Genomic DNA, 141,759 nt, shown 5'->3' with positions numbered 1-141,759 from the left:
TATAAAATTTACAAACAGTCTCAAGCCTTGCGAAGGTAAAGCTCACAGTAGAGGGCGATAGTGCGCTCGTAAACGTCAACAAGCTTGTCGATAGCTCATAGATGTAGCGAAAGTTAGCAGGACTGGAAAGTCCCCCAAAAAGCCCAGATGAATGTAGATTAATGTAGACATCTGGATTGTAGATTAGCAGATTATATGCAGTAAAGTTAAACATTATTTTATATAATCTTATACCTTATATAATTATCTATATAAGGGAAAACAGTTCTGTTAGCCAGTGATAGTGTTTCACGAGTTTACTTTACAAGTTTGTTTTGCTTGTTAGTATTTGTTCTCCAGGTGTTAAAGTGAGCTCAGAGGTGGGTTTTAGACCCTTAATTGTGGTAGATTTCACTGCAATCCAGCAGCAAATGTTTAAAAAGCATTTTCTCAAGCATATTTTCTCACTGAGATCACATTGTGCCTGGCAAGACTACCACAAACACTACCTTGTAAGTGTTAATGCTGTGCCGAGAATGAACCAACACCCAAATACGTCTGGACAACTTCATTTCTGTGGTCAGAATTTGGCCAACACTGAATGGAGTAGAGGGGGGGGCGATAAAATGTGCAGCAACAGATTAGCTACAGTATTTGTATGTTTATATAGTGGAGCTAGAAGGTAGGCGTTTCTAATAAAGTGGCCAGTTAGAGGAAGTACAAGGTAGGTGTTTCCAATAAAGTGGCCAGTTGGAGGAAGTACAAGGTGGGTGTTTCTAATAAAGTGGCCAGTTAGTGGAAGTACAAGGTAGGTGTTTCCAATAAAGTGGCCAGTTAGTGGAAGTACAAGGTGGGTGTTTCTAATAAAGTGGCCAGTTGGAGGAAGTACAAGGTGGGTGTTTCTGATAAAGTGGCCAGTTAATAGAAGTACAAGGTGGGTGTTTCTGATAAAGTGGCCATTTAGTGGAGGTTCAAGGCATTAGACAGCTAAATGCATAATGCACTGTTTGGGTGTAGAAACCATACTTTGATGAGCTACGTAGTGCTCTACATAGGATTAAGGAGCCATTTGAGACGAAGCCACAGATTCCACACATTTGCAGTATGAAGGCAGTCCAGTCTCTGTCTTCTTCTTCCTCCTCCTCCACCCTCTTCCTCTGTTCTCTCGGGACCAGGGGACACACCCCCTACCTGCCTCAGCACTTACACTTTCACAAACGGCCAGGGACCACCCCTTACACCTGTCACATGACTGTTCCGTGCACTCTGATTGGCCGTCCCAGAGACTCTCTCACAGAATGTCACTTTTTTACTTGCTAGTTGTTGCTGTATGTATGGTGGTAACTGTGGCCTGTGACATTACAGCCTTTCTTTTGACCTCTTTCTTCTCCTTCTCTGTTCCCCTCTGTTCTTTTTGTTGGTTTCAGTGCTGTTTTTGTCTCTCTCTCTCTCTCTCTCTCTCTCTCTCTCTCTCTCTCTCTCTCTCTCTCTCTCTCAGGCCTGACTGGTGTTGTGGTTGTTATTAGCCGTTCACCCCATTCCGGTCATCTGTCTGGGGGGGAGGGGGCTGTGAGGATGTGGTAAAATGTGTGTGTTTTAGTGACCAGGATGAGCAATGCTTTCAATTCAGGGGTAGCAATGTTTGATAGTTGCAGCCAAAGGGAACCAACAACTACAAGATGTTCTCCACTCCATCCATAATTTGCCTATTTCTTTCTTCTGTCTCGCCTTTTTTCGTTTTTTATTTGATCTCGTCAATCCTAAAAGTTATTTATACTTCATTACTCATCATCCCTCAGCTTCCGATGCAATAAAACGCAAGACGCTCCACTAGTTGGAGTCAACAGGGAACGATTTTTGTGATTTTCCTTCTCCTTTTACAAATAAAAGTAGGGTTACGCTTATTATTGCAACAATAAACAATAACAGGACACCAGAAGACTCGAAAACGAGACGGAGGAAGGCAATGAAGCATCATTCAAACGGCTGTGCCTCAAGTCCCTTCTTCGCCGATCTTATTACCTGCAACACGGTCGTCTAACTGTGTTCTTTCATTACAAATAAGGCGTGTTAGACTTTGACTCAAAGTCAAAGTGGTCTCAGTCCCCGGTGTAGCTTTTGCTACCCATTGCAAGAGTTCTGAGGGTGTGGCGCTGTATGTACAAGCCTATATTAGGCAAAATACAAGAGGTTCCCTTTCATTTGGCTTGTGTATATAGATATGTGTACAGACAAAACAAAAAACAAACAAACGTCCAATTGTACATAGTCCCTCACACACCTGGTGATTTCACACTGAAGACCAAAATGTGCACAGTTTCCCAAAAGCTTCTCACGTTACTGCATAGTTAAAGCAGTAACTTCTACATTTTCTCACCTTTCTTTGTCTGATGTTTACTAGAAGTTCCTCTTAATAATCTCACTGTATCCAAAACGTTCGCACAACGTTCACTCAGTAACAGAGCTGTGTGTGAAATGCTGCACTGTTCCATGATGTGCATAACGGTACTACTTTCTGTTCTTTTGGTTAGTGGTAATTGTTGCTGGTGTCTCAGGCAGGGTGGTTCGTATGAACGGATGGTGCCAGTTATGGTGGAAATAGAAGTCCTCTGAGCACTGGCCTCTCCTCTGCTTAAGAGATCGTAACTAGACAAAGATATTATCTCACTTGCACTAATCACATAGTGGTTGTTATGTACTGCAACATCCAGAGGGGCTTAAGGACCACTCATCCAATGTGGACAAACAGTAGAGGCTGGCTGGAGTAGAAAACTGAGCATCTGTGAGACGCTAAAGCTCTGACTTTGGCCCCAGAATGACTCTTGACTGCACTGAGCCCTGAAATAAGGAGGTTCCTTTAGGGTTTCTGTTCTGAAGAATCAAAAAAGCGATGTAGTATCGCGTAAGGCTGGGCGCTATGAACAAAACACTCGCACATTGCAGTTGGACATGCTTTGCGATGTACTAAAAAGACATGGGTGAACTGATATGACAGTTACATTATTTTGACCAAAATTATTAACTGTTACTTATAGAAACACTCATCTCGATCTGAAATTGGTCAGAAATATAGCAACCACCTGGGATATCACTGTTACAAATGCTAATGTTGCAATAATGAGTAACAAACGATATATTGTGCAGCCTTATTATGGACCCTGTGTTCAACCAAGTTAATTTGGCCCGAGGCAAATTGGAGCACCTATTCAGCACAACCTAACTCAACAAAATTGGAATATCCGGAGTCAAACCGCATTCAGAATCTCTTGGCTCAAACCAAAATGTTACATCAGTTATATCTACTCCCAGCCTCTCTATACACACTATGACGTTTATGCTAATATATGACAGTAATACAAATCTGCAAATATTTTATTTCTGTACTCAGCAGTTTGATCTGATTGCAGCAGAATCTGAACTGTGTTAATACCTTGTATCTTTTCTTTTGTACCTGTATATGCACACATTTGACTCAGTAGTAGAATTAGTGATGTGCTGTCTGTATTTTCACACCCTTTTATGATGGAAAGAAAGGAGCAAACGAACACAAAGGAATATAGCTGAGTCCGGAATAGGCATTTTCAGCTAGTTACCCGGATCGAAAGAGGGCAAAAACTGATCGTGACACTGCACTCTTTCTCTGAGTGGACTGGTCTAGATCCACTCGAAAAAGGACACTTGGTACGAACACAAACCTTGTGAAAAATAACTTCACAGTTTTACTGATACTGTAATTTGTTTAATTTGCTTTGTTTCTTTGTTTTCTTATGTAAATGAAAACGCTGCCGAAAGCGTACTGCACTTAACCCGTACGTGTGGATGGAAACACACACCCATAACTGTATAGGTTTGTTCTAATGGTTTGATCTGTTCAATAAAAGTTTAACATTCTTCTTGAACCTGTCATCCTGCATCTTTTGTTTTTGAAAGATTTGGAAGATGTTATTTTACTCACACCGGCAGAAAGCAAGCTACTGCACAGAGGGGTTTGGACAGGCTAGTCAACTTTACCGCTTGGCAAGGACACTTTAAGCTTGGTGTCGACTAGTCGCTGATCACGTGATTGACAGTTTCAACATGGAAGCCTCAGAGAAGATGACAAGTGAAGAGTCTGGTGACTTCTTGGTTAGTGTCTCCGGTTTCCTGAAGGCTAGCAATGGCATCGAGAGCTTGTTGGAAAGGGCACATTACGATCTGGCTAGTTTTGCTTTGTTCTGACATTCATCCGCCGAGCTGCAGTGCTTCAAAGAACCAGATATTAAACGTTGTTATCCCGAAGAATAGTTTCCCAAATGTCAGTTTCACAATGACGCAATAGAAAGTCGTCATTGGGGAGGAGACAGAACACTCTGTCAAGTTTTAAGTCAGTTACTCTTTATTTTTGCCAAGTTATGGTGCTCTAATTTGCTCTGGATCTTCAGACCTCCACTGCAGGCGAGCATCTTGACAAGGCCACCTAGGGTGCGCCCAAGTCAGATAGAAATTTGCGAGATTCTGGGATTCGTATCTCCAATTCCTTGAAGGCTAGCAATGCGATCCAGGACTCATTGGAAAGGGCACATTATGCTGTGCTACCTTGTGGAGATTGGCTTCATCACGGAAAAGTTTAATTTTTAAGGTCGCTTGTGGGCAAAGCATTCCCTTCTCCTGTGGTCGTGTTCTTGATTTAATCAGTGATTCATCACTGTGGACTTTTCATTTCTGTCAAAAATCTGAAGTTGTGCAACCCCTACTGTACAGGCGCATTTTTGTTCATCAGAGTACTCAAAGGAAGAACAATTATCCTAATGCCTTTAAACAAGTTTTCCCAGGAGAAAAGTGCATTATATTAAAAGTGCACCTATTATTTTCAAACAGAACCATAAAATCCCACACAAGGTGTGTGGAGTTCATGTAACTTGATGATTTCAATAAAGTATGTTACAATTTATGTTCCCTAACCAAAGGTACTGAAGATCTACCCTTGAGGGTATCACAACAGTGATCTGAAGGGTTTTATCCTAGCGAGGGTTTTAGTACCTTTTTTCCTGAGAGTGTATGGTTTAGTGACAGGGCGTTTACACATGGCAAATTTGTTTGAAGCAGATTTCGAAGAATGCATAAAAATGATAAATTTATCAGTTTTCACTAGGCCAAAGTTTCACAAACTTTTGTGTCAAAGACATTTCACTCTGCTTGAAATGCTGGACAAACAGTTTATTTGTGCCTAGATCCCAGATGCTGCAGAAAATGGCAGCTCGAATCAAACCCTCATGAATCAAGGATCATAACCAAGTGCTTTGACAGCTGTCTACATATGATTGAAAACTCTACAACTCAAAACTTTTGAGAAGGACACACTTCCTGTACTCGTTGTTTAATAGAAATGTTGATAGATGCTTATAGGAGCTTAACCAAAAAAAGCATCTCTCATTATTTAGTCAGCAATTGCGTAACATGGCAATCAAGCTGCAACACTTTTGTGTGCAGTCAGAGAACACGAGAGGAAATTGAGGGATGGTAAGAACCTCAGAAGGGTTGAAGTCAGAAGATGTTGTCACTAATGTTGATCATGTGGAGAATAACAGAGCTGACCGATGGTGAAAATGGTGGCAAAAAAATTATTTGTAACTTGAAAAATCTGGAGAAGCTGGCAAGAAGGGACCAGAGGAGTGCTGGAGTGGTGGGCAACATAGCTGGGATGGTGGTGGAGCTTGAATCAGCAAGGATTCTCCTGTTCTTCAGAGCTTTATGAAGCTTTTCTTTGGTCTAGTCAAAGATGCAGTGAGGAAGTGTGGTAAAGGCTCTGGAGCTGTGACACCTTGAGACCACGGTCACTATGCGTAGGGTTCAGGTAAGTGTACCTGGGAGGGATAAGGAAGGCTGCTACTTGGACTGAAACATTACATGGGTCTTACCAGGGAGAAAAAAATATATAGAAGTGCTATCCACAGCAGCAATAACCACAAACCCCAGTCTGGCTGTAGGCTGGAATGGTGAGGAAAATGAAGATGGAATTCACATGGGAAGCTATTACACTGAGTTCCATTGAAAAGGAGTTTCTTTTTCTCCCAAAACTTCAGTAATCCTTGAGTAATCTTTGTCTTATTTAGGATTGTTTCAGTCATCCAAATGGTTGAATTGTCTAGCAGTGTTAACTTGACCGGACTGCGGTATAATCTTGATAATATTTTGCTGCTCAACTGATGAGGTGCTTCATCAGTTCAAATGGGTGGCTACAGATCTGAAACATTACTTCTACATCAACCTCACCTTTCAGTTGAGGCAACTAGGAGCTCAACAGGTACGTCTACATCAAAATCTTTTGGTTTTTACCTCTGATTTATGTCAAAAGTCTGCTTTGTTGTTTCGCAAGCTCAGTATACCCATGTTTATAGCTTATCTATATCGATGTGATTCCTGTTACTGTCCCTGCTTCCCCATTTGGACCTTCCCCAGGTGGGTGAAATGTGGGGGCTCGTCCAGGATTTTAACCCCAGCTACTCTCACAGAGTTCAACATAAAAGTTTACACTTTCTTTTATATTGCACTTTGCAGTTTATCAGTTTGTTGTACCATCCATCCATCCATCCATCCATCATCTTCCGCTTCTCCGGGGTTCGGGTCGCGGGGGCAGCATCCTGAGCAATGAGGCCCAGACTTCCCTTTCCCCAGCCACTTCCACTAGCTCCCTGGGAGGTATTCCGAGGCGCTCCCAGGCCAGCTGGGCGATATAGTCACGCCAGCGTGTCCTGGGTCTTCCCCGGGGTCTCCTCCCCGGTGGACTTGCCTGTGACACCTCCCAAGGGAGGCGTCCAGGAGGCATCCTAACCAGATGCCCGAACCACCTCAACTGGCTCCTCTCGACGTGGAGAAGCAGCGGCTCTACTTTGAGTCCCTCCCGGATGACCAAACTTCTCACCCTATCTCTAAGGGAGAGTCCAGCCACCCTGCGGAGGAAACTCATTTCGGCCGCTTGTATTCGCAAATTACCCAAAGCTCATGACCATAGGTGAGGGTGGGAACATAGATCGACCAGTAAATCGAGAGCCTTGCCTTATGGCTCAGCTCTTTCTTTACCACAACAGACCGGTAAAGAGCCCGCATCACTGCTGACCCAGCACCAATCCGCCTGTCAATCTCCCACTCCCTTGTACCATCACTCGTGAACAAGACCCCGAGATACTTAAACTCCTCCACTTGAGGCAAGAGCTCATCCCCGACCCAGAGAGGGCTCTCCACCCTTTCCCGCGTGAGAACCATGGCCTCGGATTTGGAGGTACTGATCCTCATCCCGGCCGCTTCACACTCGGCTGCAAACTGATCCAGTGAAAGCTGAAGTTCATGGCCTGATGTCCCCAATAGGACCAGCAGCGATGTGACCCTGAGGTCACCAAACTGGACACCCTCCATCCCCTGACTGCGCCTAGAAATTCTATCCATAAAAATTATGAATAGAATCGGTGACAAAGGGCAGTCCAACTCTCACTGGGAACAGGTCTGTCTTACTGCCGGCCATGCGAACCAAACTCCTGCTTTGTTTGTACAGGGCCTGAATGGCTCGTAGCAAATAGCCATGTATCCCGTACTCCCGAAGCACCTCCCACAGAATACCCCGGGGAACACAGACGAATGCCTTCCCCAAATCCACAAAGCACATGTGGACTGGTTGGGCAAACTCCCATGAACCCTCCAGAATCCTGGAGAGGGTAAAGAGTTGGTCCAGTGTTCCAGGACCAGGGCGGAACCCGCACTGCTCCTCCTGAATCTGAGGTTCGACTATGAGCCGGACTCTCTTCTCCAGTACCCCTGCATAGACCTTGCCAGGGAGGCTGAGGAGTGTGATTCCCCTGTAGTTGGAACACACCCTCCGGTCCCCCTTTTTAAAAAGAGGCAGTTTGTTGTACCACCCTTGTTAAATCATCTAAGGTGCCATTCATGTTCCTGAACCAATGGCTAGGTCTTATTCCTAAAGAGATCAGAGGTCTCCATTGAGAAGGAGTTTCAATCTTTTTCTCCTAATCTTCAGTTACCTTTGTGTAACTCTCGCTTTATCATGGCTAGTTTCGGTCCTCCAAGTTATTGAATTATTTAGCCGTATTAAGGTGATTGGACTGTAGTGTAATCATGAAGAAGACCTTCAACAGTTCAAGTGGGTGGCTACTGATCTGGAACAACATTATTCCTACATCAATCTCACCTTACAGTTGAGGTAATTAGGAGCTCAACAGTATGTCTACACTAATATCTTCTAGTCTTTACTTGTACATACAGCAAATTCAGAGGTGATAGTTGGTCCCTTCTAATGCACTAAACAGATGTTTTGTTGTTTCCCAAGCTCAGTGTACTCATATTTATAGTTTAGCTCTGTCTGTGTGCATCATGTTACTGTCCCTGCTTCCCCACTTGGACCTTCCCCAGGTGTGTGAAACGTGGGGGCTCGTCTGGGATTTGGACCCAAGCCCTCGCATAGACTACACCATAAAACTTTACACTTTCTTTAACATTGCACATTGCAGTTTGTCCGTTTTTTTGGCCACCCTTGACAAATCATCCCATGGTGCCATCCAGGTTCCTGAACCAATAGCTAGGTCTTGTTCCTAAGAAGGACATCAGAGCTCTCCTTCCCACATCCCCACTGTACAGGTTGGCCACTCTGAATGACACTGTTGAACCCACTGCACAGCTGAGTTTTCTGACTGCATTTGAAACTCGGGTACATGTCCAGTCCAAGCTTACCTCCACTATGTGACATCCTGTTATCTTCAGTTTCAAAGGGTATGTATTGTTATGCATATTAATAGTGATATGATTGTAAAATAAAGTTTGGTTGTACATTTATAATAGTATTTTCTTTATTTAGACATTTTCCATTTCATAACAAAATCTCAAAGTGCTTTAAACAAAAAGATAATTAGGGTAAACGCCCCTATTAAGCTCACTTACCCATTAAGCACACTTGCAACTTTGAACACAAATTATGCTAATACAAAAAAGTTATTATCCTGCTTGATAACTAAATCAAGACATGTAGTTGTTTTTGAAAATATTCCATGCAATTTAAAAGCCAATCATACTGCTGCATATTCTGACAACATCCTGTCAATGTTCCCTCTTCCTGGCGGTCATGTTGAAAGCCACATGAAATCTGTGGATAGACCCCTCAGATTTTGAAAATTTTAATATACAGCAACTTTTAATTTGGGTAAGTATGACAAATTTTTACAAATTTAAGAGATTAATGGTTTTAACACAACCTAGCACAAGTTGGAACTTGGATGTAAGAGAAAGTAACAGTAAATTCAAAAGACAGTTTTATAGGGTTTTAGCAAATGCCGCAATTCCTTGTTAGCATGCTAGTCAAATGAGATTGCTGCAGACACCAATATATTAAATCACACATGATCATTTCTTGTGTTTAACTATTAAGCACATCATTTATTTCCAAATGGATGAGAAATAATATTTGTAGATTGCAGGATTTTTTAAAGATTTTGTATCATTTTTACATGAGCTTAAAGGCTACAGCAGCATAAAAACGGAGTGAGCACATTGGAAAAAAGCTTAAGTATAAATGTATATAAAAGTATAATCAGTATTTCTAGCTTCACTACAAACAGTATATGATTATATACATGGTAAAGAACATTTTTGTGACAAAATACTGATGTTAAAATAAAGTCCATTATATTTTAAATGCGAAAGTATTGCTGTCCCCATAAAGCTCAGGGTGCTCCCTTTAAGCTCACTTACATAGACTGCCTATCTGAATAGTTCATTAATGGTCTAAAAACAATCATTGTCAGTTTTCTGTGTAAATGAAGGTAAAATAATTAGCAATATCTTATTTTTACAAAGTTAAGATGACAAAACCAAGACGGAATTACAGCTCCTGCCCAAAGATGAAGGAGGCATGTCGCCTATATAAAGAGGGTACGATCCGGAACATAACTCCAAACAAAAAGCAGACCATCAAAAAACAGAGAATAAGCACATTAAAGTATGGAGAATCCTTAACCTCTCCAGAAGTCATGGCCAGGCTAGAGGAGAATGAAAAGCGGAAGGAAACGGAACAATCCAAAGATGGAAAGAAGGAAAACAAGAAAAGGAAAGCTGAAACAGATGGAAAGAATAGAAAGAGCCCATGAATGTCTCTGCACCTCCTGATGGAGAACAGTATGTTGTGAAATTTCAGAGCAGGGGCCCAAACAATACATACATGCTGCCAGTTAGAGACAGAATTGAAAATGTTGAGAAGAGATTCTTCCTGTGCAGGGCACAATTAGATGGCGCTGGGCCCTTCAACTTAAGGAATTCAATTTAAAATAAAAAATAATTGAAATTATTTACATTAACAATAATTTTAAATGTACAATATTCTTGTGAGCTTAATTGGAACAGGGGTGTTCTTAAGGGGTACAATATATACCCATTAAGCACACCTCAGACTTTTGACTTTTAAACTTTAATAACTTTATTATAAATGATAAAACTAAACATTAAAATTAACATTGCTACATGAGAGATTAATATTTCATTTTAAATTAACATCTCCTGCTAAACAGAATGACTTTTGCTTTAAATACGTCAAATTTTAGATTTGGGTGAGCTTAATAGGGGTGTTTACCCTAAATCATTGGAAAGATGCAATACAGTGGTCACAATGATTTAATAGTAAAATTAATGCTGTAATGGAAATAAATGCTGGAATGTCATTTCAGGTATTAGGAGCTATATAAAAGGATCTTCCACTTGTTGAGCTGTAAACTCTTCTGTTTTCAGTTTGTCCCCAAAATCATCTGAGTGGATATCATTGTTATGTAATATGTATCTTGATCAAATAAATTTCATTTTTCAAAGATTACACATAATTTGCAGCTCTGAGAGTTTTCCTGCAGCCCTAGGAGGATAACATTTAAGCAAGAGGGAAGCGATGTGTGATCTTCTGTAGTAGCAATGGGTGATTGTGAGTGGGCTACAAGGTTCTATGTTAATTGTATTTGCACCCAATTTTATTTTCCTAGATGTGTAATTTAACCTACTTTTCCTTTAATGCATTTACTGCATCCTAAATATCTCAACTAAACTGTTAAAAACAAGGTATGACAGGTGAGATGATCATTGGTTTTGAGAAATCTCCTTTGTTGCAAGGGAAGAAGAATGGATGGAGTTTCTCAGTGAAAGACTGACCAGTGAAAGAGTAGATATGAGACCTGGCCTCGACATCATAGAAGGAGACCAGACCCTCCTCATAATCCACAAACACTCCCAACTTTTGAGGAGTCTCTTTCAGCGAGAAGATGAGCGGTGGAGAGCCCAGAGCCAGAACCTCTGTCTTGTTCCTCAGGTGCACAGTCCAGTATCCGTTCTCAGGTTTGATGGAAATCATCCCCTTCCTGTTAATGGACTCTCTGACCACTCCTAAAACCCAAATGGTTTTCCCTGTGACCTGAACCTCATAGTAAAATCTCCCTGAAGAGAACCCCTCCTTTCCTAGAACACAGGCAGACGTGTCAAATCTCTCTGGGTTATTTGGAACATTCTGCCATGCGCACCCGTGCCACACTCGCTTCCCGTCAACAGACAGGATGAGTTTAGGGTAGGCTGTTTCAGGATCCAGAGTCACGTTCACTGCAATAGAGGGAAATGGAGACGGAAAGGTCATGTTAAGGAAGGAACGCATGAAAGACTTTCCATTTATTAATCACATGTATCTTATGATGTTTCCTATTGTGAATATTATCCACACTTTTCATAGGCAACACTGATCAGGCATAACATTATGACCACCTCCTTGTTTCTATGCTTAATGTCCATTTTAAGACTGTAGTCCATCTGTTGCTCTGATACCCAATTAGCCCCCTTTTACCCTGTTCTTCAGTGGTCAGGACCCCCAGGGACCCTCACAGACCAGCAGCACTGCTGTGTCTGATCCACTTAGACCAGCGCAACACACACTAACACATCACAACCATGTCGGTGTTACTTGTCCTGAGAATGACCCACCACCCAAATAGTACCCGCTCTGTGAGGGTCCATGGGGGTCCTGACCACTGAAGAACAGGGTAACAGAGTATCAGAGAAACAGATGGACTACAGTCTGTAACTGTAGAACTACAGAGTGCAGCTATACAGTAAGTGAAGCTGATAAGATGGACAATGAGCACAGAAACGAGGAGGCGGTCAGAATGTTACGCCTGATTGGTGTAGTTTCATTGATATAACTGATGGATGTTTTAAGCTCTTTGGAGAAACTTAAGCTAAATCTCTTCAGAAACTTTAGCCAGTGCTTTGATACTAAGCCATAACATTACCTGCATGCATTTTCTGCAGTTTTCCCAGACCTGTTGAAATGGTGGAGCAGAAGTAGTGCCTCTGTTAATCATTTGAAACATCAGACATCCACAAATGAAACTGATATTGTCTGTAGATTCACTTCAATGAGCAATCTATTATTATAACTAATGAACAAAATGTTTCTGATTTATCTTACATTATTTTCTGATGCAGGAATGAAATTGATGCTCAGTCACAAACCCCACTATATGTCTGCTCAGCACTACTTTTGCAAGCCTGACCGCTGACTTTCGCTGGGATCTGGAGGGTTTCATCCCTCAGTGGGGCCAAGAACTGCCTGCTATAGCTAGAAGGGGCTTTTTGACCCACATGCAATATGATAAACTACAGACCACTGCTTTTGCAGGACATGTAGGGTCAGATTTTTGTCAAAACTGCTACGAAAACAGACCTTTGTGAAATAATGTGGTATGCCTGTTGTGAAACACACAATTACTTGCTACTACCAGCTTCTAAGAAAACTTTTAAATAACTTTTAAACATGAAAAGCAGCTCATTTAGTGCTTCATTTGTTTTTTCTCATAAGTCATATTGTTGTCACAGTACTCTTTTCCATCCTCCAGTTTTTTTTTTTGCAAATTTTGAAAAAAACATGAGTGGGGAAAGCACAAAATTCACCCAAATATAATAGAGTTTCACACTAAGACGAGAATATTGCTAAAGCTGGAATGTAATGAGTCTCCTTACTGCAGAGATGATACTGATCTCTCTATGTAAATATGCAAACAGATATACTTTATTTCTACTCTTTAATTTGTGGCTATTTTTATTTCTATTTTTTGTTTTCTGCATAGCATATCGCTGCTGTCAGGACAAAACCTCCATTTTTGTCGTTTTTCAGTTTTTGGCATAATCTGAAAATTCCTTTGCCCTTTGCATTGCATGTAAATTTCATGATGAATGGATCAAAATGACTTGGATAAAATTCTGGTTCCACTGACTTACATTAAAAGTAAAGTAGGTTTTTTCCTTCTTCTGTAAAGTTACCATTTTGGAGATACGAGGTTCTGTTTTGCTATTGAAACACTGCAATTTCCCCGTTAGGATCAGTAAAGCTCTGTCTGTCTGTCTCGCTGTCTATCTCTCTATCTTTTTATCTATCTATCTATCTGTCTATCTATCTATCTGTCTATCTATCTATCTATCTATCTATCTATCTATCTATCTATCTATGGGTGATTGAAAAGGGTTTTTCGAATAAACTATGACATATGAAGCCATAAGAAATGATTGGCCCTACAGATGGTCCAGTTGTGGCGGGCAGCTTTTTGAAGGTTGCTTTCAGTTTTCTGAAATGCCCACTCCAAAGCTGATTTAAAAAATGACGTCCAAAACTTGCTGGAGTGTCATGTTTCCGAATGCAAGGTGGACTTCGTCAGGGTGGCATGGAAATTTCGACCCCTCATTTGGTGGGCCATTGCTCCGTTGCCAAGAACGTGGCCATAAAAGATGGCAAATGGCTGTAAAGACTACCATGTTCTCTCCATCTTGCTCATTTTGGTGCACCCCGAATCATGGTAGCTTACACCATCTAAGGTTTCTTCCCATAACTGTAGTGGATGGAAACACAACTTAATTCACATACTTAATGGCAGAATTTGGTAAATGTGCATATCATCTGCGAAATGTTTGAATGGAAAGCCGTCAAGTGTGTAGAACAGGCAACCACTTGCTACTGATCAACTGGCTAGGATTCACCTTAGTGAATGAGTTGGATTCCTTAAGAGTGCTTGGACGCGTGGATAGCCGATCAGAGTGTAACAGATGATCAACACACCTAGTCAGCATCTGAGACTGGTTCAGCAATAAAATAAGAGTTACCCACCATCAGACAAGTTACTGTAGGAAACTGGTGAGAAGGGAGAAGGAGCTGTTGCACTGACAGTGGATCTGAAAAGAGGGTCAGCAGGTTCAGTAGCTGATGTGATGGTGGATGAAGAGGGGGCATTTCTATGCAATGCTGGTTTTGACACTGAAAAATGAAAACAATCTCTCATATAAATATAATAGCAAAGCCAACAGGTTTCATCATGGAATTCTTCACAATTTTCAAACACAGCAGTATCCTAGAAGATAGCCAAGGTTTCTTCCAATGATTATGAGGAAAAGAGCTGGAAAGTTGGTTACTACATCTTGAACTTCCACCCATACTAAAAGAAATTGACCCATATTATCCGTATTGCCTCAATTACTGTTAAGTCATCAAACAACTTTACAATACTTACTTATCTTAGACAGTCGTTTTAGTTCCCTGTTGAGCGCTTCCTGAAGCTGAGACAGGGCTCTCCTCAGAGTCTCCGCCCTCAGATGAGTGTTAATCCTGACGTCCATCCAGTTCTTGGTGGGTGGAGGGCTGCAGAAGGACCGGTAAACCTACAGTCCAGCAGGAGAGAGGAGAAACCCCTCAGCATGGGCAGTGCTGTCCTGTGACGGACTGCATTACTATGGAGAAACAGAGGGACTCTGACCTGTAGGAGGTGGAGGTGGTCCTCAGTGTGGGAGAGCTGCTCCAGCTCAGTGTCTCTCCTCTTTAGCTCAGTGATTTCCTGCTCCAGCTCTTTAATGAACTCTTCAGCCTGCCTCTCTGCTGCTTTCTGCTTCTCCTCCATCACCTCAAGCAGCTCCGCCTGGCTTCTCTCAATGCAGTGCATCAGATTTCTGAAGACCTTTAGGGTGTGGGCCTTGCTTTTCTTACTGCTTTCCTGTGTGGAGAACAGAAAGAGTCATTGGCTATGTTCATATAAACTGTGGCTGTAAGTCTTCTTCAAACCATCTGGACTCATCCGTGAGACCTTGTTGCATTGTACAGAGCTCCGGATATCCTGGATCTTCTTTTGCCTGTGTTTTATCATCTGCTGAATGGCTTCTTGCTTCTTTTTAAGTTGTGTCTGTAAAGAGATTAAGATTAAGAGACCCTTATTAGTCCCACAACGGGGAAATTTCACCTCCGCATTTAACCCATCCTTGAAGTGAACCACCACATACACACTAGTGAGCACACTTGCCCAGAGTGGTGGGCAGCCCAATCCGCAGCGCTCGGGGAGCAGTTGGGGGTTAGGTGTCTTGCTCAAGGACACCTCAGTCATGTGCTGTCGGCTCTGGGGATTAAACCGGCGACCTTCCGGTCACGAGGTTGGTTCCCTAACCTCCAGCCCATGACTGCCCATAAGAGACACTTCTATCAGCAATACCTTTGAAAAAAGTAGTACAAAATTATAATACTGAGCTTTTCTCACCTTCTTCTCTCCACTCTCCTCCTCTATAGGAACTGTGCTGTGAGTCTCGTGGTCTGTCTCAGTGCAGAACTGACATACATACATCTGGTCATCTCTACAGAACAGCTCCAGGGGTCTCTCATGTTTCTGGCAGATGTAGGCCTCCATGTTCTCCACAGGGTCCATCAGTTTGTGTTTAATGATTCTTGGTGCAGTGTTGTGGTTTTCCAGGTGGGTTTCACAAAACGTTATTCTGCAATCTAGGCAAGACTTCACACCCTTCATTTTCTGCCCAGAGCAAACATCACAGGGGATGGTAGGTTTGCTGCCACCCTTTTTCATCTGGAAATGATGCACCACTGCTTTCAACGTTGTATTGACCTTCAGTTCTGGTTTTGTGCTGAATTTCTCCTTACAGAGAGGGCAGCAATTGTCCTCAGCGCTTGTCCAACATTGTTCAATGCAGGCCATGCAGAAGTTGTGTCCGCATGGAGTGGAGACTGGATCGGTGAGCACATCCAGACAGATACAGCACTTGAACTCCTCTTCCCAACTGACACTGTTGGAAGAATCCATTACTGGGAGAGAGAAACAGTAAAATGACAAAAGCTGTGTTGATGGATGATCAAACTGGTCCTAACTGCTTCGGTGAAATATATAACCCTGACCCTACTGCTGCTCTGCTGCCCATACACCAGTCAGGCATAACATTATGACCACCTCCTTGTTTCTACGCTTACTTTCCATTTTAAGACTGTAGTCCATCTGTTACGCTGATACTTCATTAGCCCCCTTTTACCCTGTTCTTCAGTGGTCAGGACCCCCATGGACCCTCACAGAGCAGGTACTGTTTGGGTGGTGGCTCATTCTCAGCAGTGCAATGTCTCAACACTGACATGGTGGTCATGTGTTAGTGTGTGTTGCACTGGTATAAGTGGATCAGACACAGCAGTGCTGCTGGAGTTTTTAAACACTGTGTCCACTCACTGTCCACTCTATTAGACACTCCTACCTCGTCGGTCCACCTTGTAGATGTAAAGTCAGAGACGACAGCTCATCTGCTGCTGCACAGTTTGTGCTGGTCTTCCTCTAGTCCTTCATCAGTGGTCACAGGACGCTGTTGGCTGGATATTTTTGGTTGGTGGGCTATTCTCAGTCCAGCAGTGACACTGAGATGTTTACAAACTCCAGCAGCACTGCTGTGTCTGATCCACTCAGACCAGCACAACACACACTAACACATCACAACCATGTCAGTGTTACTTCAGTCCTGAGAATGACCCACCACCCAAATAGTACCTGCTCTGTGAGGGTCTATGGGGGTCCTGACCACTGAAGAACAGGGTAACAGAATATCAGAGAAACAGATGGACTACAGTCTGTAACTGTAGAACTACAGAGTGCAGCTATACAGTAAGTGGAGCTGATAAGATGGACAGTGAGTGTAGAAACAAGGAGGTAGTCAGAATGTTACACCTGACTGGCGTATATCATATTTTAGTACTACATCAGTGTGATTAGACTTGATGTGGAACTTCCTGGCAAGGTGTGAATTGGTATGAATTGCCAAAGGTAATTGATGAGCAAAAGGCGACAGCGCTACCCACCACGCCACCGTGCCACCAACATTGTCTGATGCCCTGTCTTTAAAATAAAAGGATCACTAAAACACTGTGATGGCATGGCAACCTGTCCAGGTTGTATCCTGCCTTCTGCCCACTGAGTGCTGGGATAGGCTCCAGCACTCTCTGCAACCCAGAAGGACATGCGGTTTAGAAAGTGTGTGTGTGTGTGTGTGTGTATGTGTGTGTGTGGTTCACTAAAACAAAAGCATAATTTGGCTTTTAAATGTAAAAATCTGTACACAACAAAATAGAAAACGTACTAATAATCCAAGAAATGTGGAATGGCTAGTGTATGTTGTGATTTTTTTTATATAGGGGGCTCAACTTGTTAAGGTTCTTCTAGAATGGAGCATTTCACATAAATCTGAATGACTTTGCTTACATCCGAGCCATTTAATCATGCAGAAATTCAGAAAAATCAGTGTAATTCCCCTTCAGTGCAGTTCTATTTTTCTATGTGGCGGTTCATGCAAGCTTGAGTACGAGTTGAATAGAAATAGAAAACACATTGAATGCCAACATCCCTTTTTTGCACACCCATGAGACATGATTAACAGTGAGAGCAACCAGTGGACTTTTCTTCTCATATCATATATACAGAAAATACACTGTAGGTAGTTTTACACGTTGTGACGTCAACCCAGCACTGCATGCAACAGTCCCTGTGTTTCCTCTATATAAGTAGCACATACATTTCTGAACTTCTTAAAGTCGGAAATATTTAGTTAAAGTTACTCGTTGTTTGAAATTAATCATACAGCCTACAGTACAGAGTGGCAGTCAGGATTTCGGCTCACCTGAGTGTAAAGACAATCTTCTTTTATGTTTGCTCTCTGTCTCTCTGTCTCTCTCTGTCTCTCTCTCTGCTTTTTTGTGGCTCTTCCTTGTTCAATCTGAGTCTCCGGTTACTTTTTAAGGCGGAGCCAACAAGTTCAGTTTCATTTCCCATGAAAGCAGAGGCATAGTCCACATTACGTAATGCAGTCTAAACCTTATCCTAGAGGTGGCAGGAGTACACAAGTCCCTTACTTACACAAAAGTGCAAGTACACTCTTAAAAAAGACGCTTCTTCCAAAAGAAAGTTGTCCTATATTGCATGACTAAATGGTTCTCTGCATGGTGAAAGTGTTGAGTGTGCTGTATATGGTTCTATAAGGAGTCTTTGTTCTGGTATTATTATAAACTTGACACCATAACAATAAATGAAACCTTTTGTTGCTATACAGAACCCGTTTCAAAAAGGTTCTATAAAGAACCATAGAAACATTCTCCAACAATCCAAAGAACTATTTAATCCTGCTGAGGGTTCTTTTAAGAATGTGTGGTAAAAAAAGAAAAAAGACCTGGTAAAAGTTAAGGTTCATGTATGGTTGAAGCATAAAAGTATAGATGTACTTAAAGTAAGAAAAAAAGTACCTATTTAAAAATGTTTTTTATTCATTTTTGTAAACAGTGTTTTTAATGAAGGTGAATTCAATGTGAGCAGCTATGATGACAAACAATGGCTTATGCTAGCTATGCAAAATAATACAAATCACTGATTTTAATATGAGTTTGAACATCAATCATGAACCAATAATTGTTTTGTGAACATATTAAAACTGAAATCTATACTTTCATACATCAATATAGTAATCATGCCAAACACCAAGCATTGAAAATACGATAAAAAATACCATAGGCATCCATTGGTTGAAACAAATACACATTTAATTCAAATCCTTAAAACAAATGGAGTGTCCCGATTTATGGCCTGGTTAAACTCCAATACCACATTGAAAAGTATCCCGATTTATGGCCTGGTTAAACTCCAATACCACAGTGAAAAGTATCCCGATTTATGGCCTGGTTAAACTCCAATACCACAGTGAAAAGTGTCCCGGTTTGCAGCTTAGTTAACCTCCAATACCACATTGAAATGTGTCCTGATTTATGGCCTGGTTAAACTCCAATACCACAGTGAAAAGTGTCCTGGTTTGCAGCTTAATTAAAGTCCAATACCACAGTGAAAAGTGTCCAGGTTTGCAGCTTAGTTAAACTCCAATACCACAGTGAAAAGTGTCCAGGTTTGCAGCTTAGTTAAACTCCAATACCACAGTGAAAAGTGTCCTGGTTTAAAGCTTAGTTAAACTCCAATACCACAGTGAAAAGTGTCCTGGTTTGCAACTTAGTTAAACTATAAAAAAAAAAAAAGAAAAGTGTCCCGGTTTGCAGCTTAGTTAAACTCCAATACCACAGTGAAAAGTGTCCCAGTTCGCAGCTTAGTTAAACTCCAATACCACAGTGAAAAGTGTCCCAGTTTACAGCATAGTTAAACTCCAATACCACAGTTAAAAGTGTCCCGGTTTGCAGCTTAGTTAAACTCCAATACCACAGTGAAAAGTATCCCGGTTTGCAGCTTAGTTAAACTCCAATACCACAGTTAAAAGTGTCCCGGTTTGCAGCTTAGTTAAACTCCAATACCACAGTGAAAAGTGTCCCGGTTTGCAGCTTAGTTAAACTCCAATACCACAGTGAAAAGTGTCCCGGTTTACAGCTTAGTTAAACTCCAATACCACAGTGAAAAATGTCCCGGTTTCCAGCTTGGTTAAACTCCAATACCACAGTGAAAAGTGTCCCGGTTTGCAGCTTAGTTAAACTCCAATACCACAGTGAAAAGTGTCCCGGTTTGCAGCTTAGTTAAACTCCAATACCACAGTGAAAAGTATCCCGGTTTGCAGCTTAGTTAACCTCCAATACCACAGTGAAAAGTGTCCCGGTTTGCAGCTTAGTTAAACTCCAATACCACAGTGAAAAGTATCCTGGTTTGCAGCTTAGTTAAACTCCAATACCACAGTGAAAAGTGTCCCGGTTTGCAGCTTAGTTAAACTCCAATACCACAGTGAAAAGTGTCCCAGTTCGCAGCTTAGTTAAACTCCAATACCACAGTGAAAAGTGTCCCAGTTTGCAGCTTAGTTAAACTCCAATACCACAGTGAAAAGTGTCCCAGTTTACAGCATAGTTAAACTCCAATACCACAGTTAAAAGTGTCCCGGTTTGCAGCTTAGTTAAACTCCAATACCACAGTGAAAAGTGTCCCGGTTTGCAGCTTAGTTAAACTCCAATACCACAGTGAAAAGTATCCTGGTTTGCAGCTTAGTTAAACTCCAATACCACAGTTAAAAGTGTCCCGGTTTGCAGCTTAGTTAAACTCCAATACCACAGTGAAAAGTGTCCCGGTTTGCAGCTTAGTTAAACTCCAATACCACAGTGAAAAGTGTCCCGGTTTACAGCTTAGTTAAACTCCAATACCACAGTGAAAAATGTCCCGGTTTCCAGCTTGGTTAAACTCCAATACCACAGTGAAAAGTGTCCCGGTTTGCAGCTTAGTTAAACTCCAATACCACAGTGAAAAGTGTCCCGGTTTGCAGCTTAGTTAAACTCCAATACCACAGTGAAAAGTGTCCCGGTTTGCAGCTTAGTTAAACTCCAATACCACAGTGAAAAGTATCCCGGTTTGCAGCTTAGTTAACCTCCAATACCACAGTGAAAAGTGTCCCGGTTTGCAGCTTAGTTAAACTCCAATACCACAGTGAAAAGTATCCTGGTTTGCAGCTTAGTTAAACTCCAATACCACAGTGAAAAGTATCCCGGTTTGCAGCTTAGTTAAACTCCAATACCACAGTGAAAAGTGTCCCGGTTTGCAGCTTAGTTAAACTCCAATACCACAGTGAAAAGTATCCTGGTTTGCAGCTTAGTTAAACTCCAATACCACAGTGAAAAGTGTCCCGGTTTGCAGCTTAGTTAAACTCCAATACCACAGTGAAAAGTGTCCCAGTTCGCAGCTTAGTTAAACTCCAATACCACAGTGAAAAGTATCCTGGTTTGCAGCTTAGTTAAACTCCAATACCACAGTGAAAAGTATCCTGGTTTGCAGCTTAGTTAAACTCCAATACCACAGTGAAAAGTGTCCCAGTTTGCAGCTTAGTTAAACTCCAATACCACAGTGAAAAGTATCCTGGTTTGCAGCTTAGTTAAACTCCAATACCACAGTGAAAAGTATCCTGGTTTGCAGCTTAGTTAAACTCCAATACCACAGTGAAAAGTGTCCCAGTTTGCAGCTTAGTTAAACTCCAATACCACAGTGAAAAGTGTCCCAGTTTGCAGCTTAGTTAAACTCCAATACCACAGTGAAAAGTATCCTGGTTTGCAGCTTAGTTAAACTCCAATACCACAGTGAAAAGTGTCCCGGTTTGCAGCTTAGTTAAACTCCAATACCACAGTGAAAAGTGTCCCGGTTTGCAGCTTAGTTAAACTCCAATACCACACTGAAAAGTGTCCCGGTTTGCAGCTTAGTTAAACTCCAATACCACAGTGAAAAGTGCCCGGCTGAAAGTCTGATTAAACTCCATCAATGTCATAAAAAGCATCCTGGTTCATGCCAAGTTAAAATCCTCTATCGAAATTTGCAGCCTGGTTAAACTAAAAAAAAAAAAAAATAAAACAACAAAAAATTATATATATATATATATATATATATATATATATATATATAAACATTATATACATACAGTGTCCTTCTAAGAGGCCACCCTGCTGCTCTCAGGTGGTGAATCCTTACTATCTGAGCAATAATGGATCTGTCACTGTAATAACCATGCTTTCATTTACAAATTAAAAACTCTTAATTAGTTTATCTGAATTCAAAACCCAACATATGTTACATAAGCTTTAAAGAATAATGTATTGCAGAACAGTTGAAGTAAGGCAGTACATTACACATAGCGCTTCACCTTAGATCTGTCTTTACATGTTTGAATGAGTCATATTTTCTTCCCAGATTCATATCTTCTACCCAGAGGCCAAAACTTCATCTGTCTTCATAAAGTGGGCGTGCTTTCGTGATGTCACTGTGGAGAAATGAAAGTAAAGTCCAAACCTGTTTTTAACACAGTTATTGCCACCTGAACTCAACATCAAGCTACAAGATTCTTCAGTTTTTCTGAACTCAGTCTGTAGTTTGAAGCTTCTCCAGACGTTCTTAGAGGACCTAAAGTGAAGCAAACTCTAAAGGAAGCAGGGAAAAGTTGCCAGAAAGGTGAGTCTCAAACTTTCATTATTTCATGTTACTAGTCAGATTACGTCTTTGTTGTGCAGCACATTTTTGCCCCATTGTAAGATTTATTTTTATTATTCAGGTGTTCAAAATGCTCATTCATTTAAAAGTTGATTTCAAATGAATAATGAGCAGATTTTAGAGAATGCAAAGGCAAATGTGATTGATTCAAGCTTTTTTTCATTGATTGGTTTTATTGATGTATCAATATTGAAGTATCACAAAAACATGGAACCTTCTGTGGTCTCAAATCACTTTCATGATCTCCATCAGTCATGGCTTCCTCCAGCAGTGTCCTGTCTGAAGATCAGCTCCAGTGCTCCATCTGTCTGGACGTGTTCACTGATCCAGTCACGACTCCATGTGGACACAACTTCTGCAGGGTCTGTCTCAAAGAGTGCTGGGACAGCAGTTCACGCTGCAAGTGTCCACTTTGCATGGAGGAATTCTTCAGAAGACCAGAGCTACGTGTGAATACGTTCATCTCTGGACTGGCTACTCAGTTCAAGAAGTCAGTTCAGGTGAAATCCAGCAGAGCTCCAGAGAAGCGTCCATCCAAAGTTAAGAAAGTTCTGTGTGACTACTGTAGTGAGGGAGCAGTAAAGTCCTGTCTGGACTGTGGAGTCTCTTACTGTGAGACTCATCTGATGCCTCATAAAACCGCAGTTAAACTCAAGAAGCACAAAATGATGGACCCTGTGGAGAACCTGGAGGACTACAGCTGCCAGAAACATGAGAGACCCCTGGAGCTGTTCTGTAGAGACGACCAGATGTATGTATGTCAGTTCTGCACTGAAACAGACCACAAGGCTCACAGCACTGTTCCTATAGAGGAGGAGGGTCGAGAGAAGAAGGTGAGAGACATTTAGACATAGTTATTAACAGCATCTCATTATTTCCTGTGATAAGTATTTTGTTATAATGTGTGTAACTGCCACAGACTAAGCTGATGAAGACACAAGTAGAAGTTCAGCAGATGATCCAAGACCGACTGAAGAAGACTGAGGAAATCAAACAATCTGTAAAACTCAATAAAGTGAGTCTACATGATGACCTTAACTGTAGTCTTTACGTCAGGTAATCCAATGGTTCCCAACCGGATCCTTGAGACCCCCCAGCTGGTCCACATTTTTCCTTGATTCCCATATGTTACTAGTTAGGTTGGAACAAAAATATGGGTCATTTGTGGGGCCCTAAGGACCAGGTTAGGAAACATGGCTCATTTTCCACTCACAGGAAAGGACCGGGTTGGAAACTTATCATTTTCCATTCCCTAAGGACCGGGTTGGGAACCACTGAAGTTATCAATCAAATTCATGGAAAATATTTTAATTTGTCTAATTTGTGTTAGAAAAGCTCAGAGAAGGAGAAAGCAGACAGTGTGGAGGTCTTCAGAGCTCTGCTGCACTGCATTGAGAGAAGCCAGGCGGAGCTGCTTGAGGTGATGGAGGAGAAGCAGAAAGCAGCAGAGAGGCAGGCTGAAGAGTTCATTAAAGAGCTGGAGCAGGAAATCACTGAGCTAAAGAGGAGAGACACTGAGCTGGAGCAGCTCTCCCACACTGAGGACCACCTCCACCTCCTACAGGTCAGACTCCCTCTGTTTCTCCATAGTAATGCAGTCCATCACAGGACAGCGCTCCCCATGCTGAGGGGTTTCTCCTCTCTCCTGCTGGACTGTAGGTTTACCCGTCCCTCTGCAGCCCTCCACCCACCAAGAACTGGACTGACGTCAGGATTAACACTCATCTGAAGTTGGAGACTCTGAGGAGAGCTCTGATTCAGCTTCAGGAAGAGATCAATAAGGAGATGGAGAACCTTCCTGAGATCAGTAAGTGGTGGAATAGTTTTTTTTGCTGGATGGGATTTCCTTTCATGTAATGTTTGATATTAATCAGATTTTATTTTTGAGCTAATCTAAAATTATAACAGCCACATCTATTTTCCATTGTTCTTTTTCAAACAGAACTGAAGAGAATTCAACAATATGTAGGTATGTGGACATTCAGTGATTACATAACAAAATATATTAAAAGAAAAACCTGAATAAAATGTCTTACTGAAGTGTTGGGCCTCCAGGACAGGTTTAGTGAGCATTAGTGTTCCCCCAGTTAGTGTTTTATGGTAGTAGTGGGGGGCACTGTATAACACGTCACTCCAAAACCTTCAGGTGTTCAATTAGGTTGAGATCTAGTGACTGAGAAGAACATGTGATCTACATCTACATGATGTTACATGTGATCTTCATACTCATCAAACAATTCAGTGGCCCCCTGTGTCCAGTGCATCAGGCATTGGCATCCTGGAAGAGACCACTCCGGGATAGAAATGTGTCATCATAGGATGAAATCAATTATGCCAGCAAGGATGCCCCCCACAGCATAACAGAGCCACTGGAGCCCTTCATTGTAGGGGTCAAACATTCAGGCCTGTACCATTCTTGTGGTGTTTGCTGCACATGCACTGAAATATCTGTGGAGAAAATGATGAAGAATGACTGATCTGACCATCACTGTTCCACATCTTTGTTGACCAGTGCCTTAAGTTTTACACAACTGAGCCTTTAAGTGTGTTGTGTGGGCCAAGAATTAGACTTGTCAGACTACCGGTTCCTTATTATAAGTGGCCAGTGACTGAGCTGATAATTATCTGTAGGTGGTCTCTGGCTCTCTTTCTCACACTTTCACACTTGACCAAATGTACCGAACTAGCAAAGCAAGAGGTCCTGGGTCTGGAAAAAAGCTCTAGTGTGAAAACACCCTCAGTCACTATTCCCTTTGAAACACCCCAGACAGCAAACTGTGATTGAACATTGTTATATAAGAAAATACCATTCAATAAATGTAGATCTGATGTTGAACCTGCAGTGATGTGGCTCGTTATATTGGCTGTTGATTCAAAATGGGAACAAACATTGATTCGGCAGCACTTACAGTACTGATGTTGATTTAATGTTGAAACAATGCTTACTCTATGATTGTGCAGTTGATTCAGCGAGTGCGGGTACATGCACTCAATAATCCGTTTTACATGAACATCTGAATAACGGATAACTGACGAAGTCCGGTTATTCAAATGGTCATGTAATCACCACACACCGATCTAGACATCCAATTAAGAAATCCAATAACGCTCAGTAATCAGATTTCTCAGTGCTGTGAACTCTTACTCTGATTTCTTTTGGTTTTCTCAGCCTGAGCATGTGCGGAACAGACCGCGGTACTGCGAAATGCCAGCAAAAGTTTTACGCTACGTTTAGGTCACGTCTTCTTCTGTGAGTTTATTGGCTGGTTCAAAAGCAGAAATCTGATCACTGTCTGACTCGTATAGTCCCAGAGTTTCCCCACTACCTGGTTACTCAAGAGCATGTAAACGTGTTGATAAACGTGTTGATAGCAAGAGAATAGTGGACCACTGTCTACCCACTGATGGCAAAGTTGGTGGTCCACTGGCGTTTTGCTCAGCGTTTTCCAGACGGCCCACCGGTGTTTAAGCAGAGTAATAGGCAAAATCCCTTCACAGTCCAATTTACTGAGTTTTACTTCCTTCCTTTCTTTAGTTATACTTTGTAAATTAGTTAAGTGACTCATTTTAATCCAGCACAACGTCAGCAACATTTTCTATGAAATCATTTAATATCAGGCCTAGTCACAATTTTTTCTCAGTTGTTTGTAATATTTGTCATTTATTTTGTTCTTTTTGCAATATAAAATACTGTGCAATAAAATCTTAAAACCTAGGTAGAGCTTGTATGCAGGACAGTAATCTGGGTGGTCTGAGGGTGGACCAGCAGTGGCAAACAGTCAGTGGGGTACCAACCTTGTGAAGCCAGCGGACTGATATATGCTCGCTATCTAGGTCTGTTCACTCTGAGTCTTTATCCTCTAAACGGCTGTTTTTAAGCATCAGTCAGCTAAAGCCAAGTGTGTACTGTGGTGTGAGGCACTGTACACTCCCATTAGTTTAGCCTAGCAGATGACAGCTAAACACACTACGGAACAGGTTACCCTCTGTGCTCAGAACCGTTCGGCCCTGCGGTGGAAAAGAGGCCACTGACTCAACAATGTTGGCCAATATCGAATCAATTACTTCACAGTTTGCCAGTTGACCATTTTTTAACCAAAGCTCCTGCCATCCATGGTCAAACAACGAACTCCCTTTCCTTTTGCCATCCTGATCCAGAATATCAGGGTAAGATTCAATAGCTTAATCGTTTTGGGCAGCAAAAGTGTCCTAAAGCAGGTGTTATGTTCTCCACTCACTTATTCAGGTTTTTCCTTTCATTTGTCACCTGCTTGTATGTTTCACTATTACACTCAGTATTGTGTTAAAACAAGTTTAATCGGGGTGGTTCTTTCAGTGGATGTGACTCTGGATCCTGACACTGCTCATCCCTCCCTCGTCATGTCTGATGATGGGAAACAAGTGCGAGATGGAGACACAGAAGAGAAAGTTCCTGACACCCCAGAGAGGTTTGATGAATGTGTCTCTGTGCTGGGAAAGGAGGGGTTCTCCTCAGGGAGATTTTACTATGAGGTTCAGGTCAGCGGGAAGAGTGAGTGGGAATTAGGAGTGACCACAAAGTCCAGTAACAGGAAGGGAGAGATTACACTGAGTCCTGAGAACGGGTACTGGACTGTGTGGCTGAGAAACAAAACTCGATATAAAGCTCTGGACACTCGCCCTGTCCTTCTCTCCTTGAAACAGGCTCCCCAGAAGGTGGGGGTGTTTGTGGATTATGAGGAGGGTCTGGTCTCCTTCTATGACGTTGAGGCCAGGTCTCATATCTACTCTTTCACTGGTCAGTCTTTCACTGAGAAACTCTATCCATACTTCAGCCCTGGTCTCAATAATGAAGGGAAAAACTCAGCAACGCTGATCATCATGCCTCTTGAACTTTATAACTGAGTTTTGTTCCACAACACTTTGTGAGGAAGAACAAAAGTTGTGTGTATAAAATGTCTAGTTTTTTTTTTTACATTTGCAAGATGTGAATGAATCAGTAATGAAAATATCAAATAAACAAACAAATGTATCATAAACTTTAAATCTGATTGGCTGCCCTGTATTGTGCCTTCTTCAAAAAGCAGTCCAGGCTGTAACACCCCCTATAACTTCAGTGTGAATAACTTCAAACTGCTGGAGGCTGAAAATGTAGACATATGAAATCTCAAAAACAATAAGTTTAGTTCAGCTTGGTTTCTATATATGGGCTTATAGACTACAGAGTAAACAGTAAATATTGAAACTTTAGCAATGTTTACATTCTACATCAAACATTCAAAACAGTGAAGAAAATGAATTTTTCCATGATCCAATCTTTAGAGCAGGGATGTCCAACTTTTTCCAAAGAGGGCCAAATTGTACCATGTACATATTATTCACAAGTGGTTCAAAATATTGAGTTTTTAAAATACTAGTGCATAAAGTTGGAGGTTTCTATGTGCTGCAGTGTTTCCTATGACTGTATAAAAGATGCAAGGGGCTCCTTTTATTGTCCGATTGCTCAGTGCGCACTTATAGCAGTACAGAGTGTAACAGTAAAACATGTCTAATATATCAAGTTTATTCCTATTAAACTGTTTACTTGTTCAAAACAAATTGATTTGGGAGACAAACTAACATCTATACATTTTTCGATAAACCTCTTTAGATACTAAATACTTGCAGCAGCCACACTCAGAAATCACTGTATTAAACTAGAAGAGCAGATCAAACAGCAATTGCTTTGGTTTAGCGCCCTCTGTTGAATATGTACTGTAATGGTCATGCTGTGTTTCATGTCTATTGATATAGAATTCATTTGCTATGGCTCTTGATGGAAACATCATTTAAATTTCCATCTTGCCAAAATCCCCTTTTCTCAGTGTTAGGTTTGTGCTTTATGGCTGTGGTCTTGACTAAATGCCATTCAGTAAATGAAGCTCCAGGCCTAGTCAGAGAAGGAAGGCTCTTAAGCTGACTTTGTTACCACAGTGCTGCGGATTACACTGTCATTTTATGGTGCTGCTGCTGCCACCAGGTGAAAGAAAAACTCTCTCTTTTCTCTCTCTCTCTTTCTCTCGGTTTTCTTTCTCTCTCTCTCTTTCTGTTTTCTTTCTCTCCATTTTCTCTCTCTCTCTCCGTTTTCTTTCTCTCTCTCTTTCTCTCTCTCTCCATTTTCTTTCTCTCTCTCTCTCTCTCTCTCCCTCTTTCTGTTTTCTTTCGCTCCATTTTCTTTCTCCTTCTCTCTCTCTCTCTCTTTCTCTCCGTTTTCTTCCTCTCTATTTTCTTTCTTTCTCTCTCTCTTTCTCTCTGGTTTCTTTCTCTCTTTCTGTTTTCTTTCTCTCCATTTTCTCTCTCTCTCTGTATCTCTCTCCCTCTTTCTGTTTTCTTCCTCTCTATTTTCTTTCTCTCCGTTTTCTTTCTCTCTTTCTCTCCATTTTCTTTCTCTCCGTTTTCTTTCTCTCTCTGTTTTCTTTCTCTCCATTTTCTCTCTCTCTCTCCGTTTTCTTTCTCTCTCTTTCTCTCTGTTTGCTTTCTCTCTCTCTCCGTTCTCTCTCTCCATTTTCTTTCTCTCTCTCTTGCTCTCTCTCTCTCTCTGTATTTCTCTCTCACACACACACACATTACCTAAACAGATTTTTCTCCTGGTTTCCTCTGGAAATATCTGTAATACATATAAATACATTGATAATGAACCTAATGTTGGATGCATTTTGCAGACACATGTGCTTACTTCATTCTTTAAAACATTTGTTTTCAGATCCCCAAAGCCACAAGTTTTTTTCAAGGTGTTAATGTGTTATTTAAATGGTTCTAATGTGATAGTATGTTAGATAAAGCACTTTAAAAGATGGCTTTGGCCTCATGAAGTCACTGTGGAGAAAGGAAAGTAAAGTGAAAGCTGTTTCATAAACACAGTCCAGTGAACCCGACACCCAGCTTGAAGCTTCTGTGGGTAAGATCAACTCTACTGGAACAGGAAGAAGCAGCCAGAAAGGTAAAACGCGTGTTGCTGTTGAGACTTTCTGCTGTATTTAGCACGTTTCTATCTTAACTTTTTAAGCTTCGTTGAATTATTCATTTTTAAACTGTTCACAAATTGTAGTTCAGTCGTATTTTTCATTTCTGAGCTCTGCTGATTGTTTTAGGCTAAGAGTGAGAGCAGTTAGAGAGTGAATTAAGCACGAAGAGCAGGCTTTAGAGTAACAGCTGGGATATGAAGAAGATCTAATGGGATTGTGATTATTAGAACATTTGAGTCAGAACCTCCAGGTTCAGGAGCAACTTCTGCTCTCAGGCTGTTAAACTGGTCACATCCAGAGCAGCAAAGAGATCCTGAGGACGAGCTCCAGTCCAACGTCCTCTAAATATTGCTGCACGTTTTGCATATTATACAGACACATGATTTATTCAACAGTCCACTTCTTATCTCTTATATCTCTGATGATGAATGTCTAGTGTCTATTTATTGTTTCTTTGTAAATATTTTGCGTATGTTTACTGTGTGTGTGCTCCGGTCGCCGTGTTAATGATTACGCTCCACTTGGCAAGTTATCCATTAACTATAATGAAACTATAGCAAAAATTTCTGAGACTTTATTTCTAACCTAAATTTGGTAGATATATAGCGTCTTCATAATACACATAGGAGGAACTATACCTTTTCCCACAAGAAGCCACAAGATGGTGCTTCAGTGTCTCTTCAATGCAGAACGATACACGATATTTCCAAAGGTTTTCACTCACCCATCCAAATCATTGAATTCAGGTGTTACGGTCGCTTCCATGGCCACAGGTGTATAAAGCCAAGCCCCTCGGCCTGCAGACTGCTTCTACAGACATTAGTGAAAGAATGGGTCGCTCTCAGGAGCTCAGTGAATTCCAGCGTGGTACCGTGATCGGACGCCACCTGTGCAGCAAGTCCAGTCGTGAAATTTCCTCACTACTAAATAGTCCACAGTCAACTGTCAGTGGGATTATAACAAAATGGAAGCGATTGGGAACGACAGCAACTCAGCCACGAAGTGGTCGGCCACGTAAAATGACAGAGCGGGGTCAGCGGATGCTGAGGGGCATAGTGCGCAGAGGTCACCAACTTTCTGCAGAGTCAATCACTACAGACCTCCAAACTTCATGTGGCCTTCAGATCAGCTCAAGAACAGCGTAGAGAGCTTCATGGAATGCGTTTCCATGGCCGAGCAGCTGCATCCAAGCCTTACATCACCAAGTGAGATGTAAAGCCAAAAACAAATTTCTTCTGATAGTCCCACTTCACTTGCTACTTTAAGAACCAAATACAATAAACTGTCTCCGTCCAAAGCTGAGTTCATCTTACCTCATACTAGGCAGTTGTATTATGCAGAAGGTGAGCGGTCTAGTCGCTTTCTTGCCTTAAGGTCAAAATAAATTGAATCTAAAGAGAATATATGCTATACAGAATGTAAGGGACAGGTTTTTCTTTAAACCTTTGGCTACTAATAAATCTTTCAAGGATTGTTACTCAAATCTTTACATGGCAGAAATCAAGTGGGATCCCACTCAGTGTAGTGTCTTTCTTGAGCAACTGAATTTACCCATACTCTCTCCTAATGAATCTGATCGGTTGGAATCACCCTTGACATTGGAAGAACTAAGGGATGCAATCAAGTTTTTCCAGGATTAAATGGCATCCCACCAGAACTATTTTAGCACTTTGGTATAAAGTTGGAGACCTTCTCTTAAATTCCTTTAATTATGTGTTAGATTGTGGCAGATTTCACAGAGATCAAAACATATCCCTCATTACTCTTCTTTTAACTGGAGGGAAAGCTCCCCTCAAATATGACAATTATAGACCTATTTTGCTTATTAATTGTGATGTAAAACTCTTCACCAAGCTTTGATGCATTATGATCAGACAGGTTTTATCAAAGGGTTCACTGCTTCTGATAATATACACAGATAGCTAGATATCTTGGATCTGACTGATTCATCTGTTGAGTCTGTGGCCGTTTTTTCTCTTGATGTGATGAAAGCCTTCAACAGGCTTGAGTGGGAATTCATATGGATAATTCTGCGGATCTATGGCTTTGGTAATAGGTTTATATCTATGATTAGGACACTTTATAATTACCCAACGGCATGTGTAATGACCGGAATATAAAATATCTCCTCTTTTTCGGCTTGAAAGAGGTACACATCAAATGATCTTGTATATCATCACTTTTTGGTGATGATATACTTCTCAAATTTTAAAATTTTCAATCCCTCAGGTTTTACAGTTATTTAAGGACTTCAGAAGCCTGTCCAGATACAAAATGAACTGGGACAAATCTATACTGATGGCACATTAAATTCCGGTTCGGCTGTCATGCCATCTTGTATTTCCCCAAAGGATTCCTTTGCTTACTTGGGTATTAAAATATACCCGGATATAGCAAGAATTGCTAAAGAGAATTTTGTTAAAACTCAGCATGACATTCAGTCTGATGTTCAGAGATGGAATAATCTACCATTATTACTGCAAGGCAAGGTTAATATAGTAAAGATGAACTTACTCCCACAATTTAATTTTCTGTTCTTTATGTTACCTTTGCCTCCTCCACCAAAATTATTATGATATTGACTCAATGATTTTTAAATTTATATGGAGCAATAGATGCCCTAAAATAAGCTTAACTACTTTGTAGTGATCTAAACTAAATGGTGGTCTTTCCCTTCCAAACTTTACATATTATCGCTGGGAATTTCAATTGAGAGCTCTCTATGAATGGCTGGACCAACACTCTAGACTTCCATGGAGATGTAGTGAAGAATCTTTAGCAAATCCTCATAGATTACAATACCTATTGTTTACTGGAAATGGCAGGACAAGTCGTAATTCAAGATTGGCTTATTATAATATCTAAATCCCTGATTATCTGGAGAAAAGTGGAGAGCTTTATGGGTGTTCCACTCCAAATGTGTTTACAGAATCCTTTATGGAATGATTTCAAGATTTTGGTTGGGGGTAAACCATTTTGTAATTCTTTTTGGTCCCCTTAAGGTATAAATAGAGTAGAGGACATGTGTGGCAATAGTGGTTTACTGTCAATCCAGGAGCTCCAGATGCTTTTTAATCTTCCAGCTTCTTCATACTTTGTTTATTTCTAACTTTGTTCTGCGCTTCAAGCCTGTGGAATTCCATGGGGCAGCACTCTCAGCTCTCACCCCGTGCTAGACTGGATAAGACCTCTGGACAATCGATGTGGCAGAGTATCTTTTATTTACAAAATGTTGGTAGACCATGATATAAAGCAGTTGAGAGTCAAATACTTGTGGGAACATGAGCTTGCCAGTATTAGTCCCTCCTTGGATTAGAACACTATATGGACTAAATTAAGTCACTCTTCTAAAAACATTGGTTTATTCATTACAAAATAATTCACAGAGCATATACGACACCTTACAAGAATTATCAAATGAAACGTATTTCTGGTTATACCTGTAATATTTGTAACTGCACCTGGTACATTTATGCAGATGTTCTGGGTATGTTCTAAAGTAAGTGAGATATGGACCTCTACAGTAGATATATTATCTAAAGTACTTGACCTCAGTGTTACACTATTACCACATTTATGTCTTTTAAATTATGACTCTGCTCTTCAGTTTTCTTCGATTCAATGAAGGTTCTTGATGGCAGGTTTTACAGAAGCCAAGAAACAACTTTGGACCGCCACACAACTTTAAGCTATGAAACTCTGGATATCTAGTTTTCAAAATATATTCTCTTATATATAATCTTACAGCTAAGCTTAACAAGGCAAAATATAAAACAACAAGAAACTGGGAGAATTTATATGACTCTCTCCAAGAACTTTAGTTTTCAATTATATTACGTGATGTTTAGTTGTGTAGTTGTTTATATATTGTCTTTGCTTTAATTTTGATTTGTGTGTACCGCTAAAATGTATGACACTGTCCTTCCTTCTCCTCCCCCTTACCTCTCCTCATCCTTGTTGTAAAACATGATTAAAAATGCAATAAAAAGTTTATGATTATGCTTTAGAGAAGTAGCCTGAATGTGCTCGGTTAAGGTGAGCCCCCACCTGCCAAAATGTACCATTCTGATATCTGTCTATCTCTTCCATCAGTCATGGCTTCTTCCAGCAGTCTCCTGTCTGAAGATCAGCTCCTGGGCTCCATCTCTCTGGACACAAATTCTGCAGGGTCTGTCTCAAAAAGTGCTGGGACAGCAGTTCACGCTGCCAGTGTCCAGTTTGTAAAGAGGAATTCTCTAGAAGACTTGAGGTCCGTGTGAATACGTTCATCTCCGCACTGTTTGAGAGTGTTTGATAGTGAGTGTGAGAGTTTGATAGTGTGAGTTTGATAATGTGTGTGAGTTTGATAGTGTGTTTTTGAGAGGAGTGTGAGGTGGTTTGATGGCGAGTGTGAGAGGTTTGATGGCGAGTGTGAGAGATTTGATGGCGAGTGTGAGGGATTTGATGGTGAGTGTGAGAGGGTTTGATGGTGAGTGTGAGAGGTTTGATGGCGAGTGTGAGAGAGTTTGATGGTGAGTGTCTCCATATACCTCTCACACTCACCATCGAACCCTGACACTCACCATCGACCCCTGTCACACTCACCATCAAACTCTCTCACACTTATTGTCAAACTCTCTCATACTCACTTTCAACCTCTCACACTCACTATCAAACTCTGGCGAGTGTGAGAGGGTTTGATGGTGAGTGTGAGAGGGTTTGATGATGAGTGTGAGAGGGTTTGATGATGAGTGTGAGGTGGTTTGATGGTGAGTGTGAAAGGGTTTGATAGTGAGTTTGAGATTGTTTGATGGCAAGTGTGAGAGGGTTTGATGGTGAGTGTGAGAGGGTTTGATGGTGAGTGTGAGAGGGTTTGATGATGAGTGTGAGAGGGTTTGATGATGAGTGTGAGGTGGTTTGATGGTGAGTGTGAAAGGGTTTGATAGTGAGTTTGAGATTGTTTGATGGCAAGTGTGAGAGGGTATTATGTTGAGTGTGAGAGGTTAGTTTGAATTTTGACCTAAACTGCCTCTCATACATTTACCACTGTTTTTGTCTATTATCACACATCATCAGAATTGCTAGGAAATATATATGTGTGAAAAATTACATGAGTGAATTTGGTTTGTCTCCCATTAGAAAAGCTCAGAGAAGGAGAAAGCAGACAGTGTGGAGGTCTTCAGAGCTCTGCTGTGCTGCATTTAGAGAATCCAGGTGGAGCTGCTTGAGGTGATGGAGGAGAAGCAGAAAGCAGCAGAGAGGCAGGCTGAACAGTTCATTAAAGAGCTGGAGCAGGAAATCACTGAGCTAAAGAGGAGAGACACTGAGCTGGAGCAGCTCTCCCACACTGAGGACCACCTCCACCTCCTACAGGTCAGAGTCCCTCTGTTTCTCCATAGTAATGCAGTCCATCACAGGACAGCGCTGCCCATGCTGAGGGGTTTCTCCTCTCTCCTGCTGGACTGTAGGTTTACCCGTCCCTCTGCAGCCCTCCACCCACCAAGAACTGGACGGACGTCAGGATTAACACTCATCTGAGGGTGGAGACTCTGAGGAGAGCCCTGTCTCGGCTTCAGGAAGAGCTCAGTAAGGAGATGGAGAAGGTTGTGGAGATTGGTGAGTATCTACTGATCAGTAAGCGATTGCCGTCAGAAATCTTATAACATTAATGCATGTTTTATAAATGGTTAATTTAAGTGGTTTGTTCTGGATAATTCTATGAAAACTCTACTCCATGCAAATCACTGTATCCAGTGTCTTTTACTGTGAATGCTACAGTGCGGTTTTATAGTTTATATGTAAGCAGCATTTAAATGAGGCACAATTTAAACTCCAATAGTAAATGATGATCATTTTACTTTTTCAAACAGAAATGAAGAGAATTCAGCAGTATGCAGGTTTGTGAGCTCTGAAATAAATAAATAAATATGCTTTATCTTTGTGTCTGTGTTCTGGGAAAGGAGGGGTTCTCCTCAGGGAGATTTTACTATGAGGTTCAGGTCAGTGGGAAGACTAACTGGGATTTAGGAGTGACCACAGAGTCCAGTAAGAGGAAGGGAGAGATTACACTGAGACCTGAGGATGGATACTGGACTGTGAGTCTGAGCAATGAGACTAAATATGTAGCTCTGGATTCTCCTTCTGTCCCCCTCTCCCTGAAATAGGCTCCCCTGAAGGAGGGGGTGTTTGTGGATTATGAGGAGGGTCTGGTCTCCTTCTATGATGTTGAGACCAGGTCTCATATCTACTCTTTCACTGGTCAGTCTTTCACTGAGAAACTCTATCCATACTTCTGTCCCAGTGGCAAAGATGGAGGTAGAAACTCAGCACTGTTGATCATCATACATGAGGCTATTTTACCTCAGAAAATCACTCCATTCCAGAATAACAACTTCTTCTGAAAAGCACCTCCAACTTTCTAATCATTTGTATAGAATGTAAAAAGCTGATTTATGCTACAAGGGTGTAGGTTTCACAGTATTTATCACTAGAAAATGGGCAGTGTTTATCTGTACAAACCTGCATCTTTATACAGCTGAGATGCTTGTAGGTCAAACTGAGCTGAGAAGAGATGAAGCTACTGAGTGAGAACATCTGCTTCTTCTTACAGACAGAATAAAGTCCCAAATAAATAAACCTACTATCTCTTTCAGTACTAAGAAGACTGAACCTGAGACACGACATTAAAGAAGAGTAATGTTATTAAGCATCTACAGTCAGTTTAGATAGTTAATCTGCACAGAGCAGAACAGCCTGTACACTGTATAAGAACAGCTACACTAATGCTGTTTCTATGATGGACTTCTACTGAATTTGGTAGAGATAATGAGAGATTTTAGAGTATCATAATAAAGCAGGTGGAGGTTCCAGCATGGGCTTCACTTTCCTTCTGTCCTTCAAACGCTGTGGAGCTTCTGGGAGATGCTGGAACTGGTTTGAAGGAATGTAGAGGGAGGAAAACGGGAAAAGAAAGAATGTGGAAATATCTGTTCATCATGAAGAGGATCAAGGGTTTCTAGCGTCAGTGTACATGACTTCAGTGAGTTTTACCTGATTTAGCTCTTTTATTTGGCTTATTTCAGCAGTGAGGCTTGTAAAGTATCGGTAATGTCTTCACTGTGTATGTAGAGCATAAATACAGTGAAGAGTGGTTTCCCACACAAATCCATGGCTATCGGTGATGTTTCTATCAGAGATTTAATGCTGATTCATCATACGCTTTGGCCTGTTTTACATGAATAAATGACAGATCATGATTCCAAGTCTTATTTTTCACATTTCCTGTCTCTAATCTTGTGTTATTCCTTTTCCCACTTGTGTACAGTTTCTAACCCCTCCTTCTCAGGTGGTTCTGGTCCTGGATACTTGTATAAGTAGCCCTCATGTTGCTCCGCCAAGTCGTATTAATTGTGTGTGAATTTATACGTCTCCATGTTCATTTCCTTGGTTTTTCTGATTGTCCTTTTGTTTAAACAGCTAGAATGTCCTTCCTGCCTCAGCTCCTCCTCAATCTTGACAGCTGGTAAAGTTCAGGATTGAAGCCAGAAACTCCTCCATTTCCTCAAGTCTCCAGGTCAGGGTCAGAGCATCAGGCCTTGTAGGAGTTTTCTCAGGCCTGTGAGAAAGAAGCTGCTCTGTGGGAGTTTCAGTCTCCCTCAGACATCAGTTTCCTAGGTCTACATCGTATTGACTGTCATGACAGTGCAGTGATCAGAGACGCTCACTGTGCTGCACTGTCACGATGAGTAAGTGGTGAAGTGTCAGTAATAAGGTTTGATGGTCTTTCCTGAACAATGTTTGTGATGCGTCTAATAGACCAGCTTCAAAAAATGCTCACTTTAGTGTAGAAACTGCCGGTATTGAGGTAAACCTGCCAGCGGCTGAGTGAAATATCCATCTGCACACTGTCCACAGGCTTTAAGTGACTTACTACAAACATTACTCTAAAGAACAGGCACTGAACCCCACAAGCCAGGAAAAAAGTCTGTGAACAAATAAGAAGGTAGCATATAACACTGTATCCATATAACACTGATTGGCCTCTGGAGGTGGTTAAGATAGACACCCTTCTTCTTTGATTCACTGGTAAGAAAAATCCCAACAGAACATCATCAGTTTATCCTCTTGCAGCGAGTTTGGATTTTTGCATATAAATAATGAGAACTCTCAATATAGCAGAACAATCCCATAATGCAGTGCAATGTGTAGACGATTTCCAAGCCCTGATGCAGTAAATAACACGTCTCCCTGTCAGGATCAGACTCTGAATTGAATCTTCAGGGTTAGAGCTTCAATGCAATTTTAGGAGACCACTCTGCTGCCCTCTGGTGGTCTGTTTGCTTATTGTCTGAGCAGTGAAGATCAAAATATTTGGGACTCGATATGAAAAACCCAAAATATTGATCAAGAACAGCAAAGGGAGTCTAGAAGCTGCACCAGGATGCTGTGATGTATCAGATGAATAATGTGGTGAACATTGCGCTTTAGAATAAAGCTCTTTGAATACAGCAATAGTGGAGAACCACCCAGCGTCGACTGACACAGTCGGGAAGCAGGTAACGAACTTTTCTCCACACATTTTCCATTCCTGGTAGATACACAGACCCACCTAACTTTCCACAGCCCAACACAATGAGGTACAAATACAGAAACACACCTTTAATCTAACAACCTGACTTACTTATAACATAAAAGTCTCTCGATTATCAGGAAGAGCACCTTCCAAGAACCCAAGCGCATGGCCAGTCTGCACGGCCACACCGAGTCCTAGGCAGAAGGAGCCAGTAACGGGAGCTACAGCACTAAAACTAAATTACTAGATTAAAATCCTGTTACTTTATAAAACGTGCTGAAGTGATGCTGTTCTGGAAGAATCTACAAAAACATTTATAATAAACTTCATGAAAAATCCTGCAGCGCTTTGCAGAAACATCTGCTTACTTTACTTCATCCTTTAAAACATTTGTTTTCAGAACTTTTTACAGTTCAAGGATAAAATTCTCAATATCAGAAACTCAGAAAACCAATGAAAAGGTTCTGATATGGTAGAAAAGTGGTTCTAATGAGGTTCTACATTAAACACAGCACTTCATCTGGTGAAAGTCTTCCACCTGGTGGACAAAGCTTGCAAGTGCAACAAACTGTCATCAGGAAATGGTGGGCGTGGCCTCATGAAGTCACTGCAGGGAAACGAAAGCAGTGAGAACTGTGTTATAAACACAGTCCAGTTACTGCAGCTGGACTCAACATCCAGCTTGAAGCTTCTCCAGGTGTTCTTAGAGGAACTGCCACCACTGCAGGTGAGAGAAACTCCACAGGGAGCAGGAGGAGGTAGCCAGAAAGGAGAAACTGGAGTTAATGCTGAGACTTTCTGCTGTATTTAGCACATTTCTGTCATTGACTTGTGCAGTTGTGTGTATTATTGCGTTGAATTGAGCACAAAGAACCGGTTCTAGAGTCAGTAAAGCAGCACAGCTGGAATATGAAGCAGGTCTAATGTGGTTGTGATTATTAGAACATTTCAGTCAGAACCTCCAGGTTCAGGAGCAGCTTTTGCTCTCAGGCTGTTAAACTGGTCACACACAGAGCTGCAAACAGATCCTGAGGATGAGCTCCACTCCATCTACCTGCACTGCACTTTTATGTATTTCCAGACTGATTCATAAATATGACCGTCCATCTTATCAGCTCCACTGACCGTATAGCTGCACTCTGTAGTTCTACAGTTACAGACTGTAGTCCATCTGTTTCTCTGATACTCTGTTACCCTGTTCTTCAGTGGTCAGGACCCCCACGGACCCTCACAGAGCAGGTACTATTTAGGTGGTGGGTCATTCTCAGAACTGCAGTAACACTGACGTAGTGGTGGTGTTTTAGTGTGTGTTGTGCTGGTCTGAGTGGATCAGACACAGCAGTGCTGCTGGAGTTTTTAAACACCTCAGAGTCACTGCTGGACTGAGAATAGTCCACCAACCAGAAATATCCAGCTAACAGCGTCCTGTGACCAAAAAAAAAAAAACAAAACCTCCAGCAGCACTGCTCTGTCTGATCCACTCAGACCAGCACAACACACACTAACACACCACCACCACCACCACATCAGTGTTACTGCAGTGCTGAGAATGATCCACCACCCAACCAATACCTGCTCTAACTTCTGTTCGTTTTTTTGTTCATTTTGTTTTTATTTGTAACTACTTTTGCACTAAATGTTGCCAGCACATTCATTTACGACAGAAAAACACTTTTGGAAATCAGATCGACAGTCACTCACCGAAAACCGGACTTTAAGATCCTGAACACAGATCCAATGTTTGGGAACCTCAAAGAGGCCCGATTCATCTGGGCCGACCGGCCGAGGAAACGCCGCAGACGCTGCAAAAGAGGCAGGAGAGCTGGCGTTCTGGTCAGGCTGAGACAGCGTGCTAATCGCCCCTCACTCCCCAGCATACACACCACAGGCTGATAAAGAGCAGGTGCTCAGGAAACTGTTTGAGGCTGTTAACAGGCAGGAGACTGCACGCCCAGAGGCCGCCTCCATTGTTGTTGGGGACTTCAATAAAGCAAACTTTAGGGAAGTCGCTCCAAAGTACTTACAAAACATCTCATGCAGCACACGAAAATCACACACGCTGGAACACTGCTCCTCCCACTCTGTAAGGCGTACAAAACCCAACCTCCGTTTGGCAAATTGGATCATCTCTCCATTCTGCTCCTGTCCACCTATAGGCAGAACCTGAAAAGGACACCGCCCACCATCAGAAAGGTCCACCGCTGAACTGACCAAACAGATTCAGCGCTTCAGGACTGTTTTGATGACGCAGACTGGGAGATGTTCCGCGAGGCGTCAAACAATAACATGGACGAACATGCAGACTCAGTTACTGGGTTCATTAGGAAGTGTATAGAAGATGTTGTGCCCACAAAAACAGTTCGTGTTTACCCCAATCAGAAGCCATGGCTCAACTGTGAGGTCTGAGCTGCTCTGAACGCACATACCGCTGCTTTTAAATCAGGAAATATGGATGAGTATAAAAAAGCCTGCTATGCTCTCCGTAAGACCATAAGAGCAGCCAAACGCAAGTACAGGGCTAAAGTGGAGTCACAGTTCAACACCACCAACACGAGAAGCCTGTGAGAGGGGCTGAACAAAATAACGGACTATAAGAGCAAAACTCGTTCCACGAATAAAATCAGCGCTGCGCTTCCAGACGAGCTGAATAATTTCTACGCTCGTTTAGAGGCAAACCACAACACACTCGTGGAAAGAGTCCCCACCCCCGCTACCATTGAATCAACACCCCCCTCTGTCTCCATGGCTGTCATGTGCAGAGCCTTCAAGCTCAACATCCGCAAGGCAGCCAGGCCTGGCATTATCCCTGCACGCCCTCTCAAAGCCTGTGCACGTCAGCTGGCTGGAGTGTTCGCAGACATCTTTAACCTCTCTCTCTCTCTCACTCTCAGTTGTTCCTGTGTGCTTCAAACTGGCCGCCATTGTGCCATTTCCAAAATCACCAGGGGTTAATACTCTAAATGACTAGTGCCCGGTAACTCTGAACTCCATCATAAGCAAGTGCTTTGAGAAGCTGGTGAGAGACTTCATCTGCTCCTCACTACCTGCCAGTATGGACCCACTGCAGTTTGCTTACAGACAGAACAGATCCACTGATGACACAATAGCCCTGACTCTACCCTCTGCCCTCTCCCATCTGGACAAGAACACATATGTGAGAATGCTGTTTGTGCTGTTTGTGGACTACAGCTCAGCATTTAACACCATCGTGCCCTCAAGGCTAAATATTAAGCTTTGGGATCTGGGTCTGAACAGTTCTCTGTGCAGCTGGATCCTGAACTTCCTGACAGGCCGATGCGAGGTAGTAAAGATGGGCAGCTTTACCTCCTCCTCACTGACCCTTAACACCAGAGCTCCTCAGGGCTATGTGCTCAGCCCTCTCTCATACTCTGTGTACAATCACGACTGCCAAGCCAGACACAGCTCCAATATCATCATCACATTTCCAGATGACACCACAATTGTTGGCCTGATCTCCAATGACAACAAGGAGGTCTACATAGAGGAGGTCAGCTTTCTGAAACTCTGGTGCCAGGAGAACAACCTCTCTCTGAATGTCAACAAGTCCAAGAAGCACACAGTCGACTTCAGGAAGCTAGAGAGAGCACACACCCCCATTAGCATCAACGGAGCCATGGTAGAGAGTCAGCAGCTTCACGTTTCTTGGTTTTCACATCTCAGAGAAACTGACATGGTTCGAACACACCACACGGGTAGTAAAGAAGGCACAACAGCTCCTCTTCCACCTCAGACGGCTGAAGAGGTTTGGCATGAACCCCCGCATCCTCAGAACATTCTACACATGTACTGTGGAGAGTGTTCTAACAGGCCAGATCACCAACAGGTATGAAAACTGCACTGCCATTGAGTGGAAAGCTCTGCAGAGGATGGTGCGCACAGCCCAGCATATCACCGGGGTCCAGCTCCCAAACCTTTTGGACTTGTACACCAGCCGCTGCCTGAGGAAGACCAAGAGGATTCTAAAAGACTCTACCCACCCAAGCCACTGTCTGTTCTCACAGCTGCCAAGCGGGAGGAGGTACAGAAGCAGAACCAGCCGGTGCCGAAACAGCTTCATCCCCTGGGCCATCAGGCTGCTGAACAGCCAGTAACGCTGGTATATCGGTCTATAGGCCTGTCACTGCACCTCTAAGTCTCCATCTCCATGGACGATCACCACCTCATCCACATCTCATCAGACTCACTCTGATCCTCTGCACCTTCAGTCTAGCAAATCTGTACTCACACATATAGACTGACATCTTGCACATCTTCTAGCCATATCCTGTACAATCTGGAAGGTTTCTATATCAGTATCCTATCCCTGAGAACCTGCGTCTTATTTATTATCCCCCTCAGACTAACTGCACATATGGAATGTGCACAGCAGCACATTTCATAGTTTTATTTCATAAATTTTTACTGTATGATTGTACATCGGAATAGTGCAATATTAGAGTATATTGTGTATATTCAGAGTCAATGTGTATACATACCTGGGTAAATGTGACAATAAATGTGATTTGATTTGATTTATAGCAGTAAGCATGTGTGTATGTGTGAACTGTGTAGCAGTGTCTGTGTGAAAGATGTACATTGGGACATCACTTGTGGCAGTTCCATTTCCTATTTCTAAAAAATATCGACTTTGACGATAAAGCTGTAAGTTGAATCGCTTTGAAAAGCACAAGCAAGTAATCAGGCGTAGATCCTACAATCTTGTAGTTCTGTAATTCTAGCTCAAGAACAGCAGGAAGAGAAACATTTTACTTTTTGAGTAATAATAACGAAAAGAAGATTACGAAGAACAGTAAGGTGCCTTTTTCAAGCCAACTTAATTTATAGATGTTAACTACATTTTATAAGGAAGTTTTCTGTGCTCCCAAATAAACATCATGGTGTCTGTCTATCTCCTCCATCAGTCATGGCTTCCTCCAGCAGTCTCCTGTCTGAAGATCAGCTCTTGTGCTCCATCTGTCTGGACGTGTTCACTGATCCAGTCTCTACTCCATGTGGACACAACTTCTGCACGGTCTGTCTCAAAGAGTGCTGGGACAGCAGTTCATGCTGCCAGTGTCCAGTCTGTAAAGAGGAATTCTCCAGAAGGCCTGAGCTGCGTGTGAACACGTTCATCTCTGGACTGGCTGCTCAGTTCAAGAAGTCAGTTCAAGTCAAATCCAGCAGAGCTCCAGAGACACCTGCCAAATCTCAGGTGCTCTGTGACATCTGCTGTGAAAAGAAGAGTCCCGCTCTGAAGTCCTGTCTGATCTGTATGGCTTCTTACTGCAATACTCACCTGGAGCCTCATCAGAGAGTTTCCGCCTTTAAGAGCCACAAATTGATGGACCCTGTGGAGAACCTGGAGGACTACATCTGCCAGAAACATGACAGACCCCTGGAGCTGTTCTGTAGAGACGACCAGACGAGTGTGTGTCAGTTCTGCACTGAAGGAGACCACAAGAATCACAGCACGGTTCCTGTAGAGGAGGCGAGGGGAGAGAAGAAGGTGAGAGACATTTAGAGACGCATCCATCTCATTTTTCCAAATGATTGCCTTTATTATAATGTATCTAACGGTCACAGACTCAGCTGGTAAAGACACAGGCAGAAGTTCAGCAGATGATCCAGGACCGACTGAAGAAGATTGAAGAAATCAAACACTCTGTAAAACTCAATAAGGTAAGCTTTAGTTAAGTGTTGAGGATGTTGCCAGTGTTATTTTTTTTAGCTTACATTGATGAATTTAAACTGTGAACTGTTAGAAAATCTCAGAGAAGGAGAAAGCAGATGGTGTGGAGGTCTTCAGAGCTCTACTGTGCTGCATTGAGAGAAGCCAGGTGGAGCTGCTTGAGGTGATGGAGGAGAAGCAGAAAGCAGCAGAGAAGCAGGCTGAAGAGTTCATTAAAGAGCTGGAGCAGGAAATCACTGAGCTAAAGAGGAGAGACACTGAGCTTGAGCAGCTCTCCCACACTGAGGACCACCTCCACCTCCTACAGGTCAGAGTCCCTCTGTTTCTCCATAGTAATGCAGTCCATCACAGGACAGCACTGCCCATGCTGAGGGGTTTCTCCTCTCTCCTGCTGGACTGTAGGTTTACCCGTCCCTCTGCAGCCCTCCACCCACCAAGAACTGGACAGAGGTCAGGATTAACTCTCATCTGAGGGCGGAGACTCTGAGGAGAGCTCTGAGTCGGCTTCAGGAAGAGATCAGTAAGGAGATGGAGAAGTTTGTGGTGATTGGTGAGTATCTAGACCGGTGAGAGCTTGTGAGGAAAATTATTATTTTAAGAAGTAAAATCCTGATGACATCATCCACATTTGGTAAATTGGTGTATTTAAAGCTGAAATTTTGCATTATTCTCCATTACAAACTACCTTTTAATATTAGTGTATTGAAGTGTTTAATGTTGTAAACGTCTTTTTAATAGTAATTTATTTTATTTCAAGCATTGAAACAAAGAAAATGTAAATTTATGGTAATTATATTGTCTGTTGTTCTTTTCTAAACAGAACTAAAAGCAATTCAACAATATGCAGGTCTGTGGGCATGAAGTACATAAATAAATATGTGTCTTTGTTATTTTATGCTATACACTGTTCAAATTAGTTATTGTTTTCTCTCTCAGTGGATGTGACTCTGGATCCTGATACAGCAAATCCCTTCCTCATCCTGTCTGATGATGGGAAAAGAGTGACACATGGAAACAAACAACAGAAGCTTCCTAAAAACCCAAAGAGGTTTGATCTTTGTGACTGTGTTCTGGGAAAGGAGGGGTTCTCCTCAGGGAGATTTTACTATGAGGTCCAGGTCAGCGGGAAGATGGAGTGGGATTTTGGATTGGCCAAAGGGTCTATTAGGAGAAAGGGTGATATAACACTGAGTCCTGAGGATGGATACTGGACTGTGAGTCTGAGCAATGAGACTAAATATGAGGCTGTGGAATCTACCTGTGTCCCCCTCTCCTTGAAACAGGCTCCCCAGAAGGTGGGGGTGTTTGTGGATTATGAGGAGGGTCTGGTCTCCTTCTATGATGTTGAGGCCAGGTCTCATATCTACTCTTTCACTGGTCAGTCTTTTACTGAGAAACTCTATCCATACTTCAGCCCCTGTGATAATGATGGAGGTAGAAACTCAGCACCGCTGATCATCACACCCGTTGATCATCATAAATGAGGCTTTTACCTCCGAAAATCACTTTATTCCAGAATAACAACTTCTTCTGAAAAGTACCTCCGACTTTCTGTGATGGGAAAAGATGGCGCCGGTGTGTGTCGGCCCCCGTCTCCCAGCTCTATTAAGACTAATGCTTGTGGTGTTATTGCTCATTTTTCTGTGCCAAGATGTGTCCGGCTTATTTGTATATGATCGCCAAGCATTTTTCAATGTCAGAATTTCTTATGACTTGTGGCTAAAACAGAACTTTGAGGAACAGACAGTTCTCCCTCCTCACCTGGTCACTGTCCCGGCCTACCTGTGGCGTGCTCCTGCACCACAGGGGAAGAAGAGCACCAGAAAGCGCGGTAAGCGAGGCGGCGTTCTGCTCAAACTGAAAGCCCCTTGGAGACATACTCTTCCCGAGTACATTCCTGGATGTCCCGCGCCCCAGCGACCACCTGGAATCCGATGGATTCTGCCTGTTTTCCCAGCTCCACCTGTAGCGGGCCGGCGCCACCTGCCACTGGAAACGCCGCCGAGCAAACCCTGTGCTGGCCACTGCCACGGCAGCGTGGATCTGGGCTGCCTCAGGGAGCTGGGACGCTGTTCTTCACCTTCGTCTGAGTTGATGATGCAGGACTACTGTCCCAATTCAAGTCCTGATGAACTGCTCTCTCTTTTTGATTCGACTTGTATGCATATACTGGACTCTATGGCCCCTCTTGCATTGAGCTGCGCCAAACCTGCATTAGAGCCATGGTTAAATAATCATACTCGAGAACTCAGATGTGTATGTAGACGCGCTGAGCACAAATGGGAAAAAAGATCGTCTTCAGGCATCATTACAAGTGTTAAACTGCGTTAGAGAATACCAAAAGGCTGTTACATCTGTAAAAAGTTACTATTACTAAATCTTGTCCTAAATAAGTCACAAACCTCAGTTTCTTTTTAATCCTCTTAATTCTCTTTTAAACCTCTGTGAGTCAAACAGTGCTGTACCTTCTTTTAAACTCTGTGAATGTTTTTTGAATTTTATTATTGATAAGATATCTAGTGTCAGACTGCCCCCTTCGCCTGGTGCCATAGACCCATCTTTCGCTCCATTGTGTTCTGCTACTTTTGAAAATTTAGAGCAGGTGTCTGTTTCTTGCTTGACAAAAATAATTAAACAATTAAGACCATCTTTTTGTCCTTTAGACACCATCCCACCTCGCTTTCTCAAAGAGGTAATTCAAACTCTTGGACCCTTCATTGTCAAAATGATAAATTCATCCTTGATGACTGGCTCTGTCCCAGATGCTTTTAAACATGCTGTGATCCAACCACTCATCTAAAAGCCCAATCTAGATCCAAATGTGCTGTCTAACTTCAGGCCCATTTCCAAACTCACATTTTTATCAAAGGTTTTAGAGAGGGTTGTCTATAATCAAATGCAGTCTTACCTTGATACCAATGGAATTGGGGAAAAATTTCAGTCTGGTTTTAAATTGCAGCACAGTACCGAAACTGCTCTTTTAAAAGTTTTTAATGATCTGTTTTTATCTGTGGACTCAGGAAAATCAGCAGTCCTTGTGCTTTTAGATTTGCCAGCAGCGTTCGACACAATCGACCACAGCATTCTTTTATCGCGCCTTGAAGCCTGTGTAGGCATCAAAGGAACAGCCCTTCAGTTGGTTCCGCTCATATCTGTCAGGCAGAACCTTCTCAGTACACATGGGCCAGTACTCCTCCTGTGTCCCCTTTGTACTGTGGGGTCCCACAAGGTTCAGTTTTGGCCCCAGTTTTGTTCGCCTTATATATGCTTCCCTTGGGTTCAATTTTAAATAAGCACAAATGTCTTTTCACTGTTTTGCAGATGATATTTAAATATACCAATAACCAATATACCAATAACCGTTGCTGACAGGAAATCTTCCCTGAAAACTCTGACCGATTGCCTGATTGATGTGCAGTCATGGATGAATGTCAACTTTTTGACATTAAATAAGAACAAAAACAGAACCACAAAAGCCAGGAAAAAAGTATGTGAACAAATAAGAAGGTAGCATATCCAAGTCATCATGGCAGTCTTTGTTCAGGAGCATGTGTGGATCCACACTGTCAATAAGGCCAATGTTATCCATATAACACTGATTGGCCTCTGGATGGTGGTTAAGATAGACACCCTTCTTCTTTGATTCACTGGTAAGAAAAATCCCAACAGAACATCATCAGTTTATCCTCTTGCAGCGAGTTTGGATTTTTGCATATAAATAATGAGCACTCTCAATATAGCAGAACAATCCCATAATGCAGTGCGATGTGAAGTCGATTTCCAAGCCCTGATGCAGTAAATAACACGTCTCCCTGTCAGGCTCAGACTCTGAATTGGATCTTCAGGGTAAGAGCTTCAACGCAATATTAGGAGACCACTCTGCTGCCCTCTGGTGGTCTGTTTGCTTATTGTCTGAGCAGTGAAGATCAAAATATTTGGGACTCGATATGAAAAACCCAACATATTGATCAAGAACAGCAAAGGGAGTCTAGAAGCTGCACCAGGATGCTGTGATATATCAGACGAATAATGTGGTGAACATTGCGCTTTAGAAAAGCACTTCATTGAATACAGCAATAGTGGAGAACCACCCAGTCTGCATGGCCACCCCGAGTCCAAGGCCGAAGGAGCCAGTAACGGGAGCTACAGCACTAAAACTAAATTACTAGAGTAAAATTCTGTTACTTTATATAATGTGCTGAAGTGATGCTGTTCTGGATAAATCTACAAAAACATTTATAATAAACTTCATGAAAAATCCTGCTGCGCTTTGCAGAAACATCTGCTTACTTTACTTCATCCTTTAAAACATTTGTTTTCAGATCTTTTTACAGTTCAAGGATAAAATTCTCAATAACAGAAACTCAAGAAAACCAATGAAAAGGTTCTGAGATGGTAGAACAGTGGTTCTAATGAGGTTCTACATTAAGCACAGCACTTCAACTGGTGAAAACACAACCCTTCTAACCTATCTTTCTTCCCTCCCACTCCGTTCTCTCTCTCTATCTCTCTCACATGTGTCGAGATGCCCCGTTGGCCTGTCTGGAGGTGCCCCATTCGTGGTTCCAGCGTTCCAGCCATCTTCTTGCACTCTCTTTGTACTGTTGTTCTTGTTTCTGTTCTGTTTCTTCTGTGCGGGTCGACCCACGGGGGTTGGGTTCCTCGGACTGATCCTTGGTCCCTTCTAAGGTTTCTTCCTCTTAAAGGGAGTTTTTCCTTACCACTGTAGTCACCACAAAATTGGCTTCACTGTGGTGATGCTCATAAGAGGCATGGACCTGTTTTTCTGTAAAGCTGCTTTGTGACAACCTTGTTGTAAAAAGCGCTATATAAATAAACTTGAATTGAATTGAATTGAATTGAAAGTCTTCCACCTGGTGGACAAAGCTTGCAAGTGCAACAGACTGTCATAAGGAAATGGTGGGTGTGGCCTCATGAAGTCACAGTGGAGAAACGAAAGCAGTGAGAACTGTGTTATAAACACGGTCCAGTTACTGCAGCTGGACTCAACATCCAGCTTGAAGCTTCTCCAGGTGTTCTTAGAGGAACTGCCACCACTGCAGGTGAGAGAAACTCCACAGGGAGCAGGAGGAGGTAGCCAGAAAGGAGAAACTGGAGTTACTGCTGAGACTTTCTGCTGCATTTAGCACATTTCTGTCATTGACTTGTGCAGTTGTGTGTATTATTGCATTGAATTGAGCACAAAGAACCGGTTCTAGAGTAAGTAAAGTAGCACAGCTGGAATATGAAGCAGATCTAATGAGACTGTGATTATTAGAACATTTGAGTCAGAACCTCCAGGTTCAGGAGCAGCTTCTGCTCTCAGGCTGTTGAACTGGTCACACCAGGGGCAGCAAACAGATCCTGAGGACGAGCTCCAGTCCAGCTCCCTGCACTGCACGTTAGTCTTACTCCAAACTGCCGACTCATTCATGCTGCTGCTTACTGAACGGAGTCTGTGTATAATCAGAGAGTTGAACTGAGCTATAAACTATAAACGAACTTCAAGTTGGGTTGAAAAACCCAGCTAATTACTTTAAAGTTGATGTTCATTGCTGCTGAAGTGTTGCTTAGATGTTGCCATGCGGTTGCTAAGGTATCCAAGGTTGTTGCTAAGGTGTAGTGAGGTCGTGGCTAAGCTAATAAATACACTGGTACATTGAATGCCCTGCCACTTTAAATCTCCTGCACCTTTACATTTAGTGATACATTAAATCTGCTGCCACCTTAAATTCAATGACGCCTCAAATTTACTGGCACCTTAAATCCAGGGCTGCCTTAAATTGACTGCCACCTTAATTTCACTGCGACATTACATTACATTCAATGATGCACTAAATCCATCTTGAGTTCATTGCTCCCTTATATTTGCTGCCTTAGATTATCACTGCGTTTTGCAAACTGTTTTTTTTTTTCCATTTTAAATTTTCTGAAAATTGATATTCACTTTTTATCAATTTCTAAAAATCTGATAATCAGACAGTGAGCACAAGAAGTGTTTTATAAACATATGAAACATGTAATATAGGTTAAAATGTGTTCATAATGGTAATGATGTTTTCTAATGTATGAATATGTTCAGATAAATGTGGAATTAGGCTCCTGTTATTCAGGTGATGATTCATCTCCCACCTGGTGGCCAAACCCTCCAAGTGCATTAAGCTCTCATGCTGAAATGGCAGGAAATGGTCTTATTATGTCACCCATAAGAAATGAAAGTGAAACAAACCTCAGAAGTTCCTCTCTGCAGGACACCTTGTATCTCCTCAAGTCTTTCTTGCAAGAAACTCAGAAACTCGTGGATATCAGCTTTCATTGAGCTGGAAACCAAACCAAGAGAAGGAAAGTGAATCTGGTAATGTCTAATGTTACAAGTTCTCTTGTAAATTCTTATGAATTTCTTACAGTGCTGATAGTACTTCCTTTGGTTCAACCCATGTCTACCATGAACGGCTGTTAGCTTCTTTCCGCTGGTTTAGCTAAACTATGAAATGTACTTGAGTCTGTTTACGTTGTGCTTCTCAAACTGTTATCTTCAGTGTTTTTGGGACTAGAGCAGATAGAGCTTTCACCACACAGTGTGGGTTTCAGACCATATATAACGGAAACGTGAAACTGATCTGTCAGCCGAAAGTAGTTGGATGTGCAATTTATGAAGCTTTTTCCCAAAAAAATATTTAGTGATTAAAACCACAGAAAATAAAAGTAGTATTTTTATTCACTGATTGAAATAATGTGTGAAGTTTCCTGTAGGTGACAACCAAACTCATGACCTTGCTGTGTCTCCTCCATCAGTCATGGCTTCCTCCAGCAGTGTCCTGTCTGAAGATCTGCTCCAGTGCTCCATCTGTCTGGATGTGTTCACCGATCCAGTCTCTACTCCATGTGGACACAACTTCTGCATGGTCTGTCTCAAAGAGTGCTGGGTCAGCAGTTCATACTGCCAGTGTCCAGTCTGTAAGACAAAATTCCGTAAAAGACCTGAACTCTCTGTGAACACGTTCATCTCTGGACTGGCTGCTCAGTTCAAGAAGTCAGTTCAGGTGAAATCCAGCAGAGTTCCAGAGAAACGTTCCTTGAAACACACAATGATTCTGTGTGATTACTGCAGTGAGGAACAGCTGGAGGCTGTAAAGTCCTGTCTGGACTGTGGAATCTCTTACTGTGAGACTCATCTGATGCCTCATGAAACTGCAGCTAAACTCAAGAGACACAAACTGATGGACCCTGTGGAGAACCTGGCGGACTACATCTGCCAGAAACATGAGAGACCCCTGGAGCTGTTCTGTAGAGATGACCAGACGAGTGTGTGTCAGTTCTGCACTGAGACAGACCACAAGACTCACAGCACTGTTCCTATAGAGGAGGAGAGTGGAGAGAAGAAGGTGAGAGACATTTAGAGACGAATCCATTTTATTTCTCCAAATTAATGCTTGGCTTTTTTTATAATGTGTCTAATTGTCAGACTCAGCTGGTGAAGACAAAGGCAGAAGTTCAGCAGATGATCCAGGACCGACTGAAGAAGATCGAGGAAGTCAAACACTCTGTAAAACTCAATAAAGTGAGTCTAAACAGTGACCTGCACTGTCGTCACTACTTCCATTCCATTATTATACACTTTCTAGATTTAAACTGATTTACATACAAAAATTAATGTAAATGAATGATTTCCTGTTAGAAAAGCTCAGAGAAGGAGATAGCAGACAGTGTGGAGGTCTTCAGATCTGTGCTGCGCTGCATTGAGAGAAGCCAGGCGGAGCTGCTTGAGGTGATGGAGGAGAAGCAGAAAGCAGCAGAGAGGCAGGCTGAAGAGTTAATTAAAGAGCTGGAGCAGGAAATCGCTGAGCTAAAGCGGAGAGATACTGAGCTGGAGCAGCTCTCCCACACTGAGGACCACCTCCACCTCCTACAGGTCAGAGTCCCTCTGTTTCTCCATAGTAATGCAGTCCATCACAGGACAGCACTGCCCATGCTGAGGGGTTTCTCCTCTCTCCTGCTGGACTGTAGGTTTTCCCATCCCTCTGCAACCCTCCACCCACCAAGAACGGGACTGACGTCAGGTTTAACACTCATTTGAGGGTGGACACTCTGAGGAGAGCTCTGACTCAGCTCCAGGAAGAGCTCAGTAAGGAGATGGAGAAGGTTGTGGAGATTGGTGAGTATCTACTGATCAGACAGATCTTGTGATGAAAATGTTAAGAATTCTGTAAAATCATGATGACCATGTTTCATAAATCATACATTAGAATTTTAATTCTGAACGATTCTCTATTAAAACTCCCATCTGTTCCTGTCACTATACTGCCATCGTTCAGTGTGGATGTTAGTGTTGTAATTTAGATGATATGAAGAATTTTAGTCAATTTAGTTCATTCACATTTTATAATGTTTTATTTTGGTTCATTTTCAACAATTTTTTCAGACAAAATTATCACGAAGATAGTTATAATAATATTACCTGTTGTTTTTTTCCCCAAACAGAACTAAAAGCAGTTCGACAGAATGCAGGTGTGTGAACTCTCACTGGTCACACACAAATGTGTGCGTTTGTTATTGTGTGCAGTCCGTTATTAAAAGTGTCTGTTTTCTCTCTCAGTGGATGTGACTCTGGACGCTGATACAGCAAATCCTTTCCTCATCCTGTCTGATGATAGGAAACAAGTGACACATGGAGACAAACGACAAAAGCTCTCTAAAAACTCAAAGAGATTTAATCGTTGTCCCTGTGTTCTGGGAAAGGAGGGGTTCTCCTCTGGGAGATTTTACTATGAGGTTCAGGTGAGAGCGAAGACTGAGTGGGATTTGGGAGTGACCACAGAGTCCATTAACAGGAAGGGAGAGATTACACTGAGACCTGAGGATGGATACTGGACCGTGTGGCTGACAAATGAGACTAAATATGTAGCTCTGGATTCTCCTTCTGTCCCCCTCTCTTTGAAACAGGCTCCCCAGAAGGTGGGGGTGTTTGTGGATTATGAGGAGGGTCTGGTCTCCTTCTATGATGTTAAGTACAGGTCTCATATCTACTCTTTCACTGGTCAGTCTTTCACTGAGAAACTCTATCCATACTTTGGCCCCTGTGATAATGATGGAGGTAGAAACTCAGCACCACTAATCATCACACCCTGTAGATCATGATAAATGAGGCTCTGCTCTACAGTAAAACACTTCAGTGTGTCAGAACAGAGTTTGTGCACTGAAATTTCAGAGCATGAATAAAAGCATTTACTCTAAAACCCCCCAAAAAACAGTTAATCTGTTTCATATAAATGAAAGAATATTTTATTCAGACGCCACAGAGCCAGTCTCATATGTGCCGTCTCAAAGCCTTTCTGATTCTACTGTAAACTCTGGCTTTATTCTTCACTCCTTTAATGTGCACAGTTACACAGTGGTATTATATATTGGGGGTTAAATCCTGCTAATCAGATGACACTGAACAACTTTTCATAGATTAGTTTTTCCAGATGTGTCCTCAGTTCAGAAATTATGTACATCTACTGACCAGTTAAGCCGCTGACTTATAGAAATAGTTTTACAAAAAAACACAAATTTACCTGATTGTCCTCTTACAGTTAATCTGCTGAGACATGTTTGTTGTCCTGGTTTTGCTTCTTTAGTTTAGAGCTGTTAGGTCTGAACTATTTTGGAATGTTTGAAAAGAATGTATACTTACAACAGACAATAAAGTTCAGAAGGTGAACCATCAAACATTGCTGTTTGGTACTATTTTGAGTTTACTACATGTCAAATAGAATTTAATAATCATTGCCTTCTGTTTTCATTAGTATTTCACACACTGTCCAGACTTTTCTGGAACTGGGTTTGTACTTGATTTAAGACTGAACATCACCCTTCAAACTGCAAACACTTGTTTCAACTGCAAACAGCTGTCACGATTGGCCCCTCCCAGTCCTCCATGTGCTTTTGTTTTGCTTCCTTGTTTTGTTTCTTCCTGGTCCTGCCCCCTTGTTTCTAGACTCCGTCCTTGATTGTTTTCACCTGTGTCTTGTAAACCCTCTTGTTAACCGTTCCTGTATTTAGGCCCTGTGCTTGGCTCTGTTGGGTTGCTGGTCTTTGTTTTGTATTCTATTGTATCGTTTGGTGTTTGTTCTGCTGGCCTCTGTTTGTTTAGCCTGTTTTCTTTTTTTTTTGTAATGTCTGTCCCTCGTTCTATCCGTGTTGGCTCTCTGACCCTGATTCTGGATTTGCCCCAATTAATCTCGCTTCTTTTCGCACATGTGTCCGACACATCATGCCACTCATCAATCTCTCCCCAGCGTTACAGTAGCCCTGAAGATTTTTGTAGAAACCTTTTGTAGAAACATTATTATTCCAAACATGCTAAACAATGTTATACAAAATTCAATGATATTAACGTTTAGTTATCAATTTTTAAAAGTCAGATAATCAGACAACGAGCATAAAAAGTGCTTAACGTATTGGAAAGCATGTCAAACACATTGTAGTACCTTTAACATGTTCATAATTGCGTTTTAGTATTTTAGGACCAGAATTTTGGACAGATGCGCACATTAGGCTGTTTTTATTCAGTCTATAAACATCTCCCACCTGGTGGCCAAAACCAGCAAGCACTTGAAGGTTTCATTTTGAAATGCTCGCTGAAATATGCAAGGCCTTCCCTGAAAGAGACACCCTTAAAGTAACAAAAAAAATAAAAATAGACGTTTGGTGAATGGGAACAGTCCTACCAGTCTGATGGCGTCCAGGAGAGTGAAGAACAACCTGTCCAGCTTCCCTTCCAAACAGCCAGGTTTGAGACTGAACGAATGAATCAATCAAACGTTGATGCTCTTTCTCAAATCAAGGTGTGTGGCTCGCCATCGCTCCATGAAGAGGATCCAGACGTATGAATACAGTGTTTCCTCAGGCTCCACAAAACACCTATTAACAGGTCTATTATCATAAAACACCATCTGACTTGCATTAATCAATTAGCCTACATATTAACTTTACTGTTAAATGACAATAAATAAATCACAATAAAACACATTGTAAACTAACACATTTCAGCAACTTAATGGTTTTTAAAACCTACTTATCTAAGAATAATACCAAGACATTTCAAGTTAAACAAAAGAACTCACACACATTTTCTTAGCCGCTTCTCCTTCAGGGTCGTGGGGGGTCCTGGAGCCTACCCCAGCGGTCATCGGGCGGAAGGCAGGATACACCCCGGACAGGTCGCCAGTCCATCGCAGGGCAGAACTGTGAGACATAAATGCTCACAATCAGACTTTAAAACAAAAACAAGAAGCAGCATGTTTGCTTTCTTCATGGAACCGATTCACATAAAACTTTACATACCCGACCAGCAGTGGGCGCTGTTTCTCCAATAGCGGCACAAGGCCGGCTCAAATAAACAACTTACTGCAGCTCCTGCTGGGCTACAGCTTCAGCACTACGGTCAATTTTTAAACACTTAAACTCATTTAATCGTTTAACTAATGCAGTTACATCATCTCCCTCCATACGAACTGCTTACATCTGGTTAATAACGTTCACTAAAACGGCGGACAGCAGCGTCTAGATCTCAGCTTTTAGCGGCTGTAGTCGCGTTTCACTCACCGAGACAGAAGACATGAGGTAATAAATAATCCTCAGGGTCTCTGCGCTGTTTTCTCACTCTGTATTTGAAGCTTTATTTCGTTTCATGTCTGTTTTTCTGCTCCACTTTTCTCTGCTGTCTCGATCCATCGTCATTTTCTCTCCCTGTCTCTTTGGAAAGTTCTAGAAAAGAGGCGGGACCAAGCGCCTCTACGCCAATAGGAAACGAGCACAGCGTAGGCTGGCCAATCAGCTTCACGTTCAAGAGGCGCGTCACAGTTACTGCTTCTCAAACAAACAACAGAGCAAAATACATCTATGAAATTTTTAATTTGTTTTTTTTTTTTTTTTTTATTATTCAAGTTTTTTCACTTGAAGAATTTTAATATTTTACATCTTCACTGAATACAGCGACAGTGGAGAACCACCCAGCGCCGGCTGGCACAGTCGGGGAGCAGGCAGGAAACTTCTAGCCACACATTTTCCATTCCTGGTAGATACACAGACCCACCTAACTTTCCACAGCCCAACACAATGAGGTACAAATACAGAAACACACCTTTAATCTAACAACCTGACTTACTTATAACATAAAAGTCTCTCGATTATCAGGAGGAGCATCTTCCAAGAACCTAAGCGCATGGCAGGTCTGCACAGCCGCCTCATCCGTGAGTCCAAGGCCGAAGGAGCCAGTAACGGGAGCTACAGCACTAAAACTAAATTACTAGATTAGATTTCTGTGTTACTTTATAAAACGTGCTGAAGTGATGCTGTTCTGGATAAATCTACAAAAACATTTATAATAAACTTCATGAAAAATCCTGCAGCGCGTTGCAGAAACATCTGCTTACTTTACTTCATCCTTTAAAACATTTGTTTTCAGAACTTTTTACAGTTCAAGGATAAAATTCTCAATATCAGAAATTCAGAAAACCAATGAAAAGGTTCTGACATGGTAGAACAGTGGTTCTAATGAGGTTCTACATTAAACACAGCACTTCAACTGGTGAAAGTCTTCCACCTGGTGGACAAAGCTTGCAAGTGCAACAGACTGTCATCAGGAAATGGTGGGCGTGGCCTCATGAAGTCACTGCAGGGAAACGAAAGCAGTGAGAACTGTGTTATAAACACGGTCCAGTTACTGCAGCTGGACTCGACATCCAGCTTGAAGCTTTTCCAGACGTTCTTAGAGGAACTGCAGGTAAGAGAAACTCCACAGGGAGCAGGAGGAGGTAGCCAGAAAGGAGAAACTGGAGTTACTGCTGAGACTTTCTGCTGTATTTAGCACATTTCTGTCGTTGACTTGTGCAGTTGTGTGTATTATTGCATTGAATTGAGCACAAAGAACCGGTTCTAGAGTCAGTAAAGCAGCACAGCTGGAATATGAAGCAGATCTAATGAGATTGTGATGTTAGAACATTTGAGTCAGAACCTCCAGGTTCAGGAGCAGCTTCTGCTCTCAGGCTGTTAAACTGCTCACACCCAGAGCAGCAAACAGATCCTGAGGACGAGCTCCAGTCCAGCTCCCTGTACAGCACGTTAGTCTTACTCCAGACTGCCGACTCATTCATGCTGCTGCTTACTGAACGGAGTCTGTGTATAATCAGAGAGTTGAACTGAGCTATAAACTATAAACGAACTTCAAGTTGGGTTGAAAAACCCAGCTAATTGCTTTAAAGTTGATGTTGATTGTTGCTGAAGTGTTGCTTAGATGTTGCCATGCGGTTGCTAAGGTATCCAAGGTTGTTGCTAAGGTGTAGTGAGGTCGTGGCTAAGCTAATAAATACACTGGTACATTGAATGCCCTGCCACTTTAAATCTCCTGCACCTTTACATTTAGTGATACATTAAATCTGCTGCCACCTTAAATTCAATGACGCCTCAAATTTACTGGCACCTTAAATCCAGGGCTGCCTTAAATTGACTGCCACCTTAATTTCACTGCGACATTACATTACATTCAATGATGCACTAAATCCATCTTGAGTTCATTGCTCCCTTATATTTGCTGCCTTAGATTATCACTGCGTTTTGCAAACTGTTTTTTTTTTCCATTTTAAATTTTCTGAAAATTGATATTCACTTTTTATCAATTTCTAAAAATCTGATAATCAGACAGTGAGCACAAGAAGTGTTTTATAAACATATGAAACATGTAATATAGGTTAAAATGTGTTCATAATGGTAATGATGTTTGACTGCCACCTTAATTTCACTGCGACATTACAGTCAATGATACACTAAATCCAGTGTCACTTTGAGTTCGTTGTTACCTTAAATTTGCTGCCACCTTAAATTCACTGCTACTGTAATTCAAATCAAATCAAATCAAATCAAATTTATTTATATAGCGCTTTTTACAACTGATGTTGTCACAAAGCAGCTTTACAAAATTCCACTGCCACCTTACATTTACAGCCACCTTAATCTTAGTGATGCATTAAATCCATTGTCACCTTAAATTCACTGCCACAATAAATCCGCTGCCACCTTACATTCACCTTAAATACATTATTTGAGCTGATATATGGCTGTAAGCATGTCAGTATGTGTGTATTGTACAGGAGTGTCTGTGTGAGAGATGTACATTGGGACATCACTTGTAGCAGTTAGTTGAATGTCTTGATCATTCTGCAATTAATTTCCATTTCTTATTTCCAAAAAATATCATCTCTGTCGATAAAGCCATATGTTGAATCGCTTTGAAATGCACAAGAAGCCTAATCAGGCGTAGGTCCTACAATCCTGTTTTTTTTAGTTCTAGCTCAAGAACAGCAGGACGAGAAACATTTTATTTTTTGAGTGTAGAATAATGAAATGAAGATTACGAAGAACAGTAAGGTGCCTTTTTCAAGCCAACTTAATTTATACATGTTAACTACATTTTATAAGGAAGTTTTCTTTGCTCTCAAGTAACCATCATGATGCCTGTCTATCTCCTCCATCAGTCATGGCTTCCCTCCGCAGTCTCCTGTCTGAAGATCAGCTCCTTTGCTCCATCTGTCTGGACGTGTTCACTGATCCAGTCTCTACTCCATGTGGACACAACTTCTGCACGGTCTGTCTCAGACAGCACTGGGACAGCAGTTCACGCTGCCAGTGTCCAGTCTGTAAAGAGGAATTCTCCAGAAGGCCTGAGCTGCGTGTGAACACGTTCATCTCTGGACTGGCTGCTCAGTTCAAGAAGTCAGTTCAGGTCAAATCCAGCAGAGTTCCAGAGAAACGTGCATTCAAACCTACAAAGGTTCTGTGTGACTCCTGCAGTGAGGAGGCTGTAAAGTCCTGTCTGGACTGTGGAGTCTCTTACTGTGAGACTCATCTGGTGCCTCATAAAACTGCAGCTAAACTCAAGAGACACAAACTGATGGACCCTGTGGAGAACCTGGCGGACTACATCTGCCAGAAACATGAGAGACCCCTGGAGCTGTTCTGTAGAGACGACCAGATGAGTGTGTGTCAGTTCTGCGCTGAGACAGACCACAGGAACCATAGCACTGTTCATGTAGAGGAGGAGAGTGGAGAGATGACGGTGAGAAACATTTAAAGTGAGACTTATTAACTCCATCTAATTTTTTTCTGTGATAAATGTTCTCCAAATTAAAGCTTGGCTTTGTTATAATGTGTCTAACTGTCACAGACTCAGCTGGAAAAGACACAGGTAGAAGTTCAGCAGATGATCCAGGACCGACTGAAGAAGATTGAGGAAATCAAACACTCTGTAGAACTCAGAAAAGTGAGTGTAAACACTACTGAGTGAGTGTCGTCACTACTTCCATTCCATTATTATACACTTTCAAGATGTTAACTGATCAAAATACCAAAATGAATGGAAATCATATATCTCTTTTTTTCCTGTTAGAAAAGCTCAGAGAAGGAGAAAGCAGACAGTGTGGAGGTCTTCAGATCTGTGCTGCGCTGCATTGAGAGAAGCCAGGCGGAGCTGCTTGAGGTGATGGAGGAGAAGCAGAAAGCAGCAGAGAGGCAGGCTGAAGAGTTCATTAAAGAGCTGGAGCAGGAAATCACTGAGCTAAAGAGGAGAGACACTGAGCTCGAGCAGCTCTCCCACACTGAGGACCACCTCCAGCTCCTACAGGTCAGAGTCCCTCTGTTTCTCCATAGTAATGCAGTCCATCACAGGACAGCACTGCCCATGCTGAGGGGTTTCTGCTCTCTCCTGCTGGACTGTAGGTTTACCCGTCCCTCTGCAGCCCTCCACCCACCAAGAACTGGACTGAGGTCAGGATTAACACTCATCTGAGGGTGGAGACTCTGAAGAGAGCTCTGATTCGGCTTCAGGAAGAGCTCAGTAAGGAGATGGAGAAGCTTGTGGCGATCCGTGAGTAATTCAAGGATGATCAATGATGGTTTTTGTAGGGCGAAAATGTTTCAAGATATTATTAAAATATATTATTAAATGTGTCCTTGGTAACACTTTACTGTGGGGCAGTATTCATAAGATTATATATCTACATGAACTCGTCAGGACAGTTGACTTAAGCCTTCATAAACATTTATAAAGGCTTATTCCAATGAGTGTCATCTGCCATGAAGGCTGCGTTCGTCAACTTTGATGTTAAGTTCACAAGACAACTGTGATGTTAGTCGACGTTGCTTTTTTCTGACATTGGGTTGTCATGACACTTCTCTGGGTGAAATGACATAGCACGTTATAAGTACTCTGTAGATTAATGTATTTCACAGTGTTACGGAATGATGATGTGACAGCTCATCACAGATGGTAAAATGAAAATTTACGGAGGAGCCACAGACAGTGCTCACATGACGTGGCAAGCTATGTCATGTTATCAGCAGTATGTCACTGTGTCATACATGACTACGTCTATGTCTTTTCACCGAAGTGTCCTGTCACTATAACCTGTCAGGATAAAATATGATAACCTTACGTCATATTTGCAGCCTTTATGACAAATGACACCTTCTGGAAAAAGTGTTTATAAATGTTTATGTAGGCCTGGTGCAATTGCTATGAAGGACCTATGAAGCCTTTACTGTTGGGTAGTGTTCAATAGGCTACATAAACACGTTACCCTGTAAATGATGTAGTACTGTGTTGTAGTTAGGCATGCGCTGGAAATTTAGTATCAGGTCAAATTGAAGCAGCCTACAGGAAAATGAAGAGTAAGCCATATGTATAATGTAGTGTGGTATCTGTAGTTCTATATGATACCTGATGTTATGAGTCTGGAATGTCTAAGTTAAGGGGGCCCAGGTCTAAAGCTCAAGGACCCACGGGAGATGGGCTCCTTGCTCTCTGTCTCTCTCAGTTCCAGACATATGAGATCATTTAAACAAGTTCCATATGTTGCACCTTAGTTTTACAAAAACAACTGGCCTGGGGCGTCAGAGCTGTTTTTCAGAGGAGATTCATTTGGCTTCCATCCCTTTCTCAGGCAGTCCGTGGTGCTTGATTCGATGCTATACTTCTTGTACTAAACCTTTTTATATACAAGTAAGACGGTGTCAGCGGAGATTCCTTCATCATTGCTATTTGACAAACAACAGTAGCTAGCGTTAATCACGCACTGTGGCCTAATAAAAAGCGTGTCTTAATGTTTAGTGGTAGTTCAGCTCTGAAACTTTACCCGCTCAGCTCATGTTTTGGTGGAAGAGCCCAGAATCCACCAGTTTCAGCACAGTTCCTCCTCTGAAAAAATGTAAGCCTCACAGTTTCTCTCAGTACTACTGTTGCTTACAGGTACACTTGGCATACTTCTGGTATCCTTCTTCATTTTGGGGCTGTCGTGGGCTGGAGGTCAGGGAACTGGCCCTGTAACCGGAAGGTTGCCGGTTCGATCCCCAGGGCCGACAGTCCATGACTGAGGTGTCCTTGAGCAAGACACCTAACCCCTGTGCGCTGTGGATAGGGCTGCCCACCGCTCCGGGCAAGTGTGCTCACTGCCCCCTAGTGTGTGTGTATTCACTAGTGTGTATGAGGTGTTTCACTTCACGGATGGGTTAAATGCGGAGGTGGAATTTCCCCGTTTGTGGGATTAGAAAAGTATCACTTAACTTCTCCTGTAGCCTAAATACTTCCATATGACTGCTTTCTTTTTTTTCTTGAGGTCACGCCACCTTGCGCCGTGCTTTAGCCCCTTTTTCTCTCTGTTTATGGCGAGGACAGTAACATATGATCAAAGCGGAGGTGTCTCTGCTCTATGGGCGAAAGCACTTAAGTAATCAAACCTTTCACACTGAATGATGTTGTTTATTGTTTTTTTCCCCCAAACAGAACTGAAGGAGGTTCAACAGCATGCAGGTGTGTGAACTTTCATTAGTCACATAAAGGTGTGTTTTTGTTGTTGTTATATGCTCTACACTATTAAACCTGTTGTTCTCTCTCTCAGTGGATGTGACTCTGGATCCTGACTCAGCTCATCCTAAACTCTTTCTGTCTGATGACGGGAAACGGGTCGCATGTGGAAACACGGAGCAGAATCTCCCCGACACCCCAGAGAGGTTTGACTATGATCTCTCTGTGCTGGGAAAGGAGGGGTTCTCCTCAGGAAGATTTTACTATGAGGTTCAGGTCAGCGGGAAGACTGAGTGGGATTTAGGAGTGACCACAGAGTCCAGTAACAGGAAAGGGGATATAACAGCCAGCCCTGGATACTGGATGGTATGGCTGAGGAACGAGACTGAATTTATAGCAGCAGACTGTCCCCCTGTCCCGCTCTCCATTAAACGGGCTCCCCAGAAGGTGGGGGTGTTTGTGGATTATGAGGAGGGTCTGGTCTCCTTCTATGATGTTGAGGCCAGGTCTCATATCTACTCTTTCACTGGTCAGTCTTTCAGTGAGAAGATATATCCAGTGGTCAGTCCCTGCTACCATTATGGAGGTAAAAATTTAAAACCACTGATCATCACAGCCGTTAAACAGGAAAAATGAGGTTCTTTTGAACGGTAACAAGTACGTCAGAACAAACCTTGAACATTTCAGAAAAATCACCATGAAAAAAATCTCGGCATACGTTATGCTGTAATTGAATGAATAAAAAAGTAACAATTAGTAAAAACATAAATGAACTTTGGGCTTTTAACCAATGACTTTGTGAAGGCCACAGTGACTTTTTCAATAATCAAAGGAAGTCAGTAAGTCACCCAAAACCACTTGCACAAAGGCCCAGTCCCATTTCACCCCTTGCCCCTAACACTTAGCCCCACCCCTCTGTTTTGCGCATTCACGTCAAGGGGTAGGGTTGTCCTGATTGGTGTTAAGATGGAGGGGGTAGGGTGAAGTATTGGGGCTATTTGGCCCTTCAAACAGAGATTTTTCAGAGGCGCACTACAAACTGAGAAAATTTCCACAATGCCCTGCGGATCATCAGCAAGATGGATGCACAAACAACCAAAGATACACATAAATTTCAGTATTTCTCTGTTTAAAAGCCGCTGTGTTATGTTTTATGGTCATTTCCTTCATAACACGCATAAAAATCGCTAGTAATACCTTGACTTCCACTACCTGGCGAAATTTCCCGTTCCACCTTAAATGGTGCAGCAGTTATGTTCTGGTACATGAGGTTGCTGCACCAATTAAGGTGGAACGGGAAATCGATCATAAAGCGGGCGATTAGAAAGCTAAGTTCAGCTTCATATCATCGAAGAAGCCTTGGTGGTGATAATAAATAATTGGGGGCAGTCGTGGGCTGGAGGTTAGGGAACTGGCCCTGTGACCAGAAGGTTGCCGGTTTGATCCCCAGGGCTGACAGTCCATGACTGAGGTGTCTTTGAGCAAGACACCTAACTCCCAATTGCTTCCTGGGTGCCGTGGATAGGGCTGCCCACTGCTCCAGGCAAGTGTGTTCACTGCCCCCTGGTGTGTGTGTGTGTGTGTGTGTGTGTGTGTGTGTGTGTGTGTGTGTGTGTGTGTGTGTGTGTGTGTGTGTGTGTGTGTGTGTGTGTATTCACTAGTGTGCATGTGGTGTTTCACTTCACGGATGGGTTAAATATGGAGGTGTAATTTCCCCGTTGTGGGATTAGAAAAGAATCACTTAACTTAATTGGCCCCCCCCACTTTGAAAGGATATGATGCCCTAACTGTATCGCCTACAGAGCAGCGCTAGTAGCTGTTAATGAAGTGATGTGTTTTTTGTTTTTTTTTGTTTGTGCTCTTTTTTATTCGGTGACTTGTTTGTTTGATTGATAAAATCAATTGGTAAAACTGAAGCTGTGATTGAATCGCGAGTGCCCTGCTTTTCAGTCTCCTTTGGATATACAGCAAATGTCAGTGTGATGTACCATTATTGCTGGAGTCTGGAGACAAAGCAGGAAAACATGTCCTGATTATTTTCCACACTACACCTGGAGGCGGCATATTGTAAATGGCCGGAAAACCTCGTCTCGCCTGTTTACGTAAAAGTCGCTGAGGACAACTGATGATGTATCTGGTTCTTGAAGGGTTGTCCCATTTCATAGGGGCAAAATTTCAACCACTGCCCCTTTTAACTCTGTTTGAAGGGTGAGGGTTACACTCGAAAACAATGGGTAGGGGTAAAAATAAGAAATAAGAAACGACCCCTAAAGGGAGCAGCCGAAAGAAGAAGAAGACTGTACTATTATCACAGTGAAATGAGCTGAAATAACAGTCCATGCTAGAAACCTACAAAGGATTAAGGAGATGGCGTTAAAACATTAAAACCGCTCAGCAAGTGTAATTATATGCAGCGTAGTAAACGGTGTTCTGTCCCTTTAAGAAACTCGTGTAAGATGAAAGAAATCCGAAAAATTAGTGAAAAATCGAGATTGTGTTCGCTGCAGAACCGAAAGTCCAGGGGGTGCGGCTGGATCTGATCCAGCTCCTCCCATGTCCTGTTTTAATTGGTCTGAACTAGAGCAGAGCTAATCAAATAGACAATGAGTGTAGAAACAAGATAGAATGAGGTAATAAAGTGGCTAATCAGAGTATATAACATTTAATGTGATTTTTTTTTTAGGTATATTGAGTCAAATTTTATTAGACTTACGGAAATATGTGGCAGTAATACCCAATGCTTCCATCCATCTATTTTCTAAGCCGCTTCTCCGTCAGGGTCGCTGGAGCCTATCCCAGCAGTCTTCGGGCAGAAGGCAGGATACACCCTGGACAGGTCGCCAGTCCATCGCAGGGCAGACAGACAGACAGTCACTCACACCTAGGGGCAGTTCAGCATGTCCAATTGGCCTGGCTGCATGACTTTGGACTGTGGGAGGAAACCGGAGAACCCGGAGGAAACCCACGCAGACACAGGGAGAACATGCAAACTCCACACAGAGAGGACCCTGGTCGCCCGGCCGGGGAATCGAACCCAGGCCCTCCTTGCTGTGAGGCGACAGCGCTACCCACCACACCACCATGCCACCCATACCTTTTAAAATGAAAAAAAAAGTACTGATAAATATTTTTTAATCGTGAAATTCCAGGATTTAGTTGATAAAACACAGTTATGTGGGTTATTTTGATGTGTCATATGTGCTTTCTAGTGTTCATTCAACTAGAATGTTAGCTGCTACCACCACCTCCCTTGGGCCAACTGCCCACCCTACACTGATGTTTTCATAGACTCCTAGCTGTTACTACTACTACCTAATATTATAACAGGTAGTTTGACCAGAGGAGGATGGGTTTCTTCCTCAGTTGTGGGTGTGAGGGAGGTTCTCCTTGCCACTGTCGCCCCTGTCTTGCTCACCTGGGGTTTTTTACACTTCTTGTTAAAACTCTGTCTTTTCTGGAATTCTGTGAAGCTGCTTTGCGACAACATCCATTGTAAAAAGCGCTACAAATAAATTTGATTTGATTTGATTCATTCAACTAGAACTCGTCTATCATGAGTACAGTTGAGACGTAGTCCTACAGAACGGACTTTCGTACCAGAATGTGGAAAAGGCTTTTCGAGTTTTGGCAGATGAGTGTGAACGTCGTGCATCATGCAGGCCCGTAGCCAGCATTGTGATAGGGGGGGGGGGTCTTTTTCCCCCAAAAGTGGACTTCATTTGGCTCTCTACTCCAATGCCCCCTAAATACACAAGCACACTTCAAACCTTTTAATTTAGACATATTTTATTCATTATAAATTTGTTGTGAGTCTGTTGTTGCTGTCCTTATTTGTCCGTCTGTTGCTCCCCACTGTTAACATAAATTTGATATAAATGTAAGTGTTACTCAAACTTCCTACATCTGTGATGTGACTTCATTGTCTGTCTCTGTTGCTCACCTCAGTTGTCTGTTGCTTTGTTCCATTGTCTCTGTTGCTGCCCTCCATTGTCTGTCTCTGATGTTGCTGTCCTTTATTGCCTGTCTCTCTACTGTTGACATAAATAGATAAGAATTACTTCATGAGGTACACTATCGGTATGGTCATTAAAACTTAAACGAATTAATAATGATATAAATTGAAGTGTTCCGTCTTATTCAAATCTTCCTACAACTGTGCTGGGACTTCATTGTCTCTCTCTGTTGCTCACCTAGGTCTGTTGTTGCTCTCCCTCCTCTGTATCTCTGTTGCTGTCTGTCTCTGTTGCTTTTCTTCATTGTCTGTCTATTTTTCCTCTCCATCTTTTGTATCTCGCCTTCTTTTTCTTTATTTTTTAATTGGGTCTTGCCTTCACTGTCTGTCTGTTTTTCCTCTCCTTTAGGGTCATTTTACGGGAAATCGGACACTTTGGAACTCAACCGACACAGATTTTCATCAAACTTTGTGTGCCTTTTTAGTGGCAATGTAGAACCCCAGAACTGCATTTGCATGAATCTGCCACTAATATAAAGGGAGAAATGGACTAAGAATGTTTTAAGTAAGAGGGTAGGGCACTACACTTTCAACCTTGATTGTGTCAATTTAAATTACAAACAGATGGTTTTGATGCTGTTTGAAAGCTCTTTTCTGGCTCTACAGAGAACACAAACAACATTGAACTCAACAGTTAGGTCCTTTTTAGTGGCAAGGTAGAACTCCAAAACTGCATTTGCATGAATCTGGCACTAATATTTCAGAGGTTGTTCATGACATTGCAGGCTATGTGTGGAAAAGATACTGACCATTTTAAAATAGTTTTTTTTTTAACATTCAGATTTTAGTATTTTAATATCTCATAATTTATACTCAGCTAACTGTTGAGTTCAGTGTTGTTTGTGTACTCTGTAGAGCCAGAAAAGAGCTTTCAAACAGCATCAAAACCATCTGTTTGTAATTTAAATTGACATAATCAAGGTTGAATGTGTAGTGTCCTACCCTCTTACTTAAAACATTCTTAGTCCATTTCTCCCTATATATTAGTGGCAGTTCTGGGGTTCTACCTTGCCACTAAAAAGGCACACAGAGTTTGATTAAAATCCGTGTTGGTCGGGCCCCAAAGTGTCTGATTTCACATGAAATGACCCACCATTGTCTGTCTCTCTTCTTCTTCTATGGCTTCTATGACATCAGAACGCTCATCAGCTCCAATCGTCTTGGGTGCATTTTTGAGTACAGATCGACAGCTTCATCCAGATCCAGAGCCATGTCGTAGTGGGTATGGATGAGAGCCAAGGATGACATGCGGTCTTCTCCCATGCTGCTCCGCATGAATGTGTTGAGTCTCCGGAGAGTACTGGCAGACCTCTCACATTCGCAGGAGGTCACTGGCAAGGTGCATGCAATTTTCAGGAGTTTGAAGATGTTCGGATACATCATCTCATCACACTCTTTGATAGCTGAGGCACATGAGCTTGGTCTTTGGTGTGATGATTTGGCCTGCCACTTTAACTTCCACCGTTTCAGCTCCTGGTGGAAGTCATCTTGGTACAGAGCGACTGCTTCGGAGATGTCCACCGTCACGTCTGAGTTGCACTGGACAGATGGAATTAGGCCCATGAGCCTTGATGCGGACACAGAGAGGGGACTAAATCTGGACTCAAACTCTGAAATGACATGGTCTAAGAAGGGTATCGCCATGTTCCTGAGATAGTACTCCTTCACTCCTTCACTCCTTCAGCGGGTAAATTTTCCCTGTGTTTCTGCCTTCCAGCTACTCTTGGCTGGGTTGGTTCCACGTTGACCTGAGCAGCCATCCTAACTGCTTGTTCATAGATTTGATTGAAGGCGTCATTGATGTTCTCACGGAGCTTCTTGTAGACAGACTTCACCTCATCAACCATGCTAAATGCCTCAATGATGTCGAGTGAGGTGCTTTGCAGTTTCACCGTGATGCCCGTCAGGTGGGATAAAACTTGGTATACGGTGAGGAATGTGAGGATGAATCCAAAGTTTTGTAACTCACTCAAGAGACCATAGGCCTCTGCTTTGTACTTGCCCTCCCATCCACTGGTGACATCTTCACTGTACTCCTCTGTATGGAGACCATGTGCCATGACTTCCAGAGCCTTAATAATGAAGACAAAGGCACTGTAGAAGTGACTGTAGGCATCATGCCGTGCTGCCCATCTTGTGCGGCTGAGGTCAATCAGGGGCAGAAAGCGCCATCAAGTTTCATGCTGTAAACCAGCCACCATCCATGCTCCTCAAACCAATCATACCTGAATGCCCTGTTGCACCCACCAATGAATGTAGTTGGGAAAATGAAATTTTTCGAAGGTCTGACGTGGTTTTTCAGCAAATTGTACTTTTGGTCATCAGACATCTGACACACAGCCTGTGCTATTTCCTCAATAGATTTTGTTGCATCTATGAAAAATCCAAGGTCACTGTCAAGTACAGAGCTTGGCTGGGTGAAAGGGTTAACTCTGCTCCAACTCTGCTCTAAGCAGACTTTGCAGCAAGCATAGCTACTGTCCTTGGCAGTTTTGCACAAACAACTTGCTCCTCTTATCGGGACAACATTCTGTCCAGAACAATTTGTTCTCTTTCGTAGGTAAGATTATCGTACACAGAGCAGAAGCCCCCCTCCTTTGGGCAGTTCCGGTGGTCCGTGAGTGTCAGCTTAGCATTTCATGACTGTTAGACAACTTATTTGGGTCCACCCTGTTTGCTTGTACGCAACAGGGCAGGACGTGTTTGTATAAAAGAAGGAGTGCCCTTCTTTCTTTGTGCAGAAGACTTAATAAACTCTTTGATTGATTAAGAGAGTCGTTCTGTCTTCCTGCACCGAGCGCTCCCGCTGCAACTGAGACTTTCCACAGGACAGGTGATCCACTCTCTGGTTCCTCTTCATGAACGGAACAAAAACGGCCGGTCCTTTCAAATGGTGACCTCCGATGTGTTCTCTTCACCCAGGTAAGTCCAATTAATCGTTTTTGGACCTCTACCTGGTTGTCGAGATCACCTGGGTGTTCAGAGCGAACCGACCCAGCCCTGTCGGGTGGGCGGGAGTACGAGAGTGAGAGTAGAGAGGGTACATTTAAACCTAAGCGCTTAGTGGGAGACAGGGAACGTCCTATAGTGGAAACTCTCAGTACAGCTCTCACTGTATTTTTCCATACTGGGCACGTCGTTCCAACCAGAGCCGGAAGAGACACCGGCTGCATGGATGCGTAGATGTAATTTGGGTTTGTCCAACCTAGCTGGTTGGACCGAAGGTAATCTGCAAATACCCGCATACCCCAGGGAGGGCACTTTCGATGTGGGCTATTTGGGTTCCGCACATCGCATGATTAATGAGGGCATAGGGGATCCCGGATGAGACCTATCTTACATGAATGAAAGCTATAAATCGTGGTATGACATGAAAAAGGTGTGGGATGAACTAAAGAAACTCTCTTTATGTGTGTGAAGTTTGGTTTTACGCCATCTGCGCTCAGCCTTTCTGCATTCTCTCTTTTGGGTCTGTGCTACTACAGTGATGATATCAGCGGTACTTGTTTCCAAAACAAGCATGGACCCTGTGTCCAAATTATCTTTCCCATTCCAGTTCGTATCAGAAGCAGAAAGAACAAGGAGTTTAGGTCAGATACTGTGAATACATCCAACCTGCAGTATGTTGGAGGTAATTCACAGTCTTTGAAACAAAGTGCACAGGTTATTAAGTTAGCTCTACTGAATATCAGATCTCTTACAAATAGGTCTTATATAATTAATGATTTAATTACAACTCACAGGCTTGATTTCATGCTTTTAACAGAGACATTAAACTCATATAGTGCTGATATTGTGTTAACTGAGACGGCTCCACCAAACTTTAACTTTTTAAACGTTTCACGCACCGGCAAGAAAGGCGGAAGTGTAGCAATGCTGTTTAATGATACTTTCCAATGCAAGCAGTTACCACTTGGTGATTTCACATCTTTTGAATATTTAGATGCGATTTTAAAGGGGGCACAAAGAATATTATTAGTAACTGTCTACAGACCTCCAAGGTACAATGCTAATTTTATTGATGACTTCACAGATATGTTATCTTTTATTTCTACTGAATTTGATCATTTTGTTATTGCTGGTGATTTTAACATTCATATTGATAATCACAAGGATAATTACGCCAAAGAACTCTATGATGTACTTGAATCTTTTGAACTTTCTCAGCATGTGACTGGAAGCACACATTGCCATGGTCACACTTTGGATGTGGTTATCTCAAAGGGTCTTAACATTTCAGCCTCTATTAAGGATGTTGCATTGTGTGATCACTACTGTGTATTTTTTGAAATGTGGACTTCAATCCACAACAGTGCCAGGCAAGTTAGGTTTAAGAAAAGACAGATAAATAACAGGACAGCTGCACTTTTTGTTACCAAAATGTGCTCTTCACCTTGCTAACCATCTGAATCATGACCTTCCTGTTGTGTCTCTCAATGTATCTGGTGTTGATTATAATTTTCTCATTGATACCGGTGCCACGCTCTCTTCGCTATGAGGGGCCTTTATCATCTAGAAACACTAGCTCTGTGGGTATTACAGGACAGCCCTCCTCATCTCCGTATACGCCCCCACTTCAGTTTGTATGCGACGCAGTGCGATTTACTCATTCTTTCGTGTTCATGCCAGATTGTCCCTTTAACCTTATGGGGCGGGATTTAATGAGTAAACTTGGTCTATCCCTGTCCTTTTCTGGTTCGCGCATGACCGTGTCCACGGGAGATTTCAATCGCAATCTCAACATCGCCAATAAATCCTTTAAATCACCCGTGTCTGCTCTGCTGTCTGTCTCACACGCCACAGAGGTACCTGAGCCTCTGCGTTCCATACCACACACTGTTTGGGCTGCACATAGGGATGATGTTGGCAGGATTGACTGTAAACCATATGAGGCTACTCTAAAAAGCCCCACTCCTGTTTTTGTTAAACAATACCCTTTGCCCGAGCACAAACTGTGTGGTATAGACTCTATTCTACAGACACTTCTCTCTTTAGGTGTGGTCGTCCCATGTCAAAGTGCGTATAACACACCGATTAACCCAGTCCCCAAGCCGGACGGTTCTTGGCGATTCACTCAAGATTTTCGACTCCTTAATGACGCCATCGTGCCTATCGCCCCAATTGTGCCTGATGTCTCTTCGATATTGACCTCCATTCCGTGTCAACACGCATTTTTTACTGTCTTAGACGTTAGTTCTGTTTTTTTTTCAGCATTCCTGTTGAACCTGACACCCAGACGATTTTCGCTTTCACTCATCGCCAACGCCAATACACGTGGTCTCGTTTGCCGCAAGGTTTCTGCGACTCGCCTGCGGCGTTCGCCGCGTCGCTCCGAGACCTCATTTCTGACCTTTCCCTCCCCGGGGGTGCTGTGCTCCTGCAGTATGCAGATGACCTTCTGATTTCGGCCCCTGACAGCTCCACGTGCACTGAGGCATCTAAACTGGTCCTCATGCGCTTGGCTACCTTGGGCTTCAAGGTTTCACTAAAGAAACTGCAGTTCTGCCTACCCCGGGTCCAATATCTGGGTCATGAACTATCTCAAGGTCAACGCCTCCTCTCCGCTGACCGAGTGTCATGCATCACGCAGCTTCCCAAGCCCGCCACCAAGCAGGCTATGATGTCTTTCCTCGGCCTCATCAATTACTGCAGACAGTGGATTCCTGACTGCTCCGCACATGACAAAACACTGCGTGCCTCCTTCACTCACGAACAGGCCATGACTCATCGCCTCACATGGACTACAGCCATGAACTGTGCTTATTCTGCTCTACTGTCCTCACTGCAGTCTGCACCAGCCTTGGGCCTGCCCAACTACGCTCTGCCATTTCACCTGTGGGTGTCGGAGTCGGGGGGCACTGCTGCTGCGGTTCTGGCTCAGCCCCACGGGGGAGGTTTGTGCCCTTGCGCATATTATTCTAAAACATTGGACGTTACGGCCCGAGGCCTTCCGTCCTGTCTCCGAGCGGTCGCGGCGTGCGCACTAATGGTACAGGATGCTGAAAAAATCGTTTAAGGTCATGCCTTGACCTTACACACCTCTCATCAGGTCTGTCAGCTCCTAAATAACTGTTCTACACAGCACTTGTCTGCTCAGCGGCGTGCAGGCTATGAAAACATTTTGTTGAACACCGAAAACCTCACTGTGCGTCCGCACTCCTCACTAGATACTGTCTCTTCCGCTTTAATGCGTTTACTTCTGTTACCACACGACGCCTCCAGTCCCACTCTAGACGTGCATGACTGCGAGACCCGTCTGGCCGGTGAAACTTCTATTCGTGTCTTCCACCCCGTTGCCTTCTGGCCTAGCATTTTATGTTGATGGATCATGTTCCGAGCCATCATCGGATGGCTCAAGACCAAGATGTCACTATATACACGGACAGCCGTTACGCTTTCGCCGTAGTTCATGATTTTGGGGGAATCTGGCATCAACGCGGTTTCGTTACTACTGATAACAAACCCATTTCCCATGCGTCGCTTATCGAGGACCTGATCAGGGCGAGCTTCCTGCCCTCCCGACCGGCCATTGTTAAAGTTCGCGCTCACCAGCGTAGTAGCGACCCCGACTCTGTTGGTAACAATACCGCCGACTCTGCCGCAAAACGCGGAGCTCTTCATGGCCCCACTTGCCCTTTTATGAATTCGGCTTCCTTCTCCTGTGCTGCACTCACGGTTGACTTACTTCCTGGTCGTGATCTTGACTGTATTCAGGCCACCGCCTCGGACTCTGATATCAAGCATTGGCTGTCATCGGGCTACGATCCAGCCGTCAAACCGCTGCGCGACGCCTGCACATTGTGTTCCGTGTGTTCCGTTCCTCGTTCCCGATTTTCATGGTATTTCGCATCGGGAACGAAGAGGGGTAAAGCATGACATGTCCGAATTGTTTTGCATTCACAATTTGAACTCTGCTGTTGATCGCATATTAGACCGTTGTCTTACATGTGCACAGAATAACCCAAAACCGGCCGGACCGCACCAAGTTCTTCCTAAACCGGAAACACCTTTCCAAGAATGGCAAATCGATTTCACACACATGACGACTGTAGGGCCGTACAAATATTTACTGGTCTTAGTAGATAAATTTTTGGTTGGACAGAGGCGTTCCCATGCAATAAAGAAAATGCAAATACAGTTGTGACAAAACTATGCCAAGAAATCATACCGCGTTACGGTGTCCCCTTAGGAATAGACTCTGACAAAGGCACACCGTTCACCTCCAAAGTCACACAGATGCTCGCGAAGCACCTGAGCATAGACTGGGCTTTCCACATCCCCTATCACCCTCAATCCTCGGGTATGGTCGAAAGGGTTAATCGGATTATAAAAGGGCGGTTATGAAAGGCCATGCAGACACAGAACACTACTAATTGGGTGAAGGTTTTACCTGTAGTTTTGGCCAAACTGCGGATGGCGCGCACAGACACTCTGGGTGGTCTGTCGCCGTATGAAATTGTCATGGGACGGCGGACTTGGATGTGCGTCGCAGCGAGTACACCGCAGGGTTGTTAACTGTTCTGAATGAATACTGGGAGAGGGTCAACCAAACTATCACAGACCCTCCCAGGGTCTCAACCCATGCTTTTAAGCCGGGCGATCAGGTATTGGTCAAGAAATTTGAGAGAAAGGGTTTTTCAGACTCCCCTTTCTCTGAACCCACTACTGTACTCGCTGTCACACGCACGGGGGTATTACCCGATCTTTTTCCACAGTGGATTCATGCCTCCAGATGTCAGTCAGCCCCGCAGTGATGTATATACATGTTAGACGTCTAACTATTTTTGTTTCCTATCTCTAACCTGTCCTGTGTTACAGAAGTATGTTGCAACTAATATTAATCCTGTGCCTGGTGGAACGTGCTGGCGGATCCCCCATGGATAACGTTTTCTGGCAGTATGCTAACTGGACTGCCAAGCAGTACACCAATGACTCCTGCTACGTGTGCCACCTGATGCCCTCCAGTGTGAACAAGCACTCCATGGTCACGGCCCCCCAGGATCTCTCTGCTACTCTGCAGGCGGTAGCACACACCTGTCTGTCTCCTGACTGTTTGAATGTTACTCATTATGATTACCCTCACATTAATTATTCTCTTTCTCTATCACAGGATTTTTGTTCTAAAACTCGCAACACTACAGATTTTGCTACATGTTTGCAGTACATTCTTAAATATGTCCTTACTAACTCCTTACTAACTCCTTATTAACTACTTACTCCTTATTTTGCCATGGCTGTCCCCTTTATCTGTATGGTTTTGCTGTTGTTGTGTTTGGGTCCTTGTTTTTCCAGATGCCTCATGGAAAGGGTCTACGCGCTGGCCTCTGCGATGTGACCCCCGCGGCCCGTATACCAGCCTCTCATCTCCAGCACCAACCATATGTATGTGTGTTCTCACGCACCACTGTAACTCGCCTGTTATGCCTCACCAGTTGGTGAGGCATAAAAGAGGGGAATGAAAGGGTTAACTCTGCTCTAACTCTGCTCTAAGCAGACTTTGCAGCAAGCATAGCTACTGTCCTTGGCAGTTTTGCACAAACAACTTGCTCCTCTTATCGGGACAACATTCTGTCCAGAACAATTTGTTCTCTTTCGTAGGTAAGATTATCGTACACAGAGCAGAAGCCCCCCTCCTTTGGGCAGTTCCGGTGGTCCGTGAGTGTCAGCTTAGCATTTCATGACTGTTAGACAACTTATTTGGGTCCACCCTGTTTGCTTGTACGCAACAGGGCAGGACGTGTTTGTATAAAAGAAGGAGTGCCCTTCTTTCTTTGTGCAGAAGACTTAATAAACTCTTTGATTGATTAAGAGAGTCGTTCTGTCTTCCTGCACCGAGCGCTCCCGCTGCGACTGAGGCTTTCCACAGGACAGGTGATCCACTCTCTGGTTCCTCTTCATGAACGGACCAAAAACGGCCGGTCCTTTCACTGGGCTACCTCACATTCTGCTGCCTGTCTCACTCTCACATCCTCAGCCACTTCAGTAGCTGCTGCATCTCTCTGGTCTTCCACTGCACTGTTACCTGCCAAGGCTGTTTCACTGCTACTAGCTGTTGATAGCTCACCCTCCAAATGCTGACCCACTGAATAAATACAGCAAAATAATAAATTTAAATACATTTCCATATTTAACACCTTTTTTACACCTCTATACTGTATTTTATTTACTATGGCCTTAGGAGCAACAGGCATGTTGAGAGTAAAATACACCCTAGCTTGATCATCAGCATTGCAAAGTGAGTGACTGAATGTTATTGTCACTTAACCTACATTTCTTAAAAATCAACTAAAATCCAGAGGAGTTATCTGAATAATAACACTAATAATCCGGTGTTACATGTACAATATACTATTGGGCTAAGCCGAGCCCGGCACTGTTAACGCAGGGGAGTTATAAAGAAATAGAAGCCCTGCACTCAGCAGTTTACAGATTTTGGGCCTTTTATTGAACAAGTCACCAATGTTTTGGGACAATGTTGCCGCCGATTTCCTCCGTTTTCGCTCCTTGTCTTCTTTTCTCGAGTAACGTAATCCCCTGATTCTTATTCTTTCCACTAGCTAACAACAGAAATGGGGGAATTACCGCCACCTACTGGATTGGTGTAAAACAGTCTGAACAAAATGTGTAAAGAGAAACATTAACCATTTTTCTTACTCCTCACTTCTCTGAGTCTACTTTTCTTTTTTATTAGTCTGAATGTGATATTGTAAATTAAGATTTGATGTATATTCACCGGAGATTAACAATTCATTCATTGAATAGCCTACCTATCTTGAGGGGCATGTGTGTACGGGGAGAGGGGGCGAGGGGGCGGCAGGGGGCGGCGGGCAGGGGGCGGCGGGCGGGGGGGTCGAACGAACCCTTCGATCCCCCCTGGCTACGGGCCTGAATAGTGACACTGATTCCTAGTCTGTGATTAAAAACTGTGACATTGTCTTTAGATGTGAGAGGGTGTCGGACTTTAGTCTTTCAAAAGTCTTTTCAAAGTTCTCTAGTATATGGTTAGCATAAGCCTGTCTTGAGTCACTTTTAACAACAATGTAAGTATTTAAAAAAAACTGTATTAATTAAATCCCTTCCTTGATCAGGACCTTGTCGTGGAGGAAGGGCTTGTGTGGTCTAGGGATCTTTAGAGCTAAGTCATCGGGCGCAATATGCTCCTGGTAGGGTCTCCTAGGGCAAACAGGTCTGGAGTGACCAGCTCGATCCAAAAACCCTCCATGAAAAACAGACACAGATAATCATGTATCCTACCCAGGAGAGGGTCACTGGGCTTCTCATGTCCCGGAGGAGGTAGGGGACATGGAGTCTGAATGGACCATGTTCAAACCTCCTTTGTGGAAGCTGCCAGGTGTAGCTGTGGCCAAAAGCTTGTGAACGCCTGTCAGTGTGATAACCCAAGAATCCCCTGGTGGACACCAGTGGTGAGGGAGGCTGTAAAGCTGAAGAAAAAGGCCTTTAGGGACTGGATGGCCTGAAGGACTTCCGTCGGGGTGGCGCCCAAGCTGTATTCTGCAGGGGTGGAGAAACTCTGACTTCAAATGAGGATATTGTCAGTCGATAGAAGGAGCACTCTGAGGAACTCCTTAATCCAGGAGACATGCCTCCCTTGACGGAGTCAGGGCCAGAGGCTTCTGGTGTGTCAAGCTCCATTTTCCTGGTGGAAGCCACTGAGGTATGTGGCAAGCTCCTCAGTGGCAAGGCGCGGGGAGTGGATGAGATTCTACTATTTGCAGATGATGTTGCACATGGATGCCTCCAGCGCTCACTGGAGTGGTTTGCAGTGGTGAAGCGGTTGGTATGCGGATCAGCACCTCCAAATCTGCGTCCATGGTCTTAGCCCGGAAAAGGATGGCATGCACACTCCAGGTAAGGGGAAAGGACTTGCCCTAGGTGGAGGAGTTTATGTATCTTGGGGTCTTGTTCATGAGTGATGAGAAGAGGAATCCTGAGATCAGCCACAGGCGGTCACTGTACCGGACTGTAGTGGTGAAGAGGGAGCTGAGCCAAAAGGCGAAGCTCTCTCTTTACTGGTCGGTCTACATCCCGACCCTGACCTATGGTCATGAGCTGTGGGTAATGACCGAAAGAACGAGATTGCAAATACAACGGAGGAAATGAGCTTTCTTCGCAGTTTTGCCACCACACTTTTTGATAAGGTTAGGAGCTCGGTCATCCGCGAGGAGCTCAGAGTAGAGTTGCTACTCCTCTGCATTGATAGGAGCTGGCTGAGGTGGTTCAGGCATCTGATTCGGATGCCCCCTGGACGCCTCCCGGTGGGGGTGTACCAGGCACAGCCTACTGGGACAAGACCCTGGGGTTATCCTAGGACCTGCTAGAGGGATTATATCTCCAAGATGGCCTGAGAGTGGGTTGGGGTCCCTGGGAATGAGCTGGAGGAAGTTGCGGGGGACAGGGTTGTCTGGGATTCTCTGCGCTCTCAACTGCTACTACGACTCTATCTGGACTAGCAGTCAACGATTAATTAATAAAATGAAGGATTGAAATCATTGCTCTTTTTCCCTTCCTTTCTTGAGAATGTGGGCTAGCCTCACATTCTTTTGAGTTTTTAGAGGTGTTGTAGCTCAGTTGACTGCTCATTAGTCAGTGATCCTCTAGGCCATGATTAATCCCAGTATGGGACTTTCTTGGTTTCTTCTCTTTGGAGTAGTTTTAGTTAAGCTCTACCTGGCACCTGGGTTTGCATTTCTAAACTTTGTTTACTTCCAGTGTTCCTTTTGTTTTTGACTGCCACCTTACCTTGTGTTCTGCAGTTGAGGTCCCTTGCTGCCCACAGATGGTGGTTCAATACTTTGGTCTCCCATAACTGGAGGCCTGGGTTTAATTCCACCTCTGGGTGAACCCTGTTACACCAAGAGTTTTGAACAAGAATCTTGCTTGACTGCTTTATGCAGAGAGGTGGTAAAAAAAACTATTAAATATTGGTACAAACAGCCTTTTATGATACTGTATCTTCTGCACAACATGTAGTATCTTATCACGAGAGCTTTCTTTCAGACTCTTGAAGTGATTGAAGGCCTAGAAAATATTGAAAAGCATATTTAGTGTGGAGAAAGCATTTGTATGGTGTTTGATATGATAGAGCACACTATCCTACTAGACAAGCTAGAAGAGTTTGTAGGAGTCACAGGAATAGTTTGTTCTTGGTTTAGATCTTAGCTGAATGATCACTGTCAAGTTGTGAATGTTGAATCATCTGTATATATAAAACAGTACAATATGTCATTCCACAAGGTTCTGTTTAAGGATCTATATAATTTGCATGATACTGCAGTACACACAAATGTATATATTGGCCAAACCAGATGATACATTTCAACTTAACAAGATTGAGGACTGTAAGAAACCCAAAAAGCCATGGATAGTCCAAGCTGAGTAGGATCCTCCGAAACAGATTCTTTTTCTTTGTCCAAAAGCTGATAGAAACAAACTGTATGATTTTAACCCTAAATATTTAACACTAAATCAAGCTTCTCACTTGCATTAGGTACATTGGTGTCACAGTAGATCCTGATCTGTCCTTTGGTGCATATATAAGCAATATTACTAGAATAGTAAAATACTGCCAAGTGAATAAATGCATTATACATACAGGCTGTTGGAAAAACTAGTTTATGCCTCAAGGTTGGATTACTGTAATGCCCTGTTGTTTGGATGTTCCAGTAAAAGCCTAAATAAGCTTGACATAGACCTTAATGCTGCAGCCAGAGTCCTTAAAATAACGAGAAAGTAGTCTAGTTTATCTGCGTTACTTTGGCTGCAAGTTAAATTCTGCATTGAACACAAAATTCTTTTACTGACACATAAAGCTCTAAGGGGTATCACCCCTCGGTACCTCAGTGAACCTATCTCTTATTATGAACCATCACACCTACTTGGATCACAAGATGCTGGCTCACTATTATTAACCAGAATTAAGACAATTAGTCAGGGGTAGAGCCTCAGAATAGGGTTCTGAGGTCTCCAGCCTCTCCTCTCTGAACTTTTAGTTCCTAGCAGCATTTCCTTCCTCTTTTGAGTATCACTCAAAATGTGGAAGTGAAACTTATAAACTTGTAAACTTATAACCACAATTCATATTGTAACCAAAATGGCAATACATATATCGAACATATTTTAAATTTTTCTTCCAGGAGCTCAACTGTGTACACTCCCTCACACAGCAAGAGTAGCCTCAAACACATCTACAAGAAACAAAGTTCAGGCTACATCAGCAACTCATCACCTCCGAATGTGAATGTACTATAACAGTAAGACTGACTGTAACAGTAGCAGTGACTGTAATAGTAACACTGTAACTAGTGAGTAACTAAATCTAGTTCTCATTTGTTGATCTATTGGGCCTCTAACAGTAGTCATTGTTTATCATTGATTAAAGTAAATATTTCTGTCCATTGACAGACTGATTTCTTCTTCTATATTCACTATCCTGTAATAATATATTATCTGTTAAATCTAAGTTTTTATTCATTTTGCTTGTATTATTGTTTTACTGTCCAGTGTCAAGGAGGATGGGTTCCTCTAAAATTTTTGTTTTCTTGCTCTTAAGCAGTTTCTTCTTGCGATTGTTGCCTTTGACGACTCTTGTTTGGAGCTTTGACTCAGCTTTTTCTGTGCAGCTGCTTTGTGACAATATCTGCTGTAAAAAGTGATACATAAGTAAACCTTGATGTGACCAAAGTACAAGTGTAGTCAACGCACAAACTGGAACTTTTTCTGTATTAAACTGAGTTCCAGCTCAGTTTGAGAATGGCTTCCTGACTGAGCCTGATTGTTTGCGGACTTCCACAGTAAGCTTTTCGCAGAACAGTTGGAATCATTTACTAAACATCTACATATTTTGTGAGTCATACATCATAGCCTGCCTCAGCTGACTGTTTTGATGGCCAATATTCATGAAAAACCCGAAAAACAGTGGGAGTGGCCTCTTGATGTCACTCAGGCGAAATGAAAGTTATTTGTTTCATAACCAGAATCCAGTTCGTTGAGCAGGACACAATCTTCAGTTTGAAGCTTCTCCAGTTTTTCTGAAAAGGGACTAAATAATTGCAGGTAAAATCTAAAGGAGCAACATCCAGAAAAGCTACTGTTAACCTCTCTAAATTTTCTTAGCTGTGGTGTTACTTTTGAAAGTATTTCCTATTGTTTAGATCATTTTAATCATCTCTTTTTTCATTCTTTTTTTATCAGAAGATTTAGAATCATTTTAGAATTCGTGACATATGTTTCTTATATTTGGATCTTACAAGTTCAAGTTGATATTTTTAGACAGATCTTGGGTTCTTAGATGAATGTATTCATTAGAATGAACAGGTTAAGGAACAAGTTTTATACCATGAAACAGGTTGAGGTTGATCTGCCAAATGCCATTGCTTATGACTTCTGCATTCCATATGTCTTTTTCTGTACCACTGCATTTCATTACTGTATGAGAGACATCAGGAATGTCAGAGTGGGTTCCCTCCAGGCCACAGCTCTGCAGGAATTAATGATTTCCTTCTTCCTAACCTCTAAAAATGCTGTACTCTGGAACACTAGAGTCTGAAAGCTGTGGACTTATTATTACTCTGTTAAAATCAGTACCTGATCATCTTGAACCAAAATGTAGAATGTTTTCTATGGTCTAAACTTCCTCCTCATCATCTTGCTGTGTCTCCTCTATCAGTCATGGATTCCTCCAGCAGTCTCCTGTCTGAAGATCAGCTCCTGTGCTCCATCTGTCTGGATGTGTTCACTGATCCAGTCTCTACTCCATGTGGACACAACTTCTGTAAGGTCTGTCTCAAAGAGTGCTGGGACAGCAGTTCACGCTGCCAGTGTCCAGTTTGTAAGATTAATTTTTCCAAAAGACCTGAGCTGCATGTGAATACGTTCATCTCTGAACTGGCTGCTTTGTTCAAGAAGTCAGTTCAGATTAATCTCAGAAGAACCCCAGAACAACCTTTCAGCTCTCAGGTGCTCTGTGACATCTGCAGTGAAGAGAGGAATCCAGCTTTGAAGTCCTGTCTGAACTGTATGACCTCTTACTGCAAGACTCATCTGGAGCCTCATCAGAGAGTTTCTGCCTTTAAAACCCACAAAATTATTAACCCCGTGGAGAACCTGAAGGACTACATCTGCCAGAAACATGAGAGACCCCTGGAACTGTTCTGTAAAGTTGACCAGACGAGTGTGTGTCAATTCTGTGCTGAGTCAGTCCATAAGACTCACAGCACGGTTCCTATAGAGGAGGAGAGTGGACAGAAGAAGGTGAGAGACATTTAGACAGATAATAATGAATCATTTTTTTGCACAATGAAAAATCTTAACTAATCGTATTGCTGTGAATTGTCTATGACAGACTCAGGTGGTTAAGACACAGGCAGATGTTCAGCAGATGATCCAGAACCGACTGAAGAAGATTGAGGAACTCAAACACTCTGTAAAACTCAATAAAGTAAGCTTTAGTTAAGGGTTGAGGATGTTGCCGGTTTTATTTTTTAACTTGCATTGATGAATGTAAACTGTCCCCCATTAGAAAATCACAGAGAAGGAGAAAGCAGACAGTGTGGAGGTCTTCAGAGCTCTGCTGCGCTGCATTGAGAGAAGCCAGGCGGAGCTGCTTGAGGTGATGGAGGAGAAGCAGAAAGCAGCAGAGAGGCAGGCTGAAGAGTTCATTAAAGAGCTGGAGCAGGAAATCACTGAGCTAAAGAGGAGAGACACTGAGCTGGAGCAGCTCTCCCACACTGAGGACCACCTCTACCTTCTACAGGTCAGAATCCCTCTGTTTCTCCATAGTAATGCAGTCCATCACAGGACAGCACTGCCCATGCTGAGGGGTTTCTCCTCTCTCCTGCTCGACTGTAGGTTTACCCGTCCCTCTGCAGCCCTCCACCCACCAAGAACTGGACTGAGTTCAGGATTAACACTCATCTGAGGGTGGAGACTCTGAGGAGAGCTCTGACTTGGCTTCGGGAATCAATCAGTAAGGACATGGAGAAGTTTGTGGCGATTGGTGAGTATCTACAGATCACTGAGAGCTTGTGAGGAAAATATTATTCAAAGAATTCTCAAAATTCTCTGATGACATCATCCGTATTTGGTAAATTGGTGTATTTAAAGCTGAAATATTGCATTATCCTACATTACAAACTACCTTTATTGTTATCATGTCTTTTAATATTAGTGTATTGAAGCATTTAACATTGATGTACGTCTTTTTAATAGTACTTTATTTTATTTCAAGCATTGAAACAAAGAAAATGTAAATTTATGGTAATTATATTGTCTGTTGTTCTTTTCTAAACAGAACTAAAAGCAATTCAACAATATGCAGGTCTGTGGGCATGAAGTACATAAATAAATATGTGTCTTTGTTATTTTATGCTATACACTGTTCAAATTAGTTATTGTTTTCTCTCTCAGTGGATGTGACTCTGGATCCTGATACAGCAAATCCTTATCTCATCCTGTCTGATGATGGGAAACAAGTGACACATGGAAAAAAACGACAGAAGCTTCCTAAAAACGCAAACAGGTTTAATCGGTGTGACTGTGTGCTGGGAAGGGAGGGGTTCTCCTCAGGGAGATTTTACTATGAGGTCCAGGTCAGCGGGAAGACTGAGTGGGATTTTGGAGTGGCCAGAAGGTCTATTAAGAGAAAGGGTGATATAACACTGAGTCCTGAGGATGGATACTGGACTGTCAGTCTGACCGATGAAACTGAATATGAGGCTCTGGACTCTCAGCGTGTCCCCCTCTCCCTGAAACAGGCTCCCCAGAAGGTGGGGGTGTTTGTGGATTATGAGGAGGGTCTGGTCTCCTTCTATGATGTTGAGGCCAGGTCTCATATCTACTCTTTCACTCGTCAGTCTTTCACTGAGAAACTCTATCCATACTTCAGCCCCTGTGATAATGATCGAGGTAGAAACTCGGCACCGCTGATCATCACACCCGTTGATCATCATAAATGAGGCTTTTACCTCCGACAATCACTTTATTCCAGAATAACAACTTCTTCTGAAAAGCACCTCCAACTTTCTAGTCATTTGTATAGAATGTAAAAAGCTGATTTATGCTACAAGGGTGTAGGTTTCACAGTATTCATCACTAGAAAATGGGCAGTGTTTATCTGTACAAACCTGCATCTTTATACAGCTGAGATGTTTGTAGGTCAACCTGAGCTGAGAGGAGATGAAGCTACTGAGTGAGAACATCTGCTTCTTCTTACAGACAGAATAAAGTCCCAAATAAATAAACCTACTATCTCTTTCAGTACTAAGAAGACTGAACCTGAGACACGACATTAAAAAAGAGTAATGTTATTAAGCATCTACAGTCAGTTTAGATAGTTAATCTGCACAGAGCAGAACAGCCTGTACACTGTATAAGAACAGCTACACTAATGCTGTTTCTATGATGGACTTCTACTGAATTTGGTAGAGATAATGAGAGATTTTAGGGCATCATAATAAAGCAGGTGGAGGTTCCAGCATGGGCTTCACTTTCCTTCTGTCCTTCAAACGCTGTGGAGCTTCTGGGAGATGCTGGAACTAGTTTGAAGGAATGTAGAGGGAGGAAAACAGGAAAAGAAAGAATGTGGAAATATCTGTTCATCATGAAGAGGATCAAGGGTTTCTAGCATCAGTGTACATGACTTCAGTGAGTTTTACCTGATTTAGCTCTTTTATTTGGCTTATTTCAGCAGTGAGGCTTGTAAAGTATCGGTAATGTCTTCACTGTGTTTGTAGAGCATAAATACAGTGAAGAGTGGTTTCCCACACAAATCCATGGCTATCGGTGATGTTTCTATCAGAGATTTAATGCTGATTCATCATACGCTTTTGTCTATTTTACATGAATAAACAACAGAACCTGATTCCAAGTCTTATTTTTCACATTTCCTGTCTCTAATCTTGTGTTATTCCTTTTCCCACTTATATACAGTTTCTAACCCTTCCTTCTCAGGTGGTTCTGGTCCTGGACGCTTGTATAAGTAGCCCTCATGTTGCTCCCCCAAGTCGTATTAATTGTGTGTCAGGCTCAGACTCTGAATTGGATATTGTGGTTGGTTAGTATAGTGGTTAACACCTCTGCCTTCTACGCTGTAGACTAGGGGTTCAATCCCCCACCAGAGCAAGCGCCCTACACTATACCAATAAGGGTCTTTGGGCAAGACTCCTAACACCTTCACCTACTTGTATAAAATGATCAAACTGTAAGTTGCTCTGGATAAGAGCGTCAGCCAAATGCCATAAATGTAAATCTTCAGGGTAAGAGCTTCAATGTAATTTTAGGAGACCACTCTGCTGCCCTCTGGTGGTCTGTTTGCTTATTGTCTGAGCAGTGAAGATCAAAATATTTGGGACTCGATATGAAAAACCCAACATATTGATCAGGAACAGCAAAGGGAGTCTAGAAGCTGCACCAGGATGCAGTGATATATCAGATGAAGAAGGAAATGTGGTGAACATTGCGCTTTAGAATAAAGCTCTTCATTGAATACAGCAATAGTGGAGAACCACCCAGCGTCGACTGACACAGTCGGGAAGCAGGCAACGAGCTTTTCTCCACACATTTTCCAGTCCTGGTAGATACACAGACCCAGCTAATTTTCCAGAGCCCAGCACAATAAGATACAAATACAGAAACACACCTTTAATCTAACAACCTGACTTACTTATAACATAAAAGTCTCTCGATTATCAGGAGGAGCATCTTCCAAGAACCCAAGCGCATGGCCAGTCTGCACGGCCACCCCGAGTCCAAGGCCGAAGGAGCCAGTAACGGGAGCTACAGCACTAAAACTAAATTACTAGATTAGAATTCTGTGTTACTTTCTAAAACGTGCTGAAGTGATGCTGTTCTGGATAAATCTACAAAAACATTTATAATAAACTTCATGAAAAATCCTGCAGCGCTTTGCAGAAACATCTGCTTACTTTACTTCATCCTTTAAAACATTTGTTTTCAGAACTTTTTACAGTTCAAGGATAAAATTCTCAATATCAGAAACTCAGTAAACCAATGAAAAGGTTCTGGTATGGTAGAACAGTGGTTCTAATGAGGTTCTACATTGAACACAGCACTTCAACTGGTGAAAGTCTTCTGCCTGGTGGACAAAGCTTGCAAGTGCAACTGACTGTCATCAGAAAGTGGTGGGCGTGGCCTCATTAAGTCACTGTGGAGAAATAAAAGTAGTGAGAACTGTGTTATAGACATGGCCTGGTTACTGCAGCTGGACTCGACATCCAGCTTGAAGCTTCTCCAGGTGTTCTTAGAGGAACTGCCACCACTGCAGGTGAGAGAAACTCCACAGGGAGCAGGAGGAGGTAGCCAGTAAGGAGAAACTGGAGTTACTGCTGAGACTTTCTGCTGTTAGACGGGTCAAAAAGGTGTTATTTTTCTTGATTTATCTTTAAAATACATTTTGGATTTGTGTTTGTGTGTATTGATATGTTTTTAGAGTGTTTGGTTTTACTTAAATTTTTCGTGTGGTGTGCTGTGTAATTTTGGGTGTTCTTGATTTCTTTTGGGGCCGTCTGATTATCTCCACCTGAACCTAATAACTGTCTCTTTAATCAGCCTATCAGCGTGGAAAGAGAGCGCGGGTGCTCGGGGACTCTTATTTTAAAAGCGGACTTTTACAGGAGGGGAGAGAGATCCGGGGAAGGATTGGTGGCACAGGTGTGCTGCGGGTGTGGACAGCGCAGCAGAGGCGGAAGCAGCCGGGAGCGTGGCTAGAACGCCAGCAGGATTCGGCGCAGCATTAGCCGGCAGTAGGGGCTTGGTCCGAGTGGCGTGTGAGTGCAGCGGCTGGCAGCAGATTCAGGAGGAACTGCTGGAGTGTGTGCATGCGGTGACGTCAGCGGCGGCTCAAAGGGAACGCTGGATAGAAGACCGAGGGTTATCCTCTACACCACAGGCGTGTTGCTGCAATGTCTGGGTAGTGGTTTCGATCACTACCCGGAACTGTCCACTAGGCTAATTTAAACCCAAGCTTGAGTGCACAAAGGACACATTACTGGTCAGTCTTTTCTTCTATTGTGTCCTAGAGTGGCGTGGTGAGACTCAAGGGAGCCGTGTCTACATCCCCCTGGTTGTTATGGACTTCTCTCATTGAAACAGTGAACTGGACTTTCTTTTTTTAGTTCCTGTGTATTCTTGGTTCCCCTTTGATGTGTTTTTTGTTTATTTGGTATTATTCTTTTGTTTTGCGCTTTTGTTTATTTATTTTCCTGTTGGTTTGCTTTTGTTTTCATTAATCTACCGCAACGACTTAGCTTTTAGTGTATATATTTGCCCAAAAGTACAAAATAAAACATTCCTTGTTTGAGTACGCTGTCTCCTGTTGGGATCACTGGCTCATACTCTGTTCCCTCCCAAACGAATTTATTTCTTTACTAGTGTGGGCGAGTCGTGTGGAGTTTGGGTTAGATTGGGCTCTGGTTGTACATCTTTCTCTATCTCAATGGTTCCTAGGAGTAGTAAATTTTAATAGTAGGTTTTAAGTGTTCTAGATTGTTTTAAAATACTATTCCCAGGGGCTATGTGATATTTTGGAAGTCCCTGGTTATTTTAGGAATACATACATGGTTTAACACTACCTTATATTTAACTAACCCACGCGACACTGCTGTATTTAGCACATTTCTGTCATTGACTTGTGCAGTTGTGTGTATTATTGAATTGAGCACAAAGAACCGGTTCTAGAGTAAGTAAAGCAGCACAGCTGGAATATGAAGCAGATCTAATGAGATTGTGATGTTAGAACATTTGAGTCAGAACCTCCAGGTTCAGGAGCAGCTTCTGCTCTCAGGCTGTTGAACTGGTCACACCCAGAGCAGCAAACAGATCCTGAGGACGAGCTCCAGTCCAGCTCCCTGCACTGCATGTTAGTCTTACTCCAGACTGCCGACTCATTCATGCTGCTGCTTACTGAACAGAGTCTGTGTATAATCAGAGTTGAACTGAGCTATAAACTATAAACGAACTTCAAGTTGGGTTGGAAAACCCAGCTAATTACTTTAAAGTTGATGTTCATTGCTGCTGAAGTGTTGCTTAGATGTTGCCATGCGGTGGCTAAGGTATCCAAGGTTGTTGCTAAGGTGTAGTGAGGTCGTGGCTGAGCTAATAAATACACTGGTACATTGAATGCCCTGCTTCTTTGAATGCACTGCCACTTTAAATCTCCTGCAGCTTTAAATTTAGTGATGCATTAAATCTGCTGCCACCTTAAATTCAATGACACCTCAAATTTACTGGCACCTTAAATCCAGGGCTGCCTTAAATTGACTGCCACCATAAATTCACCGTTACTGTAATTCCACTGCCACTTTACAGTTGAGGATGCCATCATCTACCTGCTCAACCGAGTCTACGCTCACCTGGACAAGCCAGTCCATTCAATACCATTTGGCCTGCTCTTCTGGGTGATAAGCTGACAATGATGCCCACCTCGTGTCCTGGATTGTTGACTACCTGACTGGCAGACCACAGTATGTACGCCTGCAGCACTGTTGTGTCGGACAGAGTGGTCAGCAACATTGGAGTTCCACAGGGAACTGTCCTCTCTCCCTTCCTCTTCACCCTCTACACCACGGACTTCAGCTACTGCACAGAGACTTGCCACCTTCAGAAGTTTTCTGATGACTCTGCAATAGTTGGATGTATCAGCAAGGGTGAAGGACTTTGTCACATGGTGCGAGCGGAACCACCTGCAGCTCAATGTGACAAAGACAAAGGAACTGGTGGTGGACCTTAGGAGGGACAAGGCACCGGTGACCCCTGTGCCCATCAGGGGGCTCAGTGTGGACACTGTGGATGATTACAAATATCTGGGTGTGTATATTGACAATAAACTGGACTGGGCTAAGAACACTGACGCCCTCTATGGGAAGGACCAAAGTCGTCTCTATTTTCTGAAGCGCCTGAGGTCCTTCAACATCTGCTGGACTATGCTCGGGATCTATGAGTCTGTGGTGGCGAGTGCTGTCCTCTATGCTGTTGCATGCTGGGGAAGCAGGCTGAGGGTGGCAGACACTCAACAAACTGATCTGCAAGGCCGGTGATGTTGTGGGTGTGGAGCTGGACTCATTGAGTCGGAGAGGAGGACGCTGTCTAAGCTGCAGGCCATTATGAATAATGGCTCCCACCCACTCTACGACACAGATATGAAACACAGGATCACACTCAGTGCAAGACTCATTCTACCAAAATGCACCACAGAGCGCCAATACACACAAATGTGTGTACCGGCCAAAACAGATAATATATTTCTACTTAATAAGATAAGTGGATAATCTGAATTGAGTAGGATCCTCCAAAAACAGATTATTTTTCTGTTAGAGGCTGTTAGAAACAGACTGTACAATTTTAACACTCAATCTTAACAGCTGCTCAGCTGCATCAGGTACACTGATGAAAACATTAGTGTAACAGTAGATCCAAAATCAATAAAATCAAAATCACATTTATACAGGTGGTGAAAAGTCAGTGAAAGTCTTAGGTGTGTAGCCCCCTTATAGAATTTAAATACTAGTGAAATATTCTCATTGAATACTTTGTTCTGTACAAAGTTGAATGTACTGACAACAAAATCACACAAAAATCAATGGAAATCAAATTTATTAACCCATGGAGGCCTGGATTTGGAGTCACACACAAAATTAAAGTGGAACAGGCTGACAGACAGACAGACACAGCAAACCTTCTTGCCACAGGTCGCATTGATGTGCCATCCTGGATGAGCTGCACTACCTGAGCCACTTGTGTGGGTTGTAGAGTCCGTCTCCTGCTACCACGAGTGTGAAAGCACCACCAACCACCAGAGTGACCAAAACATCAGCGAGAAAGCAGAAAGGTACTGAGAAGTGGTCTGTGGTCCCACCTGCAGATCCACTCCTTTATTGAGTGTGTCTTGCTAATTGCCAGTAATTTCCACCTGTTTTCTGTTCCATTTGCACAACAGCTGTGAAATTGATGGTCAGTGTTGCTTCCTAAGTGGACAGTTTGATTTCACAGAAGTTTGATTTACTTGGAGTTATATTGTGTTGTTTAAGTGTTGCCTTTATCTTTTTGAGCAGTGTGTATATATATATATATATATATATATATATATATATATATATATATATATATATATATATATATATTTTTTTTTTTTTTTTATCAGTGTATTGCCTTATAAAGCCCTATATGGTCTCGCTCCTGAGTACCTGCAAGAACTTATTTCTCATTATGAGCCATCACGACCACTCAGATCCCAGAGCGCTGGCTTATTAATAGTCCCCAGAATTCAGAAGGTTTCAGCTGGGGAAAAAGCTTTTTCTTATAAAGCCCCCAAACTCTGGAATGATCTTCCAGAAACTGTTCGGGACTCAGACACAGTCTCAATCTTTAAGACTAGGCTGAAAACTCACTTGTTCAGTTTAGCTTTTGGTAGGTAAAGTTCCCCCTTAGATAAAGGCAGCAGATCCAGGGGTCCATGGACACAGGGAATTATAGTAAACTGAGACGCTGGTGCTGTCGTCCCGCTGCTCGCACGCGGTCACTCAGGTTTGTGGACGGTGGAGCGGAGGGATGCCGAACTGTTTCAGAGTGCTGCCGTGTCTGTGTGTCCTTCTGGTTCTCTCCTGTTAGTTAAGCTGTCATAGTCAGATCTGCCGGAGTTGTTAGCCACACTCTGGGAATGTTCACATTCCCTGTTTATGTACAAACAGACAGAATAAAACTAATTCCCTCTCCCTGCTTTTTTTCCGAGTATACAATCACCCATATGTCCAGCTGGACACTGAAGGACGACTGACTGCCGAGCCCTCCTGCTACCCACTTCAGACCAGCTGCCCATGCCCCAGCTGCCACCACCTGCCTTGGACGAGCTGCCCACCCTACCCTGATATTCTCATGGACTCCTGGCTATTCCTACTATTAATACTACTGCTATTAATATTAGTAGTATAATAACTTGTAGGTAGTTTGACCAGAGGAGGATGGGTCCCCCCTGGTGAGCCTGGTTCCTCCCAAGGTTTCTTCCTCATTTCTGAGGGAGTTTTTCCTTGCCACTGTTGCTGTTGTTTCTGTACATTCTTATAGTCCCGTTGAAACTTTGTCTTTTCCTGTTGCTTTGTGACAACATCCGTTGTAAAAAGCGCTACAAATAAATTTGATTTGATTTTATATACATAAATATACTCACTGGCTACTTTTATTAGATACACCTTGCTATTAAAAGGTTGGACCCCCTTTTGCCTTCAGAACTGCCTTAATTCTTCATGTCATACTTTCAACAAGGTGTTGGAAACGTTCCTCAGAGATTCTGGTTGGTTATTTGAGTTCCTGTTGCCTTTCTATCATCTGGAACCAGTCTGCCCGTTCTCCTCTGACCTCTCACATCAACAAGGCATTTTCGTCCACACAACTGACCGCTCACTGGATATTTCCTCTTTTTCTGACCGTTCTCTGTAAACCCTAGAGATGGTTGTGTGTGAAAATCCCAGCAGATCAGCAGTTTCTGAAATACTCAGACCAGCCCGTCTGGCACCAACAACCACGCCACGTTCAAAGTCCCTTAAATCCCCTTTCTTCCCCGTTCTGATGCTCGGTCTGCACTTCAGCAAGTCGTCTTGACCACCTCTACATGCCTGAATGCAGTGAGCTGCAGCCGTGTGAGTGGCTGATTAGCTATTTGTGTTAACAAGCAATTGAACAGGTGTACCTAATAAAGTGGCCAGTGAGTGTGTGTGTGTTTCTGTTTGTATACACATATATATATTCTGTATGTACAGTTAATCTGGGGTATATAATAAATAAGATGCAGGTACACAGGGATAGGATACTGATATAGAAATCTTTAAGATTTCTACAGTACAGGTTGTGCATAGAAGATGTACAAGTGGTCAATCTATATGTGTAAGTACAGATTTGCTAGATTGAAGGTGCAGTAAGGTCCGAGTGAGTCTGTTGGTGTGGATGAGGTTTAGATTGTCCATAGGACCCTTTCTTCAGCTTGATGGCTTCCTTTACCCGAGGTGTCCACCAATGGGTTCGGGGATTCCCGCCACGACAAGCATCTACAACCTTGCGGCCACAGCTCCGATCCGCTGCATCGACAATGGAGGACTCAATGTCACCAGCCCCCCTCGGTATGCAGTCGAAGCTTTGTTGGATGAGGGAGTTGCAGATCTTTCTGGTAGGTTCCTCTGCCAGACGTTCCCAACAAACCTTCACAACATGTTTGGTGAATGTCATGCTGCTCCTCTCTTCACCCGGGTGTCCAAAACACATGGTCACAAATCTGATGACACAAAATCCATCAACAAACTGCAGCCAAAGGTGTCCTGATGCCATGTGCACAGAACACAGAAGTTGAAACACTTAACAAAAACTCTTCAAATAGGAAACATTTAACAAAAACTGTCAAACAGCACATACAAACATCAAAAAGTACAAAGACCAGTCAATACAGAGGGCAAACACGGGGCTTATAAAACATAAGGATAATGAGGGACAGGCGGAAAACAGGTTGCGACAATCGGGGCGGAGTCACAAAACAAGGGGCCGGACTAGGAAACCAAAACAAAGAACACGTGGACTAGACCAAAACAAAAACATGAACGCATGTACAGGACCAGGAGGGGCCAATCGTGACAATCATGCTGGGTCACTATTAGTACCCAGAATTAAGAAAGTTAGTCGGGGGGGGGGGGGGGGGGGCTTCTCATACAAAGCCCTGCAGTTTTGGAATAATCAGCCAGTCAGTGTTCAGGACTCAGACACAGCCCCAGTCTTTAAGTCTAGGCTAAAACCTATATATTTAGTCAAGCCTTTGGTAATTAGCTTTTCCATTAGATAAAAGATAAAAGAAACTGCGGGTCCCAGAACATAGAATATTATGGTAAACTGAGAAAGTTGGTACTGTAACAGTAACACTGTAACTAGTGAGTAACTAAATCTAGTTCTCATTTGTTGATCTATTAGGCCTCTAACAGTAGTCATTGTTTATCATTGATTAAAGTAAATATTTCTGTCCATTGACAGACTGATTTCTTCTTCTATATTCACTATTCTATGATCATATATTATCTGTCAAATCTTATTTTTTATTCATTTTGCTCTTGTATTATTGTTTTACTGTCCAGTGTCGACCGGAGCAGGATGGGTTCCTCTTTTTGAGTCTTGGTTCCTCTCAAGGTTTCGTTTTCTTAGGGTGTTTCTTCTTGCGATTGTTGTCTTTGGTGACTCTAATTTGGAGCTTTGACTCAGATTTTCTATGAAGCTGCTTTGTGAGAACATCTGCTGTAAAAGTGCTACATAAGTAAACCTTGATTTGACCTGCAGCTGGCAGGCTAATGGCTAATACTTACCATTTTTGTTCTGCTCTCCAGACGATCTTTAGTCAAAGCACAACTCTGGAATGTTTTAAACTGTATTAAACTGAGTGGAGTTTCAGCTCAGTTTGAGAATGGCTTCTCTATCTATCTATCTATCTATCTATCTATCTATCTATCTATCTATCTATCTATCTATCTATCTATCTATCTATCTATCTATCTATCTATCTATCTATCTATCTATCTATCTATCTATCTATCTATCTATAGGACCAACATCCAGAAAAGGTGCAACTGGTAACCTTTCTAAACGTTTTTATCTGTGGTGTTACTTCTGAAAGTATTTCCTATTGTTTAGATCATTTTTATGACTGTTTTTTTCCATTAACTTTTAATCAGAATGTTGAGAACGTTTTTGCGTTTTTAACATTTACATTTTTCAATCTTACAAGTTCAAGGTTATGATATTTTTAGACAGATCTTGGCTTCTTAAGTGAACACAAGTGACAGCGTCACCCAGCACACAGCCTGTTCACCATCCTGCCATGAGGCAGGAGATTCCGCAGCATCCAGACCAGAACAACCCAGTTAATGAACAGTTTCACCCACAGGCTTTCAGGCTTCTGAACAAGCTGTGAAGCTATGGGTCCTTCCCCAGTTACCATTTAACTCAGTGACTCTGTCAGCATTATTATTATATCATATCATCTCTGCTATGAACAATAACACTTTAGCACTTAGCCACTTTAAAGAACAATAACACTGAGTCATTTAAAATATATATTGTCTAAGAATTACATTGTGTGTATATTTTCTCTATATTTGTGTATATTTAATATATTTCAGGGTTTTTTTATATTTAACTTTTACTTATTTACTTTCTGTAGAGTGATTAATCTGAGCCTCACCACAAGCATTTCAATGCCCTGACATGTTGTGCAAATGACAAATAAACTTGAAACTGAAAGTATTCCTCAGAATCAGGTTGAAGAACAAGTATTAAAACATGAAATAGGTTCATCTGCCGAATGCCATTGGTTATGGCTTCTGCATTCCATATGTCATTTGCCTATGAGAGACATCATGAAGTGTCAGACTGGGCTCCTTCTGGGCCACGGCTCTGCAGGGATTAATGTTTTCCTTCTTCTTACACTCTGACATTGCTGAACTCTGGACCACTGGAGTCTGACATCTGTGGACTTCAAGTATTATTATTATTATTTTTTAAATCAGTATCTGATGATCTTGCACCAAAATCTAGGATGTTTTCTATGATAAAAACTTCATCCTCATCATCTTGCTGTGTCTCCTCCATCAGTCATGGCTTCCTCCAGGAGTGTCCTCTCTCTCTCTGAAAATCAGCTCCAGTGCAGTCCATCTGTCTGGATGTATTCACTGATCCAGTCTCTACTTCATGTGGACACAACTTCTGCAGGGTCTGTCACGAAGGCCTGAGCTGTGTGTGAACACGTTCATCTCTGGACTGGCTGCTCAGTTCAAGAAATCAGTTCAGGTGAAACCCAGAAGCCCCCCTGAAAAAGCCTTCCAGCTCTCAGGTGTGATGTGACCTCTGCAGTGAAAAGAAGAGTCCAGCTCTGAAGTCCTGTCTGATCTGTATGACCTCTTACTGCAAGACTCACCTGGAGCCTCATCAGAGAGTTGCATAATTAAAAAAGCACAAACTGATGGACCCTGTGGAGAACCTGGAGGACTATATCTGCCAGAAACATGAGAGACCCCTGGAGCTGTTCTTCAGAGCTCTGCTGCACTGCATTTAGAGAAGCAGAAAGCAGCAGAGAGGCAGGCTGAAGAGTTCATTAAAGAGCTGGAGCAGGAAATCACTGAGCTAAAGAGGAGAGACACTGAGCTGGAGCAGCTCTCCCACACTGAGGACCACCTCCTACAGGTCAGAGTCCCTCTGTTTTTCCATAGTAATGCAGTCCATCACAGGACAGCACTGCCCATGCTGAGGGGTTTCTCCTCTCTCCTGCTGGACTGTAGGTTTACCCGTCCCTCTGCAGCCCTCCACCCACCAAGAACTGGACGGACGTCTGGATTAACGCTCATCTGAGGGTGGAGACTCTGAGGAGAGCTCTGACTCAGCTTCAGGAAGAGATCAGTAAGGAGATGGAGAAGGTTGGTGAGTATCTACTGATCAGTAAGCGATTGCCGTCAGAAATCTTATAACATTAATGCATGTTTTATAAATGGTTAATTTAAGTGGTTTGTTCTGGATAATTCTATGAAAACTCTACTCCATGCACATCACTGTATCCAGTGTCTTTTACTGTGAATGCTACAGTGCGGTTTTATAGTTTATATGTAAGCAGCATTTAAATGAGGCACAATTTAAACTCCAATAGTAAATGATGATCATTTTACTTTTTCAAACAGAAATGAAGAGAATTCAGCAGTATGCAGGTTTGTGAGCTCTGAAATAAATAAATAAATATGCTTTATCTTTGTTGTTATTATACAGTATTTGGTAGATAATTAAAACTAATTTAAAGTGTTTTCTCTCTCAGTGGACGTGACTCTGGATCCTGATACAGCAAATCCCCTCCTCATCCTGTCTGATGAGGGGACACAGGTCACATGTGGAGACACAGAACAGAAGCTCCCTGACACCCCAGAGAGGTTTGATGATTGTGCCTGTGTGCTGGGAAAGGAGGGGTTCTCCTCAGGGAGATTTTACTATGAGGTTCAGGTCAGCGGGAAGATTGAGTGGACATTAGGAGTGACCACAGAGTCCAGTAACAGGAAGGGGGAGATTACAGCCAGTCCTGAGGATGGATACTGGACTGTGTAGCTGAGAAATGAGACTGAATATGAGGCTCTGGATTCTCCTTCTGTCCCCCTCTCCTTGAAACAGGCTCCCCAGAAGGTGGGGGTGTTTGTGGATTATGAGGAGGGTCTGGTCTCCTTCTATGATGTTGAGTGCAGGTCTCATATCTACTCTTTCACTGGTCAGTCTTTCACTGAGAAACTCTATCCATACTTCAATCCCTATACAAATGATGGAGGTAGAAACTCAGCTCCGCTGATCATCACACCTGTAGATCATGATAAATGAGGCTCTGCTCTACAGTAAAACACTTCAGTGCGTCAGAACAAACTTGATATGCATAAAATGATGTTTTCTTAAATAATTATTAACATAGATTGTGGTCTTAATGAATGAGTGAACAAATAAGAATAAATAATAAATGAATCAGTAGCATTAACCGGTTACTTTGTGTTAAAGGCGCCTCAAATTATTCTTATTATATAATTTAAAAAGATGATTTAACTGAGCCGCCAGTCTCGTATGGCTCTGCGTCTGTGGCTCTGTATCCCTTTAATGTGAACACAGTGAAACGCTTCTACTGAAAATGTCGGTGGTTAATTCTGCCATTCAGATCACACTGAACAACTTTTCATAGCTTTGTTTTCCAGATTTGCCCTCAGATCAGAAATGATGAACGTCTACCGGCTGGTTAAGCTGCTCACTTAAAGGACTGGTTTTACAAATAATTACATTTACATGATTTTCCTCTTCACTCAAATATCAAATATCAAGTTATGCTTGGTGTCCAGCTTTGGCTCCTTTAGTTTAGGACTGTTGGATCCCAACTATTTTTGGAATGAGCTCATATTTACAACAAACAATAAAGTTAAGAAGCTAAAACATCAAACGTTGTGCTTTTGTGCCTTTTTTAATCTAATAAAGATCAAACGGAATTTAATAATCACTGATTTCTGTTTTTATCAGTATTTCACACACTGTCCAGACTTTTTTGGAACTGTGTTTGTACCTGATTTAAAATTGAACATCAGCCTTCCAAACTGCAGATACATATAAACCAGTTTTATCTCAGACGGACCAACTTTTTTATGGAAACATTTAGTTGCGTTCCAAACATTTTGAAAATTCAATGATATTTACATAATTTATTTATCATTATTTATCCATTTTTACAAGTCACACAACAGATAATGAGCTTAAGAAGTGCCGAGTGGAAAATATGTAAAACATAATTGCAGTAGCTTTAATGCTTAATGATTGTGACCATTGGTGCCTGGTTAGAACAGACAAGCGACTCTTATAAAAATCACATCCACATTCAATACAGGAGGCCCCACATTGCATATCCTGCATTTTTCCAGATGCTTTTAAAACTGCCGTGGTGAAGCCTCTGCTAAAAAAGAGTAGCATGGTAGCATCATTTCAGACCGATTTCAAACCCACCTTTTCTAAATCTTATTCTAGCTCATTCTAGCTATAGCACCGAGACAGCAGTGGCTCACGTTGTGAATGACCTCCGGCTCATCGCTGCTGGTTAACATCCTTCTACTCTAGTTTAATTAGATCTTATCGCAGCTTTTGATACTGTTGATCACAAGATTTTAATCTAGCGTCGTGAATGTTGGGTCGGCCTCTCGGGCACAGTTGTAGAGTGGTTTAAATCATATTTAAGTATTAAGCAGTTCATGGTTTCAATGGGAGATCGTTCATCAAAAAGATTTGCCATTTCTTGTGGAGTCCCTCAAGGTTTAGTTTTAGGGTCTTTGTTTTTTTCCTTATGTATGCTACCTCTATGGGGGACATAATATAGCTTTTCATAACTATGCTGATGACACCCATCTATACATTTCCATTCCTTCTGATAATCAAGACTCTGTAGATGACAATGTATAGATTTTAGATACTGTTTGTGTGTGTTGAAGGAGAAATGGAGTGAGGGGTGGGCTGCTCTGCATCATGGATCTTCCAATCTGAAATGAGCTCTTTCAGATTGGATTTTGGATCAGCAAGAAGCAAGCTTATTATTGATTTGCTTAAAAAGAGTAATGATGGAACATGATGAGTGTGCATATTACATATCTGCTCATGTCTTTTCTGTATTTTTTAATATTTTATATTAGTGTTAAAACCTTAGTCTCTGTTCATGTTGCTTGTGTTATTGTTTGCTATCCAGTGTGGTCCAGAGGAGGATGGGCTCCTCTTTTGAGTCTTGGTTCCAGGGTTTTCAAGGTTTCCTCCTCCGACTCTTAGGGAGTTTGTCTGTGCCACTGTCGCCATTGGCGATGTTCATGGGGACTTGAACCCAGATCGTTCTGTGAAAGCTGCTTCGTGACCAAACCTGTTGTTAAAAGCGCTATAAAAATAAACTCTGACTTGACTCTTCTTTTTCTACAAGGCAGTTTGTGATACAACCTGAATAAAAAAGAAGATCTCAGAATTTTTAGCGTTGTTAGATTTGATAAACCATGAACGTTCGGCTTTGGGGCCCAGCTTGAAAACATGAAACTGACTGAAACTGTATTTATTTTTTTATTAGATGCACAAACAGTGATGCCTTGTTGAGTGATTGAACCTGATATAATTGACTTTGAATCATATGTTGCCAGTATTTTTCCAACCTCACCAAATTCTCTTTAACATGACACAGTAAGGTTTGTTGTGTAAGACAAATCTATAAATACTATACGTTTTTTCCCGGTTTGATTTTAATAATCTGTGTACTGTTGCCTGCCGAAGTTTTTTGAAGCTACTTCTTAAAATGTATATATTTTACAACACAACCTTTTGCTACGTTAACTCATTACAACACATCAAAAGACATGTTTTTTCCCTTTTTACATGAGCCACATAACATTTTGTACATTTGGTTCACTTCCTTACAGTTTAAAACATTAAAATGGGAGTTTTTACAATTTTTTTTTTTAGAGTTTTTAGAGATTTTATTTTAAAAATAAATAAATAAATAATTGCCAAGCTGTAACATACGAGGTGACGAGGCTGGATGAAGTGCAAGTTGCTTTTATTTAAATCAAATTTAACAGAGTCCAGAAATTGAGTAGCAGAGGTTCATAGAACGAACAAGTCCATGATGAAACAAAACGGAGGAAAACAGAACTAAACTAGAAACAAAACCTAACAACAAGCTCAGTGACGGCAGCAGGATGACAGACAATGCAAGACTAATAGGATGGAACAAAGACAGGGGTATGAGTGACGAGGTGCTAGGACCAGGGCGGAGACACAGACCAAAACAACAACAAAAGCACATGGCACAGAGAAACAACAAGGACAGAGCAAGACAGGATGTTGCACAAATATCAGTAATGAGAAACAGATATATGGATGCTCTGCTGTACAAATGACCAAAAACAGAAACACAAAGAACTGAACTTCTTGCTGCGCCATATAAACGGCAAGATTTTTATTCACGTGATCATTACGGCACTCCAGTTTTTTAATAGACAAAGTTTGAGCCAAGTGGGAGCAGTTCTATAAATAATGCAAATAAATAAATAAATGCATAAATAGTGCAAATAATGAACAGAAAAGTCTTAGGCTGTGTTCAGACTGCCAGCTAAATGCAATTTTTGGCATACCAGATTGTATCCAGATTTATTTTTGATCGTCGGCACAGCAAAAAACAAATGAAATCCATTTTTTTTGGGCAAATCGGATTTTTTTTTGGCAAAACCAAACTAGGCCTGGGCGATACTGCAAAAAAAATAAAATCTCAATTATTGTCAAATTTATTAATGATTCTTGACGATGATTTTTTATTTATGTATTTTTTTACTTCTTGCATAAATCCATTGAAAAAAGACACCAACTTTAATTTAAAAGTGCAAATATTCAACTCAATTCAATTCAATTCAACTTTATTGTCATTATACAATACAGGGTAGTACAGTGTACCGAAACATCAGGCTACTTTTCCAGTGCAGTAATAAAGGTTGTATAGTAAACAGTGCAAAGACAAAAGACAGTAAAAGACAGACAGAATGTGCATAGTAACAGCACCACCTATAATTAAATATCCGTTCAAGGCCCTCAAACGCAAGCACAACAAAATTTATAACAAAAAAAAAAAAATTAAAACATAAAAGAACCATCTCAGTTAGTGATATTCTTTTAAGAATAGCGAGCATCTTCCCTAAAGCTTCCCTTTAAATAATGTGCAAGCATGACCTGCTTACATTGAGAAAAGTGTAAAAGCATAAAGTTCTTTACAGGTTTCTTGAAAGGAACACGAGCCTACCTACTGTTTCAGGCTGGAGAGACTTTTTCCGTACGTCTTTAAAAATTTGAATAGTTTGGTTGGTATTTTAATTAAAGTATAAGCAATATAAACTTGTATAATCTCGGTTGTCACATTTCTAACATCGTGTGAAAACATTCATTCAAATGAACCAATTCAATTAGATTAATAGACCCTTATTAGTCCCACAGGGAGGAGATTTCACCTCCGCTTTTTAACCCATCCGTGAAGTGAAACACCACATACGCTCTAGCGAACATACACACCAGGAGGCAGTGAGAGCCCGGAGCGGTGGGCAGCCCTATCCTCAGCACCCAGGGATCAGCTAAGGGTTAGGTGTCTTGCTCAAGGACACCTCAATCACAGATTGTCAGCTCAGAGGAGCCAATGACCTTCTGGGCGCAAGGCTGGTTCCCTAACCTCCAGCCCACGACGGCCTACAATTTCATTACTAATCCACTAATCCAAACCCCATTTGGAGGTGATTTGAACTGAGGATCCAATCAGATTTTTCCACATGTGTCTGAGTCTAGAGGCTCAAATTGGATTTTCAAAGTGTGTTTAGCGTCACTCGTAACGCAACGGACAACGACGATGTCAAACCTGGAGTGATGGAACTGCTGGGATTTGAGAAGAGCACCAAAGATTCATGCTTACGCCAGAAAATTTGGAGTTTGGAAGCGGACATGATGCACCGCCATCTCTCCTGCATCCGCGGTTACCATGGCAACCCACGCAGATAGGCTGGTGATGTCTGGACACACAAATCTGATCACTTGCGAATAACGGTGCATTTTAAAATTTTAAGAGTATGGATTTAAAAGTACGGAGCCCCGCTGGTGAAATCCAGTATGAATAAAAATAATGCCTGGCCATGGCATATTAACATGTGGGAACAAGTTCATGCCTTATTAACCCTTAGAACCCTAAAATTTTGCTATCTTTCTGAATTTGGGTCATTGATGATCAAAAACTGACCTAGCGACTGCTAAATTTGGCTTTTTTTTAATTATAGAGATCTTGAAAGTAGTAGTAGTAGCAGCAGTAGTAGTGGTAGTAGCAGTAGTAGTGGTAGTAGCAGTAGTAGTAGCAGTAGTAGTAGTAGTAGCAGTAGTAGTAGTAGTAGTAGTGGTAGTAGCAGTGGTAGTAGCAGTAGTAGTAGTAGTAGCAGCAGTAGTAGTAGTAGTAGTAGTAGCAGTAGTAGCAGCAGTAGTAATAGCAGTAGTAGTTATCTTTTCAGAAATAGTTAGTCTGGAGTTCCCGTGAGCTGAAAGTGCAATAATTCTGATGGTGATTCATTCTGTTGGTTATTATGATTATAAATAAACAATTTGCATAAGGTGAAAAATGTTTTTTTAATCATTATTTTTAATTTTATTTTTATTTTCTGTCTTCTTCGATTCGTGCTGAGTGCTAAAACTCTGCTACACAGCAGGACAGGCTCTATTTTTAATTACAAACTGAGTTGCAGATTTAAAATCAGTTTTAATACTCAAAATCAATTTATAATACGAAGGCTAAAAGCAGGGATGTTAAATGCTAAAAGCAGTAGCGAGTGGGGTTGGGGTGATTTTGGGGCTGGATCTCTGGCTGATGGACGGTCACAGGTGGATGTAACCACTCTGGATGGCGGGTCAGAGTCTGATGATCTGACGCGTGAATCATGTCGCTGGTTTAACCCTTTGTTGGAATACAAAGGACAAACAGCAGGGCAATAATTTCAGGATTTTGGGTGGTTTTCCGAGCTGAATTACTCACTGATGCTGATGTCACAGCTCGATGACATCATGCCTGCTAGTTAGGGGCGGGTCTGCTGAATGTCCTGATATGTGGATCATGTTTCTACCTAAAACCGTTCTGAAGTTATGAAGGCTAGAAGTGACCCACTGTTTTGTGTATATGTGAGAAGGCGGTCCAACTATGCATCACTTTGGTTTACCACTCATTTGGTAACACAGTCCAAAATGTCAGAGATCAGCAGTTTTTTTGGTCATAATAAAATGGTTCTTCTAGAGAAAAACGTTAGTTATGTTAGTGCTTCACAGGCGTGATGATTAGTGGTATCAAGTTGTTACCTCCATAATTGTTACAGGGGCAAAAGTACGGATAGATCTTCTCAGTGAAAGACTGACCAGTGAAAGAGTAGATATGAGACCTGGCCTCAACGTCATAGAAGGAGACCAGACCCTCCTCATAATCCACAAACACCCCCACCTTCTGGGGAGCCTGGTGGGTGGCAGAGAGAGTCTCATACTCATTTCTCAGCCACACAGTCCAGTACCCGTTCTCAGGACTTGGTACAATCTCCCCTTTCCTGTTACCGGACTCTGTGGTCACTCCTAATTCCCACTCAATCTTCCCGCTGACCTGGACCTCATAGTAAAATCTCCCTGAGGAGAACCCCTCCTTTCCCAGCACACAGACACAATCATCAAACCTCTCTGGGGTGTCGGGGAGATTCTGTTCTGTGTCTCCACATGTGACCCGTTTCCCATCGTCAGACAGAACGAGAGCCGGATGAGCCGAGTCAGGATCCAGAGTCACGTCCACTGAGAGAGAAACACACCACTTTATCCCATCATAACAGTAGGGAACAGTGAAGAAACACAGTCATGTGATCAGTAAAAGCCCACACACCTGCGTATTGCTGAATCCTCTTGAGTTCTGTTTGGGAAACAATAATGGACAATATTATTTACTGTTATTTTACACCGGTCAGGCCTAACGTTCTGACCACCTCCTCGTTTCTGCGCTCACTGTCCATCTTATCAGCTCCACTTACTGTATAGCTGCACTCTGTAGTTCTACAGTTACAGATTGTAGTCCATCTGTTTCTCTGATACTCTGTTACCCTGTTCTTCAGTGGTCAGGACCCCCATGGACCCTCACAGAGCAGATATTATTTGGGTGGTGGGTCATTCTCAGCACTACAGTAACGCTGATGGTGGTGTGTTAGTGTGTGTTGCACTGGTGCGAGTGGATCAGACACGGCAGTGCTGCTGGAGTTTTTAAACACTGTGTCCACTCACTGTCCACTCTGTTAGACACTCCTACCTCATCGGTCCACCTTGTAGATGTAAAGTCAGAGACGACAGCTCATCTGCTGCTGCACAGTTTGTGTTGGTCATCCTCTAGTCCTTCATCAGTGGTCACAGGACGCTGTTAGCTGGATATTTTTGGTTGGTGGACTATTCTCAGTCCAGCAGCGACACTGAGGTGTTTAAACACTACAGCAGCACTGCTGTGTCTGATCCACTCAAAGATAGTACAAAATAAATAAATTAAAGTGCTAAAGATGTAAGCAAAGGCAAAGAAAACTTATAGGAGCATATCTGACCTCATCTGGGAGAATGATGATTCTGAGTACCACTAACTGACCGGTCGGAAGTGACTGGAGAGGCCTACTGGGTTTGAATACTTCAAGCAGATCAGTTACTCTGGTAATTGCCAAAGGCCATTCAGAGAGTTACATACGATAGCAGCTGGATTTTGAATAAGCTGCAGCTGTGGTCTTGGGAAGGCCAGTAAAAAAGACCACTACTGTAGTCCAGCCTGCTGGACACAACCTAACATTACACAACCTAAAGTCAGAAAAATCTATCACTTGACCTCACGGCAAATTTACCAATGCAGCCTTAATGACAGCTGAATTAGCTAGATGTTTATTATGTTTAGGAGTCATGAAAGGCTTACGTTAGTGTGACGTAGCCTTATGAACACATTCCTCCAGTAAAAATGACCAAAACACCATTTCCTGTTTTAGACTTTACATTTTTTTTTCTTGGAAGAATGTAAATACTTACTGAGCTCAGGAAGCTTCTTCATCTCCTTACTGATCTCTTCCTGAAGCTGAGTCAGAGCTCTCCTCAGATTCTCCACCCGCAGATGAGTGTTAATCCTGACGTCCGTCCAGTTCTTGGTGGGTGGAGGGCTGCAGAGGGACGGGTAAACCTACAGTCCAGCAGGAGAGAGCAGAAACCCCTCAGCATGGGCAGTGCTGTCCTGTGATGGACTGCATTACTATGGAGAAACAGAGGGACTCTGACCTGTAGGAGGTGGAGGTGGTCCTCAGTGTGGGAGAGCTGCTCCAGCTCAGTGTCTCTCCTCTTTAGCTCAGTGATCTCCTGCTCCAGCTCTTTAATGAACTCTTCAGCCTGCCTCTCTGCTGCTTTCTGCTTCTCCTCCATCACCTCAAGCAGCTCCGCCTGGCTTCTCTCAATGCAGCGCAGCAGAGCTCTGAAGATCTCCACACTGTCTGCTTTCTCCTTCTCTGAGCTTTCCTAATGGGAGACAAACCAAATTCACTCATGTAATTTTTCACACGTATGTATTTCCTAGCAATTCTGCTGATGTGTCACCATGAACGAACAGCACTTATACGCCATTGTTTACACTCACTTTACTGAGTTTTACAGAGTGTCTGATTTCCTCAATCTTCTTCAGTCGGTCCTGGATCATCTGCTGAACGTCTGCCTGGGTCTTTGCCAAGTCACACTATGATAGACAGACGACTCATTTAATATCAATTCATTTCATGTATTTACATAGGATGCTTCCATATGAGCTAAAAGTCTTCAGTTCCTCACCTTCTTCTCTCCACCTTCCTCCTCTACAGGAACCGTGCTGTGATTCTTGTGGTCTCCTTCAGTGCAGAACTGACACACACTCGTCTGGTCGTCTCTACAGAACAGCTCCAGGGGTCTCTCATGTTTCTGGCAGATGTAGTCCTCCAGGTTCTCCACAGGGTCCATCAGTTTGTGGCTCTTAAAGGCAGGAACTCTCTGATGAGGCTCCAGGTGAGTCTTGCAGTAAGAGGCCATACAGATCAGACAGGACTTCAGAGCTGGACTCTTCTTTTCACAGCAGATGTCACAGAGCACCTGAGAGCTGGAAGGCTTTTTCAGGCAGCTTCTGGACTTCACCTGAATTGACTTCTTGAACTGAGTAGCCAGTCCAGAGATGAACGTGTTCACACGCAGCTCAGGCCTTCTGGAGAATTCCTCTTTACAGACTGGACACTGGCAGCGTGAACTGCTGACCCAGCACTCTTTGAGACAGACCATGCAGAAGTTGTGTCCACATGGAGTCGTGACTGGATCAGTGAACACGTCCAGACAGATGGAGCACTGGAGCTGATCTTCAGACAGGAGAGTGCTGGAGGAAGCCATGACTGATGAAGACGGAGAGATACCATTAAGATGACGGACGTCAGATAGAATGTTCCACACATCATAAATCAATCACACTATATGTTTTAGTTATTAGCTGAGCAACTTTGAAAAAGGCAAAGTCATCCACGTTGACCTGACTGAGCAGCTTCACACTGCAACGGTTTGATGTGCTCTAAAGCCTGCTGTAATCTCAAACTGCTGTTAGGACTGTAACTCGAAAGAACTGCTCAGTATTTGAAACATTAGAGAAATCTTACAAGTGACAGAGAAGGTTTCTAAAAGTAGAAGAAGCTATAAATGTGTTAAACAGCTAAATAACTAGTCTCATCAGCTGCACAACAAAACAATAAAAGAACACACACGACGGCTTCGCCTCTCTGGCCCCTTTCTCCCCACTTGCTTCAGATTTTACCTGCAGTGAATTCCTTTGAGAGCGTCTGGAGAAGCTTCACACTGAGATCCTATTACTGGAACAGGCTGTGACTTGACTTTCGTTTCTCCACCGTGACTTCATGAGACCATCATATCATTGCACTTGCAAGTTTTGGCCACCAGGTGGGAGAAATGGACCATTACCACAGTGTCCTAACTTCTATCTTTATCGCAACATATCCAGGACAACATACAGTCACTGTAAAAGGTGCACCAGCCTTGTATTTACACTCAGTGTCTATTTAATCAGCTCCACTGACCCTGTAGTAGCTGATTAACTTTGTAGTTCTGCAGTTACAGACTGTAGTCCATCTGTTTCTGTGCAGACTTTGTCCTTCTGTTCTTCAACGGTCAGGACCTCCACAGGACCCCCAGAGAGCAAGTATTGCAGTAAGACTGACGTCGTGGTAGTGTGTTTGTGTGTGTTGTGCTGGTGCTGGCACTGCCCACAGGATGCTGTCTGCTGGATATTTTTGGTTGGTGAACTATTCTCAGTCCAGAGGTGTTGAAAAACTCCAGCATCATTTTGTGTGTGTGTGTGTGTGTGTTTGCATATATATATATATATGCACACACACACACACACGCACACACAAAATGATGCTGGAGTTTTTCAACACCTCTGGACTGAGAATATATATATGCATATGCAGTCAGACCAGTACCGTTCTCCTGGCAACCGCCAAACCCAGACTCGTCCATCGGATTGCCAGACGGAGAAGCGTGATTGGTCGCTCCAGAGAACACGTCTCCACTGCTCTAGAGTCCAGTGGTGGCGCTTTACACCACTGCATTCCACGCTTTGCATTGCGCTTGGTGATGTAAGGCTTGGATGCAGCTGCTCGGCCATGGAAACCCATTCCATGAAGCTCTCTACGCTGTTCTTGAGCTGATCTGAAGGCCACATGAAGTTTGGAGGTCTGTAGTGATTGACTCTGCAGAAAGTCGGTGACCTCTCCGCTCTATGCCCCTCAGCATCCGCTGACCGCTCTGTCATTTTACGTGGCCGACCACTTCGTGGCTGAGTTGCTGTCGTTCCCAATCGCTTCCACTTTGTTATAATCCCACTGACAGTTGACTGTGGAATATTTAGTAGTGAGGAAATTTCACGACTGGACTTGCTGCACAGGTGGCGTCCGATCACGGCACCACGCTGGAATTCACTGAGCTCCTGAGAGCGACCCATTCTTTCACTAATGTCTGTAGAAGCAGTCTGCAGGCCTAGGGGCTCGGCTTTATACACCTGTGGCCATGGAAGTGACTGGAACACCTGAATTCAATGATTTGATGGGTGAGTGAAAACCTTTGGAAATGTAATGTATCTATATTTATATCTATGCAAATCATATGCAAATCCCCTTTGGCTTCATGGTAACAAACCAGTAGAATCCCATAGGGGTGATAACAGGAATTAGCATTGTCATAGAGGTGGGTTTTTTCATATGTTTTGATGAAATTTTTACTAGTTCTAGTAGTTAGAAGTTACCATCGCTTCTAGAAGACCCAAGGCTCGAAAATGGTTGTGATGCTTGAATAATAATTGACTATAGCTTTGGCTGTTATAATGACAAGAGAACAAATATCTGAAGCAAATAAAGTCAGTGGTTAATCCATATGCTTATTTATTCAGTCTTAAAAAACGGAGTGCAAACTTTTCATTACACAATAATCAGAGTTATGGATTACCTGGAGTTTGGGAGGAGGACCATGCCTGAAGTTCCTTCTACCTGCAGTCTAACTTCCTATACCTTTCCAGCCAAACTAAATGATGCCTGAATCTCAGTTTATATATTTATATATATATAAAAAATCACAATTTAATTTGCAGTTGCAATATAAGTTGGAAAAATCGTAGTTGGATATTTTCGCCAAATCGTTCAGTCTTACTCCCTGTTTCTCAGTCCATATCTTGGTCATTTCTCTGTTTTTTGAAGAGTAGACAGGCCCTGCAAATTAAAGCAAAGGCCACACTCAAAGTTCTCAAAGACCCCCTCACTACAGTCGCACAGGCCCTTCCCATACTGCAACCAGAAGAAGTTGAGGTCCAATCTGTTTCATAAGGCTATGAGAAGAACCTCATTTATCATGTCCAACAGGTGCGATGATCAGTGGTGCTGAGTTTTTACCTCCATTAAGGGTGCAGGGACTGAACACTGGATAGATCTTCTCAGTGAAAGAGTAGACATGAGACCTGGAGATCATTGACTTACATTAACTTTTGGTGTTTAAATCAGTTTAAATCTAGAAAGTGTATAATAATGGAAAGGAAGTAGTGACGACAGTGCAGGTCGCTGTTTAGACTCACTTTATTGAGTTGTACAGAGTGTTTGATTTCTTCAATCTTCTTCAGTCTACTTCTTCAGTAACCAAGTCTGTCTGAATGTCTCTCACCTTCTTCTCTCCACTCTCCTCCTCTATTGGAACAGTGCTATGGTTCCTGTGGTCTGTCTCAGTGCAGAACTGACACACACTTGTCTGGTCGTCTCTACAGAACAGTTCCAGGGGTCTCTCATGTTTCTGGCAGATGTAGTCCTCCAGGTTCTCCACAGGGTCCATCAGTTTGTGCTTCTTGAGTTTAACTGCGGTTTTATGAGGCATCAGATGAGTCTCACAGTAAGAGATTCCACAGTCCAGACAGGACTTTACAGCCTCCAGCTTCTCCTCACTGCAGGAGTCACACAGAACCTTTGTAGGTTGCTGAGCTCTGCTGGATTTCACCTGAACTGACTTCTTGAACTGAGTAGCCAGTCCAGAGATGAAGGTATTCAGATGTAGATCAGGTCTTCTGGAGAATTCCTCTTTACAAACTGGACACTGGCAGCATGAACTGCTGTCCCAGCCCTCTTTGAGACAGACCCTGCAGAGGATGTGTCCACATGGAGTAGAGACTGGATCAGTGAACACATCCAGACAGATGGAGCAAAGGAGCTGATCTTCAGACAGGAGACTGCTGGAGGAAGCCATGACTGATGGAGGAGATCCTGAAGGTGAATTCTCAGTGGGTCACTTTGCTTCGCAACATGATTATTGTTTTAGTTGGTTTTGCACTGACTTTGTCGAATATCCATGACAATTTGTAATATTGAAGTAAAAGTTAAATTTTAAATAATTGAAATAAAATTTTACATTCATTGGTTTGCTCACTGAGGTAAATGCACCCAAAATGGACATCAAGTACAAGTTGTCTATTTTTCAGATTCTTCTGAGGAGATTGGATGTACGATAACCCCCCTTTGCCAAAGGAAGAAGAAAATAAAAAGACAAACATGGAGAAACCCTTTTTGCTGCTATTAGAACCTTTTTCAGAAATGTTCTACATGGAACCATCCATAGCACCTTCTCCAGCAATCTGAAGAACCATTTCAAGATGCAGAGCACCCTTTAATCATACAAAGGGTTCTTTGAGTGTTCTTGGTTCTCTGTAGAACTTTTTCATTTACCATCTTTGTACAATACATGAACCCTTTTTGGTGCTATGTAGAACTTCCTTTCAAAAAGCTTCAATACAGAGCCATCTACAGCACATTCCCCAACAATGTGAAGAACGTAGTTGATGATGTGAAGAAAAAGCCAAAAAACCAAAAAACAAAAACAAATTTAAGATGTTGACTGTAGGCAAGAGACCTGTTGTCTTCATACTCCTCACCAGGGCGCCACCACACATGCTGGACACCATCTGAGCCCAACAAGCTTATCTTGGTCTTGTCAGACCACAGGACATGCTTCCAGTAATCCATGTTCTTGGATGCTTTGTACAGCGTATGGTCTGAGCACTGACAGGCTGGCCTCCCACTTCTTCAACCTCTGCAGCAATGCTGGCAGCACTCATGCATTTATTTTTTGAAGCCAACCTCTGTATATCATGCTGAACACGTGGACTCAGCTTCTTTGGTCGACCCTGGCGAGGCCTGTTCCGAGTGGAACCTGCCCTGGAAAACCTGGAAATCCAGTGGCCAGTTTGAGTGAATTGTACCCAAAACACCAAATGTAACAGCCGTGCTCCCCGTTCACACCTGGAACCCTGTAAATCTACCGAGTCACACGACACCAGGGAGGGACGACAACACAACTGGGCACAATCTGGACACGTTCGCTGTGAGGTGGACTCACCTGTGCTGCCAGCTATTTAGACATTAATGCCTGTGTGTTGAGTTCTTTTCAGAGTGAATCTGCACTGCTGTACAAGCTGCACACTGACCACTTTAACTTCTATCCGAGGTTCATTTCTATAGTGTCGTCCCAGGAAAAGATTAGAATAAAATATTAAAAAGAAATTTGAGGGGTGCACTCACTTTTGTATATACATACATATATAGTATCTCACAAAAGTCAGTACACCTCTCACATTTCTGCAAATATTTTCTCCAAAATGGTAGCTTTAAAGGAGAAGGAAAAACCTACTTTACTTTTAATATAAGTCAATGGAATGAGACATTTTTCCAAGTCATTTTGGGCCATTTTCTTTCATTACATTCATTCTGAAATTAATACACAATGCAAAGGACAAAAGGCCTTTTCAAATTATGTTAAAAACTGAAATTATATATATATTATATATATATTTATGAACTTATAAACGTATAGTTACATTTTTTGTGGGGCCCTTGGCTTACTTATCATATATACCAAACATATTTCTTAAAACAAACAAAATAATCTCCTATCATAGTGAGACAATATCTAGAGATTGGGACCCCTGGTGCATTTCTGTATTTTGACCTCCAGGTGGCGTGGTGATACCTCTTGCAAATGTAGACCCCAACATCTCTGAAATGTTGAAACTTATTGCATGTTTAAAGATTGAATTCTGACTGGTACAGTTTGATTAAGTGGGTGCAGTTCAGCTCGTATATGTAACAGTGATGCGTTTACACATGTGACGATTCAGCTTTTATTAGTAAGACATACATTTGAACACAGAATACTAAAAATCTCAGCATGACAACGTATAAAAAATCAATTGAAATTATTACTCACTGGTAACAAAGCTACACAAAAGCCTTACAAAGCATTTAAATGGGGAAATTGGGTAAAGAGCACCAGATACAAATCAATGATAGTAAATATAACAGCGTACACATGCATACATACATATGCTAAGGGGGGTCACATTGCTACAGAACAGTAGTGATTACTGGACACCATCAGGACCAACAGAATCGTTTGTTTCAATGCTTTTTTTCTTTTCTTCAGCAGGTACATCAGAGACTATCTGAGCTGTTTTCACTGTAACTGGCTGGGTAACTGGGTTGAAGTGAGTAACAGTGTTGAGCACAGACCATATTTCCCATTAAGCTGATATTGATCATGTAACGTATACAACATAGAGTTCAGTCCGTTTTCGTTTCATTTAGGATGAGTGAAGATGTACAGCACTGTGCGAAAGTTTTAGGCATCTAAGCAAATTTCAGTTTGCAAACAGTTTCCCTCAGCAGTGAATTTATCACAATATACATTAGAATAAAGTCACATTCATAATTCAAATAAACATTCAAAATTAACAAGAATTTCTTGGGTCCATATTTTTCCTGGACACCCTCACAGCCGCCACAGAGACCCATTAATATCATCAGTTACATCATCAGCTCAATTTACTGAAGCACTGATTGGTCAAACCAGGAGCTGCTTTTTAACTACAACCTCAATTCCAGTGAAGTTGGGACGTTGTGTAACGCATAAATAAAAACAGAATACGATGATTTGCAAATCCTTTTCAACCTATATTCAATTGAATACACTACACAGATGAGATATTTAATGTTCAATGGGATAAACTTTATTGTTTTTTTCAAATATTCACTCATTTTGAATTTGATGCCTGCAACACGTTCCAGAGAAGTTGGGACAGGGGCGTGTTTCCCACTGTGCTACATCACCTTTCCTTTAACACTCAATAAGCGTTTGGGAACTGAGGACACTGATTGTTGAAGCTTTGTAGGTGGAATTCTTTCCCATTCCTGCTTGATGTCCAGCTTCAGCTGCTCAGCAGTCCGGGGGTCTCCGCTGTCGTATTTTGTGCTTCATAATGTGCCACACATTTTCAATGGGAGACGGTCTGGACTGCAGGCAGGTCAGTCTAGTACCCGCACTCTTTTACTACGAAGCCACGCTGTTGTAACACGTGCAGAATGTGGCTTGGCATTGTCTTGCTGAAATAAGCAGGACGTCCCTGAAAAAGACGCTGCTTGGATGCAGCAGATGTTGCTCCAAAACCTGTATGTACCTTTCAGCATTAATGGGGCCTTCACAGATGTGCAGGTTACCCCTGCCATGGGCACTAACACCCCCCCACACCATCAGAGATGCTGGCTTTTGAACTTTGCGCTGAAAACAATCCGGACAGTCCTTTTCCTCTTTGGCCCGGAGGACACGACGTCCATGATTTCCAGAAACAGTGTGAAATGTGGACGCGTCAGACCACAGGACACTTTTCCACTCTGCGTCAGTCCATCTCAGATGAGCTCGGCCCAGAGAAGGCGGCGGCGTTTCTGGGTGGTGTTGATATCTGGCTTCGCTTTGCATGGCAGAGTTTTAACCTGCACTTGTAGATGGAGCGACGAACTGAGTTCACTGACAGTGGTTTTCCGAAGTGTCCTGAGCCCATGTGGGAATATCCGTTACAGAATGATGTGGGTTTTTAATGCAGATCCCTGAGGGATTGAAGGTCACGGGCATTCAGTGTTGGTTTTCTGCCTTGCTGCTTACCTGCAGAGATTTCTCCAGATTCTCTGAATCTTTTGATGATATTATGGACTGTAGATGATGAAATCCCTAAATTCCTTGCAGTTGCACGTTGAGAAACGTTGTTCTTAAACTGTTGGACTATTTGCTCACGCAGTTGTTCACAAAGTGGTGAACCTCGCCCGTCCTTGCTTGTGAACGAGCTTTCAGGGATGCTCACTTTATACCAAATCATGACACTCACCTGTTTCCAATTAACCTGATCATGTGTGGAATGTTCCAAACAGGTGTTTTTTGAGCATTCCTCAACTTTCCCAGTCTTTTGTTGCCCCTGTCCCAACTTCTTTGGAATGTGTTGCAGGCATCAAATTCAAAATGAGTGAATATTTGCAAAAAACAATAAAGTTTATCTGTTTGAACATTAAATATCTTGTCTTTGTAGTGTATTGAGTTGAATATAGAATAAACAACACAAAACGACGCAAAACAACACAAAACAACACAAAACGACACAAAACAACAACAGCCAATCCACAGCTTGGAGAAACCCAGCGTCCTCCTGAAGTTCTAACCAATGGGAGGGCTTGTTTGGCTTCATCCACCCAGATACGCTGAGGAAACAATCCTGATTGGACAGTTTTTGGTGGGCGGGTCCAGAATGTTTCTTACTGGGGAAATAAGAGCATCAATAGAGCCAGTAATGAAAAGTATGTAAAATAATGAGAGCTAATAATAATAAGAGCTAATAATAATGAGAGCTAATAAGAATGAGAGCTAATAATAATAAGAGCTAATAATAATGAGAGCTAATAAGAATGAGAGCTAATAATAATAAGAGCTAATAATAATGAGAGCTAATAATAATGAGAGCTAATAATAATCAGAGCTAATAATAATGAGAGCTAATAATAATAAGAGCTAATAATAATGAGAGCTAATAATAATCAGAGCTAATAATAATCAGAGCTAATAATAATGAGAGCTAATAATAATGAGAGCTAATAATAATGAGAGCTAATAATAATAAGAGCTAATAATAATAATAGCAAATAATAATAATAATAATAATAATAATAACAATAATAATAATAATAATAAGAATAAGAATAAGAGCTAATTTATTAAAGAGCTCTGCCCACGTGCCGTTAAGGCAGCACGTGCTGTCCGGCCGCCTCCCCGGGCCGGCCCTCCGGAAGTGACGAGACGGAGGAATGTGCGCGAAAGGCGGCGGAGGTGCTGCTGCAGTGGGGCGCAGTGCGCATGCGCGGGGTCCGTATTGTTGCAGGTTCAGATAGCGGTGACTTTCTCCTCGACCTCAGAGAGAGACGGAGAGGCAGCGAGGCAGCGAGGCAGCGGGAGGCAGAGAAAGGCAGCGGGTCGTGGCTTCACTGCTGTGTTCAGTTTGTTCTTCAGGGACGACAAGAGCTGGTCAGCCCAGGTGGGCCCAGGTGAGACCCTGAAGGAGAGGAATCCCCGCGGCACTGGTGGAATTACTCCGGGAAGAGGGGGAGAAAGGAGAGAAGGGGAGAAGGGAAGAAGGGAAAGGGGGAGAAGGGGAGAAGGCACCCGGACAGACAGCATCTCTGGGTTTTGGTTGTTGGGTGTTTGTTCATGGCGCTGTTTACACTGGCATCCTTAGTGGTCATCACCTGTGCTGCTGTGTCTCCTTGTAGAGAGAGAGACACAGACAGAGAGAACAGAGACAGAGAGAGAGAGAGAGAGAGAGATACAGACAGGCAGACAGACAGAGAGAGACACACACAGACAAGCAGACAGACAGAGAGAGACACACACAGACAGGCAGACAGACAGAGAGAGACACACACAGACAGGCAGACAGACAGAGAGAGACACACACAGACAGGCAGACAGACAGAGAGAGACACACACAGACAGGCAGGCAGACAGACAGAGAGAGACACACACAGACAGGCAGACAGACAGAGAGAGACACACACAGACAGAGAGAGAGAGGGAGGGTGAACTGGTTAATGTACCAGACGTAGCTTCGTTGAAGTCAGCTTCCTGGTCGAATTTTCCCGTTCCACCTTAAATGGTGCAGCAGTTCCATTCTAGCACCTGCCGGCAGAATGGCACCGCTGCACTGTTTAAGGTGGAACGGGAAAATTTGACCAGGACACTGACTCCAGCTTTACGCTACGTTCGTACCGAGCGGCGCTGTGTAGGTTTGTTCTACAGCCCATTTATCTCTCTTTCAGACACTCTCCTCAGACTTGCTTTCCTTCCGCCTTTCTTCCTGTGGTTTCTAGGTATAGGTTGTCACTTCCGGCAGTCTAAGGTTACTCGTAGCAGCGTGTGGCTTGGTCTGTGTAGAGCTCTTCCTTCTAGAACCTTCTGTGGAACGACGTTCTAGCGAATTTCTTGCAATTGGTCAAGCTTCCAATGGGGGAAGTGTTGACAAGTTCCTCTTAAACCCCCCACAGAACTTTCTAGAACCTCAGTTGTTGCTCCTCTTTGACATAGCAAGTCTTCGTCCCTGCTGAAGAACTTCATAGAAATCAGTGTCGTCCTTGGGGTGTCTGATAGTGACACTATGAAGGGTTCTAATGGTTCAGCAGGTGTTTTTGGACTCATTCCAGAGGCATTTGATGCTTTCCTGCTGAGATGTCCTCCAGGAAGCTAGTGGTTTCCTACCAATTCCCATTAGAAAGAAGCACCGTCAGGTTTTAATCCTGGTCCTAATGGTCTGTTGTTTGGCAGTGAGCTTGTTCTTCTGAGGTGTTTTGTGATCGGCACTCGTAGACCACCAACGTGAGCTTATTTTGGCTTTTATCTTAGTTGGTTGTTTATCATGTTTGCCACTTAATCATGCTGGAAAATGCCCATTGTCTCAGTTGGTTCCTAATGGTTTTGTAATGTGTTTTTGGCCTTTTTGATGGGTAAATATTGCAGCGTAAAGGGACCCAGTGGTTTAACTGGTGAGCACTGGCTGATTTCTAAATGCATTTGATGGTTTCCTAATGAAATCTGAAAGTATTCTATAGAAAACCAGTGGTCTCTTTCGGAAACCCTTAAGCCAATTCCCATTAAAAAGCAAAACTTTTAGGTTTTAACCCTAATTTTTAGTCCTTTATCAGCAGGGCAGGCCTGTTTACCCAGATAGCAAGGATATATCGGTCTGCTGGCTTGATAAGGTCGGCACCCCTTTGACTGTTCACCACTGCTGGTCCGTCTTCGGACCACCAGGATTACTGTCCTTCAAACAAGCTCTAACTAGTTTTTAAACTCCTGAATCAGATTTTAAATGCACAGAGACTTTTATTTTGGAAAGTATGTTAAGACCGATATTACAAACAACTGAGGAAAAAAATAACGACTAGGTTTAATATAAGAAGATTTTAGAGAAAATGTTGCCGACACTGTGCTGGATTAAAATGATTTATTAGCCTAGGTTATTAAGTGTAATTGAAGGAAGGAAGGGAGGAAAAATAGGTAAATGAGACTGAGAGCGATGAGAAGTGGAATGTTTTTGAACACTGCTTAAACACCGGTGGGCCGCCAGCTTTGCCATCAGCAGGCCAACGGTGGCCCACTGTCCTCTTGTTGTCAGGGAAAGTCCTGGACACTCACTCAGTGTCTTGACTGTAATTGTTATTGTTTTGTTTCTGGCTGATTTGGTGATTTGGTCTGTGGTAGATGGTCAGTTCCAGAACCTAAATTCCTCAGGTATGGCATTGAAGTCTAGAACCTAACCATCTCACCAACAGAGCTCCCAAATAACTGTCCCTACACTGAGGTCAGTCTAAACTAGTACTGGGCAATGTGGCGATATTTATCGTTATTGTAATTAATTACGTTTTAATATGTGACGATATGCTTGTCTGAGTATATTGTAGATATCGTCAGTAATTAAAATCACTTCCCAACTGCACGTTTGATTAAAAAGAGCATCACTGGTGCTGTTTAATTGGATCTAGTGCAGTGACTGAAGTGTTGGATGGGTGGATTGTTGGGTGGATGGTTGGGTGGATGGTTGGGTGGATGGTTGGGTGGATGGTTGGGTGGATGGATGGGTGGATGGATGGGTTCAACTTTGGCATTGCTCAGTTCAAGTACAAGGCAACACAATGCTGTTAACCTCTACCAGAAGTGCAAATAGTAGTAATAGTGCAAAACGGACAGTGCAAATGTGCAATATTGGGCATAAATACGACATATGTATGAAATATATAACTATATGAATAATATATACACAATTATAAATATATCTATGAATGATGTACACGTATATATCGCTGCTGTCAGAAGAATCTCCGTATCTTGTATCTCCAAAACGGTAATTTTACAGCAGAAGGAAAAAACTTGTTCTACTTTTAATGTAAGTCAATGGAACCAGACATTTTTCCATGTCATTTTGGGCCGTTTCTTTTTACCCATTCATTGTGAAATTCACGCACAGTGTAAAGGGTAACGGGTATTTTCATATTATGTCAAAAACTGAGATACAAGGTTTTCTTCCCAGAACAGCGATATTCACCATATCGTGATGGATCTTAAACTTCCTGAAGTATCGCGATCTTACAGTATTGTCCAGCTCTAGTCTGAGCAAGTCAGGCCCATACTTTGTACACAAATGCTTGGACTGTGTGAAAGGAAGCGTTAGAAAGACTAACATATTAAAGCGATTGGATTCCTGGGCGTTTGGAATTCAGTTTTTCCCTGTACAGGCAACCTAATGCTAGACAGTCCAGGGGAATCTTGGATCAGGTGGCAGCCCGACATCACATACACGGGTCTAAATTAAAAAAATATGGGTTGACGTATTTAGAAAAGTTTACTGATATGAGCTCATTGTCTCTTACCTACAGAAATGAAGGCTGTTTTCTGGAATGCTCTCTCGGAAGCATGTGTTTACCTCTGTAATGAACCGGAAAGGTAGCCACGGTAACTGGGACAGGAAAGCGAAGGAAGTGGGACGTCAAAATTAGAACACCTAACTGAACATGCAGTTTTCGCTAGTGGCGTTGGCCTTAAGGCTTCAGCTTAAATGCAAGTAAATTGACACACAAGCAGCCTTTTACAACTCAAGGTCAATAAATGAAAGAAAAAGATCTGCACTCCACCAACAAGTGGCTCCCTTACTGGGTCCCTACCGGGTCAGTTCTAATCGACTCCCATGGCTTTTGTCGTTGCTTCTGAAAAGTCGTAGCAGTTCTGTTTAATTTTATTTGTGTAAAAAAAGTGTTTAAAATGCCTCAATGAGTCTCAAAGAGGAAGAAACACTAGCTGTGTTTACATGCAAAGATTTTGGCCAATCCGATTGAACACAGTTAGAGATTCAGACTGAGGTGTTTATTCTCACTCTATTGAACAATCAGTTAAATCTTCGTTTACCTGCTCGCTACAAGTAATCCGTGCAAAATGATGCTCATGTGTGGAGCAGCGCTTCAAGTAAACGTTACCATGACAGCGAACATCACATGAGTCCAGAGTGAGATGAGCAGCAGTGAGCAGTGATTGTGTTTTTAACTGCTTTAAAATGACGTCAGACTCAGGAAAACGTCCTTCACGTGTCCTTATTAAAGAAGGCCGAGAGGAAGACGTCGTGCTCTGAGACGCATAAGCTGGACGTCCGTCCCACCGCCGTCTTTTAAAGATCAGATCATGAACTTCGTCTCCTCTGCAGACCAGTTTCTGCTCCGCCGTGTTGAACGGTATAAACTCTCACTGTGATGCGACGCACATGCAGAACGGACTTAAACTTTCCGATAGGGAATGTAATCGGATACAGGCGTTTACACGGATATTATTCTTCTATTTAATGGATTATTTGGAAGTTTACCCACCTCCTTCAGTCGGATAGAAATTGTATTCCGAATGGACTCAATCGGACTAGACTATTCTGATTGAGGTGTCTACATGGACGTATTCTATTCCGATTGAGCTATTAGTCGGATTATTAACGGACTGTTAGGCTGCAGGTAAACGTCGCTAGTGAGAGGAGCCGAGGCTCAGAAGGCGCAACATAATTGAATAAACGACATATAAAGATGAGAACTCCCTCATCTAAAAAAAAGGCTTTCTGAATCCGACACACTTCTGCAGTTAGTCCAGTTAAACTGGACTGAAAAATGCGATAAAAATGTAAAGATATATAGATTTATAGATATAAAGCTTTCTGGCAGAGTATTATTAAACGCTGAGTCTAGATCTAGAGTGATGAAGTCGGCTTTTCATTTGGCTGCCTTTTGTTAAAATGCCCGAGTGGGTGGCGTAGCGTCGGTGGTTTTGCGGTTTGCACTGTTTGTACGTTGCGTTATCTGCTTTGTGTCACACTGGTATTATTACCTGAGGAAGTATTTCAACAAGTATTCCAGATAAACTACGCGATATTCTCAGTGACCTGTATTGCGACGTCATCGGCCATGAAAGTGAGGAGTCATAGAGGTCAGAAGTTGTAACGGCAGTGATGTTAATTAATAGTAGAAGTGTGTTTTTTCAGTGAGGTGTAAAAATCTGCCAAATTAGTCATTTAATGTCCTGTAAATGCTGCTTTTTCTGTAGTACAGCAGTCTGAACAGTGCCACTAGTTAGGCTGACGTACAGTATTTTACCATGATGATAACAGTAACGACCGTTAAGATAGACACACACGACCTTGAAATAAAGGTCATCATTTTGTGAATTTTTGTTGTACGTCTGTAAATGAACAGTTAAAGAGTATGTGTATGATTTTACATGCATTTCACATTAAAAAGAAATACAGTAGTTTGATAAAGAAAAAGCTGAGTCTATATATATATATATATATATATATATATATATATATATATATATATATATATATATGTAATATTGCTGTTGTCGGATCCGAACCTTGTATCTTCAGTTTTGGTCTTTTCCAGTGTTTCACATAATTTGAAAATATTTGTTTACCTTTACATTGTGTGTAAATTTCATGATGAGTGGACTAAAAGAAACGACCCAGAAAGACTGAAAAAAATTCTGGTTCCATTGACTTGCATTAAAAGTAAAGTAGGTTTTTTTGTCCTTCTCCTGTAAAGTGACCACTCATGGAGGTTTTCTTTTGACAGCAGTGATATAAACACATGCTTATGAAGTGTAAAGGTTTTTTTATGAATCACATGTATGAGAATGTGAGTTATACATACCTGAATGCAACACCTCCTACTTTAGTAGTTTCAACTTCATACCCTGAAAAACAGAGCTGCTCTTTGTGTCTTTGGGCAGAGTAAGAGATGTGTAGGTTTACAAAACAGAGAAAGAAACTTAAAAGATATAAGAAGAGTAGAAACCGAAGAGAAGGTCAAACGTGTCAAGTCGTCTTAGTGAATCGACCTGCTTACTTCTAGTTATTACTGGGTCGGCTTGTGTAAGTGAGGGAGATCATTATTGAAGTGTAGCTGCGTTATAATTCTCACCATCATCGTCATAGAGCTTCTCTTTTTAACTGGAAGAAAATAATGGGACATTTGGTTTGGTGGTTTGGTGAGAAACGGTTCATTGTAGAGACTCTTTACAGTGGCGGTGATGGGAACCCGACATCTGAAGAGGTTTATGCCTCTAAAAGCTCCCTCAAAGAAAATCATTACATTGATACGCTGCCCGATGCCTGAGACACTTAAACGTATTAGAAGATATTTAAAATATCTATTCATGGTAGGGAGGAGTTGTACAGCAAAATAGTTTCCATGGAAAGCTTAGTTTTTCAGATTCATCACCGTTTTACCATCGACGTTAAATATAAAAACTTGGACACATGCAGGTTCACTGGTTCTTTTAGATCAATGAAATTAAATAAAATGTCTGGTTTTAAAAATGACTTGAACTAGAACAGAAATAACAAAATTGCATATAGAACTGCAGCGGCACCAAATCCTTCTTCAGGTTCTTCTGGGTTCTTCTGGCCCAGATCTGGCCCACACACTGTATAATGAGTAGAACTTCGAAACGAACGAATGCGCCCCAAATCTGTCACGACTAGGCCCACAACACGCATGCCAGAATTGGCCCACAATGGCGACCCCTGGTTCCTATCACCACCACTGCGAAGAAATGACCCTCTACAATCAACCATCTCACTCCAAACCACTCTGAATGACTCTGTTTGCATCTCTGACACTGAGAAATGTAAACAAACCAGTGGAATTTCCCTTTAAGGGGCAAAAGGTTTGAAGACCGTTTCCCGCTGGTTATTTATTCATTTATGTATTTTTGCAGTACCCAAAAGCTCTTACAGTAGGAGCTGAACTGAACCATCGGAATATTTCTTCTCCTTTTTTGGAAGTGATGCAGGATGGACAGCGATATTTCACAGGGGCGAGACATGTTCATTCTAAACCATGTCAGGCTGTGGCCTGATTTGGCCTCCTGAGTGCTTGCCAATAGTCCAGAATGATGTCCGCTGACCGGGACTGTAGCATCTGGTGTTCGCCTTCACAGAGCTGCAGCACGGTCAGAGCCACTGTGGAGAAAAGGCAGGAATGAGAGGAGAGAGGGAGAGATGGAGGATCAGGGAGGTTGAAGTGGTGGGTTTGTTGGATAGTGGTGTTCCTGTGAGTTTTTACAGCCATGTCTGACTTTTGAGTAGGGGAATGTGGGATTGATTGACCCACATCTGTTCCTATCAGAAGGCAGATCAATTGGTGAGAGGAGCTGCAGTAGAACCACACGTGCTGTCACGCGCTGGACGAGGCTGAAAGCTTAACATCGTTGCCCTTGACACACAGAGCGCATGTGAAGCCAGAGAAGCGTCATGGAATAGAATTATTTTTAAAAGTACAGTGAACACGTTGTGCAAGTTGTTATGGTGGAGACATGCAGACTAAGAGTTCATAGTATTATATACACCAGGCGTAACGTTCTGACCACCTCCTCGTTTCTACCCTCACTGTCCATCTTATCAGCTCCACTTACTGTATAGTTCCCCTCTGTAGTTCTACAGCTACAGACTGTAGTCCATCTGTTTCTCTGATACTCTGTTACCCTGCTCTTCAGTGGTCAGGACCCCCATGGACCCTCACAGAGCAGGTACTGTTTGGGTGGTGGGTCATTCTCAGCACTGCAGTAACACTTTTATTTGTGCAGGCAGTGCTGCACAGTAGAACAGCGCACCACCCCTTCAGCTAAACCTTCCTGCAGGTCCTTTCGGTGTCTTGTGGGGGTTTTACTTTGCCTTCTGGCCAGCGTAAAAGCAGTTCTGTCCGAGTTGTCTTGGCCTTCCAGGTCTCATCTTGGTCTCGGGTCTCATCCTCAGTTCCTTTTATTCTGCCAATTTTTTTGATGACTTCAGAGAAAATTCCGAGCTGGGAGCTTTGCTAGCTTTTTATAGACTTCTCCTTCAGTGTAGGCATCAGGAAACATCAGCCAGCTGCTTAGAGGAGCTCTCACAAGGTCTGAGAATTGATTCCTCTCTGGTTATCAGCTGACAACTCCTCATGACCTTTCTTGGCCTGTCTGACCAGCCTTAATGAGTAAATTAAGCCCTAACATGTTAAGCTGTGAGACTTTACAACTGGGAGGGTGTAGGAAGGAAGAATAATTGAGACTGAGAAGAAGTGGAATGTAGAAGTAAATAACAGCCGGTAATCAGTAGAAGTGTTCACTAAAGGTCAGATAGTCTTACTGTCATGCGCTTTACCTGAGCTGTAACCTGTGATGCTGGCTTGTGTCAGTCTTTGTGCTTAAATTCCAGATGGAGGTGTGGAAAAAAGGGAAATTAGTGGTGAAGAAATGGAGTAAATAGGAGCAGCCCACTGTTACTGCAGAGTGAGAATATCACTGAGAGGGATCTCGGAAAGCGAGAGCGGTTATTCGGTGTAGGTCAGTTGGTAGGTCAGATGGATGGAGGAGTGTGATCACGTCCTCATTTGCCCACAAAGGCGAAGTAGATAAAAATAGCAAACGAACAGGAGCCAGCCGGAGCGCCGGAACGCCACAACTGGCAACGAAACACCTCAGTGCATCGGTCCCCTCTTTGATAAGAGGTTTGCCTCCATAAAGTGCCGTTTAACAGAGATTTGATGATTTATAGTCAGGGAGCTGACTTTAGTCTATTGACTGTATCAGTTAATGATGCCACGGAATGGCCATTCCTGACTGAAACTAAAATTCAGGACACACTAATTTGCCATGTTATTTATGCTTAAATTCAGTTAAATTCATTCAAACACTGCTTTTATCATCGTCATGTTGGCAAGAGAACTAGATGACTGATTCATACCATCTGTTAACTAATATTAATTAGTAAATGTTGTAAAAATATGAAAATGGAATGTAAATATGTTTTCCTAAGGAATGTAAAGCTGAATTCCAGACTACCTGTGCTATAACATCAGAAACCCCTTCATCATGTGAAGCTCTTGGACTTGGCATTTGAGCTTGCCTCTGGGGACAGTCGTGGGCTGGAGGTTAGGGATCCAGCCTCGTGACCGGAAGGTCGGCGGTTCGATCCCCAGAGCCGACAGTCCATGACTGAGGTGTCCTTGAGCAAGACAATTAACCCCCAACTGCTCCCCGGGGGCTGCGGATTGGGCTGCCCACCGCTCTGGGAAAGTGTGCTCACTGCCCCCTAGTGTGTGTGTCCTCCACTCACTAGTGTGTATGTGGTGTTTCACTTCACGGATGGGTTAAATGCGGAGGTGAAATTTCCCCGTTGTGGGACTAATAAGGGTCTCTTACTCTTAATCTTAATCTTAGTAGTGTGAAGTTTCTCCAGCAGGAGGCTCCATTCATTTTAGTGTTTGTAGATGAGAAGAAAAGGATGTGAACCCACACCAGCAGGATCTAACGTAGAGTTTTTAAAAAAAATTATTATTAAAGTTCTTCATTAAATCATTAAAAAGCTTTTCGGTTGCAGAGTGTGTGGAGCACAGCTGCAGCTCAGTGTTTCACTGTTGATCTGCTACTGCTCAAGCTGTTTGAATGTGTCTGAAAGGAGAGCTCATTTTAAAAACCATTCAAATAACATGTTGAGCGTTTCCTTGTAAACCAATATAATCTTTTTCTTTTTTCGGCCGGCATATATGGCCCTTGTTCTTTTTTTGGCCGAACCAAAAAATGTTCAGAGGCCGAAATCTTGGTTCGTCCTTACTGTTATGGTTTCCTCGTTTTTGGCCGTTTCCTGCTTTGTTGAAATGGTTTGAATTAAAACGATAGATCTCAGACCTCCTAACTTACCAATTTCATTACGATTCTTTAGAAGAGATTTTTTTTCCCCCATGAAAACCTCAAAATACTCACTCTGCGATTCTGTGACGTATAATCCTTGCAAAAGTGTGGGCACCCCTAATCAAATGGCCTGTTGTGTTAACATGTAGAACATAGAGCACATTGTAATGCTCTTTTACTGTTCATTTGCTGAATTTAACATATTAGGAAAAAAAAAGTAATATAATAATAATAATACAGCCTGTGATTCATTTCAGTTAGGATTCATTTTATTTATTTTTTCCATTATGTTAAACTTGACAAAAAAATAGAAATTGAACTAAAATGTGCAGAAAAATGTACTTTGTACATGATGTGTTAACGTATCTTCACGTAGAAAATCTACAAAATCTCATGTGTTATGTTTTCTGTTCAGTAGGTCTACAGAAATAAATAAATGTTGAATTCCTTCAGAACCTCCTCATGGTGATGCAAGTTTGTTGTAACAGAAGCCATTACTGTTTCGTATGTTTGGCCATAGAGTCTGTGCGTTTGACACAGTGAGGGTGAGAAGTCATCACTTGAAGGCATCACAAGATTGTTTAGATAAAAGGGTGAATTAATCGACGTCTTCAGGGTTAAATACCAGTGCAGGGAAGCAGCTGATGGGCTTCTAACGCTGCGCTCCAACCAATCTAATTATGTCACTTTGGTGCTGTGCATGTGAGTGTAAGAGCCGTTCTGACCTTATTGATAGTGGTGGGCCGATCCACATTTTCTTTTTCAAAGTAAACATTTTGGGCTCAAATCCGAGGTCGAGATATCAGTTCTGTAGCTCATGGCTTTAATATCTTCTAACTATGCTGCCAACTGTGAGGACACTCAGTTAGACCAAGCAACTGACTGTCAGAGTACAAATACAGACCGACCGACCAGGTAGAGATTATACCTGGGCTCTAAGTTCTCCAGCAGGCTGCGAAATCCAGCATTTTCCGCTACAGATAGCGGCTGGTCATAGAGTTTAACGGAGTTCGGCAACTTCTCTGCGATCCCTTTAGCCTTTGAGATGTCTGCTGGGCGTTTATCATGTTTCTGGAAGCTGTAAGCGCGATCTGTTAGTTAGCACAAACATCTGGTTCTCTTTCACTTGAAGTCTCATGTGAAAGGTGTTTGCTTAAACTGGTTGTATTGTACATTGCAGTCGTACTTCCACCCCTCTGCATGCTGACTTTACACACATTACAAGTAGCGCTCTTGCTTTTTAGTGTTTCCAGACGAAAATATCTCCACACACGTCATGTTACATTAGATGAAGTTCATGGTTCAGCACAAGCTGCTGCCTGGAATCTAGTCTCTGTGCAGGATCTCGCTCAGGCTCTTGTCCTTCGGTTTCTTTATCTGTTTGTGCTGATCTACTGCAGCTTTAGCTCAGTGACTCCAGAGAGGGTTCATAAATAGAGATATGAACATGCACTATATTTCCAAAAGTATTCGCTTGTATGAACTTGAGTGACATCTGATTCTTAATCCATAGGGTTTAATATGACATCTGCCCACCCTTTGCAGCTATAACAGCTTCAAATCTTCTCGGAAGGCTTTCCACAAGGGTTAGGAGTATTTATGGGAATTTCTGACCGTTCTTCCAGAAGCGCATTTGTGAGGTCAGACACTGATGTTGGGCGAGAAGGTCTGGCTCACAGTCTCTGCTCTAATTCATCCCAAAGGTGTTCTATGGGGTTGAGGTCAGGACTCTGTGCAGGCCAGTCAAGTTCTTCCACACCAAACTGGCTCATCCGTGTCTTTATGGACCTGCTTTGTGCACTGGTGGGCAGTCATGTTGGAATAGGAAGGGGCCGTCCCCAAACTGTTCCCACAAAGTTGGGAGCATGAAATTGTCCAAAATCTCTTGGTGCTGAAGCTTTAAGAGTTCCTTTCACTGGAACTAAGGGGCCGAGCCCAACTCCTGAAAAACAGCCCCACACCATGATCCCCCCTCCACCAAACTTTACACTTGGCACAATGCAGTCAGACAAGTACCGTCTCCTGGCAACCGCCAAACCCAGACTCGTCCATCAGATTCCCAGACGGAGAAGCGTGATTGGTCGCTCCAGAGAACACGTCTCCACTGCTCTAGAGTCCAGTGGCGGCGCTTTACACCACTGCATTCCACGCTTTGCATTGTGCTTGGTGATGTAAGGCTTGGATGCAGCTGCTCGGCCATGGAAACCCATTCCATGAAGCTCTCTACGCTGTTCTTGAGCTGATCTGAAGGCCACATGAAGTTTGGAGGTCTGTAGTGATTGAATCTGCAGAAAGTTGGTGACCTCTGCGCACTAAGCCCCTCAGCATCCGCTGACCCCGCTCTGTCATTTTACGTGGCTGACCACTTCGTGGCTGAGTTGCTGTCGTTCCCAGTCACTTCCACTTTGTTATAATCCCACTGACAGCTGACTGTGGAATATTTAGTAGTGAGTAAATTTCACGACTGGACTTGCTGCACAGGTGGCGTCCGATCACGGCACCACGCTGGAATTCACTGAGCTCCTGAGAGCGACCCATTCTTTCACTAATGTCTGTAGAAGCAGTCTGCAGGCCTAGGGGCTCGGCTTTATACACCTGTGGCCATGGAAGTGACCAGAATACCTGAAGTCAATGATTTGAATGGGGGAGTGAAAACTTATGGAAATAGTATTTATGTACAATTAGTATTGCTGAGGGTGTGTGTGTGTGTGTGTGTGTGTTCTGTGCTGTGCTGTTAAGCGGCTGCTGAACGTGTGTGAGCACATCCAGGAGCTCAGAGGAATGCACAGTGATAAGCGTCACTAAGAAAACTGACACTGAACATTACTTTTCACACACCTCTCTCTCTCTCTCTCTCTCTCTCTCTCTCTCTCTCTCTCTCTCTCTGTGGAATGCTCTTTAACTCTTCTCCTGAGCTTCAGTGTCCAAAGGTCCTCCAGCAGTGCAGTAGTTCTCTGCTGAGACAGAGGGGGAGGGAGTGAGAAGTTCAGCCGCAGGGCGCGACGGCGTTCAGCAGACCGGCAGGGCGAGAGGAGGTGAAGAAATCGATTGAAGAGAAGGAGAGAGAGCTCCGCTGTTGGCAGTAGCTCTGGCTGCTGAAATCTGATTTCTGTCCACTGTGTGAGTTTTGTTCCCTCTAAAACCGTCTGCTGTCGGACGGCTGGCCAGTCCAAGCGTTCAGATGAGGCTCTGTCAGTCCAGTAAGGCTGGATATGACTTTCCTTTACAAGTGAAACCGTAGATGTTTCTGGATTTCTGGATTATGTGGCTTGTGTGTCCTGCTACTGAGTCGTGTTAGTTTGAGTAGTCAAATTAGGCAATGTGGGGGCGGAGCTTATTCAACAGAAACAACTGCGTTATTTATTTATGTATGTATTTGTTTTTTTGAAGTACTCATTCATTTATTGGCACCAATCAATCGATCAAACTGAAAATGTGAACATCCTTCATTCGTTTGCTCTTTTATTCTTTCACTTCTTTCATTATCGAATCGTAGTGAGTGAAGCCACACAGAGGTGTGCTGATGGAGGGCTGAATGATTTGGGGCAAATATCTGTCATGGCGATTTCATTTGAAATGTCCCCTGTTAAAATGTGACGACACTGAACAAATGTAAGCTCTACCGAAGTTACACAAATCAAATAGAAAGCACAAGTGATCATTCAGCCCTAGATAGCACTCATTAAAGATCTCGCCGTTGGGCGCGGTGACCTTAGGCTCATGTGTGGCAGCTCCAGTGTCCCATTCTGTGGTCGGTGCTTTTCTCTAGAGATTATATGAGCTCTGTGTGGACAAGTGAATGCCTGTGTCAGCAGTGGGTGCACCTTAATGTAGCGGAGTTCATTAGAAGAGATGTCTGGATACTTTTGGATGGACAGTGACAGCTTGTTTTGATTGGGCATATTACGTGTCTGATTGCTTGCTTTGATGGGGGGCTAGGGGGATCAGTTTGAAGTGAAACACTTCCCATAGTATTTTTTCTCTCTCTCTCTCTCTCTCTCTCTCTCTCTCTCTCTCTCTCTCTCTCTCTCTCTCTCTCTCTCTCTCTCTCTCTCTCTCTCTGACTGGGTTGTTCTTCTGTTCTTCAGGGCCGCTGGGTGCTGAACTGACTCCTCCTGCTTCAGGAGCTCCAGCACTGAGAGATGGGGGACTACTACCAGATTCTGGGTGTTCAGCAGGACGCGTCTCCGGACGACATAAAGAAAGCGTGAGTAGCCTTCGTCCTGTCCAGACGGCTATTTTTACACTGCGTGGACGTAACGGACTAATTATAACCCTGAATAAACAAGCGCGCCGTTTCCACGTAGCCGCAGAGCCCCGGTCGGCTCGCTGACGCGGACGTCTGCTCTTTTATTGAAGGGTTTTAATATTTGTACGTGTGAGGAGATTTTGGTTAGGGAACTGAAGTCCTTGGTCATGTGCACGTCTCTATCTCTTTGTCCTTGTCCCCCTCACTCTCCTTGCTGATGGTGCAGAAGGTCATCAACATGGCCAGACACCCTCTAGTTTCTCTCTGTTCACCGGTGGGGAGTGCAGTGACCAACTTCTCCCGCTATCACAGATTAGCTGCTCGGCATCAAGAGCTCAACACCCAGGAATGTTTCCTGTCAGAGAGTTTCACAGAAATAGTTTTTGGCTGAGCCGACATTAACGTCACAGCCGCTCTTGCGTCGGTGGGCCTCCGCTGGAAAAGTGCTGCGTTTAGGAGACCTTTTGTAGAATTCAGGCATCTTTCACTTAAACGTCCCTCGGCCTGATTCATCCTGTCAATGGAGGCGCTGTCTGTTTTTTCTTTTCTCTCTTTTTTTTGTCTCTGGAAAAGTGGGGTCTATAGAATCCCCTGTTCTATACGCTTTCTCCATTTGCACATAGAAAACAAGGGGGATCTGCTAAAGCACGTGGGACAGGGATAGACTCTGAAGAGGTGGACTACAAGTAAATCCCCCCTCTATAGTGCCTTTGGTTTGGTCCTTAGGCCGTGCTGCTTTAGCATTGCTGACTCTGGTGTTTGTATACGTTGGATTGTGGAGCTACAGAAGTGCTGAGTCCACTGGTTAAGGCAAGGACACTCTGTAAGCCGTCCACGACTGACCAATATGAACTTTTTCGTTTTAAGGAGTTCTAATTAGGACTATTTGATGATGATGTTTCTGACATTCTTTGGAATCATCGTTCACGACTTTTGAAGCAAATGTTTTCAGTAGTTTAAAAGCAATGTGGCAGCAGATAAACGCGTAAAGGAAGGTTGCGCAACGATGTGAATGGTATCAGTATCAGCAGATGTTTGTTAAAAGGATTCATTGTTAAATTAGTTTAGATTGCTTAGACGTTCAGGTTTAATTTGATATCTCAGACCAATTTTTGATGTGTTTATTGTGCTGAAGTAGGACCGAGATGACGGATGATATTGTACATCGTTGTTTCCATAAAGTCAGATGATTCAAGTATCTGGAAACGCACTGTCTGCAACCTTTAAGAAGGACAAAAGTGATATTTTCCTCATGATCTGCGTTTCTTTTAACGAGTGTAATGTTAGTCCATTTCCTGAATCAGCTCTGATTTCTTTTCTGGCTGTAGAGCGTTCTGTAGCCGTGCAAGGTAGATCTTTTTATTATTGTTGTTTTATTTGTTTACTTTCTGTTGTCGTGCTTGTTACGTACACAGAATTGCTTCGCTCACCAAACATGAAGGGAGCTCAAGAGTTGTACGTTATGATTTACATCAGTTATTAAACATTTAAAAACAGTAGTCTTTTGGATTTTGGCATTTTATCATTTTAACAAGAAGCAGTTTATAGACTGTGAATATAGACTACCAAACCATAGCATGAACTACCAGACCACGGCAAGAGTTACCAAACAATACCAAGAACTGCCGAACTACAGGAAAAACTATCAAAACACACCACAACCTACCAAACTGTAGAAAAGAACCATAAACAAACCATAGCAGGGATTTCCAAATCTTACCAAGAACTACCAAACCACACCAAAAACTACCAAACTGTTGATAAGACTGCCAGACCCTAGCAGGAGTTGCCAGACCGTAGCAGGAGTTGCCAGACCGTAGCAGGAGTTGCCAGACCGTAGCAGGAGTTGCCAGACCATACAATGAACTACTAAACTCTAGAGAAGACTACAGAACCCCAGCAGGAGTTGCCAGACCCCAGCAGGAGTTGCCAGACCCCAGCAGGAGTTGCCAGACCCCAGCAGGAGTTGCCAGACCCCAGCAGGAGTTGCCAGACCCCAGCAGGAGTTGCCAGACCCCAGCAGGAGTTGCCAGACCATACATTGAACTACTAAATTCTAGAGAAGACTACAGAACCATAGCAGGAGTTGCCAGACCCCAGCAGGAGTTGCCAGACCCCAGCAGGAGTTGCCAGACCATACATTGAACTACTAAACTCTAGAGAAGACTACAGAACCGTAGCAGGAGTTGCCAAACTGCCAAGAACGACCAAATTATAGAAAGAACTATGGTATGCAAAACAGATACTAGCAAAGCATAGCCTGGTCTTAGACCATAGAACTGGTCTTAAAAAACACAAGTATTGTATCACTGTGGACAGAACAACCAGTGTTCTTAGTGTTGGGTGTGTTTTTTATTTATTTATTTTTCCTGGATTTAGGTTTTTAATTTTCTTTTTTTCTCCTGTATGTTCTTATTCACCTCTGTGTTAAGATGCTATCCAGTTGCCAAAGATTACATTTAGTTTAAATGCGTTTTACCACCAGTCTTTTATGTGTTCAAGTTGCCCAGCATGCACTGATTGTAATGATCTGATTTCTGACATTACAGCGTGTAGCATGGAAGGGATTTTATCAGTAAATCTTAAATGGTAAGAGTTTAACAGTAAATCTGTAAACCATTAATATCTGCTGATGTTATTGGCCAGCTGAGATTTCTCTCCGTTCTTATCGGGTGTTCCAGGTTTCATTTAATGTGTTTACATGTACGACAGATCTTAGTTAATGCGTTGGCTTTCCAGGCTAACTGTCCCCAGTGTTTTCTCAGATGAGCTTGCTTGCCAGAAGCTGCCATTGTTCTGTTGTCAGCGCATGAGTTTATGTAATGTGATGCTCCTATAAACATTTTGTCATCTTGCAGTTTTTTTTTTGATGGTTTGTCATCTTGTGACCAGGCCTGTCACGATAACAGAATTTTCAGAACGATATATTGTCCCAGAAATTATTGCGATAAACGATAATATTGTCATTTTAAAGTGCCATTATAGACTTTTTTCTTGCTTCTGGGCTCCTCAAAGGAGCTTTAAGACAATGTGCCACAATAATAATATAGTAGCATAATAATACAATTACACCATTTTAACGTGAAATGAACTTTTTTATTATTAAGAACAGACATTTGGCTTCCAATATGAAAATATTTTAATATCCCAAATAAATAAAACAAATAAAACACAACCACACTTGGGCTCTGTGGATTCTGAGAAAATTGCACAACATATTAAACAGACCTTTATAACAAAATAAACTCTTTAACAAAAAGTGCAAAAGAATGGCATTGCAACATTAAGTAACAACATAAATATTAAAGTAACATTTACATTAATTCAACTTTTTTAAACTCTGAACATAACACAAAGGTACTTGGAGTCTCTCTTATCTGATCATATATATATATGCCATAAATCACAGTGATACGAATCACAAATTCACAAAAAGTTTATAAATGTTTGCTTTTCGACCGGATTTAACGGCAGCATCTCTTTGGCTGTATAGCGAGTTACATTGTCTGTGAGTGTGCGCCATTTTGCGCTATCGCGTTTGTATTTACACTGCCGAGCAAAGGCATCCGTAATAGCCACCTGACGGGAAGACCCCTCTCCGGCTCGGGAAGACCCCTCTCCGGCTCGGGGGGCGGCGGCGGCGAGAGAGCAGCACTGCGTGACTTTCTGAAATCTAACGAAGTTGCGGTTTATTCTCATGTAAACAAATTTGCGCGGAAACCCAATGGCCAATTATCGACATCGGCAAAAATGATCGCGGTTAAAAAAATTATCGCACGATAAGTCGATAATGTAATTATCGCGACAGGCCTACTTGTGACGTTTCTTTGGTGGTGTGATCAGGAACAGTTTCTCTCAGCAGCCTGTTATCGTCGTTCCGCAGCTTCATGTGCGTTTGTGGTTTTTGTCTTTTTTTCTACAGGTACAGAAAACAGGCCTTAAAATGGCATCCAGATAAAAACCCAGAAAACAAAGAAGAAGCTGAGAGGAGATTTAAGGAGATCTCTGAAGCCTATGAAGTTCTCTCAGACGGTAACTTCTGCTCTTTTTCACTTCTATATATCGGCGCTGTGCACGAAAAAAACAAGCTCCAAAATGGCCACAAACCTTCTTTAATTTTAATGGAAGTTAATGCAAAGAGAGAATTCCAAGCAGTTTTTGGGCAGTTCTGTTGGTCCATTGAGGCAATATAAAAGGCAGCTGCTTGAGATACACTTGGGCTTATGTGTGCTTTTTTTTGCGATGCATGTTTGCTTATTTATTTATTGGACACAGACATTTATTGGACTCAGCCTGATTTGGCCTGGATAGAAAACAAGTAAACTTTAAGTGCCTCCATACTTTAGAAAAACCACTAAAAACTCTCCTTACACAGGATATTCTGCATTTACTGTGCTGTACTGCAATTCACCAGCACATTTCTGTCTATACACCTGATACAGTTGAATATCTGATTATGCACTAACTGTCTATACATCCAGTCCACCTATAACCTTGCCTGTACCTACTGACTGCACATTCTGTCTGTCTTTTACTGCCTTTTGTCTTTGCACTGTTTACTATGCATCTTTTATTACTACACTGGAAATACTACCCTGTGTTCTATAATGACAATATAGTTGAGTTGAGTTGAATTGAATTGAATATGATGGAACAGGTACAGGATATAACCTGAGGTTACTTCTATGGCTCATTTTAGTGCATGGAATTAATACAACCTCGGGTTGTAGTACAGGATCGTGTAAACTGAGGAACAATGTACTAGTACTTTGTTCTGGGTTTAAGGCTTTGTTTTGGATGGGGTTTCAGTTTCTCTCCTTCTCCTTATTTTCAGTGCATAATTGCTAAACTGCTGGTAGTAGCTCTGTTCGATCAATCTGACTCGCTGTTGTTTTATAAATCAGAGGCCGCATTACAGAAACTCCTTCAGTCTGAAATCTTAGGACTGAATTTTTACAGAACAAAAGTTTAACCCTAACTTTGACAAGCCCAGGGCTGTCCTAACGTCTGTTTTAACCGTCTGTTTCTATTGTTTTGTGCAGCGACAGGCAGCATAGTTCACTATAACTGACATAAAGACTTTACAATTATCAGCACTGGAAAAAAATCCCAGACGCTGCAGACATGATCTCCATTAGCCCCTTTTACTTCCTTTGTGTGTTAGCGTTGATATTGAACGTTGAGATGAAATATTACAGCGATGGTGGTGAATAATGAGGCGACAGAACTAAACGTGTGTCTGTTTATTAGGAGGAATAACGTTAGTGCTGTCAGCTAAAGCTTTTGGGAAATGGAGACTGAAACTGGGGGGCGGCGTCACTGATAATGGCACAAAGCGCTGACACATTCTTAACTTTCAGTTTTTAGTTTTGTTCGACCTTTTTGTATATTGGTAATGTTAGCTGTCTGGCTAACTAGCTTGATTATTTTGTTTACATGTTTACATTTCAGCTGTGTGCATAGGGTCGGTTGCTAAGTAACAGACATGACAGTTGAATGTCGACTTCGATTGAGTAAGTTAAGGTTTCTTAACTTGAGATAAGAGAAGATGCTGTAAGATGAGATTCCTAAATTAAGATCAGATTTGCTTCTGTAAAACAAATTTGTGAAAAATCGTAACCTCTTCAACTCCTCGGGAGCACCGGTGGTTCCAAAGCGCACTTGGTCATGTTCTTCATAACGTTCATATTCCATAAGGTCCATTCAGAAGCTGGCCGTCGTGTGAGGCTGTGACTCTTCTGATGTCATTTTAAACCCTTATAATAAAAGAAGCTGAACTCAGTTTGTTTTTCTACTGAAAGTCGACCCGTTTTTCCCCAAATCTGAGCTCTAAACTATAAACAGACGGCGTCTCTTCAGTGATCTGCTCTGGAAACATCACTTTTAGAAAATAACACAAAGAGCGGTGGAGATTTTTGGCTTTCAGCAGTGAATTGTAAGCATGTAGTGATATGTGGAGATCATAAAACACATGTTCTGTTCATTTGAGGGGAGCTTAAAAATAAAAGAATAAAATAAATTTCCTGCAGTTACTGAATAAGCTGCCGTACGATTGGGTCATGTTAATTCAAATGGAAAAACCAAAATATACCCTGCAGAAAAAGCTAAGACTAAAAGAGGTTTCTGTAAAACGGCCCCAGGACTCCTGACGGCACTTCTGAAAGGGTCATTTGGCTGCCCGATAGAACGGACACCCACTTTTAATAATAGTACCTGTTTTGTTTTTTCCTTCGCACATTAAGAAAATACTGTTTTCTTTTAGTAGCTACTGTCTTCTAAGGATTTAGCCCTTGGCCTGCGTCCCTGAGGAGTGATTTTTCTGTGTTAATGAGCTGCTGGGCTCTGTAAATAGAAGAGCTGTCCTGGGACGCTGGTCAGGCCTGATGGATGAGGCGCTTTTTCCTGCGCATCTCACGGCTTGTCCGTTTCTCTGTAGTACATCAGCAGAATCCGAAACCAGCGCTGAAAACAGAGTAGGACCAGCGTAGCGTGGCCTGATTCAGCGCTGTTACCTTCTAGGGCTGTAGTAATGCGTTAGTCTGGTGGTGTTTTAGTTGGTATGTTAGAATCGATTATAATCAATTACAACAACATTCTGTTAAAGTATTTGCTCCTTTTTTGGTGAAACTGTTTGGTTTTTAGTGAAATCTGAGGCAACATGATTCACTGCTACACCCATTGCTTTGTGTTGACTCCAGCGTGTGTGAAGGTGGGGTGCCCTCAACCGAGTATCAAGGGCAGATTCTGTTAGGAGTTATTATTACGACTGACCGTGGCTTTACGCTTACATAAACATCGTTTATGGGTCGTTCTAAAGACGCGTCCACTCTTCTGTCCCTCCATAGGAGTCACTGGTGTTGCTGATCGTCATCGGTGTTCCACATAATCAAGGAAACACCTGAGACGTTTTTAATGATCAATGCGTTTTACTAAACGGTGGCTTCAGAGCATCAAACCACATCATGGTAAATCAGGGAACATCCACTAAAACATGGAATTGAATCCATTTGTGATCTGTTTTTTCAGTGACCTCAGAATAAAGTCAGTCACACCATTGACGTCAGCTAAGAGCTTCATATGAGATCATGAGCTGAATGAGAGAATCTCTGAGAACTGAGAAACACAGTGGACTCACCATGAGCTTTTCTTCATAGATCCTCAGAAAACAGGTCAAAAGAGGTTGAGCGACGTCATCGGTGTGACTTTTATTTCAAAATAAGAGACTTTCTGTTATGCGGTGACACCAGTGACACCAGTTACGCGACTCCTGGGAACTTTCATTATATATTTTATGATGTTTATTTGCCTTTTGTTTTCTTTATGCCGTTTAAATCATATATTTCATAGTCATCTGTGGATTATTGCAGTTAAAATGGCCAAAAATTTATTTATTTATTTTTTTCTTCCGTCAAAACATGGCTGTGGGGGCGAACTCCCCTGTGGCGCTTCTATATGATTGATTTAAACACCGATATTGCTGAATTGAGGCTCAAGAAAGAATTATTAAAATAACTTGTTTTATTTTAGAATAGAATTAAAATGTAACCGTAACATGTTTAAGTCTAATATCTGTAAACGCTAGAGACACAAAAGTGGGCATTTCTGTAGAGTGTGACCCTTAAGCTCAGTTAGGGGTGATAACAGATTTACCCAAACAGGGAATTTTGTCTTTGCTGTTTAAACTCTCTTTTCTCACTTTATCTCAGCTTAAACTGGGGCTCTTTTTCCTCCGCACGCTCAGAAAGAAGCGACGCAAACGGAAACCAGCAGAACTTCATGGTTTTAGTTCTAGTTCACTGTTCCTTTTCCGCCAGCTTGTGACCGCTAGAACCATCGTAATGACAACAATAAATGATTTGATTGTTTGTGGTCATTTTATGCCACACTGATGCATGCAGCTCGACTAATTGGCCACCTTGTGTGCTAGTTAGCTGAACTTAGTGGCTAAAGTGACTAAAGCATTTTATGTGCATACTTGCGTAATAATGTACGTAGACTCGTGTGGAGTCACTTCAGTTTTTTTCTTCTTGAAAATATGAACATATAACAGAAATGCAAAAGTTCGAACACCCATGGTTGAATAAAGTTTGATTCTTTTTTTTTTGTTGTTTTTGTTAAAAACACTTAAATATAACATTGTTCTGCACATTTTCAGTGAAAACATCATGACTTGAACGTATTTTGGGGGTCATCAAATTTAAAACGTACCTTTTGTACAGGCCACGTGTTCAATTCGGAGCAAATGCAGTAATTGTGCGTTAAAATATGAAGTGGGTTCTCTGTAGATGATGTGTTAACTAACTTACACTTAAGAGTCAACTAAACGTGGAATTTGACCATTTAGGGGTGTTCAGATGTTTGCGTATTACTGTGTCACTTCACTTTAAAGAAAAGAAATTGAAGCGAGTCTATGTACATGTACACATTTTTACATATTAACTCATTTTTACTTCAAAAATCAACAAAAACCTGTATTTTGACCAGTGGCCAGACATTTGCGCGCAACTGTATCTTGCTTATTAGTCGAGCTGCTTAACGCTGCTGCTTCGTTTGCTGCCAGGAAAGTTATATACCATGTTTCTGTGTTTTAACCTAAGAAAAAGTGGCAGACAAAGGTTGTAAATTCATGCTACTGTGGACTTTTAACCTCTAGGCCTGCTGTAGGTCCTGGGGACTTTTCCAGGCTGTAGGCTTTAAATAGCCTCACTTCTCTTTTGCTATCAAAGCAGTTTCTTTTTAACGTTTACTCCTTTGAGACTTCAGTAAGCTGAACTCCAGTCTTCTGTTCACTGCTGCTACCTCAGTCATAAGTAACCCCTGTGGAGTCAGACTGAAAACCTATCCTCACACAGGCTTCTCTGTTGGAGCAATAGCAGATGACTTATGTTGGTCCTTGGTTATGTCCGTTGATCACCCAGAGCAGGATGTTTACTGAGGGCTGCTTTAGCTCTAAAGTCTGGGTTTTCTGTCCTTCTAGTTTCTGCCTTCATTTCTCTCAGTCCATGAGATTGCTGCCAAAGGAACGTGCTAATTTGAGTGTTTTAATGTCAGTAAATCAGTTTTTTGTCCTCCATAGTAGGGCTGGGTGGAGTTCTGCGGTTGTCCGATTATTTAAATGGTCATTTGAACAGCCTTCTCCGGTTTCTTAGACTGCAGTGAGGTCTAGAAACCTGATAAAGAGAGCTTGATTTTAGCTCAGTAACCAGATTTCTCAGTGCAGCGTCACGTCTTCTTCTGTGAGTTTGTTTGCTGGTTGCAAAGCAGAAATCCGATTGCTGCCCGTCTCGTGGACTCGGATGACTTTTCCCATTATCCGATTTCTCAGTAACCTGTTCCTCGCATTTCCATATGCGAGGGACAGGTTACTGACGCAATCTGACTTTCTACAGCTATTAGATTATTACGTGCGTGTAAACACATTTAGTAATAAGGTATGTTGCAGTTTTTACTGACGAGTCCGACTTCGATTCCACGTCTGAACGGCCAAATAAACGCACACCACCCGGTTACGTTTTTGAGGCGTCACTGATTGGTGTTGAGAGAGCTCACCAGTAAGTGGTGCTTTTAGGAAACCAGGGCTGGGAAAACCTCATAAAAAACTGAGTCTAATAGCAGTTTAGAGAAAGCTAAGAGCTCCAAACCACAGAAAACATTCAGCTTCAGTTTTCACTCGACGCTGCGCTCCCATTTATATTTACGTTTAAGGCATTTGGCTGACGCTCTTATCCAGAGCGACTTCCGATGTGATCATTTTACACAGGTAGGTGAAGGTGGTGTTAGGAGTCTTGCCCAAGGACTCTTAGGGTGGTTACCCAGGTGGGGAATTGAACCCCAGTCTACAGCGTAGAAGGCAGAGGTGTTACCCACTACACTAGCCAACCGCTAACTAGGCTATCATTAGCTTAGCCGAAACACTGCAGTCCCAAACTCCACAGAACGGCTTTTTCTCAGCCACTCCACTTTTACCCTCTCAGACATTAGATTTCATCATCTGCACTTGTGTTAGCGGAGCTTAAGTTGGTCAGAATCAAACCTGTGCTGTGGTGTGTGGCTCTGTATGGGTTTGTAGCCTGATCAGCTAAGCTAAGGTTAAGTTAGCTGATCAGGCTACAGACCCAAACACCACAGAGCAGGTTTAGCTTTCCCTTTCTGTCCCTTCAGCACCAGCTGCTCGACTTCTGTCCCTCAGATTTGAATCATTTTCGTCTAAACTAGCGTCGGGGGTTTGGTTAGACAGAATCCAGTGTGTCCTGTGGTGAGCAGAGCTGTTGTCACGCTAGCCAAACTAATGCCATCCAGCTCCTCCCGGCTAGTTAGCACCATGTTTAACACTTAGCAGTTGTTGGACAGATAGTTTGACTTTTATTGAAAGATGTGAGAATCGTGCACTGTGTTAGCTTGTTTGGTGAGCGTGTAAACAAACTAAACTTGATTGATTTTGTATTATGTAGGCAAGGTGGAGCACGGTTTTAAGGCTTTATGTAAATACAACTTTTATTCAGTAACATTTGAAAAGACTGTCTGTATGGACATGTAAAAATACTTGCAATCCTAAAAATGCTAATCTGAAAATTAAAAACATTTTTCATTTGCAATTAAATCTCAAATACAAAATATTGAATGTTTTACGCTCAAATGCCAGTCATGGAATGACCCCGTGGCCTTCACAGGGGCAGCTGTGGGTAAACAGCAGGAACTGCCTGGTGTTTGGCTCATGTTTGACACTGAAATAGCAGCTACTGTTAACTTCTTGACTTTGAGTTGGTTTAATTTTCGTTCATTACCATCTAGTGAGACTGAACGTTGCTACAGTACGTATTTGTGTGCACTTCTCAAACCACAGTCCTTACTGTACACTTCACCAGTCATATGATCATTCAGCAACGTTTGATCTGATTAGAGCTGAGCTGTGACAGCATTTACCATTATCATAAGTTACATCACATGCTTTTCTGAGCATATCGTGGATCTCGTCGGTACGTCAAAACACTTCCCAACTTCGTTTGATGAAGTAGAGCACATAATTGGTTCTGTTTAATTGGATTTAGTGCAACACAGTGTGAAATGTTGAATCCAAGTAATTATATGCATAGTTTTGAATAGGATTTTTAAAATTGATCAGATGTTAGAAAAAAATGTATTGTGAGACATCATGTATCGTAAAACACTTCCTGCAGTATTGTGGCATTTTCTACTTGAAGGAAAATTGCAGTATTTTTCATCTTCTTGTATGTTGGGATCAGAGGTTTTTAAGATTGTCATTACAATGTGATTGGGGTAATGATGGGTCATATGGTGTTTGTGTGATTTAGGTAAGTGTTGGGTGTGATTAGGTTACTGTCTGCTCATACAGTGTTACAGTATGATTAGTTTAATGTCATATGGTGTTACAGTGTGTTTGGGTTAATGTTGGGTCATACTGTGTTACGGTATGATTAGTTTAATGTCATACAATGTTACAGTCTGATTGGGTTAATGTTTGGTCATACGGTGTTACAGTGTGATTGGGTTAATGTTGGGTCATATGATGTTACGGTGTGATTGGGTTAATGTTGGGTCATACAATGTTACAGTGTGATTGGGTTAATGTTGGGTCATACGGTGTTACGGTGTGATTGGGTTAATGTTGGGTCATACGGTGTGATTGGGTTAATGTTGGGTCATACGGTGTGACTGGGTTAATGTTGGGTCATACGGTGTGACTGGGTTAATGTTGGGTCATACGGTGTGACTGGGTTAATGTTGGGACATACGGTGTGACTGGGTTAATGTTGGGTCATACGGTGTGACTGGGTTAATGTTGGGTCATACGGTGTGACTGGGTTAATGTTGGGTCATACGGTGTGACTGGGTTAATGTTGGGTCATACGGTGTGACTGGGTTAATGTTGGGACATACGGTGTGACTGGGTTAATGTTGGGTCATACGGTGTGACTGGGTTAATGTTGGGTCATACGGTGTGACTGGGTTAATGTTGGGTCATACGGTGTGACTGGGTTAATGTTGGGACAAATGAAGTTACAGTGTGACAGCTGCTGGATTAATGCTAGATGACAGACTTACATAATGATGTGTTCACAGCGGGTTATAGTGTTACATTGTGATGGAGTCACTCAGTTGATTTTGTGATTTGATGTCTACTATTTTGGGAGATCATGTACTGAGTGAGTTCAGTTTCTTCAGTAACCAAACCCTTGTGGTTTCACCAATATCACTAACAAGTTACATTCATCTGGGCACACGCGTGCGCACACACACACACACACACACACACACACACACACACACACACACACAGGGACAACAAATGCTTATTTTTTTTAAATTTTAAATGAGTGTGTTTTGTGTCATGTGCTGTACTTCAACACGCTCTCTCTCTTTTTGTCTGTAGAAAACAAGCGTAGCTTATACAACAGATACGGTAAAGAAGGCCTAACTGGAGGTGGAGGCAGAGGTATGATGTGAAATCTGACTAATTTAAAGCGTTCATGTTATTAAAGTGTATTTTTTGTTTCATTTATTAATTAAACCATTTTCTTTGTGCAGGACATTATGACGACCACTTTGGCAGTGGATTCACATTCCGTAATCCTGAAGATGTCTTTAGGGAATTCTTTGGAGGCAGAGACCCATTTGCAGAATTCTTCGGTAAGAGCTGATCTCCTTCCTCTGAGTGGTTGAGAATTTTCTGGAGAAAAGATCTGAAGATCTGAGATGAACAGGTAGACAAGCATCCCATCAACCGTGATGATGCTTATTTCTAAACCTTCGTGTGTGTGTTATCAGAAGTTTAGTTAGTTTGTTCATTTGTTGTTTTTCATTTAAAAAATGGCTAAATCATTAACTGAACCAACTGTTATATAAGAGCGCTTTTTATAGTGACCTATTGAATGGTCTCAGTAATTAGCCCAAGTAATCAGCTTTGTGACTTTTAGTGAAATAAGCCCTTATAAGCCAGTGATTGGGTGACGTATTATCAGTAGAGGATATGAGGTCATTTCATTTTTATTAATTAATTTATTTTTTTGTAGTTTTGAATTAAAATGACTTTCCCTCATGTATTTCTGCTCTGCAGCAAATTAGGAATAAACTTCGGATATTTTTCAGTACAGGAGTAGCACAAAAAAGAACATTCGTAGTTCAGAATGGCAAAATAATGTCCTCTACAGACCACATAAACGATCAGATCGTTACTGTGTGGACTCAGGGTGTCGTATACAGAGTGGACTGCTTGTAAGTTCTGCTGGATCTGGTCTGCTCAGTGATGCTTGATTCAGACTGTTTTCCAGGAGTGGCAGATCCTCAAAGGTTGTATGGAAATTTCAGTGAAATCTTTTATTTTCCCTTTTTCCACTTGTTACTAAATGCCTTTGTGTGTTATGATCTGTGCGCACCCGTGTATATGTTGCAGAAATGATTTTAGGAGTGGCAAAGCACTATAAAAATTAAACGTCGTCATTGTTGTTGTAGTAGTAGTGGTACTGGTAGTAGTTGGATTGTTTATTGAGGTAAACTGTTGCATTTATTGAGCTAAGCTGATGTTCGCTTCGTATTCGCCAACAGGCCCAATTCATTGTACCTTTAAGGCGATTAAGTGTAACCGCAGCACCATTGTGAACAAGAGGCTGATTTCAGCTTCAGACGTGTTTAGTATTTAAGAGCTTTGGCAGTCACGTATATACGGTTTTGTAAAATCTCACAGATTGGAATGTTCTGAACTCTGGACATGTGCCGGTTACACAAATCCAGTCCACTCCTCTAGCTGATCTTCTCCTCAGAGCGTTTTCTGGGGACTGCATCAAAAGTGTCCACTTATTTTTGTCATGTTTTTCGTCGTCATTCTGATCTGTTTTGCTTTTTGGTCTTCGGTCACCTGCAAATCATGGTGGTAGCAGTGGTGACCAGAGGAGGACGGGTTCCCCTTCTGAGTCTTGGTTCCTCTCAAGGTTTCTTCATCCTGCCTTTAGGCAGTTTTTCCTTGCCACTGTCGCCACTGGCGATGCTCGCAGACGGCTCGGACCCGGATTTTCCCTTTTCTTTCTGTCATATTGATTGTTCGGCTGCTTTGTGACCACACCTGTTGTAAAAAAAGCACTATATGAATCGACTTTGCTTGCTTGGTAGTAGTGATAGAAGGTATAATAATTGTAATAGTAGTAGTATTACTAATACTAACAATAATTATTGTAATACTTTTATATTAACAGAAATAACGGTGATGGTGGTAGAGATGGTGGTATGGCAGTAATCGCAGTAATAGTAGTACGAATAACTGTAATTATAGCAATAGTAGCACTAATCGTGATTGAGTTAGTAATGGTAGTAGAAGAGGTTGGTGGTGGAGATGGAACTGAAGGGTTCTTGGTTCAGTTCCTTGGCTGGTCAGCAAGGATGGTGACCCTGCAGCGCAAAGGTCATGGTGAAGTTATTGCCCATCTGTCGATCATTGAGACTGATTGAAAATATTGTGGTGTTTTGCTGGGTCTTATTGCCGAGGCCGGTACCGTGATGCTGATGAGCGGTTGATGTATCGTGAGGCCGTTTGTCATCCCGTGTTGGCCGGCTTATGATGCTGTTGGTTAACGGCAGGGCGGCATGTGTGTAGCGCCCCCAGACACGCTAAATATGGCAAGGGCACTTACACAGAGCCGAGAGGAGACTATGCATCATCCAGCAGGAATGCTTTCAGAAATAGCTTCTGTATAAAACAAGAGCCTGCAGTGAAGAGGGAGTGTGTAGCAGTTTGTGTTGCCCTGAAATGTGTGGAACTAATGGGAGTATCTATATGCGTCTGTGTGTAAATGAGGAGTGACTGAATCTTTCACTGCAGTGCAGTGGGGGTGGGTGGGTGGGGGGTGGGGGTGTTTACTCCTGTTTTGTAGTGATGGTTGGGGTGGTAGGTCTTATGTAAGTCCGAGCGTGGTAGTGTGTGGATGAGCGACAAGTACAGACTGCAAAAACATGCGTTTGACTACAGGATCAGCAGCTTCTTTAAAATAAACATACAGTGCTGCATTAAATTGACATAACTGTGCCATAAACGTATCACTGTGTCCGGTAATGTATCAGTAATGAACTAGACACAGAAGTGTGTCGAAACGTGCAAAATGTGCAGCGTTCTCAGTGGTGGGCCCAGAGTGTGGAATTCTACTTAAGTGCTGAGTAAACAGCGTTACATATCACTGCTGTCGGAACAAAACCTTGTATCTCCTTTTTTGTCGTTTTCCAGTTTTTGACATATTTTGAAAATTCCTGCTGCCCTTCGCACTGTGTGTAAATTTCAAGATGAATGGACCAACAGAACCAGCCCAGTATTACTAGGAAATAATTCTGGTTCCATTGACTTACATTAAAAGTAAA

The 141,759-nt window shown here is 42.4% G+C and overlaps 9 protein-coding genes and 1 long non-coding RNA gene across 19 annotated transcripts in view; 8 read left to right on the top strand and 2 right to left on the bottom strand.

The window, feature by feature from the left end:
* Positions 1–702, top strand: part of sorcs2 (sortilin-related VPS10 domain containing receptor 2) — a 473,194-nt gene extending 472,492 nt beyond the window's left edge. For all 3 annotated transcript variants that reach the window (XM_037547570.1, XM_037547568.1, XM_037547564.1), the window contains exon 27: positions 1–702. This exon is cut by the window's left edge and continues 1,004 nt beyond it. The gene's annotated coding sequence lies outside the window, so the exon portion shown is untranslated.
* An 8,097-nt stretch (positions 703–8,799) lies between these two features.
* Positions 8,800–18,053, bottom strand: LOC108413327 (E3 ubiquitin-protein ligase TRIM39-like). The gene is made up of 8 exons (XM_017685795.2): positions 17,953–18,053; positions 15,552–16,108; positions 15,108–15,203; positions 14,784–15,017; positions 14,541–14,688; positions 14,141–14,287; positions 12,273–12,302; positions 8,800–11,589 (listed from the first exon to the last, which is right to left on the bottom strand). Exons 2-8 carry the CDS (start codon positions 16,104–16,106, stop codon positions 11,048–11,050), a joined length of 1,752 nt encoding a protein of 583 aa, XP_017541284.1. The 5' UTR covers positions 16,107–16,108; positions 17,953–18,053; the 3' UTR covers positions 8,800–11,047.
* Positions 18,054–22,103: 4,050 nt separating this feature from the next.
* On the top strand, positions 22,104–27,155 carry LOC108413328 (E3 ubiquitin-protein ligase TRIM39-like). 2 transcript variants are annotated; one of them, XM_037545849.1, is made up of 8 exons: positions 22,104–22,232; positions 22,524–23,104; positions 23,191–23,286; positions 23,602–23,835; positions 23,931–24,078; positions 24,214–24,240; positions 26,608–26,719; positions 26,955–27,148. In XM_037545849.1, the coding sequence occupies exons 2-8, from the start codon at positions 22,526–22,528 to the stop codon at positions 27,124–27,126; spliced, it is 1,368 nt and encodes a 455-aa protein (XP_037401746.1). In that variant the 5' UTR covers positions 22,104–22,232; positions 22,524–22,525; the 3' UTR covers positions 27,127–27,148. The 2 variants fall into 2 exon arrangements, with proteins under 2 accessions (XP_037401746.1, XP_017541286.1); XM_017685797.1 differs by having other exon boundaries at positions 26,608–27,155.
* Positions 27,156–33,465: 6,310 nt separating this feature from the next.
* LOC119265152 lies at positions 33,466–34,779 on the top strand. The gene is made up of 3 exons (XR_005131438.1): positions 33,466–33,503; positions 34,373–34,606; positions 34,702–34,779. It is a non-coding gene; the product is annotated as an uncharacterized LOC119265152 (long non-coding RNA).
* A 3,624-nt stretch (positions 34,780–38,403) lies between these two features.
* Positions 38,404–46,141, top strand: LOC108413326 (E3 ubiquitin-protein ligase TRIM21-like). 2 transcript variants are annotated; one of them, XM_017685794.2, is made up of 7 exons: positions 38,404–38,532; positions 42,728–43,311; positions 43,389–43,484; positions 43,568–43,801; positions 43,897–44,044; positions 44,315–44,341; positions 44,431–46,141. In XM_017685794.2, the coding sequence occupies exons 2-7, from the start codon at positions 42,730–42,732 to the stop codon at positions 44,976–44,978; spliced, it is 1,635 nt and encodes a 544-aa protein (XP_017541283.1). In that variant the 5' UTR covers positions 38,404–38,532; positions 42,728–42,729; the 3' UTR covers positions 44,979–46,141. The 2 variants fall into 2 exon arrangements, with proteins under 2 accessions (XP_017541283.1, XP_017541282.1); XM_017685793.2 differs by lacking the exon at positions 44,315–44,341.
* Positions 46,142–48,359: 2,218 nt separating this feature from the next.
* LOC108413324 (E3 ubiquitin-protein ligase TRIM39-like) lies at positions 48,360–53,205 on the top strand. Of its 4 annotated transcripts, none has more exons than XM_017685788.2 (8): positions 48,360–48,557; positions 49,745–49,849; positions 50,290–50,879; positions 50,960–51,055; positions 51,173–51,406; positions 51,502–51,649; positions 51,976–52,002; positions 52,091–53,205. In XM_017685788.2, exons 3-8 carry the CDS (start codon positions 50,292–50,294, stop codon positions 52,630–52,632), a joined length of 1,635 nt encoding a protein of 544 aa, XP_017541277.1. In that variant the 5' UTR covers positions 48,360–48,557; positions 49,745–49,849; positions 50,290–50,291; the 3' UTR covers positions 52,633–53,205. The 4 variants fall into 4 exon arrangements, with proteins under 4 accessions (XP_017541277.1, XP_037399288.1, XP_017541278.1 ...); XM_037543391.1 differs by having other exon boundaries at positions 49,608–49,849; XM_017685789.2 differs by lacking the exon at positions 49,745–49,849.
* Positions 53,206–56,156: 2,951 nt separating this feature from the next.
* LOC108413325 (E3 ubiquitin-protein ligase TRIM39-like) lies at positions 56,157–62,734 on the top strand. Its single transcript, XM_017685792.2, has 7 exons — positions 56,157–56,263; positions 58,011–58,591; positions 58,700–58,795; positions 58,922–59,155; positions 59,251–59,398; positions 61,313–61,339; positions 61,428–62,734. The coding sequence occupies exons 2-7, from the start codon at positions 58,013–58,015 to the stop codon at positions 61,967–61,969; spliced, it is 1,626 nt and encodes a 541-aa protein (XP_017541281.1). The 5' UTR covers positions 56,157–56,263; positions 58,011–58,012; the 3' UTR covers positions 61,970–62,734.
* Positions 62,735–79,344: 16,610 nt separating this feature from the next.
* Positions 79,345–83,223, top strand: LOC108413671 (E3 ubiquitin-protein ligase TRIM21-like). Its single transcript, XM_037543421.1, has 7 exons — positions 79,345–79,418; positions 80,032–80,615; positions 80,707–80,802; positions 80,884–81,117; positions 81,213–81,360; positions 81,655–81,681; positions 81,771–83,223. Exons 2-7 carry the CDS (start codon positions 80,034–80,036, stop codon positions 82,316–82,318), a joined length of 1,635 nt encoding a protein of 544 aa, XP_037399318.1. The 5' UTR covers positions 79,345–79,418; positions 80,032–80,033; the 3' UTR covers positions 82,319–83,223.
* A 16,637-nt stretch (positions 83,224–99,860) lies between these two features.
* Positions 99,861–104,386, bottom strand: LOC108413672 (E3 ubiquitin-protein ligase TRIM39-like). The gene is made up of 7 exons (XM_017686301.2): positions 104,299–104,386; positions 103,302–103,885; positions 103,114–103,209; positions 102,762–102,995; positions 102,519–102,666; positions 101,353–101,379; positions 99,861–101,264 (listed from the first exon to the last, which is right to left on the bottom strand). Exons 2-7 carry the CDS (start codon positions 103,881–103,883, stop codon positions 100,747–100,749), a joined length of 1,605 nt encoding a protein of 534 aa, XP_017541790.1. The 5' UTR covers positions 103,884–103,885; positions 104,299–104,386; the 3' UTR covers positions 99,861–100,746.
* A 7,821-nt stretch (positions 104,387–112,207) lies between these two features.
* The window catches only part of dnajb6b (DnaJ heat shock protein family (Hsp40) member B6b), a 75,449-nt gene continuing 45,897 nt past the window's right edge, over positions 112,208–141,759 (top strand). Inside the window, exons 1-5 of one of the 3 annotated variants that reach the window (XM_017686302.2) lie at positions 112,208–112,447; positions 126,239–126,357; positions 130,322–130,431; positions 138,791–138,853; positions 138,946–139,047. In XM_017686302.2, coding sequence (XP_017541791.1) covers positions 126,293–126,357; positions 130,322–130,431; positions 138,791–138,853; positions 138,946–139,047 — 340 coding nt within the window. In that variant the 5' untranslated portion in view covers positions 112,208–112,447; positions 126,239–126,292. Of the gene's footprint in view, positions 112,448–125,075; positions 125,271–126,238; positions 126,358–130,321; positions 130,432–138,790; positions 138,854–138,945; positions 139,048–141,759 lie in introns of those variants that run through there. The other 2 variants (XM_037531466.1, XM_017686303.2) reach the window with 2 other exon arrangements.

The sequence above is a fragment of the Pygocentrus nattereri genome, chromosome 2 (assembly GCF_015220715.1).
Source record: "Pygocentrus nattereri isolate fPygNat1 chromosome 2, fPygNat1.pri, whole genome shotgun sequence".
NCBI lineage: Eukaryota > Metazoa > Chordata > Actinopteri > Characiformes > Serrasalmidae > Pygocentrus > Pygocentrus nattereri.
Note: the sequence above shows the minus strand (reverse complement) of the source record. Positions and strands in the feature narration are given on the sequence as shown.

Coding starts and splice junctions, on each gene's coding strand:
- LOC108413672 (XM_017686301.2), bottom strand. CDS start 103,883: ATGGCTTCCTCCAGCACTCTCCTGTCTGAAGATCAGCTCCAGTGCTCC. Junction 103,210..103,301: donor AGGAAGGTGGAGAGAAGAAG/GTGAGGAACTGA, acceptor TGTCTATCATAG/TGTGACTTGGCAAAGACCCA. Junction 102,667..102,761: donor ACCACCTCCACCTCCTACAG/GTCAGAGTCCCT, acceptor GCTGGACTGTAG/GTTTACCCGTCCCTCTGCAG.
- LOC108413327 (XM_017685795.2), bottom strand. CDS start 16,106: ATGGATTCTTCCAACAGTGTCAGTTGGGAAGAGGAGTTCAAGTGCTGT. Junction 14,689..14,783: donor ACCACCTCCACCTCCTACAG/GTCAGAGTCCCT, acceptor GCTGGACTGTAG/GTTTACCGGTCCTTCTGCAG. Junction 14,288..14,540: donor AAAACGACTGTCTAAGATAA/GTAAGTATTGTA, acceptor TTCATTTTTCAG/TGTCAAAACCAGCATTGCAT.
- LOC108413324 (XM_017685789.2), top strand. CDS start 50,292: ATGGCTTCCTCCAGCAGTGTCCTGTCTGAAGATCTGCTCCAGTGCTCC. Junction 51,056..51,172: donor ACTCTGTAAAACTCAATAAA/GTGAGTCTAAAC, acceptor ATTTCCTGTTAG/AAAAGCTCAGAGAAGGAGAT. Junction 51,650..51,975: donor GGAGAAGGTTGTGGAGATTG/GTGAGTATCTAC, acceptor TTCCCCAAACAG/AACTAAAAGCAGTTCGACAG.
- LOC108413325 (XM_017685792.2), top strand. CDS start 58,013: ATGGCTTCCCTCCGCAGTCTCCTGTCTGAAGATCAGCTCCTTTGCTCC. Junction 58,592..58,699: donor AGGAGAGTGGAGAGATGACG/GTGAGAAACATT, acceptor TAACTGTCACAG/ACTCAGCTGGAAAAGACACA. Junction 59,399..61,312: donor GGAGAAGCTTGTGGCGATCC/GTGAGTAATTCA, acceptor TCCCCCAAACAG/AACTGAAGGAGGTTCAACAG.
- LOC108413326 (XM_017685794.2), top strand. CDS start 42,730: ATGGCTTCCTCCAGCAGTCTCCTGTCTGAAGATCAGCTCTTGTGCTCC. Junction 43,312..43,388: donor AGGCGAGGGGAGAGAAGAAG/GTGAGAGACATT, acceptor TAACGGTCACAG/ACTCAGCTGGTAAAGACACA. Junction 43,802..43,896: donor ACCACCTCCACCTCCTACAG/GTCAGAGTCCCT, acceptor GCTGGACTGTAG/GTTTACCCGTCCCTCTGCAG.
- LOC108413328 (XM_017685797.1), top strand. CDS start 22,526: ATGGCTTCCTCCAGCAGTGTCCTGTCTGAAGATCAGCTCCAGTGCTCC. Junction 23,105..23,190: donor AGGAGGGTCGAGAGAAGAAG/GTGAGAGACATT, acceptor TAACTGCCACAG/ACTAAGCTGATGAAGACACA. Junction 24,079..24,213: donor GGAGAACCTTCCTGAGATCA/GTAAGTGGTGGA, acceptor TTTTTCAAACAG/AACTGAAGAGAATTCAACAA.
- LOC108413671 (XM_037543421.1), top strand. CDS start 80,034: ATGGATTCCTCCAGCAGTCTCCTGTCTGAAGATCAGCTCCTGTGCTCC. Junction 81,361..81,654: donor GGAGAAGTTTGTGGCGATTG/GTGAGTATCTAC, acceptor TTTTCTAAACAG/AACTAAAAGCAATTCAACAA. Junction 81,682..81,770: donor AGCAATTCAACAATATGCAG/GTCTGTGGGCAT, acceptor TTTCTCTCTCAG/TGGATGTGACTCTGGATCCT.